This window comes from Saimiri boliviensis, chromosome 14, assembly GCF_048565385.1.
Source record: "Saimiri boliviensis isolate mSaiBol1 chromosome 14, mSaiBol1.pri, whole genome shotgun sequence".
Taxonomy (NCBI): Eukaryota; Metazoa; Chordata; class Mammalia; order Primates; family Cebidae; genus Saimiri; species Saimiri boliviensis.
In genome coordinates this window covers 28,834,008-28,961,369 of record NC_133462.1, presented here as the reverse complement: position 1 = coordinate 28,961,369, position 127,362 = coordinate 28,834,008, and the positions used below count along the sequence as shown (strand labels likewise).

Here is a 127,362-nt window from a genome sequence, read left to right as displayed (position 1 = left end):
GCCCTGATTTGGTGCCAGGAGCAACGTGCCCAGCCTCCGGGGTTAAGATTCAGCTGAGCCGTTCTTGGCAATGCCTTTTGCCGGGGTTGTTTGCAATCTGGGCATGTTTCCCAGCTCTGGCCAGCAAGCTTGAAGGGGTCGGGTGTTTCTGGACAAGGGAGAGGCTTTGTTGCCCCCTTCCCTCCCTCACTGCTTATGAGGACACAATCCCAGGGGCTTCTGCAGCCATCTTGTGGCCAGGAGGAGCAAGTTAAGCGAGCACACTCACAGGCTGGGTGCGGTGGCTCATGCATGTAATCCCAGAACTTTGGGAGGCTAAGGCAGGATGATCACTTGAGTCCAGGAGTTCAAGACCAGCCCTAGTGATACAGTGAGACCATCTCTTTAAAAAAAAAAAAAAAAAATGTTGACCCTGGTAGCACACATGCCTGTAGTCCCAGCTACGGGGGGAGGCTGAGGTGGGAGGATCATCTGAGCCCAGGAGTTCTGGGGTGCAAGGAGCTGTGACTGCACCACTGCACTCTTTTTTTTTTTTTTTTTTTTTTTTTTTTTTTTTTAAGTGCACCACTGTTTTTCTGAGCCTGGTTCTCTAGCCTTCTCATCACTTCTGTGAGCTACCAAACAATTTTTGGGTTTTTTTTTTTTTTTTTTTTTTTTTTTTTTTTTTTTGAGATGGAGTCTCACTCTGTCACCCAGGCTGGAGTGCCATGGCACCATGTCAGTTCACTACAGCCTCCGCCTCCCAGGATCAAATGATTCTCCTGCCTCAGCCTCCCGAGTAGCTGGGATTACAGGTACACGCCACCATGCCTGACTAATTTTTGTGTTTTTGGTACAGATGAGGTTTTGCCATGTCGGCCAGCCTGGTCTCTAACTCCTGACTTCAAGTCATCTGCCTGTCTTGGCTTCCCAAAGTGCTGGGATTACAGGCATGAGCCACCATGCCCAGCCTTTTTAATTTTTTAAAATAGAGACAGAGTCTCACTACTTTGTCCAGGCTGGTTTTGAACTCCTGAGCTCAAACAAGGCCTGCCTTGGCCTCCCAAAGTGCTAGGATTATAGGTGTGAGCCACCGTGCCTGGTCAACCAACCAGTTTTGCAGTATACACGTGGGGTATTTAAATTGCAGTATACACGTGCGGTATTTAAATACACAGCAGCTCATGCCTGTAACCCCAGCACTTTGGGAGGCTGTGGCTGGCAAATCACTTGAGGTCAGGAGTTCGAGACCAGCCTGGCCAACAGGGTGAAACCCCATCTTTACTAAAAATACAAAAATTAGCTGGGCGTGGTGGTGGGTGACTTTAATCCCAGCTACTCAGGAGGCTGAGGCAGGAGACTCGCTTGAACCTGGGAGGTGGAGGTTGCAGTGAGCTGAGATTGCACCACTGCCCTCCAGCCTGGGCAACAGAGCAAGACTCCATCTCAAAAATAAATAGATAGCCGGGCGCGGTGGCTCAAGCCTGTAATCCCAGCACTTTGGGAGGCCGAGGCGGGTGGATCACGAGGTCGAGAGATCGAGACCATCCTGGTCAACATGGTGAAACCCCGTCTCTACTAAAAATACAAAAAATTAGCTGGGCATGGTGGCACGTGCCTGTAATCCCAGCTACTCAGGAGGCTGAGGCAGGAGAATTGCCTGAACCCAGGAGGCGGAGGTTGCGGTGAGCCGAGATCGCGCCATTGCACTCCAGCCTGGGTAACAAGAGCGAAACTCCATCTCAAATAAATAAATAAATAGATAGATAGATAGATAGATAGATAGATAGATAGATAGATAGATAGGTAGATAAATAGATAGATAGTCTAGAGTCAGTTTCTGTTGCTTGCAAGTAAAAAGCCTGACTTACATAAGATGGGAAAACCCCAGCAACTGCCACATTGACATTATAACTTCAGAACTGCTTGGTGACAAGCATAGCTGGCCTTTAGTGTCTTTGGCAGTGCAGACATTATTTCTCATAACAAGAAGGCTGGAGGTCAGAGGTGCTGGGATGTCATGACTGGTGGCCCGTGATTTCTGGAGTGGGGGAGCACAACTATGCCTCTTTCTCTCTCTCTCTCTTTTTTTTGTTTAGAGACTATTCCCAGCACTCTGGGAGGCTGAGGCAGGTGGATCTCTTGAGCCCATGAGTTGGAGACCAGTAACACACCAAAACCCCGTCTCTACAAAAAAATTGAAAAATTAGCCTGGCATGGTGGTGTGCACCTGTAGTCCCAGCTGCACGGGAGGGTGAGGTGAGGATGGCTTGAGCCCCGTAGGTCAAGGCTGCAGTGAGCTATGACTGTGCCACTGCACTGCAGCCTGGGTAACAGTGAGACCGTGTCTGAATAAAAAAAAAAAAAGAAAAGAAAACAGTGGAATCGAAGGGGTGAGGCAGCTAGGCCTTCAGCTGAAATTATGCCAGAGGACGAAGCTGCCACCACTGCAGAATCCAGACGCCTTCGTTGGCACTGCCATCTGCCCTGGGCACTCAGCCACAGCTGCCCCTGGAAAACAGATGGCCCTGCCCCGATGCTATTTCTCTGTAGTAGGCTTGTGCCTGCATGGAAACATCCCAGTGGTCCAGCCATACCCCAGCTGTCTGGGGAGTGGAGAAAGTGAGTACATTAGTGTGTATTAGTCAGCCACTGCTGTGCAACAAACACCCCCAAGTCTCAATGGCATACAACAGTGAGCATTTGTTTTTCACATGTCTTGTGAGTCAGCAGAGGGGGTGCCTGCTCTAGGCTGGCCTCGGCTAGGCTGCTTTACTTCCAGGGACAAGGATGCAGAGTGGCCCAGGGGCCCTGCTCTGTGGGTTCTTGCATCCTGCTGGGACAGCAGCTAGCCGGGGCATGCTTTCCGCCTGCAGGTGTCTGAGGACAGTCACGTGAGGCCTCCTAGGGTCTCAATTTGGGTCTCATACACTATCACATCTGCCCGTAAGTCTTTTTTCTTTTGAGATAGAGTCTCGCTCTGTCACCCAGGATGGAGTGCAGTGGCACAGTGGTGGCTCACTGCAGCCTCGACACCCTGGGCTCAAGTGATATTCCCACCTCAGCCTCCCAAGTAGCTAGGACTATAGGCACATGGCACCAAGGGCAGCTTGCTTGCTTGTTTATTTATTTATTTGCGATGGAGTCTCACTCTGTCACCCAGGCTGGAGTGCAGTGGTATAATCTCGGCTCACTGCCACCTCCACCTCCCAGGTTCAAGCAATTCTCCTGCCTCTGCCTCCTAACTGAGATTACAGGTGTGTGCCACCACACCAGGTTAATTTTTGTATTTTTAATAGAGACGGGGTTTCTTTTTTTTTTTTTTTAAAGACGGGGTTTCACCATGTTGGTCAGGCTGGTCTTGAACTCCTGACCTCAGGTGATCTGCCCGCCTTGGCCTCCAAAGTGCTTGGATTACAGGCATGAGCCACTATGCCTGGCCTAGAGACGGGGTTTCATGTTGGCCAACCTGGTCTCGAACTTCTGGCCTCTCTCAAGTGATCCACCCACCTTGGCCTCCCAAAGTGTTCAGATTACAGACATGAGATGAGATGAGCCACTACGCCTCACCTGTCCATAAGTCTCTGGCCAAGCAAATGACATGGCTGAGCCCCATATCAGGAGTGGGGAAGTGTCTTCCACCTGGAAGGAAGAACTGCAGAGGGCAGGGATGTGGGAACAGGTGGGAACTGAGGCCAGTAATTCGGTGGGTCGCTCTTGGTTTGGAGGCTTCTCTCATTAAGAGAGTGACCAATTTCCCCCTGTGGGGGGACTCCCCAAACTCGGATGGGGACCCAGATTTTGGCAACCAAAAAGCAAAGCCCGCTCAGCATCTTCTTAGCAGCCACTGCCCCCTGGAGGTCGAGGGATCCCACTCTTTTTTGTTTGTTTGTTTCAGGTGAGTCAGGGCTGTGAGTGTCCCAGGCTCTTGGACAGCAGGGCCAGGCTCTGGATATGGGGATGTCAGTGGGGCCTTGGCCAAGTTTCAGGGCATGGGGACTGCAGGTGTCACTGGGAGCCTGCCCCAGTCTCATTATGTTGCCCAGGCTGGTCTCGAACTCCTGAGCTCAAGCAATCCTCCTGCATCTGCCTCCCAAAGTGCTGAGAATACAGGCATGAGCCACTGCACCAGCCAGCCAACCAGTTTTGCAACACACCAGCTATCTACGCCTCAGTGCAGGTGGCTGGGCCCCTGGACTTGAGCCCCGGGTCCCCTCTCTGTCCAGTTCCAGCCTCTCCCTACCCTCCTTGGCAGCCCACCTTGTTCCACCCTCCACCCACCACTCAAGCCTGGGTGGGAGGACGAGGTGCCTGGGTCCTCCAGTAACCTTATTGTAAGGAGGAGCCTTGCTGCTTTCTCTTGGGTCCTTTCCCTCTCCCTTCATGATCAGACCTGGCTTTTGCTTTGCCCTTTAAAAACTCTGTACGATGAGAGCCTCTTTTGGAAGTCAAAGACAGACCAGGGATTGTTTTCCTCTTTGCCTCCCAGCTCCAATGGCCCTAATTCACCTCTGCACAACGTGGGTACCCCAAATCGACTAAGATCCCATATAAGGAAGAGCTGAGAAGCAAAGCATGAAAACTAACATTGCAGAGTAGCGTTTTGCTTTCTTAACAGTTGCGGAGCGCTCGGATGAAGCAGGCAGTGAGCTAAGTGCTTTCCATGTGTTATCTGTTTAATCTTTCCAAGAGCCTGCTTCGAGGAGCACCACTGTCCACATTTCGCTGAGAAGGGCAGCGAGGCTCAGAGAGGGGAAGATACTTTTCCATTGTCACACAGCTTGAGCACTGAGAAGTGGTGGACCACACAGAAACGCTGAGGTTTTTTTTTGTTTTTTTTTTGTTTTTTGTTTTTTGTTTTGAGATGGAGTTTTGCTCTTGTTACCCAGGCTGAAGTGCAATGGCATGATCTCTGCTCACTGCAACCTCTGCCTCCCAGGTTCATGCAATTCTCCTGCCTCAGCCTCCCAAGTAGCTGGGATTACAGGTGCCAGCCACTGTGCCCAGCTAATATTATATTTTTAGTAGAGATGGAGTTTTACTACGTTGGCCAGGCTGGTCTTGAACTTCGAACCTCAGATGATCCACCTGCCTGGCTTCCCAAAGTGCTGGGATTACAGGTGTGAGCCACCATGCCCGGCCAAGAGTTTCTTGACCTCCCAGGTCAAGCGATTCTCCTGTCTTAGCCTCCCGGGTAGCTGGGATTACAGGCGTGGGCCACCATGCCAGTTAATTTTTTTTTTTTTTTTTTGTATTTTTAGTAGAGACGGGGTTTCACCATGTTGGCCAGCCTGGTCTCAAAACTCCTGACCTCAGGTGATCCGCCTGCCTCAGTCCCCCAAAGTACTGGGATTACAGGTCTGGAGGTGGAGGTTGCAGTGAGCCGAGTTTACGCCACTGCACTCCAGCCTGGGTGATAGAGCAAGGCTCTGTCTTAAAAGCAAACATACAAACAAAAACTCATAGGAAATCATGTATGTCTGTGTCCTTTCCACATTACACAGGCACACAGGGAGATCTGGCCAGGCTGTAGCTTCTTTGGGAAAGGTGAATATAATCTCAGGTCGGTCCACAAGGGATCAGATGAGACCCTAGAAGCAGTTGCCTTCGGAGCGGGGAGGTTTCAGGTCATGGGAAGAGAGGCTCTAGGGCTACTTCAGCTACACCCTTCAGGAGGGTCTCTTGGAGCAGAGGCCTGCAAGCTGAGAAGCATCTTGGAGGAGAGTGATCCAGGCAGAGAGAACAGCAAAGATGTCGATGTGGCTGGAGTGATCGCCGAGCAGGGCATGGGCATGGGGAGCTGCCGGGAGGAGGGTAGATTTTTTTTTTTTTTTGAGATGGAGTCTCACTCTGTTGCCCAGGCTGAAGTGCAGTGGCGCAATCTCGGCTCACTGCAATCTCCGTATCCCAGGTTCAAGAGATTCTGCCATCTCAGCCTCCTGAGTAGCTGGGATTATGAGCACCTGCCACGGTGCACTGCTAATTTTTGTATTTTTTGGTAGAGACGGGGTTTCGCTATGTTGGCCAGGCTGGTCTCAAACTCCTGACCTCAGGTGATCCATCCGCCTCGGCTTCCCAAAGTGCTGGGATTACAGGCGTGAGCCACTTCGCCCAGCCTTTAGATTTTTAAGTGCCATGGGAGTGTGGGATCTGCCCTGCTTTGCAAAGCCTGCGGGGCTGCCGTGAGGAGCAGCATTGGACCGCACTGGGTGGCAGCAACTTCCTTTGATGAAGGAAGAAAGTGAAACCCTCAGGGCTGGATTCTGCCCCAATCACTGGACACTGAAGCCTCACCCTTCTCAGGGCTGGGGGTCAGTGGAGCAAGGAGGAGGGCTGGGGCTGCTGTCTGGCCATTGCACAATGAGCGGGCTGGCTGCTTCCTCTGACTCATCACCAAGGTTTAGGATGGATCAAGTTTCATGGAGGGAGGCCTCGGGGTGAATGGGGGTGAATAGGAAAAGCACCAGACTCTCTTCCGCACATGGCCAGATGGCTCCTTGCTGTGACCACAGAACCCCCCTCCTAGCCCCCCAAATCTTTTCTTTTCCATCTTCCTATGCCTGGAAACTGGCTTAGTGCAGAAATATGTAAGCGATCAGGGTAAATGGTATTTATGGGGCACCTCTTAGGAGTGAGGCAGTTGACACATATTAACGTAATTTAAAGCCTGCAGGGCCAGACATGGTGGCTCATGCCTGTAATCCCAGCACTTTGGGAAGCCAAGGCAGGAGGATCACTTGAGTTCAGGAGATCGAGAGCAACCTGGCCAACATGGTGAAACCCTGTCTTTAATAAAAATACAGGGCCGGGCGCAGTGGCTCAAGCCTGTAATCCCAGCACTTTGGGAGGCCGAGGAGGGTGGATCACGAGGTCGAGAGATCGAGACCATCCTGGTCAACAAGGTGAAACCCTGTCTCTACTAAAAATACAAAAAATTAGCTGGGCATGGTGGTGTGTGCCTGTAATCCCAGCTACTCAGGAGGCTGAGGCAGGAGAATTGCCTGAACCCAGGAGGCGGAGGTTGCGGTGAGCCGAGATTGCGCCATTGCACTCCAGCCTGGGTAACAAGAGCGAAACTCCGTCTCCAAAAAAAAAAAAAAAAAAAGAAAAATAAATAAATAAAAATACAAAAATTAGCCAGGCATGGTGGCCTATACCTGTAGTCACAGCTGCTTGGGAGGCTGAGGCAGGAGAATTGCTTGAATCCGGAAGGTAGAGGCCGAGATCTTGAAACTGCACTCCAGCCTGGGCGACAGAGCGATACTCCATCTCAAAAAAAAAAAAAAAAAAATCAGCTGGGCATCCTCATGCCCACCTGTAATCTTAGCTACTCGGGAAGCTGAGGTAGAAGGAGAATTGCTTGAACCTGGGATGCAGAGGTTGCAGTGAGCCAAGATCACACCACTGCACTCCAGCTTGGGTGATGGAGCGAAACTGTGTCTCGAAAAAGAAAAAAAGATATATGTAAGTGATCAGGGTAAGTGGCATCATTTATGGAGCATGTCTTAGGAGCAAGGCAATTGACACTGATTAACTTCACTGAAAGTCTACAAAACTCAGTGTGTAGAAGTGGCTGAGGTCAGCTGTGAAGCCTGAGTTCTGGTGCATAAATTGCTAGGGACAGTGGCTGTCCCTGCTCTCTATCTTTTTTTTTTTTTTTTTTTTTTTTTTTGAGACGGAGTTTCGCTCTTGTTACCCAGGCTGGAGTGCAATGGCGCGATCTCGGCTCACCGCAACCTCCGCCTCCTGGGCTCAGGCAATTCTCCTGCCTCAGCCTCCTAAGTAGCTGGGATTACAGGCACACGCCACCATGCCCAGCTAATTTTTTGCACCTTTAGTAGAGACGGGGTTTCACCATGTTGACCAGGATGGTCTCGATCTCTCGACCTCGTGATCCACCCGCCTCGGCCTCCCAAAGTGCTGGGATTACAGGCTTGAGCCACCGCGCCCGGCCCCTGCTCTCTATCTTTATTTCTTCTCTGACTTCATAGGATGCTGTCAAGAACTAGAAGCGGGCGGGGCGTGGTGGCTCACACCTGTAATCCCAGCACTTTGGGAGGCCAAGGTGGGTGGATCACGCAGTCAAGAGATCAAGACCATCCTGGCCAACATGGTGAAACCCCGTCTCTACTAAAAATACAAAAATTAGCTGGGCATGGTGGCGCATGCCTGTAGTCCCAGCTGCTTGGGAGGCTGAGGCAGGAGAATTGCTTGAACCGGGGAGGTGGAGGTTGCAGTGAGCTGAGATCACGCCACTACACTCCAGCCTGGCGCCTGGTGATGGAGCGAGTGTCTAAAAAAAAAAAAAAAAAAGAACTAGAAGCCACATATGTAGCAGGTCCAGTCTCAATTTGACTCACAGAAGCTGCAGTCTCAGTCAGTACCAGGAACAGAAAATGGACTTGAAATAGACTTAAGCAGGCCCGGCATAGTGGTGCACACCTGTAATCTCAGCACTTTGGAAGGCTAACGGGGGGCGGATCACTTGAGCCCAGGAGTTTGAGACCAGGCTGGGCAGCATGGTGAAACCCTGTCTCTACAAAAAACACAAACATTAGCCAGGCGTGATGGTGCCTATCTGTAGTCCCAGCTCTCTGGAAGGTTGAGGTGGGAGGATCTCCTGAACCTAAGGGTTGGGGCTGCAGTGAGCATGATCACATCACTGCATTCCAGCCTGTGGGACAAAGTGAGACCCTGTCTGAAAAAGCAGACAAACAAACAAGAAAACAAATAGACAAGCAAAAAATGGAACACATGTTTGGCTCACATAACTGAAAGGACAGGCGAATCTAACTTCAGGCATGGCTGGATCTGGAAGCCCAGGCTGGAGTGCTGTGGTGTGATCTTGGCTTACTGCAACCTCTGTGTCTCGGGTTCAAGCCATTCTCCTGCCTCAGCCTCCCAAGTAGCTAAGATTGCAGGCATATGCCTCCGTGCCCGACTAATTTGGTATTTTAAGTAGAGATAGGTTTTCACTGTGTTGGCCAGGCTGGTCTCAAGATCCTGACCTCAAGTGATCCATTCATCTTGGCCTCCCAAAGCTGGGATTACAGCTGTGAGCCACCGCGCCTGGCCTGGCTCTGTTTTCCTCTGTGTGGGTCAAGTCTTTCGGCCTAGCTGAACTAATTTTTTTTTTTTTTTTGAAATGAAGTCTCACTCTGTCACCCAAACTGGAGTGCAATGGCGTGATCTTGGCTCACTGCAACCTCCACCTCCAGGGTTCATGTGATTGTCCTGCCTTAGCCTCCGAGTAGCTGGGATTACAGGTGTGTGCCACCATGCCTGGCAACCTTTTTTGTATTTTTAGTAGAGACGGGATTTCACCATGTTGGCCAGAATGGTCTCAAACTCCTGACCTCAGGTGATCTGCCTGCCTCTGTCTCCTGAAGTGCAGCTACTTGGGAGGCTGAGGTGGGAGAATCACTTGAACCTGGGAGGCAGGGGTTGCAGTGAGCTGAGTTCCAGCCTGGGCAATAGAGACTCCATCTCAAAAAAAAAGAAAAGAAAAAAAAATCCACAAAAATTATCTGGACATCATGGTGCATGCCTGTAATCCCAGCTACTTGGGAAGCTGAGGTAGGTGAATTGCTTGAAATCAAGAGGTGGAAGTTGCAGTGAGCCGAGACTGCGCCACTGTACTCCAGCCTGGGTGACAGTGTGACACTCTGTCTTAAAAGAAAAATGAGGGCAGTAGCAATGTCCAAGGCACTCAAAATGAAAATCGATGTGTGTGTGTTTGTGTATATATATATATACTTATTTAACATGGATGTTTTATTACTCGTAAAGCATGAATCAAAGCATGTTTGGAAAATGTCAGCCTACTCTCCGGCCATCCCTCAGTCCAGTAAAAAATGTGCCCAATGAGCAATTACAGCCACTGTGAATTTCCCCAGCTGACCTTCCCAGCTTCCACCCAGCCGACCTTCCCAGCTTCCACCCAGCCGGTGCTCTGAAATTCCTGCAGCTCCCTGAATATAAACTTTCAATACTGGTGGTTGAGGGTCCCTCTCTTGAGGAAGGGAGGGTCAGAGTCCCTCCTGCTTCCCTGGCTCACCACCCTGCCATCGGAAAGTCTCTGTTCCTTCCTTCCCTGCAAAATAGAGACCCTTGAACAAGACTGGACTGGAGAAGTATGCAGAGGGATGGCTGAAGCTCTGTAACTCCACTTCTTCGGGCTCAGGTATCCAGAGAACAGCAACATACCCATTGCAAGGGAATGCGAGAAGAAAGTCGTTGGCTGGGCGCAGTGGCTCACGCCTGTAGTCCCAACACGTAGGGAGATGAGGAGCGTGGATCACCTGAGGTTAGGAGTTCGAGACCAGTCTGGCCAACATGGTGAAACCCAGTCTATACTAAAAATACAAAGATTAGCCAGGCGTGGTAGTGCATGCCTGTAATCCCAGCTACTCAGGAGGCTGAGGCAGGGGAATTTCTTGAACCAGGAGGAGGAGGTTGCAGTGAGCGGAGATTGTGTCACTGCACTGCAGTCTGGGTAACAAGGGTGAAACAAGTCACTAAGGGCAACCGGGCAACCGCCAGGTTTATGGACTGAGGGGCCGATTGCAGGGTTCAGGTCTTACTAAGATAACTTCCCGGTTCCCTGTCTGTGGTGGCTTCAGGAGCCTCCCTCCTTAACGTCCTTCTCTGGCTGGCCACTGGTCTTATTTACCACATCACATTGATCTCCATCTGAAAAGTTCTTGGTTATTTGTGTGTTATCTCTGCCCGTCTCTGACTGCACACTCCATAAGGGCAGGGATCACGTCTGCTTGTTCACGCCTGTACCCCAGTTTGTCTGGCACATACTAGGTGCTCAGTAAATATTCCTTGAATGAATGAATGCACGAATGACCAACGCCCTAGTCTGTTTTCAGAGCTTTTAGTTCAAACCCAAGTTCAACCTCGGGGTGCTACCAATCTTCAGGGGGGGGTGCCTGGCCCCACCCTTGTGAATTGGGAGGGTCTGGGTCAGGCCGTCTCCCTCTTGGGGGCTCCAGTGCCCCCCGCCGCTTCGCGGTCCTTGTCCAACAGCCAGGCCGGCCGCTGTCCAGCGGGCCAGGAGGCGGATCACTGCGCCGGCGCTGAAATTTCCACTCGCGCCCCACTGCCCTCCCCGCTGGCCCGGAGCGCGCCGCCCGGGCGCGCGCATGCGCCTTCGCCCCCGCGCCGCGCGCCGCTCCCGTGCGCCTGCGCCGCGTTCACAGCCACCAGCGCGCCTGCGCGCTGCTCGCCGCCCGTGGGCCCAGCCGGCGCTTGCGCGGTGGCGCGGGCGAGTGGGGGGGCGAGGAGGTGGAGGAGGAGGAGGAGGAGGAGGAGGCGGCGGCGAGAAGATGGCGACTTCGAACAATCCGCGGAAATTCAGCGAGAAGATCGCGCTGCACAATCAGAAGCAGGCGGAGGAGACGGCGGCCTTCGAGGAGGTCATGAAGGACCTGAGCCTGACGCGGGCCGCGCGGGTAAGGGGGCTGCCCGCGCCGACCCTTCAGGGCCGGCGGAGGGAGGGAGGGGGCGCGTGTCCGGCGTGTGCACGGGGCGTGGGGGGGGCGCGCGGCGGGGGCGGGGCGCGCGCGGCGGGGGCGGGGCTTGGCGCGGCCCGAGGGGGACAGGTGTCCCCACGCCCCGGGCGTCGTGGGCGGGACAGGTGACCCCACATCATCCGTACCTGATGGGGTGCAGGTGCCCCACATCACTGCTCCCCGGAGGAGATAGGGGCCTGTACATCATTACTACTAGGAGGGAGCAGGTGCCAGGACCTCGTTGCTACCTGCAGGGGACAGGTGTCCCTACATCACTGCTACCCAAGGAGGACAGATGCCCCACATCATTACTACCTGGAAGGGGCAGGTGCCCCCTCATTATTGCTACATGGGGGCCAGGGTGACACAGGTGTATGAGCTGAATGCTTCTTGCAAGCACCATTGGTACCTGGGGGTGAGGGTGCAAGCGCCCCCGCATCCTTGCTACATGGGAGGGACAGATGCCCTCCCATCCTTGCTACCCGAGGGAGACCGGTGTCTCTACATCATTGTTACCTGTGCCTTTACTCCCTGGCTGTTGAAGGAGGAACACATGTCCCCACTTGCAGACCTGAGGTGGGACAGGGATCTCTCCCTCTTGGACAGCTGAGGAAATGGTCAGATCCTGTCCCCCGGGGGGTCTAGAGGGGGGCCAAGAAGGCAGATTGTGCTCAGTTCTGGAACTTGGAGTGGAGACAGCTGCCCCTTCTCCATGTAGCCCATATGGTGGGGACCAGGTGATGTTCCTCCCAGTGGAACAGGGGACGCTGACCACAGATGGCCCCTGCCCTCTCAGGAACAGGGAGGAGGGCCAGGTCTGCCTCAAGTGGCTGGGTGCATTTGTTGTGTGTAGGGGCAGGCCAGCTTCTGCCAGGCTCTTGGTTGGCAGAGCAGATACCGTGCAAATCTCACCTGGGAAGTTGCTGTGGGTCAGGAGCAGTGGCTTGATGGGGGCTGGTGTGTGAGCACGGCAAGGCACCTGAGCTCCTCGGGCCTCAGTTTCTTCCCTTGTCAAGCATTCTAGCAGGACCTTCCTCCTGGGTCATGGCAGTGAGTGCACTTTGCAAAGGTGCTGCTGAATCTCCACATTGTTCTTGCAGTATGGTGAGACCTCTCTCCTGCACCCTGGGGCCTTGGGGAGGATTTGGGTGGGCTTTGCAGGCACCCATAATCCTGGTTTCTGGATTTGACCCCTGATGTGACTGGCTCAGATAGACTTAACGTCTCTGATTCCTCAGGTAGCACTTTCAGGTTGCCTTATTTCCTATTTTTTTTTTTTTTTTTTTTTTTTTGAGACGGAGTTTCGCTCTTGTTACCCAGGCTGGAGTGCAATGATGCGATCTCGGCTCACCGCAACCTCCGCCTCCTGGGTTCAGGCAATTCTCCTGCCTCAGCCTCCTGAGTAGCTGGGATTACAGGCACGTGCCACCATGCCCAGCTAAGTTTTTTAGTAGAGACGGGGTTTCACCACGTTGACCAGGATGGTATCGATCTCTTGACCTCGTGATCCACCTGCCTCGGCCTCCCAAAGTGCTGGGGTTACAGGCTTGAGCCACTGTGCCCGGCCTTTTTTTTTTTTTTTTTTTTAAATAAAGACAGGGTTTCACCATGTTGGTCAGGCTGGTCTTGAACTCCCGACCTCAGGTGATCCACCCGCCTTGGCCTCCAAAGTGCTTGGATTACAGGCGTGAACCACCGCGCCCGGCCAGGTTGCCTGATTTCCTAACTAGTTGTCTGTTTCTCTGAGACATTGTAACCTTGTAGACTAGGATTTGTGCCTTCATTTCTGTTAGTAATGATTGGGTGCTTGCTGTCAGCCAGATACTGCTTTAGGCATGCTTGGTGAGCGTGCACATCTGTCCCCACAGCTCCAAGCAGCTACGTTCTTGCTAAGGATGTAGAGAAAGAGATGGCTGGTGGTTGAATGAATGAATGAATGAATGAAAAGCAATAAGATGGCAGGACGCCGTGGCTCACGCCTATAATCCCAGCACTTTGGAAGGCCGAGGCAGGCAGATCACCTGAGGTCAGGAGTTTGAAACCAGCCTGGCCAACATGGTGAAACCCCATCTCTACTAAAAAGATGAAAATTAGCTGGGCGTGGTGGTAGGCGCCTATAATCCCAGCTACTCGGGAGGCTGAGGCAGGAGAATCACTTGAACCTGGGAGGTGGAGATTGCAGTGAGCCGAGATCACCCCGCTGCCCTCCAGCCTGGTCAACAAGAGTGAAACTCCGCCTCAAAAAAAAAAAAAAAAAAAAAAAAGAAAAGAAGAAGAAAACATGCATCTTGAGCATCCTTCCACATAAATATCCCCCACGTATCAGGGCTCCTGAGTCAGGAGTGGCCACTTCTGGTCTCCAGTACATGGTGTGTGCTAGCATGCAGTTGGTGTCAAATGTTTGCAGCATGCCCGGAAGAAATGGGTCACAGTAGTTTCACAGGTGTCATCATGATTGGAAGTTCAGTTTCTACCTGGGATTGGACATAGATTATTGTTTGTTGAAAAGATCTCTTTAAAATAACAGCTTTATTGAGATATGATTCACACATCATTCAATTTACTTGTTTAAAGTTATAGTTTGGTGGTTTTTAGTAAATTCACAGAGTTGTGCAACCACTACTGTTTTGTAATTCCAGAACATTTTTTATCCACCCAAAAAGAAACCCCATCCCCATTAACAGTCACTCCGCATGCCCCCTCCCCCAGTCCCTGGCAACTACTGAGTCGTCTTCTGTTGCTGTGGGTTTGCCTATTCTGGGCATTTTGTATAAATGAAATCATTAACACATGGCGTTTGTGACCGGCATCTTTCACTCAGCATCATGTTTCAAGGCTCATCTCTGTGATATCACGGATCAGTGCTTTGTTCCTTTTTATGGTCAAGTAATATTCCATTGTATGTATATGTTGTATTTGTTTATCCACGAAACGATCAATGAATTTAGAAAAAATTCTGAGGCTGCACACTGTGGCTCACACCTATAATCCCAGCACTTTGGAAGGCCCAGGTGGGTGGATCACCTGAGGTCAGGAGTTCGAGACCAGCCTGACCAACATGGTGAAACCCTGTCTCTACTAAAAATACAAAAATTAGTTGGGCGTGGTGGCACAGGCCTGTAATCCCAGCTACTTGGGGGGCTGAGGCAGGAGAATCACTTGAACCCAGGAGGCGGGGTTTGGGGTGAGCTGAGATCATGCCACTGTACTCCAGCTTGGGCAAAAGGGTGAGACTCCATCTCAAAAGAAGGCCGGGCGCGGTGGCTCATGCCCGCGATCCCAGCACTTTGGGAGGCCGAGGTGGGCGGATCACGAGGTCAGGAGATCGAGACCGGCCTGGCCAACCTGGTGAAACCCTGTCTCTACTAAAAATACAAAAATTAGCCAGGCGTAGTGGCACGCGCCTGTAGTCTCGGTGACTTGGGAGGCTGAGGCAGGAGAGTCGCTTGAACCTGGGAGGCAGAGGTTGTAGTGAGCCGAGATTGTGCTATTGCACTCCAGCCTGGGGGACAAGAGTGAGATGACTCTGCCTCAAAAAAAAAAAAAAGAAAATATTCTGAAGATATGCAGATGGCAGTTCTTTCAGCCTTAAAGAAGATGGTTTCTATTTCCCGTCTTCCTCGTCTCCTGGGGTCAGAGGAGCAGGGGCTCTGGGCAGAGGTGAGCCTGCACTCGGTTTTTAGACAAAAAGCGGCATTCTCTATCTGGGGAGGGGGAATTCTGTCTCCAGGGGACACTTGGTGATGTCTAGAGACATCTTGGGTCATCGTGATTAGGGGGTGCTCCTAGTCTTGTGGGTGGAGGATGGGAATGCCGCCCAACACCCTGCAGTGCACAGTATGGCTCCACCATGCAGAGCAGTCTGGCCCCAGATGTTGGCAGTGCCAAGGCTGAGAAACTCTTTTTTTATTTTCATTTTTTTTTTTTTTTTCCTTTAGAGACAGACTCTCGATCTGTCACCCATGCTAGAGTGCAGTGGCACCATCTTGGTTCACTGCAACCTCTGCCTCCTGGGTTCAAGCCATTCTTCTGCCTCAGCCTCCCGAATAGCTGGGATTACAGGTACTTGCCACCACACCTGGCTAATTTTTGTATCTTTCGTAGAGACGGGGTTTCACTGTGTTGGCCAGGTTGGTCTCAAAACTCCTGACCTCAAGTGATCCAGCCGCCTCGGCCTCCCAGATTGCTGGGATTACAGGTGTGAGCCACTCTGCCCTGCCAAGGCTGAGAAACTTTTGATTAGAGGTGTCACAGTGAGGTGGGCCAGGGTGTGAGCTTTGCACCTGAGTTCCATCCTTTGTACCCACCTGAATGGCTGTGCCATCTCTGGGCAGGCTGCGACCAGGGTGGGCAAGCTTATGCCCAGCTTCACTGGCCACTCACAGGCCAAGTGGCATGTCCACAGTGCCCGGAGCAGAATGAACCTACATGATGCAGGCTTCCCTGCTGCCCTCCCTCTGTGGCTGCAGCCATGGCACACTGCCTCCTCAGACTATAGACCAGGTGTCCCCAAACTACGGCCCGCGGGCCGCATGCGGCCCCCTGAGGCCATTTATCCGGCCCCCCGCCATACTTCAGGAAGGGGCACCTCTTTCATTGGTGGTCAGTGAGAGGAGCACAGTATGTGGCGGCCCTCCAACGGTCTGAGGGACAGTGAACTGGCCCCCTGTGTAAAAAGTGTGGGGACGCCTGCTCTAGACACCAGGGGTTGGCCCGCACCTGCAGCCAGGTGAGGCATGGCCCAGTCGGCACCTGCTTCTCTCCTGTGAATTCCAAGGGACGGTATGTCACTCAGGTGTCCGTTCACAGTCACCCGTGGTGAGGGTACCTGATGTGTCTTGCGGCCGTGGAAGGCCAGTCAGCAGACGTTTGGCTAGACGAGGACAAGGACCTCACCAGGGCACAAGCACCCAAGGGGCGTGTTGGGTGAGGGGACAGCACGTAAAGTCAGGAGACTGTTTGCAGGTCTTGGGGCCCAGGGGTGGGTGTGCGGCTGTTCCCTCCCATTCTTAGGCTTGGGTCAGCATGACAGGCAGGGAAAGCTGTGGCACTCTGCTGTGTGAGTTTGGGTGGGTTTCTTAGCCCCCCTGCGCCATCGAATCCCGACTTGTAAAGTTGGGGCAGTGTGTTCATGCCATCAAACGACAATTTTCATTGCCTGGCATGTCTCAGAGACGGTGGGGTGCTGGGGCTCCTGCATGGTACGGGGCACGCTGGGGCTGTGTTGTTGGGGAGTCAGTATGGTTTGCGGGGGGGACGGGAGAGCATCGCTGCACCCGAATGAAGCACACATCCTCAGAAGGTGGCATACGGGGAGGGAAGTGGCACAGCCATGTTCTAGGAACAGCTGGGACAGGGGCGATGTGGCATCCCCGGAGAGCAGGGAAGAGCACTCCAGGTTGGGGACAGGCTCGGTCCCAGCCCTGTGGCGGGAAGGACTTAGTGAGGTTGAGAATGGGTGGAAAGCAGGGAGGAGGGCAGGCGAGGCTGCAGGGCCTGGCTCTCCCCCGAGGGAGGGGCCCAGGAAACCTCCACGCTTGTTGCTTTTTTCTGTGTTTTTGTGGTGGGGGCAGAGTTTTGCTTTGTTGCCCAGGCCGGAGTGCAATAGCGTGATCTCGGCCCACTGCAGCCTCCGCCTCCCGGGTTCAGGTGATTCTCCTGCCTCAGCCTCCCGAGTAGCTGGGACTACAGGCTCCTGCTGCCATGCCTGGCTAATTTTTGTATTTTTAGTAGAGACAGGGTTTCTCTATGTTGGTCAGGCTGGTCTTGGACTCCCGACCGTAGGTGATCTGCCCGCCTCAGCCTCCCAAAGTGCTGGGATTACAGGTGTGAGCCACCCCGCCTGGCCCAGCTTGTTTTTGTAACAGCTGTACTGAGATGGAATTCCCATGGCATTCCAGCACTCAGTGGCTGTTAAGTATATCCCCATTCGCACAGCCAACACCAGTCAATTTGAGAACATTTTGTCCCTGCAGAAGGAGACCCCATCCCCATCAGCAGTTACTCCCTACTCCCCCTTGCCCAGCCCTGGCAGGCACTAATCTGCTTTGCTTTTTTTTGGAGACAGAGTCTGAACTCTGTCACCCAAGCTGGAATGCAGTAGCACGATCTTGGCTCACTGCGACCTCTGCCTCCTGGGTTCAGGTGATTCTCCTGCCTCAACCTCCTGAGTCGCTGAGATTACAGGCAGTTGCCACCATGTCAGCTAATTTTTGTATTTTTTAGTAGAGACAGGGTTTTGCCATGTTGGGCAGGCTGATCTCGAACTCCTGACCTTAAGTGATCTGCCCACCTTGGCCTCCCAAAGTACTGGGATTACAGGAGTGAGCCACCGTACCTGGTCTACTAATCTGCATTCTGTCTTATGGATTTGCCTGCTCTGGGCATTTCATGTCAACAGAATTCTGTACCGTGAGGCACATCCTGCACCGTGAGGCGTTTTGTGTCTGGCTTCTTTTACTTAGCATGGTGTTTTCAAGGCTCTACCTTGGATCAGTGCTTCATTTCTTTCTTTTCTTTTTCTTTGTTTCGTTTTGTTTTTTTTTTTTTTGAGACAGAGTCTTGCTCTGTCTGGAGTGCAGTGGCACCCTCTTGGCTCACTGCAATCTCTGCCTCCCAGGTTCAAGTGATTCTCCTGCCGCAGCCTCCCAAGTAGCTGGGATTATAGGCATGTGCCACCACACCCTGCTAATTTTTTTTTTTTTTTTTGAGACGGAGTCTTGCTCTGTTACCCAGGCTGGAGTGCAACGGCGTGTTCTTGGCTCACCACAGCCTCCGCCTCCCGGGTTCAAGCAATTCTCCTGCCTCAGCCTCCCAAGTAGCTGGGATTACAGGTGTGTGCCACAATGCCCAGCTAATTTTTGTATTTTTAAGTAGAGACGGGGTTTTACCATGTTGGTCAGGCAGGTCTTGAACCCCGGACCTTGTGATCTGCCCACCTCATCCTCCCAAAGTGCTAGGATTACAGGCATGAGCCACCACGCCTGGCTTAATTTTTGTGTTTTTGGTAGAGACGGGGTTTCTACAAGTTGGCCAGGCTGGTCTCTTAAGTCCTGACCTTAGGTGATCCACCAGCCTCGGTCTCCCAAAGTGCTGAGATTACAGGCATGAGCCACTGTGCCTGGCCTTCATTTCTTTCTTTTTTTTTCTTCTTTTTTATGGCTAGATGCAGTAGCTCACGCCTATAATCCCGACTCTTTGGGAAGCCAAGGAGGTGGGTGGATCACCTGAGGTCTGGAGTTCGAGACCAGCCTGACCAACATGGTGAAACCCTATCTCTACTAAAAATACCAAAATTAGCTGGGTGTGGTGGTGGGCGCCTATAATACTAACTACTTGAGAGGCTGAGGCAGGAGAATTGCTTGATTCCGGGAGGCGGAGGTTGCTGTGAGCCGAGATTGTGCCACTGCACTCCAGCCTGGGTGACAGAGTGACACTCTGTCTCAAAAAAAAAAGAAAATTGATGGCCATATGTATACATAACATTTACCATTTCAACCTTTTTGAAGTATAAAATTCAGTGGCATTAGCCCCATTCCCAGTGTGGTGCACCATCACCGGCGTGGCCCAGTAAGATTCCATGTCATATTCCATGGTGTGGGTCTACCCCATTTTGTCCATTCATCTGTCCATGAACACGGATTGTTTCCACCTTTGGCTGTCGTGAGTCACGCTGCCGTGGGCATCTGTGTCCACGTTTTTGGGTGGATGTGTGTCTTCATTTCACAGAGCATGTGCTGGGGATTGGAGTCGCTGGGTCCTTTGGTAACTCTCCATTATCCATTCGAGGACGCCGTGTGGCTTAGGAAGATGGCTGTGGCTGTGGGTGGGATGGGTGTGGTACGCGTGGCCGTCACAGGCATCCAGGTCAGGGGGAGCGATGGCTGCAGCAAGGGAGTGACAGGGAGTGGGTGGATTTGGTGGTGTTTCTGTAGCAGGGCCGCCCAGATGTGTTGGAGGATCAGATATTTTGGGTGGAGGGGAAGGGAGGGGGCGTGTCATCTGCCTGCCTGGGGCTCAGGACACTGGGGACTCCTCCTACAGGACTGACATCGAGGACCTCAGGCAGCAGCATTTACATCTGCACAGCCAACACCAGTCAACTTGAGAACATTTTGTCCCCCTAAAAGGAGACCCCGTCCCCATTGGTAGTTACTCCCTGCTCCGCCTCCTCCAGCCATGGCAGCCACGAATCTGCTTTTCTTTCTCTTTCTTTCTCTCTCTCTTTCTCCCTTTCTTTCTTTCTTCTTTCTTTTTCTTCCTTCCTTCCTTCCTTGCTTTCCTTCCCTTCCTTCCCTTCCTTTTCTTTCTCTTATCTGAACTCTGTCACCCAGGCTGGAATGCAGTAGCACGATCTTGGCTCACTGCAACCTCTGCCTCCTGGGTTCAAGTGATATTCTCCTGCCTCAGCCTCCCGAGTAGCTGAGGTTACAGGCAGGTGCCACCACGTCCAGCTAATTGTTATATTTTAGTAGAGACAGGGTTTTGCCATGTTGGGCAGGCTGATCCCGAATTCGTGACCTTAAATGATCTGCCCACCTCAAGCTAGAAAAAGTCTCCAGGCAAAGCAGTCACGGTGGCACGGCCAGGGCTGAAGGAGGGCACTGTCCTGCTCTTACCTACCCTGTGAAGCTGGTGGCTTTGCAGAGGCTGGAGTAAAACGGGCTTTTGGGCTGCAGGCACAGCACAGCGGTGACTAGGTTAGCTGAGTGCCGAGCCCGCCCCCAGTCCTGGCTTTGGTGCCACTTGCTTCTGTGCCAGCCGCTTCAGCTGTCTGGTGCCATCCGCAGCCTCCGTACATACGCCGGCCTCCCTGAGCTGCTGTGACCAGAAGGTGGGATGAGCCGCCCTCGCCCTCGTCACTCCTCCGGCCCCTCCAAAAAGCGCAGCTGTCTCAGTACTCCCCAGGTTGTGAGCTGCACGCCCCACAGCAGGCTCAATGGTGGCCCCTAAAAGACATCTGCTGCCCTCCTAGCCCCGGAATCTGTGAATGGGACCTTAATGGGAAAAAAGGTCTCTGTAGTTGTCATTAAGGTAAGGTTCTGGAGATGAGGTCACCCTGGGGGGTGGCTGTAGATCCAGTGACTGGTGTCCTTACGGAGGGAACAGTGGGCCGGGTGGTGCTGCGGGCCTTAATCCCAGTGTTTGGGAGGCCGAGGCAGAAGGGTTGTTTGAGCCCAGGAGTTTGAGGTTACAATGAGCTATGATCACTGCACCACCACTGCACTCCAGCCTCGGTGACAGGGTGACATCCTGTCTCAAAAAAAAAAAAAAAAAAAAAAGAAAAAGAGAGGGACCAGACATAGCGGCTCATGCCTGTAATCCCAACATTTTAAGAGGCCGAGATGGGAGGATAACTTGAAGCCGGCAGTTTGAGACCAGCCTGGGCGACAAAGTGAGAACCTGTCTCTATGGAAAAAATCTTTTTTTTCAAATTAGCCGTGGTGTGCGCCTGTAGTCCGAGCCACTGGGGAGGGTGAAGTGGGGGGTCGCAAGGGTTCAGGACTGTGGTGAGCCGTGATCGCACCACTGCACTCCAGCTGGGGCAAAAGAGTGAGACCCTTTTCTCCAAAACAAATAAGAGAGAGACAGGAAAGGGCACAGAGGCAGAGACTGGAGCGACGTGGTCATAAGTCAGGGAGTGCCGGGAGGCCCCATAAGCTGGAAGGGATAGGAAGGGTCTTCCTTTGGAGCCTCTGGAGGGACTGTGGCCCTGCCAGTGCCTTTTTTTTTTTTTTTTTTTTTTTTTGAGACGGAGTCTCGCTCTGTCACCCAGGTTGGAGTGCAGTGGTGCGATCTCGGCTCACTGCAACCTCCTTCTCCCGGGTTCGAGCGATCCTCTTGCCTCAGCCTCCTGAGTAACCGGGATTACAGGCGCCTGCCACCATGCCTGGCTGATTTTTATATTTTTAGTGGAGATGGGTTTCACCATGTTGGCCAGGCAGATCTTGAGCTCCTGGCCTCAAATGATCCACCTGCCTCAGTCTCCCAAAGTGCTGGGATGACAGGCGTGAGCCACTGCGCCGGGCCCGGTGCCTTGACTTTGGACTTCCGGCCTGCTGAATGGTAAGATAATTAATTTCTGTCTTTTATGCTCCTTACTTTGTAGTCATTTGTGACTTTAGCCAGTGGCAAGGACCCCCAGGCCTGCAGAGGCTGCAGCACCAGGTAACCTTGTGGACTCTGCATCGGGACAGGGCTGCAGCCGTCTGCACGTGCGCAAGTCCGTCCTGCTCTGGCCGGCCCCGAAGGCTCTGTGTGGGGTTACCACTGCAGCCCAAAGTGGACCCTTCATTCAGCCCTTTTCAGGAGCAAGGGCCCTTGCTCTGCACTGGATGAGAGAGAGGCAGGCAGTAGGAGCAGGGCTCGGGGCAGAGGATCGGGACCACATCCACCTCATGGTCAGGAGCCGAGCAAAGGGTCGGGGCTGGCGTGCAAGGAGCTCGGTCTGTGGCATTTAGATTGTGTCCTAAGAGTGGGGCTGGGGAAGGAATGATCAGAGGCTTTTTGGAGAGGAATTAAAAGTGAGGATTCCTGCTCCCCATGTGGCTGTCCTCAGACCCCAGATTCCTGGTGCTTACTTCAGTCAGGAGGTGACCTCTTTCCCGTCTTGCAGATGGGGAGACTGAGACCCATGGTAGTGTCCTAGATGGGAAGAGTCACAGTTGGTTTTCAGCCCAGGAGTGCCCATGTGAACATTGCTGTGTCTGAAACCAGGAGTTAAAAAAAAGTGCTGAGTGTGGTGGCTCACGTCTATAATCCCAGCACTTTGGGAGGCCGAGGTGGGCAGATCACCTGAGGTCAGGAGATTGAGATTGTCCTGGCCAACTGGGTGAAATCCCGTCTCTACTAAAAATACAATAATTAGCTGGATGTGGTGGCTCGCGCCTGTAATTCCAGCTACTCGGGAGGCTGAGGCAGGAGAATTGCTTGAACCCAGGAGGCAGAGATTGTAGTGAACCGAGATCCTGCCACTGCACTCCAGCCTGGTGACAGAGTGAGACCCCCATTTCTTTTTTTTTTTTTTTTTTGAGACGGAGTTTCGCTCTTGTTACCCAGGCTGGAGTGCAATGGCGCGATCTCGGCTCACTGCAACCTCCGCCTCCTGGGTTCAGGCAATTCTCCTGCCTCAGCCTCCTGAGTAGCTGGGATTACAGGCATGTGCCACCATGCCCAGCTAATTTTTTGTATTTTTAGTAGAGACGGGGTTTCACCATGTTGACCAGGATGGTCTCGATCTCTCGACCTCGTGATCCACCCGCCTCGGCCTCCCAAAGTGCTGGGATTACAGGCTTGAGCCACCGCGCCCGGCCAAGACCCCCATTTCAAAAAAAATTTTTTTTAATTTGAGACAATGTCTTGCTCTGTCACCCAGGCTGGAGCACAGTGGTGCAATCACAGCTCACTGCAGTCTCAAATTCCTAGGCTTAAGCAATCCTCCTGCCTCAGCCTCTTTTTTTTTTTAGAGACGGAGTTTTGCTCTTATTACCCAGGCTGGAGTGCAATGGTGCGATCTCGGCTCACCACAACCTCTGTCTCCTGGGTTCAAGCAATTCTCCTGCCTCAGCCTCTCGAGTAGCTGGGACTACAGGCGTGCACCACCATGCCCAGCTAATTTTTGTATTTTTAGTAGAGACGGGGTTTCACCATGTTGACCAGGATAGTCTCGATCTCTCGACCTCGTGATCCACCCGCCTCGGCCTCCCAAAGTGCTGGGATTACAGGCTTGAGCCACTGCGCTCGGCCAAGTTTCTTTTTTTCTCTTTTTTTTTTGAGAAGGAGTCTCGCTCTGTCACCCAGGCTGCAGTGCAATGGCATGATCTCCGCTCACTGCAACCTCTGCCTCCCAGGTTCAAGTGATTCTCCTGCCTTAGCCTCCTGAGTAGCTGGGACTACAGGCATCTGCCACCATGCCCAGCTAATTTTTTGTGTTTTTAGCTGAGATGGGGTTCACTGTGTTAACCAGGATGGTCTCAGTCTCCTGTCCTCGTGATCTACCCGCCTCGGCCTCCCAAAGTGCTGGGATTACAGGCGTGAGCCTGGCTTTTTTTTTTGACGCGGAGTTTTACTTTTGTTGCCCAGGCTGGAATACAGTGGTGCGATCTCAGCTCACTGCAGCCTCTACTTCCTGGGTTCAAGCAATTCTTCTGCTTCAGCCTCCGAAGTAGCCGAGATTATAGGCAGGCGACACCATGCCCGGCTAATTTTGTGTTTTTAGTAGAGATGGGATTTCACCATGTTGGCCAGGCAGGTCTCGAACTCCTGATGTCAAGTGATCAGCCCACCTTGGCCTCCCAAAGTGCTGGGATTACAGACATGAACCACCATGCCCGGCTAATTTTTGTAGTTTTGATAGAAATGGGGTTTTGCCATGTTTGCCAGGCTGGTCTCTAACTCCTGGTCTCAAGAGATCCGTCTGCCTTGGCCTCCCAAAGTGCTGGGATTGCCGATGTGAGCCACTGCACCTGGCCTGGGGATTTCTTTTTTTTTTTTTTTATTTTGAGATGGAGTTTCACTCTTGTTACCCAGGCTGGAGTGCAGTGGCGTGATCTCGGCTCACCGCAACCTCCGCCTCCTGGGTTCAGGCAATTCTCCTGCCTTAGCCTCCTGAGTAGCTGGGATTACAGGCACACACCACCATGCCCAGCTAATTTTTTGTATTTTTAGTAGAGACGGGGTTTCACCATATTGACCAGGATGGTCTCGATCTCCTGACCTCGTGATCCACCCGCCTCAGCCTCCCAAAGTGCTGGGATTACAGGCTTGAGCCACCGCACCCGGCCCGGGATTTCTTTTTAAATGGACTCTGTGGACAGCCCAAGTGGGCTCTGCCCTGGGGAGAGACTGGCCTGAGCCCAGCCAGGATCAGGGAAACATCAAAATCTACAGCTAATTCCTTGCAGAATGGGGGGCTCACCTGGGGCCGATTCTGTATCTGTGGGCATTTGGCAACTTTTGAGGACATTTGTGGTTGTCATCACAGGGAATGGGGTGCTACTGGCATTGAGTGAGCAGAGACTAAGGATACTGCTCAACACTAAAGCACACAGGATGGCCCCCATGACAGGGAATTATCCAGCCCTGAGTGTCAGCGGTGTCACGGTCCAGAAGCTCTGGGGTCAGGCCCTGCGTGTGCCGGGAGCGTGCAGGTGCAGAGGGGTGGGTGGAGGCTCCTCGTTACATGAGATGGAAACCTGGATCCTGTAGTATGTGACTGCCCCAAGCAGCTGGTGGCATCCTCCTGGGTTCACAGAAGGGGAGACCAGCCTGGAGAGCGAATGTCACAGCGCTGGAGCGGAGCAGCTGGCATGTGACCCAGGTTGGACTAACCCCGCAGCTTGTGCGTTTCTGCTGTGTCACGCAGTTCTGGAGTTAGCCAGCTGGTCAGGGTGGGCCGGGGTGGTCCAGGCTGCTGGAAGCCTGAGTGCGGAGGAAGGGCCCCTCAGAGCAGGTGCGGCAGCGGGTGGAGGGCCGGGAGCCAGGCTCTGCCATGTGGAGCTGTGGAAGGTTCCAGTGGGATGGCAACATGAGTGACAGTGGGGGTCCAGGAAGTGGCAGGAGCTGACCTTGCTGGGATCCATGCATTTATGCACAGTGAATTGTCACGGTAACTCTTGAGAAAAAGCCTGTTGCCTGCCCCTGTGGCACAGATGAGAAATTGAGGCACAGGAGGTCACGTGGCTGACGGTGGGAGGAGGAGCTGGGACTTAAACCTATGTCTGACTCCAAGGCCATGGGGAGGCCCTTGTCGTATTCCGAGCCCTGGTTCATATTCATCTGTTGAGAAGCATAGAGGTTGTCCCTGGTTTTTCTCAACCTAAACGTTCTTTGCATTTGTCCCAGTGCAAGCACTGGGGGAGTGGGGGCCTCTCCAGGGTGCCTGCCTGGGAATGGCCCCACCTGCGTGTCCCTGAGCCCCCTGCAGAGGGAGGAGGAGAGGCAGCTGGAGGTGTGCCACTCACAGAGGATGACTCGGGGCATTTGGGAGGTGATGTGACAGGGATTATTGGGAGGGTGGGTAGGGGACTCCCAGGCTGCAACGTGGGAACCAGAATCCCAGGGGTGAGATCGGGGCTAGGAGAGTCCTGTCCTGCCTTCGCCTTGGAGCTCATGGGATAGAACAGCCCCCCACCTTGTTTCTGGTTGGGTTATGTCTCTGACCCCCACCAGGTCCAGCATGTCCCCAGGGTGGAGGTGAGCGCCCTGTTCATCTGGGTGTGGCTGTGGTGCCCTTGGCCGGATGGGGGTCCAGGTGTGCAAACAAGGAAGCGCCGCATGCCTCAAGGGCCAGGGGTGCCCGAGAGCCAATGTTTATGATTTGCCAACTGGAAATGAAGCACGGCTGGGGCCTCTTCCTTGGCGTTCTCACAGGGAGGGATTTGGAAACACCTGGCACCAGGGGGAGGCAGTTCCATTGGTGCCCGGCCAGGGCCACAGTCAGCCTCAGCCCCCTCCTCACTTCCTTCTGGGTGGGTTTAGACCTGGGAGGCCTTTTTTTTTTGGAGTGCAGTGGTGTGATCTGAGCTCACTGCAACCTCTGCCTCCCGAGTTCCAGTGATCCTCCTGCCTCAGCCTCCTGAATAGCTGGGATTTTTACAAATGTGCGTCACCACGCCTGGCTAAGTTTTGCGCTTTTGGTAGAGATGGGATTTCACCATGTTGGCCAGGCTGGTCTTCAGCTCCTGACCTCAAGTGATTCTCCCTCCTTGGCCTCCCAAAGTGCTGGGATTACGGGTGTGAGCCAATGCGCTTGGCCCAACCTGGGAGGCGCTGCTGTCTTTGGTGAAGTAGGAGTCACAGAGGTCTCTGCCTCACTGGATCATGCTGAGAAGTGAATGTGAAGCCATGTGGTGTATCTGGAATGGGGCCTGGCATGGATACTCACTGTGTGCCCACTGCTGCCGAGATGCTGGAGGTGTGGCCACCGTGGACACATGGTATACTCAGTCGGCAGTGGGTAGACATCTGGCGGGCATCCAGCAGGTGCTTGGTGGGTACACAGCAGGCCTGCAAGAGGCACTCGGTGCCCACACGAGGAAACATTTAGCAGATGTTCAGTAGGTGCTCAGCAGGTACACGGTGTGTACTCGGTGGGCGCTCGGCAGGCACAGTGTGTACTCGGCAGGTGCTCGGCAGGCGCACAGTGTGTATTCAGTAGGCACCCAATGTGTACCCAGCAGGCACAATGTATACTCAGCAGGTGCTCAGCAGATGCACAGTGTATACTCATCAGGCGCTCCGCAGGTGCATTGTGCACTCATCAGGTGCTCAGCAGATGCACAGTATGTACTCATCAGGCGCTCAGCAGGTGCAGTGTGTACTTAGCAGGCACTTAGCAGGTGCCGTGTGTACTCAGCAGGTGCTCAGAGGTGCACAGTGTGTATTCAGTGGGCATACAGTGTGTATTCAGCAGGCACCTTATTCATGTGCTCAGCAGGTGCACAGTGTGTACTCAGCAGGTGCTCAGCAGGTGCACAGTGTGTATTTAGCAGGCAGTCAGCAGGTGCAGTCTGAACTCAGCAGGTGCTCAGCTGGCATCAGCAGGCTCTGGAATCTGACCTCCCTGTGGGCATCCTGTCTCCAGTTCAGTCTGGAATCTCCTAGAAGCAGGTGCTCTCTGAGAGGGCCAGTACCATGCCACATGGTCCAGCATCTCCACTTCAGTCTTAGGAGTGTTGTGTGGGGTTTTCTTCTCAATCCTTCCTCCCAGGGACATGTGCCCGCTCTTGGGGGGCCCTGAAGTGGGAGAGTAGTTTGTGGTCTTCCCAGAGCTCTGCTTTTGCTGAGCACATCCTGAGCCTGTATACCGGTGTGGAACACAGTGTGTTCCAGGGCCAGATCCTCAGGCGGCGGACGGCCCTGGGGCTGCATTGTGGTGCCCACCCAGCCCTCAGAGTGCCTGAGCCAGAAGCCCCAGAGTGGCCCAGTGAGTTCTCCCCGCAGCAGTGAGCATTTGGACAGGAAAAATCCATTCCTCCAGTCAGTTGGTATTTCCTGAGCATTTCCTGTGAGCTGGCCCTGGGGACGCCTTGCAGAACAGGTCAGCTGGAGACCCTGCCCTGCAGAATGACAGGAAGCCACACCTGTGCCAGCTGGCCTTGCCCCTGAGGTTGCGGCTTGGAGCTGAAGGGAAAAGCCTGGCCTGACCTGGCTCTGTGGGTGATGCCTCGTGGGCCGGGGTGATGGGTTGAGGTCTGGTCCTGGGGTGGGGAGGGTTTTGAGCAGGGCAGTGATGTGGGATTTATGCTTTGCAAGGATCCCATTGGCTGCCATGTGGGGACTGGCCTGGGAGGAACAATCAGGTAGCAGCAGGAGGCCTAGGAGGGACCAGGGCAGGTGTACCCCGGAGATAATGGGCGCTGGGGCTCTTGATGACCTGGGGCTTGGCAGAGGCGGGCTTATGTCAGACTAAGCCCACCTCGGCAGCTCTTGCACCCACGGATCCCGAGCCCGATTCCCCAGGAGGGTTGGCGACAGGAGGGTTATGTTAAGTGGCCTTATGTTAAGTCTTCCATTTCAGAGAGCCCCACACCTGGGAAAGTCACCTCTACAGTGGCTGAGAGGCTTTGGGGCCTCATTTACTACATAAAATTCCCCCCTCTCTGTATTTGGGTCCTGATACCTCTGCTGGTCCCAGGAGTTTCACCCTGTCGGTGGGGTTGAAGGGTGGGGTAAGGCCCAGAGGGGCTGAGTCTGCTTGGAAGGGCGGGCCTTCTCCCACTGAGTGTGCTGACACCCTGTGCCTGTGTCCTAGCCACCCGGCCCTCATCACACATCTCATTCTCATGTTTGAACAGCCTAGAGACCACCACAGTGCTCGCGGGCTCCCGGCGAGGGGGCGAAACCCCCCTGAGAACTTCTGCAGGCCCCCCTTCCCTTCCCTTTCCTGCCGGGGTTCTTGCTGCAGAGAAGCTCTCTGCCGCACCTTTTTTTAAAAAATGAAAATAAAGAAATCATTTATGTTTCAAAACTTTGATTAAAATTGAAAACAGAAACACCAAAGCACTTCCCGTTTCCTCTGCATCTGGCAGCACTCACCTGGGTGCAGAGGGTGGGTGGGTGCATGCCAGCTGGTCATTCGCCCGGAAATCTCTGGGAGGAAGTATGAGCACAGCCAGGCAGGGCGCCCGGGACTGGTGCTGTGGGGCTGGCTGTCCCTCTGGCTGGGGACGTGGGGAGGCTGAGTGCGTCCACAGACACGCGAGCTGTCTGCCTTCCCGGGCTGCAGGGGCCTACGGAGCCTCGGAGGGGCTCTGTGTCTGCCTCAGCGTCTTTCTCAAGTGACTGAAGGCAGAGGCTCCCTGCCGTGTGATACCGTTGAGTCCTTTTGCATCTGTGTGCATCCTGCTTCCATCACAGCGGGGATCCCTTCTGTCCTCCCAGGCAGGCGGGATTGGTGGCTGTAATTAGGACAGGAGCGGCTCATTAAATCATCACAGAATAAATGCACAGACCCCAGGGATGATTTATGGTCCCAACAGCCTATCTTTGCGCCCAGGCGGCCTCGGCCTCCATTCGACAAGGAGCCTACTAATCCCTTCACTGCCAGCTCAGCCAGAGCAGAGGGAAGAGCCCGAAGGTCCCCCATAGGGGTGGAGGCTGCCTGCTGGCTCCCCACCCCTCCCCTGGCACCAAGCCCCAGAGCTCATCACGCCGCTCTGTGCACCTCTGTCGGTTCCTGCCAAACGGTCCCTTCCTTCTGTGCCTGAGTTTCCTGGATGGACAAAGGGGGTGCTCACAGCCCCCTTGAGGAGTCGTCACATGGATTAGGTGGTGCTCGAAAAGCACCTGGCCCTGTGCCCGGCCCGCGGTGGGTGCACACCTCGGAAGATGCCCGCTTGGCTGAGGCCAGCCGTTGAGCTGCTGCTCGGGGCAACAGTGAGGGGAGAATCGAACCTCATTCACCTCTGTGCCTTGGCCCAGCGTGTGACAGCTGCCGCTCTGTGGTTTATGGGTTATCTGTTCAGTGTCCTCTCTGGGAGTATTTACTGCTGTTAACTTTTACTTATAAGATAGGTTTGTTTCTTCAGACAAAGTCTCACTCTGTCACCCAGAAGTGCAATGGCGTGATCTCGGCTCACTGTAACCTCCGCTTCCCGGGTTCAAGCGATTTTCCTGCCTCGGCTTCCTGAGGAACTGGGATTACAGGCGCACGTCACCATGCCCAGCCAATTATATATATATATATTTTTTTTTTTTTTTTTGAGACGGAGTTTTCGCTCTTGTTACCCAGGCTGGAGTGCAATGGCGCGATCTCGGCTCACTGCAACCTCCGCCTGCTGGGTTCAAGCAATTCTCCTGCCTCAGCCTCCTGAGTAGCTGGGATTACAGGCACGCGCCACCATGCCCAGCTAATTTTTTGTATTTCTAGTAGAGATGGGGTTTCACCGTGTTGACCAGGATGGTCTTGATCTCTCGACCTCGTGATCCACCCGCCTTGGCCTCCCAAAGTGCTGGGATTACAAGCTTGAGCCACCGCGCCCGGCCTATTTTTATATTTTTTTAGTTTTAGTAGAGACGGGGTTTCACCATGTTGGTCAGGCTGGTCTCCAACTCCTGACCTCAAATGATCTGCCCGCTTCAGCCTCCCAAAATGCTGGGATTATAGTCGTGAGCCACCACACCTGGTGGTTTTCTTTTTCTTTCTTTCTTTCTTTTTTTTTTTTTTTTTGAGACGGAGTTTCACTCTTGTTACCCAGGCTGGAGTGCAATGGCGCGATCTCGGCTCACCGCAACCTCCGCCTCCTGGGTTCAGGCAATTCTCCTGCCTCAGCCTCCTGAGTAGCTGGGATTACAGGCACGTGCCACCATGCCCAGCTAATTTTTTGTATTTTTAGTAGAGACGGGGTTTCACCATGTTGACCAGGATGGTCTCGATCTCTCGACCTCATGATCCACCCGCCTCGGCCTCCCAAAGTGCTGGGATTACAAGCTTGAGCCACCGCGCCCGGCCTCTTTTTTTTTTTTTAAAAGACAAGGTCTGGCTCTGTCGCCCAGGCTGGACTGCAGTGGTGTGATCTCGGCTCACTGTAGCTTCAATTTCCTGGGCTCAGGCAATCCTCCTGCCTCAGCCTCCTGAGTGGCTGAAACCACAGGCGCGTACCTCCATGCCCGGCTCATTTTTGATATATATATATATATATATATATATATTGTAGAGATAGGAGTCTCCCTGTGTTGCCCACACTGGTCTCAAACTCCTGGGCTCAAGTGATCCTCCTCCTGCCTGGGCCTTCCAAAGTGCTGGCTTGAGCCACCACCCCCAGCTTCTTAGGAAATAGTCTTAGACTTTGGGAAAAGTTTTCGAGATAGTGCGGGGAATCCCTGTAACCCTTCACCCGCCTCCTGCATGGCGAACATCACACGTGACCTGTGTGTGGCGGCCAGGCTGGGACCTCGAGTTCTCACAGTTCTATTAACTAGACTCCAGATTATGTTTTCATTTCCCTGGATTACTCCATGAAGCACCTTCTCTGGGCTAGGGTCGCTTGTTGTCTTCATTCATTCATTTCTGATTGTAGAGTCTCACTCTGTCGCCCAGGCTGGAGTGCGGTGGTGCGATCTCAGCTCAGTGCAGCCTCCGTCTCCCAGGTTCAAGGGATTCTGGTGTCCTAGCCTCCCAAATAGCTGGGATTACAGGCATGAGCTGCCACACCCAGATAATTTTTGCATTTTCAGTAGACACTGGGTTTTGCCATGTTGACTAGGCAGGTCTCAAACTCCTGACCTCAGGTGATCTGCCTGCCTCAGCCTCCCAAAGTGCTGGGATTACAGACGTGAGACACCACGCCCGACTAATTTTTGAATTTTTGGTAGAGATGGGGGTTTCACTATGTGGGCCGAGCTGGTCTTGAACCCTTGACCTCAGGTGATCTGCCTGCCTTGGCCTCCCAAAGTGCTGGGATTGCAGGCGTGGGCCACCGCGCCTGGCCACATGTTGCATTTAGTCAAAACATCTCCTTGGTCTCCTCCAATCCATGAGGGTTCCTCAATGTCTTCTCATAATCCATGACCTTCAGCGTCTTGAGGAGAGCTTGGCAGGCGTTTTGCGGAATGTCTTTATTGTGGTCTCGTGAAGGTTTTCTGGCAGTTGGACTGAGGTTGTGGGATTTTGATGGGGATCCCACAGAAGCAAAGTGCTCGTTTTCTTTTTAGATTTTTTCTTTTTTTATATTTAAGATGGGGTCTCCCTCTGTTGTCCAGGTCGGAGTGCCGTGCTCACTGTAGCCAGGAATTCCTGGCCTCAGGCAATCCTTCCATATCAGCTTCGCAAGTAGTTGGGACTACAGGCACACACCATCATGCCTGGCTAAGTTTTAAAGTTATTTTATAGAGACGGAGGTCTTGCAACGTTGCCCAGGCCCAAGTGATCCACCCTCTTTGGTCTCCCAAAGTGCTAGGATTACAAGTGTGAGCCACTGCGCCTGGCCTTTTTCCTGGCCTTTTTGTTTTTTAAAATTTAGTGATATACATGTAACATGTGGCCAGATGTGATAGTTCATACATATAAGCCCAGCACTTTAGGAGGTTGAGGCAGATAGATCACCTGAGGTCAGGAGTTTGAGACCAGCCTGGTCAACATGGCAAAACCCTGTCTCTATTGAAAATGCAAAAATTAGCTGGATGTGGTGGTAGGTGCCTGTAGTCCCTGCTACTCGGGAGGCTGAGGCAGGAGAATCACTTGAACCCTGGAGGCAGGGGTTGCAGTGAGCCGAGATTGCGCTACTGCACTCCAGCCTGGGCGACAGAGCAAGACCCTGTCTCAAAAACAAACAAACCGAAAACCAAACAAATACATATAACGTGTAAGTTTCTGTCTTAACCTTGTTAAGTGTGCAGTTCAGTGGCGTTTGTAAGTGCCCTAACGTTTCACACTTAGCACCACCATCTGTCTTCAGAGCTTTTACATCTTCCCAAACTGAAACTCTGTCCCCATTAGACACTCACCCACCCCACCCCACCCCACAGCCCCCACCCTCCTTCCCTCCGCCGCATCCCAGCCCCTGGCAACCACCGTACTACCTTCCACCTTTACGAGTTTGAAGACTCTAAGGACCTCATATAAGTGGAATCATCCAGGATCTGTCCTTTTGTGCCTGGCTTGTTTCACTGAGCTTAATGTCCTCAAGGTTCGTCCACAGCGTAACATGTGTCAGAACGGCCTTCCTTTGTAAGGCTGTTATTCCACTGGATGGATGGGACACATTTTGTTTATCTGTTCATCCGTTGACGGACACTTGGCTGGTTTCCACCATTTGGCTATTGTACACAGTGCTGCTGTGAACATCAGTGTACATCTCTTTGAGTCCCTACTCAAAATTTTTTTGGGTATTTTCCCAGACATGGGATTGCTGGATCATGTGTAATTGTGTGTTTAATTTTTTTTTTTTCCTTTTTTTTTTTTTGAGACAGAGTCTTGCTGTGTCGCCCAGGCTGGAGTGCAGTGACACGATCTTGGCTCACTGACTTCTGCTTCCTGGGTTCAAGCAATTCTCCTGCCTTAGCCTCTCGAGTAGCTGGGATTACAGGTGTGTGACACCATGCCTGGCTCATATTTATGTTTTTAGCGGAGACGGGGTTTCACCATGTTGGCCAGGCTAGTCTCGAATTCCTGACCTCAGGTGATCTGCCTGTCTTGGCCTTCCAAAGTGCTAGGATTACAGATGTGAGCCACCACACCCGGCCAGTACGTTTAATTTTTTGAGGAACTGCCATACTGTTCTCTGTAGTGGCTATACCATTTTAGGTTCCTACCAATGGTGCACAAGGATTTCAATTTCTCCATATCCTCAAAAACATTTGTTATTTTCTGACTTTTGTTTTTTTGAGACACAGTTTCGCTCTTGTTGCTCAGGCTGGAGTGCAGTGGCGTGATCTCAGCTCACTGTAACCTCTGCCTCCAGGGTTGAAGCAATTCTCCTGCCTCAGCCTCCCGAGTAGCTGGGACTACAGGCACGCACCACCATGCCCAGCTAATTTGGTATTTTTAGTAGAGACGGGGTTTCTTCATGTTGGTCAGGGTGGTCTCGAACTCTTGACCTCAGGTGATCTGCCCACCTTGGCCTCCTTAAGTGCTGGGATTACAGGCGTGAGTTGCCTCACCCAGCCATTTTCTGACTTTTTGATAAGTAGCCATACTAGTGGCAACCAGTATCTCCTACTCTTAATATATTTTTTCTGCAAAAAAATGATATTTTGATAGGGATGGTGGTTTTGGTTTGCATATCCCTAATGGTGAGTGATATTGAGCATCTTTTTATGTGCTTGTTGGCCATTTGTCTGTCTTTGGAGAAATGTTTATTGAAGTCCTTTGCCCTTTTTTTTTCTTTTTTTTTAGTATATTCATACTTTACCTATTTTTAAATTGGGTTGTTTTTCATTTTGCATGTGGAGATCCTGTTTTTCCAAAGTTGCTTATTGAAAAGACCATCCTGTCCAGGCTCAGTCACTCATGCCTGTAATCCCAGCACTTGGGGAGACCGAGGCAGGTGGGAGACTTAGGTCAGGAGTTTGAGACCAGCCTGGCCAACATGGTGAAACTCCGTCTCTACTAAAAATACAAAAAAAAAAAAAAAAAAAAAAAAAATTAACCAGCCGTGGTCGAGGGCACCTGTGGTCCCAGCTACTCGGGAGGCTGAGGCAGGAGAATCACTTGAACCCAGGAGGTGGAGGTTGCAGCGAGCCAAGATCACAACACTGCACTCCAGCCTGGGCAACAAAGTGAGAATCCATCTGAAAAAAAAAAAAAGAAAAGACCATCCTTTTCCTATCGTGGTTTGGCACCCTTGTTGAAAATCACTTCACCATATATGTGAGGGTTTATTTCTGGGCTTTCTATTCTATTCCATTGGTCTTTTTTTGTTTTGTTTTGTTTTTCGATGGGGTCTTGCTCTTGAAGGCTGCAATGCAGTGGCACAGTCTCGGCTCACTGCAAGCTTCTCTTCCCAGTTCAAGCGATTCTCCTGCCTCAGCCTCCCAAGTAGCTGGGATTACAGGTGCCTATCACCGTGCCCAGCTGATTTTTCATTTTTAGTACTTAGGGGATTTCACCATGTTGGCTAGGCTGGTCTCGAACTCCTGACCTCAGATGGTTCCCCCACCTTGGCCTCCCAAAGTGCTTGGATTATAGGTGTCCGCTGCCGCATCTGGCCCCATTGGTGTTTATGTTTGTCTTTATGCCAGTACCACAGTCTTTTGATTACTGTAGCTTCGTAGTTAAGTTTTGAAATCAACAAGTGTGAGTCTTCCCATTTTATTCTTATTTTTCAAGATTGTCTTGGCTATTTGAGGTTTTTTGAGATTCCGTGTGGATTTTAGGGTAGATTTTTTTCTATTTCTACAAAAAAAATGATATTTTGATAGGGTTGGTGGTTTTGGTTTGCATTTCCTTAATGATTAGTGATGTTGAGCGTCTTCGCATGTGCTTGTTGGGCATTTGTCTGTCTTTGGAAAAATGTTTATTCAAGTTCTTTGCCCATTTTTTAAACGCTTTTTAGTATATTCACAGTTGGACTATTTTTAAATTGGGTTGTTTTTCTCTTTGTTGATGGGTTGTAAGAATTCTTTATATAGTCTAGATATTGATCCCTTATCAGCTATATGACTCACAAATATTTTCTCTCATTCCATGGGCATGGGGCGTTTCCACTCTGTTGATTACGTCCTTTGATGCACAAGTGTTTTGAATTTTGGCAGCGTGCAATTTATGTATTTTTTCTTTTGTTGCCTGTGCTTTTGGTGTCCGATCCAAGAAATTATTGCCAAATCCACTGTTGTGAAGCTTTTCCTCTGTTTTCGTCCAAGAGTTTTATAGTCTTAGCATATATAGTTTTAGCTTTTATGGTTTTAGTTATAGAGTTACAGTTTTAGTTTTTTACTTTTATAGTTTCAGCTTTAGCTCTTCGATCCGTCTTGAGTTAATTTTTGTGTATGGTGTTAGGTTAGGGCACAGCTTCATTCTCTCAGATGTGGGATCCTGTTTTCCCAGAGCTGTTTTGTTGAAAAGACCATCCCTTCCCCATTGAATGGTTTGGCATCCTTGTTGAAAATCACTTGATCAGGCCGGGCGCGGTGGCTCAAGCCTGTAATCCCAGCACTTTGGGAGGCTGAGGCGGGTGGATCACGAGGTCGAGAGATCGAGACCATCCTGGTCAACACGGTGAAACCCCTTCTCTACTAAAAATACAAAAAAAAACTAGCTGGGTGTGGTGGCACGTGCCTGTAATCCCAGCTACTCAGGAGGCTGAGGCAGGAGAATTGCCTGAACTCAGGAGGCGGAGGTTGCGGTGAGCTGAGATCGCGCCATTGCACTCCAGCCTGGGTAACAAGAGCGAAACACCGTCTCAGAAAAAAAAAAAAAAAAGGGAAATCACTTGATCATATATGTGAGGGTTTATTTCTGGGCTTTCTCTTCTATTCTAGCGCCTGAGACCGCTTGGCCATGCTGTTGTTCTGTTCTGTTCCATCGGTCTTGACATCTGGCTTTATGTTAGTACCACACTGTTTTGATTACTGTAGTTTTGTAGTTAAGTTTTGAAATCACCAAGTGTGAGTCCTCCAATGTAGTTCTTTTTCAAGATTGTCTTGGCTGTTTCCGGTTCCTTGAGATTCCATATGGATTTAGGGGAGATTTCTTTTCTATTTCTGTAAGACATGGTATTTTGATAGGGATTGCATTCAATCTAGACTGCTTTGGGTAGTATTGCCACCTCTAAAATATTAAGTTGTGGCTGGGTGCCGTGGCTTACGCTTGTAATCCCAGCACTTTGGGAGGCCAAGGAAGGAGGATCGCTTGAGCCCACGAGTTTGACAGCAGCCAAAGCAACGTAGTTAGATCCTGTCTCTGTTGAAAACAACAACAAAAGGAAGTCACGCTCTCCTCCTCCCGGCTGTGCAACCCTGGGCAAGCACATGATTGGCCCTGCCTCGGTTTTCCCATCTGTAAGATGTGCCGTGAAGCGGGTTAACTTATCAATGCATGAACAATAGCTCGCACAGGTGGTGCTCCATGAAGGGAGCCATGTTTGCTGGGAGGGCTGCCTGGAGGAGGAGAGCTCTCAGTGGGACAGCAGGGATGGGGTCCGAGTTGTGGGTGCAAGAGGTGGGTAGGGAACGGAAGGGTCTTTGGGTGGAGGAGGGACGGCATGTATGAAGACCAAGAGGCCTAGAGGAGGCAGGGAGGGAGGAAGGAGAAAGGGAACTCCGATCTGGAAGGCCCGAGAGCCAAGCCGGGGAGCCTGGCCGTGATCCCACAGCCAGCTACAGGGTGGGGAGGCGAGACACAGGATCAGCTTTGAGCTTTAGGAAGGCCTTGAAAAAGATGGTGGGGTTGGTGAAGAGAACAGGGGAGGGAGACGTGGGTCCTGAGAGGCTCAGGAACTGCAGAGGAGAGGTGACCCCGGGCTGCCCTCATCGGGGTGCCTGAGGGAGGGACGGGGCCACCCCGGGTTTCTGGCTTCTATGTCAGCATGAGGAAGATCGCAGCGCTGTCTGCCAGGGCCAGTGGAGTGGGCACGTGGGGTGGGTGGGGGAATCGGGGCCATGACCAGCCTGGTGAGGGGCTGCTGGGCTGAGGAGTCTCCTGGGGTATCACAGGGAATGTTCTGGAAGCAGGGCTGGGGCGGCAGGTGGGAGTTAGCTGACAGTAAGGAGTGACGTGAGAAGCACAGAGGCCAAATCCTTGGAGAGCCAAGTTTGAGGGGCAGATGGAGCGTGGGGACCGAGGTCAGGGCTCCTGACCCTCCCACCGCCGCTCAGGACCCTGCAGTATCTGCCGTGGGTGTTTGCCCCCAGCTGTCCCCAGCTGAGTGGTGCCCAGAAGCAGGCAGACCCTGGTTTCCTGCCCCTGCTTGGCCACCCTGCCCTTGTACCACCGTCTCACGCTGTGGCAAGCCCAGACCTGTGCTCGGTGCAGGCAGCCGTGCGGCCACCCTGGTGGCCCCTCCCTGCTGCTCCCTGCTGCCCTGTCTTCCGTGGGGTGCTGTTTCCAGGCCTGGGAAGGCCGAGGGGAGGAAGGCCTCATGGCTGCAGTGGATATACGTCCGCCCCGTGCCTCCGCTGAACCCCCGTGGCACTGGGAGGTGCAGGGTCCCAGGGCTGTTCCTGGAGCAGCGGGTGCCAGGCATGGTGTGGGAGGAGCCCGTGGAGCCCAGTGGCGCAGGTGCACCTGGCAGTGGGCACAGCAGCCGCAGAGGCTTGGTGTTGGCAGGGTGTGCGTGAGGAGGTGGTGGCCAAGGGGATCGGGCCTCCCAGCCTGGTGCCCGCGGCCTCCCTCACACAGGGACCACCCTTCCCTTACCTGACCCTCATTCTCTGTCCTGATGGCCCCTCATGGTGCCCTTCCCAGCCTGCCTTGCCCCCACACTGATCCCTTCGGCAGTGGGAGAAGGGCTGCAGCAGGGGGGGCATGGCTCCTGGCGCAGGGGACAGGCCAGGTGGCAGGAGCCAGGGAAGCCTCCAGGCCCAAGTTGGGGCCTGGACAGGAAGGAGGGAGACACCAGGAGGGAAGAAGGGCAGGATCTGCGTGGGGCTCAGAGGGAACAGAGAGGGCATCTGAGGGTGGCTGGAGGCTGTGTCTGAGCGAGGCCATGGATGGGAGTTGGGACAAGCTCCTGTCCCAACCTGCGCACACCCCTCCTGGGGTCCTCTGGGAAGGTGGCAGTGCACCCAGGACTCCACCTGGGGAGATGGGTCCCGTCTGCCCTGGGCAGGCTTCCTCATGTGGGACGCCAGCCTGGAACGGAGCCAGGATCCGGAGCCCTAAAGTTAGGTCCTGAGGGCTCTGAGGGCCGAGGCCAGGGACAGTGCCCCGGTGTCCCCCCATTGTGAACGGGCTGCTGCTCCCATGTTGCCTGCCCTTCCCTGGCCCCTTGGTCCTGCCTCCTCCCAGCAGTGGCGACTCCGCTGCAGCCGGGACAGCTCAGGTCACTCCTGGTTAAATCCTTCCGGCCGCCTCTCGTCCCACCTGGGATGGGGTCCCACAAGGCTCAGCTCTCTTGAGGCCCCCAACTTCTTTGCTTACCCTGAGTTCCTTGGTGGCCTCCTGTCATGGTCACTCTGTGACCCCAGGGCATTTGCACTCATGGGGCCTCCTGCCTGGAGTGCTCTTCCCAGCTCCAGTGTCCCCATCTTGGCCACCTCCCCCCAACCCCGTATCTGGCTTGTTTTCTGCACAGCCCCACTCCCTCAGAAGTCCCCCACCTCTTTGCACCTGTGCAGCTGCCCAGCCCATGCCCATCTGAGCCCTCACAGCTTGTCCTAGGCCAGCAATGACTCAAGCTTCCCCTGCTGCGGGCTCCCCGTGCTCCGATGTCTCTCCCTGGCCTCCTGTCCTACTGGCTGGGGACAGCGCTTGGCCGGCAGATCATTCCTGAAAGAGACCGTCCCTCCGGCTGAGCTGGACATGCGGGTTTTCTGGGGCTGCCGGAGGGTGTGGGAGCCAGGAGCCAGTGTGAGTGGACGGCCGGCTGGGCTCCTGGCCGTGTTGAACTATTCCCTCCCATGGGGGCTTTGGGTCAGAGGGTGGCGAGGGTCACACCCCTGAGCACCCGTGACAGTTTATTTATTTTTTTAATTATTTTTATTTTTTATTTATTTATTTATTTTTTTTGAGACGGCGTTTCGCTCTTGTTACCCAGGCTGGAGTGCAATGGCGCGATCTCGGCTCACCGCAACCTCCGCCTCCTGGGTTCAGGCAATTCTCCTGCCTCAGCCTCCTGAATAGCTGGGATTACAGGCACGCGCCACCATGCCCAGCTAATTTTTGTATTTTTAGTAGAGTCGGGGTTTCACTATGTTGACCAGCATGGTCTCGATCTCTTGACCTCGTGATCCACCCGCCTCGGCCTTCCAAAGTGCTGGGATTACAGGCTTGAGCCACCGCGCCCGGCCCTTATTATTTTTATTTTTTGAGACAGAGTTTCGCTCTTGTTACCCAGGCTGCAGTGCAATGGCGTGATCTCGGCTCACCGCAACCTCTGCCTCCTGGATTCAGGCAATTCTCCTGCCTCAGCCTCCTGAGTAGCTGGGATTACAGGCACGCGCCACCACACCCAGCTAATTTTTTGTACTTTTAGTAGAGACGGGGTTTCACCATGTTGGCCAGGATGGTCTCGATCTCTTGACCTCGTGATCCACCCGCCTCGGCCTCCCAAAGTGCTGGGATTACAGGCGTGAGCCACCGCGCCCGGCCGACAGTTTATTTTTTATTTAAAAAATTTTTTTGAGACAGAGTCTTTCTCTGTCGCCCAGGCTGGAGTACAGTGGTGTAATCTTGGCTCACTGCAACCTCGGTCTCCTGGGTTCAAGTGATTGATTCTCCTGCCTCAGCCTCCCCATTAGCTGGGATTACAGGCACCTGACATGGCACCTGGCTAATTTTTGTATTTGAGTAGAGACAGGGTTTTACTATGTTGCCCAGGCTGGTCTTGAACTCCTGACCTCAAGAGATCCACCTGCCTTGGCCTCCCAAAGTGCTGGGGTTGCAGGTGTGAGCCACCACGCCCGGGCTCACCCTTGACTGTTTAGAAAGCTCATGCCCAGGCACGGCTGGTGACTCCTCTTGTCTCCGCCCTGTCCCACTCCATAGCGTCTCCTCCCAGCGCTTTGTAGACCTCTAGCCGATGGGACATCCACTGTGGCCAGGGCCTTTAACAGTTAACTGCTGGACAAGCTGCCATGTGAATTTCCGAGGGGTTTTGGCTCAAGGTGAGACCCGAATTCCCGGCTTTGCTTGGCCACATGCAGCATCCTAGCGCTGAACCTTCCTGTCCCAGGTGGCCTCTTCTTGGTGAGGGGCCCAGGAGGACTTCTTGTTTGGGGGTGAGGGGAAGCGTCCTTCCCTCTAGGCCTCGGATCGGCCCACACAGCTGCCAAGCCAGAGCGAGGGGCAGTGGGACGTGTTGGCCTTGACAGCCCCAGGTCTGAGCTGTGGCCCAGGGCCGCCTTAGAGGGGAGCATGAGGGCACCCACGCTGCGCCTCTGTGCCTGGATCCAGGCGGGAGCTGGGGAGATGCATTGCCTGCCAGGAATCCGGCCCCGGGCTGTCGGCACTTCCAGTGTTTCAGGAGAAGCCAAGCAATTCTGATGTTTAAGTTAACTTCAAAAAAAAAAAAAAAAAGTTGGCCACCAGTTTGCATTTAAAAAAAAATGCTTCTCAGACCTCAGGAAGGCCACAGCTGTGGCCGGCCATGCTCGCGCTCCTGCCTGCCAGGTTACAGGCTCTGACGTGGGCCTGAGGGCCTCTGGGCTGCAGTGGGTGGGGCGCCTGTCCTGGGGTGGGTGCCGGGCAGTTCCACCCATTCCCGGCTGCCTTGGGAGGGGGTGTGTGACGGCCGAGAAGCTTGTGGCCAAGGGTCTTGGATCAGCAGCTCATGTCCTCTTCCTTATACACTGTGGGGACATGGTGGCTTCCTGGTTAGGTGGCACTGGGGTGGTCTACTTTGGGCCCCTCCCCTTACCCCCACACTGCCAGAACCTTGGGAATACTTTTTATTTCTCCTTTTTTTTCTCCATTTTTTTTTTTGTTTTGTTTTCTTGAGACGGAGTCTTGTTCCATTGCCCAGGCTGGAGTGCAGTGGTGCAATCTTGGCTCACTGTAATCTTCACTTCCCGGGTTCAAGTGATTCTCTTGCCTCCGCCACTGAGTAGTTGGGCTTGCAGGAGCATACCACCACGCCTGGCTAAATTTTGTTTTGTATTTTAAGTAGAGACAGGGTCTCACTGTGTTAGCCAGGATGGTCTCGATCTCCTGACCTTGTGATCCGCCCATCTCGGCTTCCCAAAGTGCTGGGATTACAGGTGTGAGCCACCTCACCCAGCCTTTTTATTTATCCTTTATATATTTTTTTCACTGCGATAAAATACATAGAACATAAAAATTAGCCTTTATTTAATTTTTTTGAGACAGGCTCTTGCTCTGTTGCCCAGGCTGGAGTGCGGTAGTTCAGTCCCGGCAGCCTTACCTTTAAGGCTCAAGTGATCCTCCCACCTCAGCCTCCCGAGTAGTTGGGACTACAGGCATGTGCCACCATGTCCAACTAATTTCTGAAATTTTTTGTAGAGACGGGTCTCACTATATTGTCCAGGCTGGTCCGAAACTCCTTCCGGGGCCCAAGTGATCCTCCTGCCTCAGTCTCCCGAAGTGCTGGAATTACAAGCATGAGCCACTGTGCCTGGCCCAATTAGACATTTTTTTCATTTGATTGTTTGTTGGTTTTTGAGACAGGATCTCACTCTGTTGCCTAGGCTGGGGTTCAGTGGCATGATGTTGGTTCACTGTAGCCTCTGCCTCCCAGGTTCAAGTGATTCTCCCATCTCAGCCTTCCTGGTACCTGGGATTACAGACACCTGCCACCATGCCCAGCTAATTTATTTTGAGACGGAGTTTCACTCTTGTTACCCAGGCTGCAGTGCAATGGCGTGATCTCGGCTCACCGCAACCTCAACCTCCTGGGTTCAGGCAATTCTCCTGCCTCAACCTCCTGAGTAGCTGGGATTACAGACATGCGCCACCATGCCCAGCTAATTTTTTGCATTTTTAGTAGAGACGGGGTTTCACCATATTGACCAGGATGGTCTCGATCTCTTGACCTCGTGATCTACCCGCCTCGGCCTCCCAAAGTGCTGGGATTACAGGCTTGAGCCACCACGCCCGGCGCCCAGCTAATTTTTTTTTATTTTTTTGAGACGGAGTTTCGCTCTTGTAACCCAGGCTGGAGTGCAATGGCGTGATCTCGGCTCACCACAACCTCTGCCTCCCAGGTTCAGGCAGTTCTCCTGCCTCAGCCTCCTGAGTAGCTGGGATTACAGGCACGCGCCACCATGCCCAGCTAATTTTTTGTATTTTTAGTAGAGATGGGGTTTCACCATGTTGACCAGGATGGTCTCGATCTCTTGACCTCGTGATCCACCTGCTTCGGCCTCCCAAAGTGCTGGGATTACAGGCTTGAGCCACCGCGCCCGGCCTGTTTTTTTTGTGTTTTTAGTAGAGATAGGGTTTCACCATGTTGGCCAGGCTGATCTCGAACTCCTGACCTCAGGTGATCCACCTGCCTCGGCCTCCTAAAGTACTGGGATTATAGGTATGAGCCACCGCGCCCAGCCCTATTAGCCATTTTAAAGTGTGTGCAATTTAGTGGCATTTAATACCTTTTCAGTACGGTGCAGTGATCACCTCTACCTGGCTCCAGAATGTTTCATCCCCACAGAAAGAGACCACCTTCGGCCAGGCGCAGTTGCTCATGCCTGTAATCCCGGTACTTTGGGAGGCCAAGGCGGGCAGGCCAAGGCATCGCTTGAGGTCAGGAGTTTGAGATTAGCCTGGCCAACATGGCAAAACCCTGTCTCTACTAAAAATACAAAAACTAGCTGGGCATGGTGGCACATGCTTTTACTCCCAGCTATTAGGAGGCTGAGGCAGGAGAATCGCTTGAACCGGGGAGGTGGAGGCTGCAGTGAGCTGAGATTGTGCCACTTCACTCCAGCCTGGGTGACAGAGGAAGACGCTGAAAAAAAAAAAAAAAGAGAGAGACCCCGCCCCCCCCCCCCCATCCCCATCAGCAGTTGCTGCTGGTTCCCCTCCCCAGCCCCTGGCAGCCACCAATCTGCTTCCTGTCCATGGATTTGCCTGTTCTGGTTCTCATAACAATGGAATCTCACACTGTGTGGCTTTCTGTATCTGGTCTTTCTCACTCAGCATCATGTTCTCTGGCTTCTTCCATGTCATAACGTGGATCAGTGCTTTCTTCCTTTCTATGACTGAAGAGCATTCTACTGTATGGATGGAGCACATTTTTTTTTTCTTTTTGAGACCGAGTCTCACTCTGTCGCCCAGGTTAGAGGGCAATGGTGCGATCTCAGCTCACTGCAACCTCCGCCTCCCTGGATCGAGTGCTTCTCCTGCCTCAGCCTCCCGAGTCACTGGGACCACAGGTGTGCACCACCATGCCCAGCTAATTTGTGTATTTTTAGTAGACACGGGGTTTCACTGTGTCGGCCAGGCTGGTCTCGATCTCTTCACCTCGTGATCCACCCGCCTCAGCCCCTCAGAGTGCTGGGATTACAGGCGTGAGCCACCGCGCCCGGCTGGATGGAGTACATGCTGTTCAGCCACTGGTCCGCTGATGGGCATTTGGCCTGTTTCCACCTTCAGGCTGTTGTGAACAGAGCTGCGTGGGCATGTGTGTTCCGGGGTTTGTGTGGACACTGTCTTCCGTTTTTTTGGGTCTATCCTGAGGACTGGAATTGTGGACTCTGCAGTGACTCTGGGTTTCACTGTTTGAATGGTGGTCGGGTGTCTTCCTGCAGGAGAGCGGTTTTGGGAACCCCTCCTCCATGTTCTCTGCTGTTCCCTTCTGCGGGAGCTGAGGCTCGGCACCCTTAGGTGTCCTCCCCAGGCCTCTCTGCTCTCCGAGCTTACGGGGCCTGTTGTCGGGGTTTGCGGTGTTTCTCTGTGGCTCTGCAGAGGCCGGGTTCCCTGCCAGCCGGCCTCAGCTCAGGGTCCAGGCTCGTGTTGGCTGGGATTCCTGCCCGGGTCCATTTGGAATATTCCACTTGTGCGTGCAGCAGAGGCCCAGCGATGTTAGGTGGTGTGTCCAGGCACAGAGCCCCTTTCTGCACACCCAGCTGCACAGGCGGCGGGAGGAGCTGACATGCTGAAAGGCCATGCAGAGTTGGGAGCTCGGGGAAGCAGTCCAGCGGTGTCTGCTGGGGTGAGGCCGGCATCACCGGCAGCCCGCTCCCCAGCTTGGCGGGTAGGGCTGCGTCAGGGCCTGCAAGTGTGGAAACTTACGCTTGAAATAGCAGCCACATGCCTCCTGTGGGCGGCCCATGCTCACCTCTCCTGGCACCCGAGTGTGCCCGGAGGCAGCAGGGTGGGAGGGTATGCCAGGCCCCACGCAAGCCCATATTGTCCTCCCACGTATGCATGAGGCTGGGTGAGCTGTGCACACCCAAGCCACCCTCCACAGCCCTGTATCCCAAGCGAGGGTTCAGGGTGCCCCAGAAATCAGCAGGAATCAGAATAGCTCTGTTTGCAGGAAGGCGTCAGAGCACACATGCAGCCGTGACATGGTGTCCCAGGGGTCTGGACAGGTGCACTCTGTCCACCTGCTATTCGTTTTGCTTCAAAACTCGTGCTCAGTTTTCTTTTTTTTGAGACTGAGTCTTGCTCTGTCACCCAGGCTGGAGTGCAGTGATGTGATCTCGGCTCACTGTAACCTCTGCCTCCCGGGTTCAAGTGATTCTCCTGCCTCAGCCTTCTGAGTAGCTGGGATTGCAGGTGTGCACCACCACGCCTGGCTAATTTTTGTATTTTTAGTAGAGACGGGTTTCACCATGTTGGCCAGACTGGGCTTGAACTCTTGACCTTGTGATCTGTCCACCTCAGCTTTCCAAAGTGCTGTGATTACAGGTGTGAGCCGCTATGCTCAGCTTAAAACTAATGCTCATTAAACAGACAAGGGCAGCTTCCCATCCACGGGTCAGATGTGGCTACCAGCCAGCTTGTGCCGTAGTCCCCAGAAAGGTCTCTCCAGAGCGTTCTCATTTCAGATGGCAGGTTAGGGATTGAGGTATCGTTCTCACTCCCAAAGGGCCAGTGATGGATGTCCCCTGGGAACCTTCAACCCCACCTGGCCATCCTGAGTATCAGGGCCTGTGTGCCTCTCCTGCCCCACTGGGCTCTGGGACCTGCAGCCCCCAGCCTGGGTCTTGGGACCCCAGTAGGAGGCTTCTGTATTTGTCCAGGCAAGGGAGGATGTGGCTTGGGCCAGAGTTAGGACAGCAGAGGCGAGAGGGTAGAAGAGGTGCTGGGGCAGGGGGAGCAAGGTGAGGCGTGGGGGCTTCCTAAGGAAGGGCCAAATGTGGGCAGGTGTGAATGTGCTCGTGTGCATACATGCGAATGGGAGTGGGTGCACACATCGTGTGTCAGCATGCACGGACGTGTGTGTGATTTGGCATGCATGCACACATATAAACAGGTGTGCAGGCAGGGCAAGAGTGTGAGCATGTGTGCATGCATGTGCAGGAATGTGTAGACACTGTGAGTGTGTGCATGGCCATGAGTGTGCACACGTGTGGCTGAGTGCACGTGTGTGAACACCTGTGATGTCTGTACAGTGGCCCCAGGAGGGTGATAGGTGCTGGGCTGGAGACATGAGTTCAGGGAGCCTTGACAGACAGGGGTGGTGGCATTCCGAGGTGGGGCTGAGAGGGGGCTGCTGGGCTGGGGAGTGGAGGGCCCAGGGGAAGGCTTTCCTCCAGCATCCTCTCCCAGGGTCTTCAGTGTGGGGGGGACCAGGACTGGGTCTGTCTCCTTGTGGCCTCTGTCACTGGTGCAGTAATGGCTGCTGAGTGGTGGCCCTTGGGGTCAAGAGCAGCCCTGGAGCCCTTGCCATAGGTGCTGAGCTGAGCAGGGCTGCTACCCTACTCTGTGTAGGGCCCAGCCCCTCCCCTCCGAAGCCGAGTAACACAACCCTGTCCCCCCAGAAGGGTCGTGGTGCTCACTCACAGGAGCCTGTGTTTCTGCCTGTGCAGGGGACACGGAGGCCCAGAGAGGCGGACACAGATGCCTGTGGCCACCAGCTTGGATGCAGGACCCCGGGTTCAAACATGTCCCTCCAGCCCCAGCCTACAGTGAGTGGGTGCGGGGCTGGAGGATGCAGCTCAGAGAGGAGGGTGCAGGGTTCCTGGGGGTGCTGAATGCCAGGTGGGAGCCAGGCGGGCTGCAGGGCCACAGGGCCACAGGAGGGCCGCTGGCAGGACGGTTTCGCATGCCAGCCCTGGTCAAGGCGGCAGTTGCTCCCAGACCTGAGGCTGCGTGTGTCACGCAGGAATAGCACAGACAGAGTTCCCCCGGGGAGAGGGCCTGGGACAGCAGGAAGAGGACCTGGCAGTGGGGACAAGAGTAAGGGAGAAGAAAAAGACAGCAAGGCCTGGGCAGCCCTGACATGGGGCTAGTTTTGAATCTCACTTACTTATTTCTCATTGAGGGGAACGTCACATAATGTAAGATTCACCGTCTGAAAGTGAACAGTTTGTAGCATTCAGCGCATTCACAGTATTGTGCAGGCATCAGAGTTGTCTAGTTCCAGAACATTCTCATCATCAAAAGGAGACCTTGTCCCCATTAGCAGTCACTCCCCTCCTCCTCCCCAGTCCCTGGCAGTTACTCGTCTGCTTCCTGTCTCGATGGATTTGCCTGTTCTGAGCGTTTCAGATCAATGGGAGCTCACACTGTGTGGCCTTTTGCATCTGGCTCCTCTCACTCGGTATCATGTGTTCGGGTTCATCCACGTTGTAGCATGGGCCAGTGCTTCCTTCCTTTTTTTTTTTTTCCCCTTTTGAGACAGGGTCTCACTCTGTCGCCCAGGCTGGAGTGCAGTGGCGCAGTGACAGCTCACCGCAGCCTCCACCTCCTGGGCTCTAGCCATCCTTCCCACCTCAGCCTTCCCAATAGCTGAGATGATAGATGTGCACCACCATGCATGCTCGGCAAATTTTTGTATTTTTATTAGAGACAGGGTTTCACCATGTTGGCCAGGTTGCTCTTGAACTCTTGGCCTCAAGAGATCTTCCCGCCTCCACCTCCCAAAGTGCTGGGATTACAGGTGTGAGCTGCCGTGCCTGGCCTTCATTCCTTTTGATGGCTGAAACCTATTCCACTCTATGGACGCACCACGGTCTTACTCATCACCCCTCGGCACACACCTTTTGGCTGTTGTCAGTCGTGCTGGTTCACACACACTCACGAACAGGTGTTTGGATGGGCGATTGTCTTCATTTCATCGTGGCATCCACCCAGGAGCAGGATTGCTTGGTCATACGGCAGCTCAGCATGTCACTTGTTGAGGCACCGTCACACAGATTGGGGGTTTATTTTAAATAGGATGGAAACCTACTGGTGTGTTTAAAACAGGAGCATGACACGATTTGAACTGAATTAATAAAGAGGAGAAAATGAAGGAGTCTCGGCGGTGACTTCAGAGGGAGCAGGAGGCCTGGGAGGAGGTCATGTCAGAGTCTGGTGAGGAGGGCTGGGACCAGCGGGGGAGCTGACGACGGGCTCCTGGAGGGTGAGCTGCTGGGGAGCGATTGTGGGAGTGATGAGGGGGTCAGAGGAAAGGGGTGCCTTCGGCCTCTGTCCCTGCTGCTTCTACCCTGGTGGGCGCAGCTGGCGACCCCTCCTCTGGGCCTGGCCCTTCCCTGCATCATGTGCGTCCGCTGGGCAGCCCAAGTGTGGTGCTCTGCCCCGCCGGCCCAGAGTGTGGCCTGAAGATGGTGAGACAGGCAGGGGCCACCCCCACCAGGTCCCCAGGACCTGGAACAGGTGCCACCCGGAGCCCGGCCAAGAGTTTGGAGGCCTGGGTGAAGCCTTTGGGATGGGGCTGTGAGGGCGCTGCAGGGGTACCAGGTGGGCCATGGCAGGCCCAGGATCTGGCCTCCCAAATCACAAAATGACTTTTGGTGTTATGTAACTCCATAGTCAAGCTATGTCTAAAAAATGGAGCATAAAAGCTATTTTGGGCCCATGGTAATGAGGGCATCTCGCCTTTGTCTTAGCCGTCCTGGGGGGAGGCAGCGTCGAAAGAGCTGCTCGGAGAGGCGGGTTCAGCCCAGACCCCAAGCAAGCCTGTGTCAGCAGGCAGATGCCGTTTTCAAAAATCATTTGTTCCGCCTTGACCGGAGGTGGCTCCTGGCAGATCGCCCCGCAGCGCTCAGAATCCCAGAGGCCTGCAGGCGGCTGACCCCAGGCGAGCAGGGCCGGGCCTCTTCCGCTGCGTCTGGGATCTGACTTCCTTGAGGTTAGGTCTGGCACCTGTCAGAAACCAGGCCTGACATTTTCAAGATGGGCACAGACTGGCTCTGAGGAGGCCCCAGGCGCGGCCACGTGGGTGGTGTCAGTGTGAGGCTCCTTGCCCAGGACTGGGGGGCTGCTCTCGGGGAGGCAGACCCTGTTTCAAGTGGCTGGCGTCCCCCGCCAGTGGTTTGCATTATTCAATGGGTGATAAGATTTAAAATTAAACTGCAAAGGATCTGTTCCCCAGCTACAAATAGAGACATGTGTTTGCACATTCCAGAAGCTGAGTGCGCACTGAGAGGTGTGTTTTGAGTCAAGGTGGAGAAAAAGTGTTTTTTTGGTTTTTTGTTTTTTTTGAGATGGAGTCTCACTCTGCCTCCCAGGCTGAAGTGTAGTGGTGCGACCTCGGCTGTCTGCAGCCTCCACTTCCTGGGTTCAAGCGATTCTCCTGCCTCAGCCTCCCGAGTAGCTGGGATTACAAGTGTGCACCAGCATGCCTGGCAAATTTTTATATTTTTTAGTAGAGATGGGGTTTTGCCATGTTGGCCAGGCTGGTCTCGAACTCCTGACCTCAAGAGATCCATCCACCTCAGCCTCCCAAAGTGCTGGGATGGCAGGCGTGAGCCATTGTGCCCCGCTGAATTTTGGAATTCTCTCTCTATGCCCACATGCGTGGGGCCTCAGTGGTACCCTCGTGCATGGGGCCTCCGTGGTGCCCACACGCATGGGGCCTCCGTGGTGCCTTCATTTCCTGTTTCTGCTGTGACAAGTGACCACAAACTGAGTGTCTTAAAACAATAGGAATGTATTCAGTGCAGGTGTTGGTAGGGTTGGTGCCTGTAGAAGGCGCTAGGGGAAGACCTTCCTGCCTCCTCCAGCTGCGGGTGGCTCCAGGCACTCTGCATGGCCCCAGTCTTTGCCTTCACTGTCCTGTGGTCATCTCTTTTTGAAATCTTCTGAGAATACCAGTCATTAGATTTAGGGCATATCCTACTCCAGTTCAACCTTTCCTTTTTTTAAAAAAAATTTTTTTTTAAAGATGGGGTTTCACAGTGATAGCCAAGATGGTCTCGATCTCCTGATCTTGTGATCCGCCCGCCTCAGCCTTCCAAAGTGCTGGGATTACAGACGTGAGCTACCACGCCCGGCTCCTTTTTTTTTTTTTTTTTTTTTTTGAGACAAAGTATCTCTCTGTTACCCAGGCTGGAGTGCCAAGGCACGATCATAGCTCACTGCAACCTCTGCCTCCTGGGCTCAAGCGATCCTCCCACCTCAGCCTCCCAAGTAGCTGGGACTACAGGCGTGATCCACCACACCCAGCTAATTTTTTTATTTTTAGTAGAGAGGGGATCTTACTGTGTTGCCCAGGCTGGTTTCAATCTCCTGAGCTCAGGCAATCCACCTGCCTCGGCCTCCCAAAGTGCTGGGATTACAAGAATGAGCCACCACGCCTGGCCTTGACCTCATCTTAACTGATGACATCTGCAAAGACTCTCTCTCCAAATATGGTCGCATTCACAGATAGCAGGGTTAGGACATGGCTATGTGTTTCTGGGAGACACAGGCAACCCACAGAGACCTTCTGCTGAGTCTATCATCACTGGCCCTTACCAAAGTAAGGATGATGATGAGTCCATCATCATTGGCCCATACCAAAGTCCCCCAGTCTCCTCTGCGTCTGCCCAGGAGGTGTCATGATGTACTCCGCCCCATGATCCAGCACATGGGGGTACCCAGGTCATGGTGCGACCAGGGTCTCAGCAGAGGCCAGGGTCTCCCCTGATTCACCAGGGGCTATGGGTTTTGGGGACATGCCCCAGAGACCCCCACACCCATGCATCCGCTTACTGAATCCCATTCGAGGTTAATCCCTACCCTCCCTGCCATCCTGCCAGGAAGGCCTTGCAGCCCTGGGTCGGAGATGAGAAAGCACACCAAAGAGTTAGCAGCTTGTCCAGGGCCCCTTTCCCAGGGAGAGGAGGCCTGGGGTGTGGGCGCGGGCCATGGGCATACAAGGTGCTTCCCAGCCGGCTTCACAGAGACGCTGGTGGAGTGGATTGGAGCATGTCCCCCAGACATACGCGCCCATGGCCTAAGTCCTGGAACCTGTGACTGTGGCCTTATGTGGAAAAAAAGGCCTTTGAGGGCGTGACGTAGTTAAAGACCTTGAGATGAGATCATCTTGCCTTGAGGATCTGCCCCGAATCCCGTGACTGGTGTCCTTACCTAAAGAGAAGGCGCAGGCATACAGCCAGAAGGTCACGTGGTGAAGAAGGCAGAGGTCAGAGTGGTGCGGCCACAGGCCAAGAAGGCCAAGGACTGCCGACGCCACCAGCTTTTTAAAGGACGTGACGTTCACATAACATAAAATTAAGCGTTAATTTTAAAGTGTGCCGTTCCACGGCACGTGGCACACTCACCACGCTGCGCAGCCTTCTTCTCTGTCTGTGTCCAGAACATTCCCATCTCCGCACAGGGAGGCCTTGTCCCGGGAGGCGGTCACTCGCCTTTTCCACCCCTAGCCCCTGGCAACCACTAATCCATCCCTGTGGCTTTGCCTGTCCTGGACATTTCATGTCAGTGGAAATCTCACACCATGTGGCCCTTTGTGCCTGGCTCCTGTCACTCGGCATCGTGTTTTCAAGGTTCATCCATACTGTAGCATGGATCAATCCTACACTCTTTTTTTTTTCTTTTTCAGACAGGGTCTTGCTTTGTCGCCTAGGCTGGATTGGAATGGTGCGATCTCGGCTCACTGCAACCTCCGCCTCCTGGATTCAAGCACTTCTCCTGCCTCAGCCTCCCAAGTAGCTGGGATTATAGGCATGGAGCACCATGCCCAGCTAATTCTTATATTTTTGGTAGAGACAGGGTTTCACCATGTTGGCCAGGCTGGTCTCGAACTCCTGACCTCAAGTGATCTGCCCGCCTCTGCCTCCCAAAGTGCTGGGATTACAGGCCTGAGCCACTGTAATTGCCCGGCCTACCGTCATATTTTCTTGTACGGATGGACCACATTTTGTTTATCCATGTATTTGTTGGGTTGTGTCTTGTGGGTGTTGTTAGCTGGCCACCTGTAGTTTGTAAGTCTGTGGACATCTCATCTCCAGTCTCCCCGTGGGGAGAGATGGAGACCTGTCTGTTCCCGTCTGCCTCAGCATCCTTGTTTCTGAAGACAGCTCTCAGGAAGTAGCAGGGAGTGAGGAAGGGATGAAGGGTGGGCGTCTGTCACCATAGCCCAGAGCTGCAGAGCCACGTGGCATCTGCATGCTGTGGCTTAAAGTGTTGGAAGTTGGGCTGGGCGTGGTGGCTCATGCCTGTAATCTCAGCACTTTGGGAGACCGAGGCGGTCAGATCACGAGGTGAAGAGATTGAGACCATCCTGGCCAACATGGTGAAACCCTGTCTCTACTAAAAATACAAAAATTAGGTGAGCATGGTGGCGTGCACCTGTAGTCCCAGCTACTCAGGAGGCTGAGGCAGGAGAATGGCTTAAACCCGGGAGGTGGAGGCTGCAGTGAGCCGAGATCACACCACTGCACTCCAGCCTGGCAACAGAGCAAGACTCCATCTTAAAAAAAAAAAAAAAAAAGTCTTGGAAATTTGTGGCCAAGACAGGTTCACAGGGGACTCCACGTCCAGGATGGGTTTCCTAACAGTGGGTTTGCATCGCATTGGAGAAAGAACCTCAGAGAGAACTCTGGAGGATGAGGGGCCATCTGGTTGGTATTTCTGCCTAGTGGCCATTTGTTTGGGGGCTGGAGAGGAAGCCTTAGGGAGCCATGTGTTTTCATGTGGTCAGAGGGCCTGTGGGCAACAGGGTGGTGGCCCCGTGGGGACACTGGTCCCATATGAAGTGAGACCGCCCCTATGTCGACCCACCTGGCCACCTGTGCCAGGTCTACGGCAGCCTCATCAGTGTGGGGCACATGGCACATGCCACCATCCTCCCAGCTGTCCCAGTGCACTTGGAGCCCCCGGGAGGGCGGGTACATATTGGCATGTTGATGGCAGTGCCATTCCACCGTCACCCCAGGCAGAAGCAGACACTGTGTACTGCGCTTATGAGATTCGTGAAAACTCCCCCCCCACAAAACAGAGCATCCCACATACGTGGTCATGCAAATTGAGAGAGCGACACCCTGAGCTGAGGGCTTGTCTCCTGGGCTCCAGGCAGGGACTGGCAGGGGGACGGGCTCCTCAGCAGCATCTACAGGGCTCCCTTGTCTCTTCTGCAGATGGCGAGGCCCCAGGAGGGAGCAGTGACAGCTGATCAGTCTGTGGGGCGGTGTGTGTGGGTGCGTGGGGTGTTCTCTGCACTCGATGGGATTCAATTTCATTTTCATCTTAAAAGAAAGAGAGAGGTAATGGGTTGTCGCTGTGTGCGTGGGGGGATTCTGTGATGAGCCAGCTCTAGGATTGAGGGACCTGGGGTGTTCAGGGTCTCAGCCCTGCCCTGGAAGAGGAGATGGCAGCACCTGTTGGGACTTGGGGGTTGTGTGAGTTTCTGGCAGCTGCTGTAATAGAATAAAGTCCTACAACAGGGCCACTTAGAACAAGAATGTCTTCTCTCACCGTTCTAGGGGCTGGAAGTCTGAAATCCAGGTGTTGGCAGGGCCGAGCTCCCTCTGGAGGCAGGGGGGAATCTCTCCTGCCTCTTCCGGCTTCCAGTGTGGCTCCAGCCATTCCTTGCTTGTGGCCGATATCACTCCAACCCCGGCCGTCCTGCTCTGCAGGACGTCTGTGCCTCCTCTTCTGTCTCTTAAAAGGCCAGCTATCACAGTCACCTGATGCAGGGTCCTCGTGGCTAATCCAGGATGATTTCTTCATCCCAAGCTCCTTCTCTTAATTATGTCTGCAAAGACTCTTTTTCCAAATAAAGTCGGACTCTCAGGTTCCAGGGATGAGGAAGTGGACATACCTGAGCTGACACACCTCGAGCGCTCGGGACCTGCCTGTCACCCTCTTGGTTGCTTTGGGGGTTCCCTAAGGCCTCTGACCCTGTCACCTCCTGCCCACCTCCCTCGGCACAGTGGCCCCACTCGGGAGCATTCCTGCCGGTCTGTCCCTCAGACCTGCCTGGAGCTGTGGAGGCCCCCCTTTGTCCTCAGTATGCCCGGGAGACCCCGTGTGCCTCCCCTCAGGGGGCTCAGTGTCTTTTCTTTTTCACGCCCTAGGCCAGCGTCCCTGTGTGACTCCTTCGCTCCCCAGTGCCCCATGGCCGTGCTGAGGGGAGCCTCCTGTGACCTCTGACCTCTGCAGGCCTCTGCACCTCCAGCCGCTCCCCTCCCCCGGTCCGGGCCTGAGAGCTTGATCTCTCGGTTGTCCCTCCCTGCAGTCCCTGCCCCGCTCCCAGAATCCTTTTGCTCCGTCATCGCGTGGTTTCCGGGTTCCCGCCTGTGTCTGTTCTGCAGAGGAGGAGTGGGAGTCTTTGGTCCCCACCCAAAGTCTAGGAGGCCTTGGCCAACCTCCTGGAGTTCAGAGGTCAGGCAGCCCAGCTGGCCATCCCCCCCCCAGCACAAGAAGGTGTGAATGCCAGGCCTGTGGCTGTGCGTGGCATGGCTGGACCCGGCTTGGCCACCTGCGTCCCTGGAGAGGCCCGCCCTGGCCTGGCCGTCCTCAGTACCAGCCGCTCCACCCTCTTCCTGAGCCTCCCACCTCCCTGGCCTGGGTCAGGGGCTTCTCCCTCCTCCCCGGAGTCGAATTCTGTCTTTCTCACGTGGCTCGGGTGTTCCGCCACCTTCCCCCGACACGGCCTGCCCGTTTCCCTCTCCTGGCTTATGGGGTCTGCCTCAGCCCTCCCACGTTCTGGAGAATTCCTCTCTCCCCGTGCGTGGTGCTTCTGGGGCTGCCGGTCACTGTGGCCCCTCCTGCTGCCCAGAGCCTGCTGGGGACATCCCAGGGGCGGGGGCCACCCAGCTTCAGCGCAGGTCCACCTGTGCCCCTGCAGATCTGCGGTAGAGATGTTCTAGAAACTGCTTCCTCCCGCCGACTCATGGGCTGCGCCCTCGGTCTTCTCCGGAGTCGAGGCCAAGCCCTGAACAGGTTCCAGCCCCTTGCTCTCCCAGCTGGTGACGCAGAAACATCTTCGCGCATAAATCTGCGTTCTGGACGATTTCCCTCAGGAGAGCTTCCCAGAAGTGGGATTACCGGGTCAGAGGGCAGGAACGTTGCTCAGGCGCTTGGCGGACGCTGCCAGCCACCTGCCTCTCGGAGCCCCACACATTTCCAGCACCGCCGACGTAGCCTCGCTTTACCCTTTGGTCCCCAGGTGACAGTGGAGGAGGCCCAGGCCCGGGCGGAGAGCTGGGTGCCCGAGGGGAACCCTCAGGCGGTCGGCTGCAAGGGTGAGGTGAGAGCCATGAACATCTGCTTCCCTGGGATGGTTCTTAGTGTGGGGCTGGAGGGGACGTGGGGTTTGGTGACTGTAGAGGGTTGAACGGTGTCCCCTCAAAAGTTCACATTCATCCAGAACCTGTGAGTGAGCTCATTTGGAAACAGATCTTAACAGAGGGAATGAAGTCATGATGAGGTCATTATGGAATAGGGTGGGCCCTAAGTCCAGCAACTGGTGTCCTAAAGAAGGCAAAACAGGCCAGGCACGGTGGCTCATGCCTGTAATCCCACCACTTTGGGAGCCCAACGTGGGAGGATCACTTGAGGCCAGGAGTCCAGGTCTAGCCTGGGCAACATAGCCAGATCCAGTCTCTGCCAAAAATTTAAAAATAATCAGCCAGGCGTGGTGGCGTGTGCCTGTAGTCCCAACTACTCAGGAGGCGGGGGCAGGAGGATCGCTTGAACCCAGGAGTTTGAGGCCACCATGAGCTATGATTGTGCCACTGCACTCCAGCCTGGGTGACACAGTGAGACCCTGTCTCAAACAAACAAGGCAAAACAGAGGCACAAGGACAGAAGGAGAAAGGACACAAGCAGGCAGAAGCAGAGTTAGACGATCCGTGTACCAAGTCAAGAGGCGCCAGGGCCGCCTGCAGCCGCCGCAGCTGGGAGACAGGCCACCTCGCTTTTTATTTCATCTTTATTTTTTGACACAGAGCCTCGCTCTGTTGCCCAGGCTGAAGTGCAGTGGTGCGATCTTGGCTCACTACTGCCTCTGCCTCCCGGGTTCAGGCAGTTCTCCTGCCTCAGCCTCTTGAGTAGCTGGGATGACAGGCATGCACCACCACGCCCAGCTCATTTTCTTTTGTGTTTTTAGTAGAGACGGGGTTTCACCGTGTTGGTCAGGCTGGTCTCGAATTCCTGTCCTCAGGTGATCCGCCCTCCTTGGCCTCCCACAGTGCTGGGGTTACAGGTGTGAGCCGCTGCACCTGCCCACCTTATCTTCTTTAGAAGCTGGTTCAGGCTGGGTGCGGTGGCTCACGCCTGTAATCCAGCATTGTGGGAGGCCGATGCAGGAGAACTGTTGGAGACCAGCCTGGGCAGCATAGGGAGATCTCATCTCTACTAAAAATCAGCCAGCTGAGCGTGCTGGCCTGCCCCTGGAGTCCCAGCTACTCAGGTTGAGGTGAAAGGATCTCTTGAGCCTGGAAGGTTGAGGCTGCAGTGAGCCATGATTGCGCCAGCCTGGGTGACAGAGCAAGACCCCATCTCTAAAATAAAAATACTAAGAAGAAGTTGGTTCATGGGCCGGGGGCAGTGGCTCAAGCCTGTAATGCCAGCACTTTGGGAGGCTGAGACGGAAGAATTGCTTCAGTCCAGCAGTTTGAGACCAAGACCCCAAAATTTTGGGTCTTGCTGTGTTACCCAGGCTGGTCTCAAACTCTACCAAAAAAAAAAATTTTTTTTAAAGGTAGGGTTTCGGCCAGGCGCAGTGGCTCAAGCCTGTAATCCCAGCACTTTGGGAGGCCGAGGCGGGTGGATCACGAGGCCGAGAGATCGAGACCATCCTGGTCAACATGGTGAAACCCCGTCTCTACTAAAAATACAAAAAAAATTAGCTGGGCATGGTGGCGCGTGCCTGTAATCCCAGCTACTCAGGAGGCTGAGGCAGGAGAATTGCTTGAACCCGGGAGGCGGAGGTTGCGGTGAGCCGAGATCGCGCCATTGCACTCCAGCCTGGGTAACAAGAGCGAAACTCCGTCTCAAAAAAAAAAAAAAAAAAAAAAAAAAAAGAAGTTGGTTCATTTTCATTTGCCCGGAAGCCCCTTTAGCTCCCAGCCCTGCAGCTCTCTGGCCTTTCCCAGACGTGGTGTCCACACTCCTGATCTTCCTGCTTGGCCCCGCTGGAGCCTGTGGTAGATTCCTGGGGTTGCAGGTGAAGCCAGGAGCTGTGACTCTTACCTGGCCCTTGGTGATTATGGTGGGGTCATGTACTGGGTGCCAGGGTCTGCCACATCCCGCCCAAGGGCCACTGCCCAGCAGCATGCATGCTCAGCCCTGCAGCTCCTCACATAGATCGGGGTGGATGGTGCTGGGTGCCAGCCATCCTGTGCCTATCTCCTGTCCAAGGCCAGCCATGGCCTCCACTCCACTCCACTCCTGGGATGGTGGCCTGCGCCTCCAGCTGGCCCTGCTGGTGGCGCTGGTGGGGATGGCTCCCCCGAGGGCTTTAGCAGCCCTTACGAGGTTAAGGGCTTTGTGCTGTGTGTGGACCCCATGAAGCACATCTCCGGCTTCTCACTTGGGGCCCCTCCTGCCTCCCCGGATCTGCTGGGCCATGTCCCAGACAGGGGGCACCTAGTGAACACTGAACCCCCAGCTTCATGCACTATCTGGTGCAGCCCCTTGCCTTTGGGGTGGAGTTGGGGAGACGCCCACAGGGCCCTCTGGGGAAGCGTGTCTTTGGGATGGGCCCTTCTCCCAAGGTACTGTGGCCCTCCTACTCCCCACAGGCTTGCTGTGGGGTCACTGGCTAGATGTTCACCACACCCTGTTCTGCCTTCAGCTGTACCCTCCCCGTCCCTCTGCAGTGACCACCATGAGAGCTGGCCTGGGCTGGTCCTGGCTCCCTGCATCCGGTCTCCCCTCCTGCCCTTGCTGTTCCTGCCCGACCTGCTGCCTATCTCATCCTTCACCCCGGAGGGTTCCTGTCGCCACCCTCCCGACTCCCTAGTCTCAGGATCCCTGCCCCCACCGGCCCTTATTGACCCTTCTCTACAGCCGATGGCGTGTCCCCTGGTCCCCCTACTCCTGGGGACCATCCCAGAGGCTGCCAGTGGCCCCTGTGGCCATCTCTTCCTGGTGCGGCCCGAGCCATGGCCTTAGCTGAGTCCTGTGTCCAGAGGAAGTTTGGAGAGGGAAGGGCTTGTCCCAGGTCCTCCACAATTCCAGGCCTAGGTGGTTTTTTTGTTTGTTTGTTTGTTTTTTTAGACGGAGTTTCGCTCTTGTTACCCAGGCTGGAGTGCAATGGCGCGATCTCGGCTCACCGCAACCTCCGCCTCCTGGGTTCAGGCAATTCTCCTGCCTCAGCCTCCTGAGTAGCTGGGATTACAGGCACGGGCCACCATGCCCAGCTAATGTTTTGTATTTTTAGTAGAGACGGGGTTTCACCATGTTGACCAGGATGGTCTCGATCTCTCGACCTCGTGATCCACCCGCCTCGGCCTCCCAAAGTGCTGGGATTATAGGCCAGAGCCACCGCGCCCGGCACTAGGTTGTTTTTTTGAGACAGTGTCGCGCTCTGTCACCCAGGTTGGAGTGCAGTGAGTGGTGCAGTCTTGGCTCACGGCAGCCTCGACCTCCTGGGCTCAAGCGGTCCGCCTGCTTCTGCCTCCCATGTTGTTGGGACTGCAGGTGTGCGCCCCCGTGCTCAGCCTGGGGGGCATTTTCTTAGCAAATGTGATGCCGTAGCAAAGCATCACAAATGAGGTGGCCTAAAACAACAGAAATGTATTATCTCAGCTCCGGAGGCCTGAAGTCTGAGATCAGGGAGTCAGCAGGGCTGGTTCCTCCTGAGGCCGCGAGGGAGGGCCGGTCTCAGACCCCTGGCCGGCTCTTGGCGGCCCCAGTGATCCTCCGCAGGCCCCTGGCCTGTAGGCGCGGCACCTCGATTTTTGCCTCTGTTGCCGTTCAGCCCACCTTCCTCAGTGTCTCTGTGTCCTCCTCTCTCATGGGGGCGCCAGTCATCAGATGCAGGGACCTCCATAATTCCAGGATGATCTCGTTTCAAGATCCTGCACTAATTACATCTGCTGAAACTCTATTTTCAAATAAGGTCACATTCTGAGGTTCTGGTGAACATGTCTTGTGGGGGCCGTGAGTCCATCTAGGATAGGACACTGGGCTGAATCATCCTGGGCCACCTGGCCTTGAAACTCTGGACCGCTCCTGCTACCTGGCACCCAGGACCACACCCTGCTACCAGCCCCCACGTGTGCCCAGCCTGTGAACCCCACTGAGCAGGCACATTGCTTACCTTCGGGAGACTCATTCCAGAAACGCCACCCACAGCTTCCTGCTCGTCATGTCTTGGCTGCCCGGCTGCGCCGCTGCCCCGGGGAGGGGCAGGCACCCCCGGTCACCCCTGTATCACAGACACTTGGCCCTTTAGGACTGGGGCACACCAAAGCCTGGCCCGGGGTCCACCTCTCCATGCCCACCCTGCACCCCAGAGGCTCCTGCAGGGAGAGACCCGGGCTCCGTAGGCTTTGCTCAGGTCTGGCTGCCTGTGTTTGCTCCCTGGTGACTTGGGATATGGGGCCATTCTGGGCTGCCCGGTTTCAGATGCACCTGTCTGTGGACAGACACGTGCCGGTGGCTTATCTGTAAGCAGGTGCCGCAGACTGAATTGTCTCCCCCAGACTCATGCGTTGAAGCCTTCACCCCCGGCAAGACTGTATTTGGAGGTGGGCTCTTAGGAGGTGATTAAGGTTAAGTCAGGCCATAAGGGGGGTCCCAATCTCTAGGATGGGAAGCCTGGTAAGAAGAGGAAGTGAGCTCTCTGAGCACACACAGCTGGGAGAAGCCATTCGAGGATTCAGAGGGTGGCCCCCCGTGGGCCAGGAAGGGCCCTGTACCTGGAGCCTGGTCTGGGTCCAGCTGAGCCCTGATCGTGGACTTCCAGCCTCCAGAAACCAGAGGAAGACACGTCTGTCATTTAAGCTGCTTGGTGTCCAGTGTTCTATTATGGCAGCCTGGGCTGCTAAGACAGAGGTTATTTTGGATGCAGGGATTGGGGGTCCAGCAGGGCTTCCTGGGGAGGTACTGCTTGAACTGAGACTCAGATGGATGAATGAGGGCCGCCATGGAAGGTTCCAGACAAGGGCTCGGTGGGTGCAGGGCCCAGTGGCAAAAGGCAGGGGAGGGCCTTCAGCACCGCCTGTGGGGAGCTGCAGTTTGCCTCTGGGGGAAGGAAAAGGGCTCTAAACCTGGGGATACCCCAGAAGCCTTTCAGAATAACGACAGGAGGCCAGGTGTGGCGGCTCGCACCTGTAATTCCAGTGCTTTGAGAGGCCAGGCAGGAGGATCACTTGAGGCCAGGAGTTTGAAACCAGCCTGGGCAACATAGCAAGACTCCATCTCTGAAAACAAAAAACGTAGCTGAGCGTGGTGGCACACACCTATAGTCCCACCGACTCAGGAGGCTGAGGCAGGAGGATCGTTTGAACCCAGGAGGTTGAGGCTGCAGTGAGCCATGTTCACTGCACTGCACTCCAGACTGGCCAATAGGGCAAGACCTGCATCTTTAAAAAAACAAAACAAAACAAAACAAAACAAAAACGCATGATGACAAGAGACAGCCCTGCCGGCTGGGGAAAGAACCTAAGAACCTGGATTGTAACTGAGGCCCCTCCTGTCTTCCCTTAGTGCCTCAGTTTACCAGCTAGCAAAATAAAGAGTGCAGCTGTGTGTCCCCCCTCTTAGGACTGCTGCAAGGCCCCACCCAGAGTGGGCTTTTGGCCAGCTGGCAGGGCTGGAGTCTCCTTTGCAGGGAGGGAGGCCCCTGTGAGCCAGCTGTGTGCGCTCAGCCCCGAGGGACACTTCACACGTCCCAGCCGCCACCTACAAGAGAAACAAAACGTGCTCACGGCAGACCCTCTGTTCAGCTGGGTCTGGAAATTTGGCAGCAGCCACCATGCCTGATGAAAGGCATTCCAAGGCAGCCCTGGTGTTTGTGTATGTGGTTCTGTATTTACACGGTTGGAGGGAGCGAGGTGGCAGTAGGGGAGTGTCTCCAGGGCACAGGAGACTCGGCCTGGAATCCATGTGCCTGTGATGCCCTCATCATCCTTCATGATCGCTTCCCGAGCTCAGCAGATATTTATTCAGAAACTCCGGTGGACTAGGCACGCAGTGAGGGGTCAGCTCGGCTCTTGTCACCGGGCCCTCAGTGAACATGCGGACCCATGGCGTGGAGGGACTGGGACAGAAACAAAGTTCACACCCAGAATGAACTTTGTTCAATTCTGAACAAAAACCTAAGTTCAAGAGCTAGATGTGTATGTGTACAACTCCTGTAGGGAAACAGAGGGGCTGGCTGGGCTCAGTGGTTTCTGTATATAATCCTAGCACTTTGGGAGGCCAAGGCAGGTGGATCACCTGAGGTCAAGAGTTTGAGACCAGGCCGGGCGCGGTGGCTCAAGTCTGTAATCCCAGCACTTTGGGAAGCCGAGGCGGGTGGATCACGAGGTCAAGAGATTGAGACCATCCTGGTCAACATGGTGAAACCCCGTCTCTACTAAAAATACAAAAAAGTAGATGGACATGGTGGCACGTGCCTGTAATCCCAGCTACTCAGGAGGCTGAGGCAGGAGAATTGCCTGAACCCAGAAGGCAGAGATTGCGGTGAGCCGAGATCGCGCCATTGCACTCCAGCCTGGGCAACAAGAGCGAAACTCCGTCTCAAAAAAAAAAAAAAAAAAAGTTTGAGACCAGCCAGGCCAACATGTGAAACCTCATTTCTACTAAAAATATAAAAATTAGCTGGGCGTGGTGGTGCACACTTGTAATCCCAGCTACTAGGGAGCCTGAGGCAGGAGAATTGCTTGAACCTGGTAGGCAGAGGCTGCAGTGAGCCGAGATCGCATCACCGCACTCCAGCCTGGGCAACAGAGCGAGACTCAAACATAACAAATCAAATCAAAACAAAACATAGGGCAAATCTTTCTGGCCTCAGGTTAGGCGATGGATACTTAGTATGTTAAAGAAGGCATAGCCAACAAAAGAGAAATAGGTAAGTTGGACTCCATCAAAGTTTAAAATTGTTGTGCTGCAGGAGACACTCTCGAAGTAAAAAAGACAACCTGGCCGGGTGCGGTGGCTCAAGCCTGTAATCCCAGCACTTTGGGAGGCCGAGGCGGGTGGATCACGAGGTCAAGAGATCAAGACCATCCCGGTCAACATAGTGAAACCCCGTCTCTACTAAAAATACAAAAACATTAGCTGGGCATGGTGGCACGTGCCTGTAATCCCAGCTACTCAGGAGGCTGAGGCAGGAGAATTGCCTGAACCCAGGAGGCGGAGGTTGCGGTGAGCCGAGATCGTGCCATTGCACTCCAGCCTGGGTAACAAGAGCGAAACTCTGTCTCAAAAAAAAAAAAAAAAAAAAAAGACAACCCATAAAACAGAAAAAAATATTGTAACTTGGCCAGATGTGATTGCTCATGCCTGGGATCCTAGCATTTTGGGAGATTGAAACAGGAGGATCGCTTGAGCCCAGGAGTTCAAAACCAACCTGGGCAACATGGCAAGACCCTGTCTCTGCAAAATAAAAACAGAAATAAAATTAAATGGGTATGGTGGCATGTGTCTGTAGTCCCAGCTAGTGAGGAGGCAGAGGTGGGAGAGTCACTTGAACCCAGCAGTTGGAGGCAGTGGCAGGGAGCCATGATTACACCACTGCACTCCAGCCTGGGCCACAGAGTGAGACCCTGTATCTTTAGAAAACAAACAAACAAAAACGCTGTAAATCATACATTTGCCAAGGGATTCATATTCAGAATATATAAAAAATTTATTACAACTGAGCAAGAAGACAACCTAATTTAAAAATAGGCAAAGGGGCCAGGCCTGGTGGCTCACACCTGTAAGCTCAGCACTTTGGGAGGCCAAGGTGGGTGGATCACCTGAGATCAGGCGTTCACGACCATCCTGGACAACATGGTGAAACCCTTCTCTACTAAAAATACAAAAATTAGCCGAGCATGGTGGCGTGTGCCTGTAATCCCAGCTACTAGGGAGGCTAAAGCAAGGGAATTGCTTGAACCCGGGAGGCGACGTTGCAATGAGCCAAGATTGTGCCATTGCACTCTAGCCTGGGCAACAAGAGTGAATCTCTCTCTCAAACAAAACAAAACAAAACAAAACAACCCAGGCATGGTAGCATGTGCCCATAGTTCCAGCTACTCGGGAGGCAGAGGCTGTAGTGAGCTGAGATCGAACCACTGGTCTCAAAAAAAAAAAAAAAAAAAAAAATGGACAAAGGACTTGACATGTTTCCAAAGAGGATATGCAAATTGCCAACAAGCACATACAAAGATTCTTGATATGGCCAGGCATGGTGGCTCATGCCTGTAAACCCAGTACCTTGGAGGCCAAGGCGGGTGGATCACCTGAGGTCGGGAGTTCGAGACCAGCCTGCCCAACACGTGAAACTCCGTTTCTACTAAAAATACAAAATTAGCCAGGCGTGGTGGCACATTCCTGTAATCCCAGCTACTCAGGAGGCTGAGGCAGAAGGATCGCTTGAACTCGGGAGGTGGAGGTTGCAGCGAGCCAAGATCGCACCATTGCATTTAAGCCTGGGCAACAAGAGCAAGACTCCATCTCAAAAAAAAAAAAACAATGCCTAGAAACTGGCAAATATTGGTGAGGATGTGGAGCACCTGGAACCAGCATACATTGCCAGTGGGAGCGTAAGATGATGCAGCCGCTGTGGAAAGCAGTCTCGTGGTTCCTCAGTGTATAAAACACAGAATTACTATTTGACGCTGCAGTTCCAGCCCCAGGTTATACCTGAGAGATTTGAGAGCAGTGACTCAGATACTAGTGTGCTCATGTTACAGCAAAATAGCCACAATAGCTAAAAGGCAGAAAAACAAATTTAGCGTTCATCAACTCGAATGAATAAGCCAAAATACAGTCGGTTGGTTCATACTATGGAGTCTGATTAGGCTATAAAAATGGAGGAAGCACTGACACATGCCACTTACCTGGGTGAGCCTCAAAAATATTATGTTAAGCCGGGCACAGTGGCTCACGCCTGTAATCCCAACACTTTAAGAGGCCAAGGTGAGTGGATCACTTCAGGTCAGTTCGAGAGCAACCTGACCAACATGGTGAAACCCATCTCTACTAAAAATACAAAAATTAGGTGGGTTCCTATAATCCCAGCTACTCGGGAGACTGAGGCATGAGAATCACTTGAAACCGGGAGGCAGAGGTTGTAGTGAGTTGAGATCACACCGCTGCATTCCAGCCTGGGCAACAAAAGCGAGAGTCTGTTTCAAAAAAAATGACCAGAACAGATAAATCCACGGAGACAGGAAGCGGATTAGTGATTGCCAGGGGCTGGGGGATGGGGAAAGGGGAGTGACTGCTCACGGGGATAGGGTCTGTATCTGGAGTGATTGAAATGTCCCAGAACCAGACAGAAGTGACGGTCGTGCCGTGTACCAAACACCTCTGAATCATTCGCTTTAAAACAACATAATGGTAAACTTTTTATGTATATTTTATTGCAGCTTTTTTGAAAGCATATTTTTTACGTAAAAGATTTTAAAAATAAAAAGAAACAGACACAGAGAAAACGAGATCATTTTCCCAGCATGCAGCACTGGTTGAAAACCAGCGGGGGGCCAGGTGCAGCGGTTCCTACCTGTCTTCCCAGCACTTTGGGGGCCAAGGTGGGAGGATTGCTTGAGCCCAGCTTGGACAACATAGGGAACCCTGTCTCTACAGAAAAAAATACATACATAGATAGCCATGGTGGTACACACCACTACTCTCAGCTACTTAGGAGGCCGAGGTGGGAGGATTGTTTGAGTCCGGGAGGTTGAGGCTGCAGTAAGCCCTGATTGTGCCTCTGTACTCCAGCCTGGGCCATGGAGGAAGACCCTGTCGCAACAAAAAGGAGAGAGACAGAAAACAGACTGGGGCGTCACTCACAGGCCGTAGCCTCGAAGCTCCAAGCTGTGTTCCCACACATACAGTCTTCAGAGGTGGGCAGTGGTGGCTCCCTGGGGAGGGTCCATCAAGGCTGGCAGCTCCTGCTACACAGCAGGGGATCCCCTGGGTCACCAGCCTGTCCTGTTAGCCTGGGACTCAGTGCCTAGCGATGGGAGGAGGTGGGCAGCAGCTGCCACGTTTCCTGTGTACCCTGCAGCCATTACCCAGCCCTGGCCTCCAGGAGAATGAATCGGTCAGGGGATGCCACACTTGCATCCCTTACCCCTCTGGCGAGGCATCTGGGCATAAAATCCTCTCCCACAACACACACAGGTGATGGGTGTTGTGCATCCGAGCAAAATTCGTGAGATCTGGGGCTCTTTGCTGGGCCCTTGGAGGAGCGCAGGAGAGGCTTGCGGGTCAGACATGGGAAGTTCTGTGTCCGCAAGTCAGGGAGCAGACGCCTTTGCCGCAGCCTCCGACATCACTCCAGGAGCTTTAAGGGTGCCTGGTAGAAACTTGGACGCCCCAGGGCTGGGCGGGGGCCTAAGGGCTCTCGTCCCTGTCTCCCCTTTCCCGCTGGCATCAGCCCCTCCTGGTGCTGGGGATGCCGTCCCTGCTGGCGCATCTGGTAAAAAGCCAGCCTGGAGGGTGTTCACTGCCTTTGTTCTGCTTGATCCAGGGCGGTGACAAGGGGCGGTCCCCGGGGAGCGGGGATCCTGAGCGTGGCACTGGATTGAGGCGCACGCCAGCTCCTGTGGGCCTTGTTTTGAAGCTGAGGTATCGACTGCAGGGAGCAGATGGCGTGTTGCCCGGGAGTGCTGGGGCGGGGGCGGTGACAGGGCTGTGGGGCCGGCTTCGCCGTGGGCCTGGGTGGCATGGGCAGGTGAGGCCTCATGGTGGAGGCCCGGAGCCCTTGCGGGGAGAGTCCTGCTCTGGCTGTTGATGCTAAGTGGCTCTAGAAGCTTTCGTTCCCTCGGTGGCTATATTTCACCCCGATGGCCCGTCTCAGACCCTGTGCGCTCCCAGTCCCAGGCTCTGCACCTGCTGTTCCCTCCTCCCCTGCAAGGCTCCCCTGTGCTGTGTCTCTGCCAGTCCACGGCCAGCACAGTGGCCCAGGCCGAAGCTCCCGCAGTTACCACTTGCCCCCAGGATCTAATGCCGCCCGCTCTGGGCTGTGGGCTCGTTTGAGCAGCGCCCATCTGGCCGGCTGGCCACCACATCCACCGAACCCAGAACTGCCCAGTGCTGGGCAGACCCTCACCTTGAGTCTGGGAGGGGAGGTGGGGACGCTGCTGTGGCAGCCATCGGGGCTGACAGCCGGCTTGGCTGAGCAGGTGGGTGCCTGAGCCTTGCGTGGTTCTCAGCTGTTGGTCCAGCCGGGCTTCCAGCCAGCAACAGGGGTTCCAGCCAGCGTGGACTCGGGAGGATGAAGGCTCCTGCCCTGTGGGGATGTCCTTCAAGTCACCACACATCCCTGCCTGTGGTTGCTGGGACACTTGGAGAGCCCTGCAAGGGCCCAGGCCTCCTTCCCCGTTCCAGGGTCCCTCTGCCCTCATCAGCTTTCCCAGAACTCCATCTTTTTTTGTTTTTGGTTTTTTTTTTTTGAGATGAAGTTTCACTCTTGTTGCCCAGGCTGGAGTGCAATGGCACGATGTTGGCTCACCTCCCGGGTTCAAGCAATTCTCTTGCCTCAGCTCCCAAGTAGCTGGGATTGCAGGCATGCGCCACCACGCCTGGATAATTTTTTTTTTTTTTTTTTTTTTTTTAGTAGAGACAAGGTTTCTCTGTGTTGGTCAGGCTGGTCTCCAACTCCCAACCTCAGGTGATCCACCTGCCTTGGCCTCCCAAAGTGCTGGGATTACAGGTGTGGGCTACCATGCCCGGCCAGAACTCCATCTTGGGGAGCCCTGAGTTATGGGGCTGCAGGGTCAAGGGGTGCGAATCCCCGGGGTCCTGGTCAGCTCCCAGGATCCAGGTGCATGGTGCGCGTGCACGGGGCCGGAGAAAGCGTTCACTCCTCACTTTCCTCTTGTAGGGCCATGCCCCAGGCTGAGGAGCGTGCCGCCTCTGCACTCCGGTAGTCTCTGTTCTTTCTTGAGCCCCAGTTTCCCCATCTGGACTGTCTCGAGACCCTGCCTGGGAGTCCAGGAGCCTATTGGTGGGTAGCTCCCGCCAAGGGCTCATCCTTGCCTAGGTGCCCAGTTCGCCTTGGGAGCTGAGCTGCACTGTCTTGTCAGGTCCGGTGGGGGCAGGGGGCAGCAGCCTGCTGGGAGGAGACAGACAGACCTCAGCGGTGCAGAGGGAGGCCCCTTGGAGGAGGCTTAGTGCTTGGCAGCGGGGGGCGCAGGGGATGCAGGGGGAAGAGCCTTCCGGTGCAAGCAGTGCCCGTGCAAAGGCCCCAAGGTAGTGACTGGTGGCTCCGGGAGGAAGGCTGTGAGCTGGAGCCTAGTGGTGAGGGAGAGTGTGGGACCGACTTTGAAGCCTAGAGGTGGGGGGAAGGAACTCAGGCCTGCTTGGTGCAGACAGTACCTCCCTCCCTGGCCCCCCAACACCTGCCACAGCTTTGCAGGACCGAGCTTAGCCATCAGCCCTCCTGCTCCCCTCAATCTCATTAGAAGGTTGGCCGGTTGCCATGCCAATTGCTTCCGGGCCTGACCAAGGCTGGCCCCATCTGCAGAGCGAGCCCAGGAAGGGCCAGCAGGTGGGGGTGTCCCTGTGCCCTGCACAGGGTTCCCAGGAGACAGGGTGCTGCCTGAACATTTCTTCACATCCTGGAGAAGTAGCCGCAGCCACATCACACCAGGGCCACCCCAGGGGCACCCGGCCCCCATTTCCCCACCTCGGGGCCCCTGCTCCATCCAGCCCTGTGGATGCTGCCTGGATGGGGCAGGGGGCATAGACTCAGCAGGAGGTGGGCACAGGCAGAGGTGGGCATTCTCCAGGGCGAGGGTCCTGTCAGCAAGGGGCGGGGATCAACGGAGGCCTGAGAAGCCAGCTCTGCGCGGGGCTCTGTAGAGGGGTCAGGTGGAGAGGCAGGACTTTGTGTGATGAGGTCTTGGTGCAGGCTGTATCAGGGATGGGGCGGGGGTGTGTCCCTGCGGTCAGCGTGGTAATGTCAGAGCTTCCGGGTCCATATCTGCCTCTCATGTGTCCCTGGAGATGCTGGTGAGCTCTCATCTGAGATGGGGTGACTTCAGTAACCCTTCCCAGGAGGGGCCGTGTGACTTCAGTCATGCCAGTCATGCAGGGGTTGAGTTCCAGGCGTGTGGGACCTCAGTTTTCCCATCTGGAGAGTGACATATATTGGTACCCCCTCAAAAGCCCTGTAGAGGAGTGAAACATGTCCCACAGAAAGCTATGTCCGCAAACTTGCTTCTGGAGCCTGGGAAGGTGACCTTACAGTTGACCTTGAATAAAGCGGTTTTGAGTTGCACACATCTGCTCCTACGTGGACTCTCTCCCGCCTCTGCCGTGCCTGAGACAGCAAGGCCAAGCTGCCGCCGCCCTCCTCCTCCTCCTCCTCCTCCTCCTCCTCCTCCTCCTCCTTCCCTCCCCCTCCTCCCCCTCCTCCCCCTCCTCCTCCTCCCCCTCCTCCTCCTCCTCCCCCTCCCCCCCCCTCCTCCTCCCCCTCCCCCTCCTCCCCCTCCCCCTCCTCCTCCTCCTCCTCCTCCTCCCCCTCCTCCTCCTCCTCCCCCTCCTCCTCCTCCTCCCCCTCCTCCTCCTCCTCCCCCTCCCCCTCCTCCCCCTCCCCCTCCTCCTCCTCCTCCCCCTCCTCCTCCTCCTCCCCCTCCTCCTCCTCCTCCCCCTCCTCCTCCTCCCCCTCCTCCTCCTCCCCTCCTCCTCCTCCCCCTCCTCCTCCTCCTCCCCCTCCCCCGCCTCCGCCTCCGCCTCCGCCTCCGCCTCCGCCTCCGCCTCCGCCTCCGCCTCCTCCGTCAGCTGTACATGAAGGACCATGAGGACGAAGACATTTGGGATGATTCTCTTCCATTTCACAAATAGAAAATATTTTCTCTTCCTTTTGAGTTTCTTAGTATTTTTTTTTCCTTTGGCTTACTTTATTGTAAGAGTTCAGGATGTAATACATAGAACATACCAAATCTGCGTTAAGTGACTCTTCATGTTATCGGTGAGGCTTCCAATGACCAGTAAGCTGTGAGTTAAGTGTTGGAAGAATCAGTAGTTACACTGGGGCGGCGGGGGGCGAGGGGACGCAGTGGCTCAGGCCTCTAATCCCAGGACTTGGGGAGGCTGGGGTGGGAAATTGCTTGAAGCCAGGAATTGGAGGCCAGCTGGTCAACATAGTGAGACTGCATCTCTACAAAAAATCAAAAATTAGCCAGGCGTGGTGGTTCATGCCTGTGGTCCCAGATACTCAGGAGGCCAAGGTAGGAGGATCACCTGAGCCTGGGAGGCCACGGCTGTAGTGAGCTGTGACTGTGCCACTGTTCTGCAGCCTGGGTGACGGAGTGAGAGCCTGTCTCAAAATAAATAAGTGAATTAAAAAACTAAAGATAAAAAGAAAAAAGAAAAAAATATTATACTTGGATTTTTGACTGCCTGGGGGTCAGCTCCCCAGTCCCCGTGTTGTCTCAGGGTCAACTGTAGTTGGAAATAGCGTCTCCAGATGAGACTGTCCTTGATTAGGGTGAGCCTTTCTCTTTAATCGTAAGAGAAAGGAGAGCTAAACCCGGCCCAGTGGCTCAGGCCTGTAATCCCAGCACTTTGGGAGGCTGAGGTGGGTGGATCCCCTGAGGTCAGGAGTTCAAGACCAGCCTGGCCAACATAGTAAAACCCCATCTCTACTAAGAATACAAAAATTAGCCGGGTGTGGTGGTGGGCACCTGTAATCCCAGATACTCAGGAGGCTGAGGCAGGAGAATTGCTTGAACCTGGGAAGCGGAGGTTGCGGTGACCTGAGATCACACCATAGCACTCCAGCCTGGGGAATGAGAGTGAGACTCTGTCTCAAAAAAAAAAAAAAAAAAAAACCCTGGAGGCTGGTGTGATCGTGACCCAGGGGGCTGCTTCTTGAGCAGAGGTATTGGGGAGACCCCTCTAAGTGAAGGAGAGGCTGTCACAGGCTCTTTGTGGGGATGAGTAGGGGAAGGACAAGCTGGGGGCACTTTGGGATTTGGGGCGGCTGGAGGGAATGAGGCTGGGGAGGCCAGAGGCAAAGTGTGGTTAGCGGGGTACCCACCCACCCTCAGCAGGGCCCTCTGAATCGCCAGTGGGGTCTGCTCTCCCAGCTGGGAAGCCAGGACCAGATGCCCATCTATCCAGCCCAGAGGTCATGAGTGCGGGTTCCCTGGGAACCTGTGGAATACCTTCTCCAGGCCTCAGCTGCTTCACCTGTGGCCCCGCTTGTTGACAGCCATAGGGTTGATGTGGAGATGGGACATCTGAGTCCTAGGTTAGCCCTGAGCCTCCGTATAGGGCAGGCTGGGGCTGCTGCGACATCCCGGCAACTCCCTCCGGGGCCAGCCGATAGCTCTGGCTGACCCTCTGAGGGTTACTCTTTGAGGTGGCTTGTGTTGCCCGGGCCAGCTGAGGATCGGGGTGGCCAAGCTGCCACCTGAGGCCTCCGGGATTCTAATCTTAAGTGCTTGTACAGCTTCCAGACAGGCCTGTCACCTGGCTTGTGAAGTCAGCTGTGGGGGGTGGGGGGGAGCGCAGCAGTGTTCATTTATTCATTCACTCACTCACCCCCTCCCGTCTTTGTGGACCTGGAGATTCCGACATCCGGCACTGCTGAGCAGCGGGCCCTGGGCCGGCTGCGGGTTCATGGAGCTCGTCCGCAAAGTCTCAGTGGTTTTGGGAGCACAGCATGGTGGGAGGCGGGGTGATGACACTCGGGTGAGGGGCGCACAGGGGACTGTGACGTGGCGATGGGAAAAGGGGTGATGGTGTTGCCTGCACTGCACTGGCATCTGGCAGTTCTTCCAGCTGAGGCTGGAGGTCCATGGGGCAGAGCCCATGCTGGCGTCCCACCACCCTGGGACCCCAGAGAAAGGAGGACCCTGCTCCCAGGGGTTCTAGCCAGGCCAAGGAGGACAGTTATCTCCCGCAGACTCAGGAGTTCCTGTGCCTACTCTCTGGCTAGAATATTCACTGGAAGATCTCCCTAGAGGCCATTGTGTTTATGCTTATAGTTTATTGCAGCGAAAGGACACATTAAAATCACCCAAGGGAGGCTGGGTGTGGTGGCTCATGCCTGTATTCCGAGCACTTTGGGAGGCTGAGGCGGGCAGATCTCTTGAGGTCAGGGGTTCAAGACCAGCCTGGCCAACATGGTGAAACCCTGTCTCTACTAAAAATACAAAAATTAACTGGGTGTGGTGTTGTACACCTCTGATCCCAGCTACTCAGAAGACTGAGACTGGAGAATAGGTGGAGGTTGCAGTGAGCTGAGATCACGCTAATGCACTCCAGCCTGGGCGACAGAGTGAGACTCCATCTCCGGAAAAAAAAAAAAAAGTCATCCAAGGGAAATGGTAGATGGCCGGGGTTCAGGAGAGACCAGGCTGGAGCGTCCAGTTGGCCCCTCGTGTGAGTAGTGCCTAACTCTCCCAGCATGGAGCACTGTCAGCCGCAGAAGCTCCCCTAGCCTGCGTGTCCAGGGTCTGTACTGGGGGCTGGCCCTGTAGATGTGGCTGACCACCCTCACGGCCAGCCTCGGTCTCTAGTCCCTCCAGATGTTGAGCTGATGTGCCCAAGCCCCCACCCTAAAACCATAGTGTAAGCGGACTCTGTCATGGCCCCAGGCCCCAGCCACACGATGACATTCTTATCAGGCAGGATATTCTCCTGCAGGTCACCACCCAGGAGCTGGGGACAAAGGCCAGACCTCTCTTTGGGCCAGGTTAACCCTTTACTGCACAACTCCTCATGCAAAACCAAGGATGAGCACGGGGTTCCCCAGAAGAAGAGCCCGGACGTGGTGGCTCACACCTGTAATCCCAGCACTTTGGGAGGCCGAGGCTGGTAGATCACTTAAGGTCAGGAGTTAGAGATCAGCCTGAGCAACATGGAGAAAAACCCCATCTTTACTAGAAATCCAAAAAATAAATAAATAAATAAAAAGGCCAGGCCTGGTGGCTCGTGGCTGTAATCCTAGGAGGCTAAGGAAGGCAGGAGAATCACTTGAGCCCAAAAGGTGGAGGTTACAGTGAGCCGAGATGGCGCCAATGTACTCCAGTATTCCAGCTTGGGCAGTAGAGCGACACTCCATCTCAAAAGAAAAGAGTCCCCGCTCAACATTTACTCCTGGCCCGGAGGCTGTGTCCAAAGCCTGAGTGCCTCCAGCAAAGTGGACGGGAGCTGGATATTGCGGGAAAGGCTTGGGCAGAGATGGAACTTGGGAACCATGGGAGTTCTGTGCGTCCCCAGTCCTGTCGATCGTCCCCGAATGCCAGGCTCCCTGTGGGCTGGGGACTTGGTGCAAACAAAGCCAGTTCAAGGAGTTCTTGCTCCTGAGGTCCGGCCTCCTGGGAGCTGGTGGCTCAGCCTGTGTAGAAAGCGCATGTGGCATGAGTACCTGCTGTGTGTCACACGCCGTGTGTCCCTCTCACACCTGCCTGTAGCACTCCCCCTAGGTGGGAGACACAGGTCCATGAGGGGTCACAGCCTCTGGGCCCGCATGGTCTGTGAGAGGTGGATGTAGCGCAGGTTTCTGCCATGCTACTTGGACACAGAAGGGGGCGGAGAAGGTCACGGGAGGCCACAGGTGACCTGTACCCAGGTAGGCGTGGGTTGGGAGCTGTGGGGTCCCCACCCTGCACCTCCTCCCCTTGCCACAGCCTGGAGCTGGGCTGTTTCATCTGGTGTGACTGCTGGGCGGGACACTGTGGGTGTTCATGGTGGGTGTGTCCGGCCAGTGGCCATCAAGGGCTTCCAGCACAGGGCCTGGGTCAGAACCCCAGGCCCTTGAGAGCCACCCGAGAACGATCACGGTTAATCTTACCATCGGCTCCACTGCAGCTCACAGGAAACAGCTGTTTACCTGGGCGAGGTGCTCCACCGGGCAGGCGGCCAGTTCCCGGGCTTCACTTCCGCCTCCGATATCCACCGCCCCCCAGGAAGCTGGGGCGGCGGGGCGGCCAGCTCTCCGTGCACTGCCAGGAGCTGTTTGTAAGGAACGAGCTGGCCTTGTTGTGTACACAGTATCCACCCTAGCAACAGTCCCTGCTGGGCCAGAGTGGACAACCGCCCCTCCCTCCTGCCTGCCCCGCCCCCACCTCTCCTCACGGTGGCTGCCTCCCCCGGTCTCATGGCAGGCGGCACGGACCAGCATCCCTAAAGACCTCGGGTCGTGCCACCTGGGTCAGAGGCCTCTGTTCCCAGCAAATCAGCATTAGCCACGTGAGGGAGAGGAGGCCAGGTCCCAGCCTTGCTCAGAGTCAGCTGGCGGGTCAGGGAGCTCCTGGCCCCTGGTTCTGAGCCCCGATGCCATCAGGGAGTGGGAAGCAGGGATGAAGGTGCCCAGCTGGGCCCAGCCCCCGAGAGGCCGGGGAAGACCACGTGGAAGGAACATGGGGCTAAGGACCCCCTAGAACTCAAGCTGGGTGTGGGGGACTGGCGTGGCTGCCCTGGCCCTGTGTGGGCTCGTCGGGATCACCAGTCCTTCCCTTGGAAGGCCATTGCCGTGCTTCTGAGACAGCCCCCTCCGATTCAGGCCAGTGGAAAGCCGCCTGGCCCGTCAAGTCACAGCTTCTGGCCGTGATAAGAAATGACATCCTCTGGTCCTCAAAACTTCTGTCCTGATGCTGTCGATCCCACCGCATGGGTCTTTTTTTTGTCTTTGGGGCTGGCACTCTGGGATGAACCTGGGAGTGACCCCTCCCGCAGCTGCAGGCTTCTCTCTCGCAGCTCCAGCTCCAGAAATCCCAGTACCTGCAACTGGGCCCGAGCCGCGGCCAGTACTACGGCGGGTCCTTGCCCAATGTGAACCAGATTGGGAGTGGCACCATGGACCTGCCCTTCCAGGTGAGTGCCCCACCCCCAGCCCTGCCCCCCTCGGGAGGAGCTTCTCCCCAGCCTCCCACCGGGGGCCAGACATTGCAGACAGCTGGGGTCACCAGACAGTTGCCAGAGCCCACCCCACCCCTACCTTCTCCTTTTCTGTCCTGGGAACCGGAAGAAGCAGAGCGGCCCCATCAGGGTGCACCAGAATCCCCCCAAGCCCGTTCCCCATCAGCGGACCCCGACGCTAGCCCTCCATCTGGCCTCCAGCATTTCGGCAGCCACTACACCTGTTGGCCGGCTGTGCGGCAGCGGGAACCGCTTGGGGCCGCTGGGACTTGGCTCTGTCCTGCCTCACTAATCCGCAAGCCCAGCAATTCTCAGAAGGAGGCCCAGCAGCCTGACCCCACTTGTCTGCAAACGTTTCTTGGCAGAGGCCCACACAGCGCGGCTCCCGCAGGCTGCTCGGCCCCCGCAGGCTGCTCGGCCGCCGTGCACAGCCTTATCATAAACGGGAGATAGGCCCACAGCAGTCCTCTCCCCTGTCCCTGGTCTACGGGTGGACAGTGGGGACGGGGTAGGGTCAAGGGAGCTGGCCTGTGAGTCAGGGCCACCCTCAAGACGGTGTCTGGGCTCCACATGGACAGGTCCCCCTGGGGGTCACACGTACTCTGTGGCTGAGAAAAGCACCTTGGACACAGCCATGGCCACTGCCAGGCTGGATGGAGCCGGGGCCCCCTCCCGCGTCTCCCACCAGCTCCACCCCCACCTGCATCGCCGCTGGACAGGGCAGGGGTCCCTGGGCTGGCCCCAAGGGGCCGCTCGCCGGCATACACTGAGAGCAGGCCCTCATTGATGCTGGGCGTGCTTCCAGGCTGGGCTTTCTCCCCTCCTGCCCTTCTCTCCCCCTTCCTGTTGCTCCTGTCCCCTCTTCCCTGGAGGAGAGCCTCTCTCTGGGCATCTCCCAAGCTCAGTCTGAGTGGGGGCCGAGGGGCACAGCACCCTGTTGGGCGCCTGTCGCCCGAGGCCCACAGCCCCGGGGGGTCCCACACATCCCATCTTCGGGGCCAGGCGAGGCAGCAGCGTCTCAAAGTCTCGGTTCTTTGCATTTTCAGCCCAGCGGATTTCTGGGGGAGGCCCTGGCAGCGGCTCCTGTCTCTCTGGTAAATGAGCCCCCAGGCTGAGGCCGAGGCGTCCCCGGCGCCAGCCTGCAAGACCCCGACCCGCGTGCGGGCGCTGGGGATCTCTGAGCTCCCCGAGCGGCCGCCCCTGCGGCTCCCAGGGAGGTGGAGGTGTCCCGTCCGCCAAATGGAAACGGATCCACTCCGCACCCCCATCTCGGGAAGTGCGTATGGTCGCGTCGAGAGGCCCCGGGGACTCTTGGGGTCCATCTGGGGCAGATGCCACAGCCGCGCAGCCCCATCTGGGGTCCAGCAGAGCAGAGTCCAAGCATGTGCCCCACAGCTGCATGGTCCGTCCCTGCGCACACACAAGCACACACGTGCGCACGCGTCTCCCAAGCCAGGCCAGCAGGCAGGACCTGGCGAGCCAGGGCGTGGCCAGCCCCTGCTTCATTCTGCCTCTGACGCCGCTTCGGCTGCCTCAGTTTCCCCTCTGGGCTTCAAGGCATCTCTGGAAGGAGATGAGCGGCCCCCGCCCTCGGGAGCGCATGCGTTGGATGGTGCAGTTCCGACCCTCATTACCACAGGCCCCTGTCTCCCATGCGCACAGCCTTTTGGGAGCAAGAGCCACAGAAAGACCCAGACCAGCAACTTCATGCTGGATCGAAGACAGACTTGGGGGTCCCAGGGTTGGGGATAGCAGTCAGCCCTGAACTCTGGCCGAGGTTGGGACAGAGCAGCAATCCCAGCCATGGACAGGCTTCTGGAGGGGAGACTCACTTTAGTATCAGAGTCGCATTTTGCTCGGCTGCCTGGAGAAGGCACAAGGGCTCAGGGGCCAGATGGCCAGGCTGGGGATTGGCTGCATCCAGAGCTGGCACAGGCTGCCCATCTCGCCCCAGTCAGATGGCGAGTGGGTAACACAGGGCGGGCTCCTGGCAGCCCCGGGGGCATGAGGCCGGGCATGGAGCAGGGCCTGGGCAGGGGCGGCCCAGTGCCAGCCCCAGGTGCCGGGAGGAGCCCCGTCCAGCCATGCAGTAGGCCGTGGTTCCAGAAAGTGCCTGTACTTGGCTCTGGTGATGCCTGGAGGTGGCCATAGGGGAGAGCGCGTGGGGGCTGTGTCTCAGTCCAGAGCAGCCCTGGGCTCCACAAGGAAGCCTCCTGGGAACTTGAGCTTGGCCAGGTGGGCCCCGAAACAGTCCTGGGCTGGAAGCCCCTGGGCTGTCTCTTGGCAGCCCCTCCAGGGATGACATAGGTGGGGGTAGGAGGCTGGCCAGGCCCAGAGAGAGAGGGCGGAGGCCTGTCTACACCTGGTAAGGCTGGGGAGGGCTGCCCAGGCCGGCTGCACCCCTGGCACCTGGCGGGCGCTGGCCGTGAGCTTGTGCCGCTCTGCCTGGCCTGTGCATGCCAGCCACACTGCACGCCCCTACTGCCCTGGCTCCTGGGACCCCGGCTCACACCCCCTCCCTGCCCCCCAGTGCTTGGAGAGCTGGGGAGCTGGGGCTGAAGAAAGAAGCCCGTCCCAGGCTGCGGAGCAATGGCTGAGGGTGTTCCAGAGTGGGGGACCCTGTGATCAGACTCGGGGGGCAGCACTAGGGCCACAGCTGGTAACCATTGTTTGGGTTTTTCTCTCTCTCTGTTTCCGTCTCCTCCTCCCCCAGACCCCCTTCCAATCCTCGGGCCTGGACACCAGCCGGACCACCCGGCACCATGGGCTGGTGGACAGGGTGTACCGGGAGCGCGGCCGGCTCGGCTCCCCGCACCGCCGGCCCCTGTCCGTGGACAAACATGGACGGCAGATATCCTTTTCCTCAGAAGATGAGGGTGGGAGGCCAGGCCCTGCTGGTGCCGGCAGGACCCCGGGTTTACCCAGTACGTTCTGACAGGGCTCCCTGCTTCCAGCTCTGGGGACAGAATCAGGGCAGCACCGACTGGGAGGCTTGGTCTCACGGCAGCCCGGGAGGACTTCCTGGAAGGGGACCTGCCACAAGCCCTAGAGCCTTTGGCCAGACTTAGGGGCTCAGGGGGCACAGGGAACAGCTCCCAAGGCAGGAGTTAAGGAAGGTGACACCTGACCACAGAGGGCTTACTCACCTGGTAGGGCAGTGGGGCCAGGAAGGCCGTGAGCAGGGAGCCCACCGTCAGGGCTGTGAGCTGAGGGCCCTCTCCTGTGTGCCGCATGGAGGGCAGCCCAGCCGAGGCAGTGGGGCCGGGGCGTCTGTGTGAGACCCAGACACGTCCGAGGGAGGCTCCGTCTCTATGACAGGAGTAACATGCGCCTCTGTGACTCGGTCAGGCAGAGATTGGCCAGAGTCCCCCCTCCACCCCCAACTCAGCCGCCCCTTGGTGCTCAGCCAGCCCGGTCCCTCAACACCAGAGTCTGAGCGGCCTCGGGTTGCTCCTGGGATCCCTGGGCTCTCCAGAACAGAGAAGCTTGTTCTCCGGTTCTCATTTCTGTGGGCTGGGGGAGCTCGACCAGCTGGGCCCCAGACTGAGCCCTTGGGCCCTGGGAGCCGCCCCGTCAGCCCAGGATGGAGAGTCCAGACCAGGTTCAGCTGAACCCAGACTCCCCAGCGTCCCCACAGGCCCTACTGTCACAGCTCAGAACCCCCTCCCTTGGAAGGGGTACAGCCTGCACGTGCACTCACGGAGCAGAGTGCTGAGTGCTAGGTGGACAGGGCCATACCCCTGGGGAGCCCCTGAAAGCGGGGCTGCTTGCAGTCAGGCAGGAAAGGCCGGCAGGAAACGCCCGCCCCCTGCCGTACTGATCCCAGCTGTTTGCAGGCTCTGGGCCGAACCAGCCAGGGGGCTTGCTGCCCTGGGCTGAGAGTGTTGGTGGAGGCGGGGTCTCAGCCAGTGGCACTGCCCCCTTAACTCACGTTCACGCCGACAGCTGCCCCTACGGCACCGTGTACCTCTCGCCACCCGCAGACACCAGCTGGAGAAGGTCAGTGGCTGAATCCCACCCGCCCCCTTCTTGTTGGAAACAAAGCCGAACTCTCGTCACGGTTACACGTGGAAAAGCAGGACACAAGTTTCTTTAAAAATGACCAAACTGAGGTGCATCCAGAAATTTCTAGAAATTAGACCTCAACCTGAAACACAGGGGTTCCAGCTTTGGTGGTGGTGGTGGGGGTCTTCTAATATTTCCCCTTCCCCCCATTTATGACTTTAAAAAAAACAAAAGTAGGACCGGGCATGGTGGCTCACGTCTATAATCCCAGCACTTTGGGAGGCTGAGGCAGGTGGATCACGAGGTCCAGGTGGATCACGAGTTCAAGACCAGCCTGGCCAACATGGTGCAACGCCATCTCGACCAAAAATACAAAAACTCACCAGGTGTGGTGGTGTGTACCTGTAATCCCAGCTACTCCGGAGGTTGAGGCGGGAGGATGGCGTGGACCCGGGAGGCAGAGGTTGCAGTGAGCCGAGATCAAGGCACTGCACTCCAGCTTGGGTAACAGAGCAAGACTCAATCTCAAAAAAAAAAAAAAAAAAGGAGGATGATACCGAGTATTCAGCACTGTAGCTTGCTCTTTCCCATTTAATGCTGTGTTCAGAGCAGTTAACCGCGTGACTCAACAGCCACTGAAAATGTGATGATCAAATTATCATATTAATACACGTAGGATGGAAGATCAGGAAAGACAGGCCAGGCACCGTGGCTCACAGCTGTAATCCCAACACTTCAGGAGACCAGCGCAGGCAATCACTTGAGCCCAGGAGTTCAAGACCAGCCTGAGCAATCTAGAAAGAGCCCATCTCCACAAACAATGAGAGAAGTAGCCAGGTGTGGTCGTGCATGCCTGTAGTCCTGGCTACTCGGGAGGCTGAGGTGGGAGGATCGCTTGAGCCCAGGAGGTCCGGGCTGCAGTGAGCTATGATCATGCCACTGCAGTCCGGCCTGGGCCACAGAGTGAGACCCTGTCTCAAAGGCCTAAAATTACAATAGTACAGTTAATATAACAACAAATAATATCGATTATGGTTGTACAACAATGTGAATGTATGCAATGTCTCAGAACTATACACTCAGGAGCAGTTAAAACTGTACATATGTACACATATATACACACGTCTGTACTTAACATATGTATACATATCTATGTGTATGTGCATATATATATATATGTAATTTTTTTTTTTGAGACATGGTCACACTCTGTTACTGAGGCTGGAGTGCAGTGGCACGATTACTGCAGCTCACTGCAGCCTTGACCTCCCAGACTCAATCGTCCCACCTCTGCTTCCAGCTAATTTTTTTTTTTTTTTGTAGAGACAAGATCTTGCCATGTTACCCAGGCTGGGCTCGAACTCCTGGGCCTAAGTGATCCATCCATCTTGGCCTCCCAAAGTGCTGGGATTACAGGACAAGAGCCACTGTGCCTGACTGTTATATATATTTTACTACAATAGAAAAAATGTATAGCCAGGCACAGTGACTCATGCCTGTAATCCCAGCACTTTGGGAGGCCAAGGCGGGCAGTTCACCAGAGGTCAGGAGTTTGAGACCAACCTGACCAACATGGAGAAACCCCCTTCTCTGCTAAAAACACAAAATTAGCCAGGCATGGTGGTGCATGCCTGTAATCCTAGCTGCTCGGGAGGCTGAGGCAGGAGAATCGCTTGACCCCAGGAGGCAGAGGTTTCGGTGAGCTAAGATCACGCCATTGCACTCCAGCCTGGGTGACAGAGTCGCAAAACTCCGTCTCAAAAAAAAAAAAAGACCGGGCGCGGTGGCTCAAGCCTGTAATCCCAGCACTTTGGGAGGCCAAGGCGGGTGGATCACGAGGTCAAGAGATCAAGACCATCCTGGTCAACATGGTGAAACCCCGTCTCTACTAAAGGTGCAAAAAATTAGCTGGGCATGGTGGCACGTGCCTGTAATCCCAGCTACTCAGGAGGCTGAGGCAGGAGAATTGCCTGAACCCAGGGGGCAGAGGTTGTGGTGAGCCGAGATCGCGCCATTGCACTCCAGCCTGGGTAACAAGAGCGAAACTCCGTCTCAAAAAAAAAAAGAGAGAAGGAAAAAACAGAGCTGGGCACGGTGACTCACATCATGCCTGTCATCCCAGCCCTTTGGGAGGCCGAAGCAGGTACATGGCTAGAGCTCGGGAGGTTGAGGCTGCAGTGAGCCATGATTGTGCCACTGCACTCCAACCTGGGGGCAGAGTGAGACCCCGTCTCAAAAAAAGAAAAAATACGCACACGGGTTAGTAAACAAAGAAGACAAGTAAGCAGGCTGTTCTCTCTCTATATACAATATTAAATTCTCACCAAGCCTTGTCATAGACCAGGCTGTGTTCCACTGTCACATGTATTAACTGATATGAAATGCATGGAGCTTTACGTAATGGGCACTGTCATCTCCCTTTTAGTCCGTTTTAGACATGAGGAAATTGAGCACAGAGAGGTCAGAACACTTGCTCAGGGGCACACAGCTGGTGGTGGCTGCACCCGTATTTTGCTGGGTAGCCAAGGAGGCTTTCTGGGGGGGGGGGGGACCTTGAGGCAGCTGCAGCCAGGAGCAGATTGGGTCACCTTGTCCCTTCTCCCCTTCAGCTCTCAGAGGGAAGTGGGGGCCCTGGAGGCAGAGGGCAGAGCCTCTCCTGGGCTGGTTGAACCAAAACCTCCTGCCTCATGCTGGCTTCCCAACCATGGGAGCCTCTAAGTGGCTTCATTCCTTCCAGGGCTTTCTCCAAACCTCTTCCACCTGTCACACTGGGTCTTTGTGACACTGAGCATCCCAGAGGGCACTGCCACCCGATTGCATTTGCCACCAGGAGGGAACCCGGTGACAGGCTGGAGGCTTGTACCCCAAGGCTCGGCACCTGTGGGGCACCTTCTGTGGGTGGGGGGATTGCAGCAGGAGGGCACCATCCTTTCCCCAAAGCTGGGAAGCCTCTCTGTTGCCCAAGCTGGTCTTGAACTCCTGGGCTCAAGAGATCCTCTCATCTCAGCCTCCTGAGTTGGTGGGACCAGAGCGTGCGCCACCTTGCCCCATTGCTATTTGTGTTTCACGGGCCTTGCAGATGAACGCCACAGTCACTCTGATGGCTCTTTTTAGAATGATGTCCTGAGAGCTTTGCTCAGGTGCAGCAGCTCACAAAAATGACGCACAGCTGCCACCCTGTCCATCAAGCACGTCTGGGCTGGGATCAGGACTGTCACATCGCCTGCCTTGGTCCCAAGCTCACTGTCTCTTCCTCCCTCCTGGCCAGGACCAATTCTGACTCCGCCCTGCACCAGAGCACAATGACACCCACGCAGCCCGAATCCTTTACCAGTGGGTCCCAGGACATGCACCAGAAAAGAGGTATGGGCAGGGGACACGGGTGTCTTTGCTGGGGTCAGGCAAGTCCAGCAGGTGGCCCCGGTTCCCCAGGAGGTCACAAGCTTGTGGGCAGACGGCCCTTCAAAGGAATACTCAGACTATGCTGGGGGTCAGGGAAGGGGCTTGGAAGCTTTCAGAGGTGGTGCTACTAGAGTTGGGTTTTGAAGAATGCGTAGGAGTTTCCTAGACAGAGAAAACAACCCTGCAGGCGCATGCTGGCTTCCATTCCTGGATTGAGGGCGTGGCCATGAAGTCTGGGTGCTGCACAGATGCTTGTTTCACATGTAGCCTCAGCAAGCCCACGCCAAAGGAGCATTTGTCAGCTCATGACAGAGCAGGCCAGGGTTAGACCTTCAGCTGCAGGTCCAGCTCCTTCCAGGGCGCCCCGCTGGACTGTTTCCCGGCTCTGCTGCAGAGAACTAACTCCCCTGCCCCCAAACCCTGGGCACATCCGAGCTATCGAGAGTGAGAAAGAGGCCATCTCTTCCGGACTCTTGGCCAGAGTGCCGCCTCCGGCCAAGCCACGCACACCCCTGTGGTGGCGGCAGATCTGTACCCAGGTCCTGGGCTCCAGTTCGAAGCCGGGCGTGGAGGCAGCACCCTGGGCACCTTCAAGGAGGGCATATGCTGTCTTAAAAACTGGGCCGGTGCCATCAGAGAAGGGAGCTTGGAGGCTGCGAGGCCAGCCCCAGGAAACCTGGCACTGCCTAAGGCGCTGAAGCCCAGGAGCTGCACGCGCTTTGGGCCCACACACGGTCGCTTGTGTCGCCGCGATTCACCAAGTGGGTGGGTAAACACGCAAGGGAGATTCTGCTGATAGGAGGGGAAAGGGAGGGCTGTTGGCCAGAACCTCACTCTGGGTTCCGGCTGAGCATGCAGCAGAGGCGAGAGGGAGAAGAGAATGCCTCCATGATGAAAACGAGGCTTCTGGAACACCTCGTGCTGCTGAGGACGGCACGGTGCCTGGGTCTTCCCTGCCATTCCTAATGAGCGGGCTGTCTGAGCCTTCTGCCTTTCCTACCAGGTCCCCACAAACAGAGGACATCTGGGGGGTGGGCACCGGGATGTTGCCATCCCCTGGGACGCTGTAACCGGGGAAGGGAGCTGTTACCTGGGACCCCCTGGTGGCCTTGGAGTGGGGGCTTAGCAGAGACAGTCATCTATCCCTACCCTCCTAGCAGGGCCCGAGGTGGTGACAGGGCTGGATTTGGCCTGGCCGCCTCCCTGAAGCCTGGCTTTCAGCAAGGAGGGTTGGTCTATCTGGCTATGCTCATGGCTCTCCCTGTTACAAGTTAAAAAAAAAAAAAAAGGCCGGGCGCAGTGGCTCAAGCCTGTAATCCCAGCACTTTGGGAGGCCGAGGCAGGTGGATCACAAGGTCAAGAGATCGAGACCATCCTGGTCAACATGGTGAAACCCCGTCTCTACCAAAAATACAAAAAATTAGCTGGGCATGGTGGCGCGTGCCTGTAATCCCAGCTACTCAGGAGGCTGAGGCAGGAGAATTGCCTGAACCCGGGAGCCGGAGGTTGCGGTGAGCCGAGATCGCGCCATTGCACTCCAGCCTGGGTAACAAGAGCGAAACTCCGTCTCAAAAAAAAAAAAAAAAAACCACGAAACATGCAACAGGCGTAAAGAAAATGAGGAAGTGGCAGCGTGTGGTGGCTCACGCCTGTCGTCCCAGCACTGTGGGAGGCTGAGAAAGGCAGATTGCTTGAGCTTAGGAGTTTGAGACCAGCCTGGGCAACACGGTGAGACTCCGTCTCTACCAAAAATACAAAAAATTCACTGATTACATGTGCCCGTGTTCCAGCTACTCAGGAGGCTGAGGCAGGAGCAGGGATTGTTTGAGCCTGGGAGGTGGAGGTTGCAGTGAGCTAAGATCATGCCACTGCACTCCAGCCTGGGCAGCAGAGTGAAACCCTGTCTCAAAAGAAAAAAGAAAATGGGGACATTTTTATTCTCGCCTCAACTGAAAGGTTCAAGGAGAGGCACCTTCAGGCCCGGCTGCTTCTAGAGCCTTGACTGCTGCCCCTCCATCCCGTCCCTCAGACCCTCCCTGTCCTCCTTACGCTCTGGGGGCTGGCTGACATTGTGGCTGACTCACGGGACTGCCGCTGCCACTAGGGTACTGGTCCCACCCCCGTCAGCACTGAGTGACAGGGTCTGAACCCCTGTGCTTGGCGCCGGGGGCTCAATAAGGGTTCGGCCACTGGGTGCCAGCAGCCCAGAGCAGTAAGTGGGTTCAGTGAGTGGTGGATGTGGAACAACATGCAAGCTAGGGCCAGGCGCAGTGGCCCACACCTGTAATCCCAGCGCTTTGGAAGGTGGATCACCTGAGGTCAGGAGTTCGAGACCAGCCTGGCAACATGGTGAGACCTCATCTCTACTAAAAAATACAAAAATTAGCTGGGTATGGTGATACATGCCCGTAATCCCAGCTACTAGGGGGGCTGAGGCAGGAGGATCGCTTGAACCTGGGAGGTGGAGGGTGCAGTGAGCCGAGATCATGCCACTGCACTCCAGCCTGGGCAACAGAGCAAGACTCTGTCTCAAAACAAAACAAACCAAAACAATGAGCTGGGCATGGTGGCGCATACCTGTAATCCCAGCTTCTTGGGAGGCTGAAGCAGGAGAATCTCTTGAACTCTCTTGAACCCAGGAGGCATGGGTTGCAGGTGAGCCAAGATCGTGCCACTGCACTCCAGCCTGGGTGCGAGAGTGAGACTCTGTCTCAAAAAAAAAAAAAAGAAAAAGAAAAAGAAAATACACACGAGCTAGGCAGCTGCTCTTGGGAGAGGTTCTTAGCTGTTCTCTGTAGCCTGAAGCCTCCGAGGCCCACGTTGGTTCAGCCTCCTCTGTGGGAGGCTGAATCAACACATCCTCAGGCTCTGGAGCTGCTGTTTTTATATTTATTATTTTACTTTAGAGACAGGGTGTCGCTCTGTCACATAGGCTGGAGTGCCATGGCATGATCACAACTCACTGCAGCCTCCATCTCTCAGGCTCAAGCAGTCCTTCCACCTCAGCCTCCTGAGTAGCTGGGACTGCAGGCGCACACCACCACACTCGGCCAATTTTCTGATTTTTTTTTTGTAGACACGAGGTCTTGCCATGTTGCGCAGGCCAGTCTCAAACTCCTGAGCTCAAGTGATTTGCCTGCCTCAGCCTCCCAAAGTGTCGGGATTATAGGCATGAGCCATCATGCCTGGCCTTGTTTTTCTTTTTCTTTATTGAAACAGTTTCACTCTGTCGCCCAGGCTGGAGTGCAGTGGCGCGATCTGAGCTCATTGCAACCTCTGCCTCCCCAGTTCAAGCGATTCTCCTGCCTCAGCCTCCGGAGTAGCTGGGACTATAGGTTCCCACCACCACACCTGGCTAATTTTTGTATGTTTAGTAGAGACGGGACTTCCCCGTGTTGCCCAGGCTGGTCTGGAACTCCTGACCTCGGGCGATCTGCCCACCTCGGCCTCCCAAATGCTGGGATTACAGGCATGAGCCACCGCGCCTGCCTATCTTTTTCTTAAGTCACAGATTCTCTGACTTATTTAAAGTTGTTGTTGTTTGTCATGAACTGCTTTTTCCTGGTTTTAGTAGAGTCCACAGAAGTTTTGTTCAGACAGTTGCAGTCCTACCACGGCCGTGACTCGGTGTCAGGAACGTGTCCTCCTGGTGCCACCATGCGGCTGCACAGAAATTTCTTCTCTGATTCTCTTTCTCCCCTCCCACCTCCCAGTCTTACTGTTAACAGTCCCGGGAATGGAAGAGACCACATCAGAGGCAGACAAAAACCTTTCCAAGCAAGCGTGGGACACCAAGAAGGTAAGAGCCCATGAGCTTTCAAAACGTGTTTTTCTTCTTGCTCTTCTCTAGCATCACCCGGGCAAAGGTGACAAAATGGCACGTTGGGGTGGCTTCACCTTCCCGAGACAGGGAACCTCACTATGATTTTTCCATCTTAGAAACTGAACGGTCTTTTGATCACTAACAGCAGGCCTTATCCAACGGGCCAAAACTGCACAAAGAATTAAAACCCAGGCTGGGTGCAGTGGCTCACGCTTGTAATCCCAGCACTTTGGGAGACCAAGGCAGGGGGATCACCTGAGGTCAGGAGTTTGAGACCAGCCTGACCAATATGGTGAAATCCCGTCTCTACTCAAAATACAAAATATTAGCTGGGTGTAGTGGTGGCAGACATCTGTAATCCCAGACCGAGGCGGGAGAATCGCTTGAACCTGGGAAGCAGAGGTTGCAGTGAGCTGAGGTCATGTCATTGTACTCTAGTCTGGGCGACAGAGTGAGACTCCGTCTCAATACATAAATAAATAAGCACTCCAGCCTGGGCAACAAGAGTAAGACTCTGTCTAAATAAATAAATTTAATTAAATAAATAAAACCCATTGCTGGCCTGGCGTGGTGGCTCACGCCTGTAATCCCAGCACTTTGGGAGGCCGAGACCGGTGGATCACCTGAGGTCAGGAGTTCAAGACCAGCCTGGCCAACATGGTGAAACCCCATCTCTACTAAAAATACAAAAAAGTTAGCTGGCTGTGGTGGCAGGGACCTATATCCCAACTACTTTGATAGGCTGAGGCAGTAGAATTGCTTGAACCCAGGAGCAGAGGTTGCAATGAGCCGAGATCGTACCCTTGCACTCCAGCCTGGGGCAACAAGAACAAAACTCTGTCTCAAAATATAAAAGTAAAATAAAAATAAAACCAGTCACGAGTCAAGTTGTGGTGGAAGGGAGAGCAATGCAAATTACTCCTCCTCTCGGACAGGGACGCACCATTCTGCGCCAAAATCCTCTCAAAAGGGTTTGCCCCTGGCCGGCCGTGGCTCCTGTCTGTAATCCCAGCACCTTGGGAGGCCGAGGTGGGAGGATCACTTGAGCTCAGGAGTTCGGGAGCAGCCTGGTCAACAAAATGAGACCCTGTCTCTGCAAGAAATGAGTCAGGCGTGGCGGTGTGCACCTGTCCTCTGAGCTCCTCGGGAGGCTAAGGCGGGAGGATCACTTGAGCCCAGGAGATCAAGGCTGCAGTGAGCTATGACTGTACCGTAGCATCCCACCCTGGGCAACAGAGCAAGACCCCTTCTGGTGGGGGGGAAAAAAGTGTTGCTCCATGGGTTTATTCTGCGGGAATTCAGTCAGTGGGAGTTGAGGCATGAGCAAGGAGCGATGTGTTTGAAGATATTTCCCAGAGCTTTTGTAATAAACTAGAAACAACCCGTACGTTCAAGAGCAGGGGATTTGCTGAGGAAACTGTCCTCAGTCCCCAAGGAGATAGGATTTTGAAGACATTGTCAACGCATGAAAGACACTCCTGATGCTATTGTCATGTGAACAGAATGGGCTAAGTGTATTTGAAAAGGCATGAAACGAGATGCAGCTGTGCAGATACCGGGAGCAAAGCTGACAGGGCCGTCGTGCGAGGGTTGGTGCATCCTCTGTCCTGGTGCAAGTGGGTGGCGCTGTCGGTCCTTGGTGCCCATCTGTGTATTTCTGTTTCTTTTTTTTAGTTTATTTTTAAATTTCGTTATATTTATTTTAATTATGTGTTTATTTAATTTGAGACAGTCTTGCTCTGTCCGCCAGGCTGCAGTGCAGTGATCTCTTCTTACTGCAACCTCCACCTCCCGGGTTCAAGCAATTCTCCTGCCTCACCCTCCCCGGTAGCTGGGATTACAGGCATGTGCCACGCCTGGCTAATTTTTGTATTTTTGGTAGAGATGGAGGTTTCACCATGTTGGCCAGGCTGGCTTCGAACTCCTGACCTCAAGTGGTCTGCCCACCTCAGCCTCTCAGAGTGCTGGGGTGACAGGCTCTTTTTCCTACTTTAGAGATAGGATCTCGCTTATGCCTAGGCTGCAGTGCGGTGATGCCACCCTAGCCCACTGCAGCCTTGGTCTCCTGGGCTCAAACAGTCCTGTGCGTCAGCTTCCAGAGGAGCTGAGACTATAGGCGCACGCCACCATACCTGACAGATTTTTGTTTTGTTTTGTTCTGAGATGGAGCTTGGGTCTTTTGCTCAGGCTGGAGTGCAGTGGCACAGTCCGGACTCACTGCAACCTGTGGCTTCGCTGGTTCAAGCCATTCTTCTCCCCTCAGCCTCCTGAATAGCTGGGATTACAGGAGCCCACCCACCATGCCTGGCTAATTTTCATATTTTTAGTAGAGACGGAATTTCACCGTGTTGGCCAGGCTGGTCTTGAACACCCGACCTCAGGTGATCCACCCACCTCATCCTTCCAAAGTGCTGGGATTACAGGTGTGAGCCACTGTTCCCAGTCAATTCTTAAATCTTTTATAGAGACAGGGTCTCACTTCATTGCCCAGGCTGCTCTCAAACTCCTAGGCTCAAGCACTCCTCTGCCTCAGCCTCCCAGAATGCTGAGATTACAGGCATGAGCCACCTCCCCTGGCCTATTTTTAAATTTTTGGTAGAGACGGGGTCTCACTGTGTTGCCCAGGCAAGTCTCAAAGTCCTGGATTCTTTCTGTGTGTTTCAGTTTGGCACAAGGAGTCCCTGGGATTTCCATACTTGGGGGAAAAAAATCTTTAAAAAAGAACTCTAGGCTAGGCTCGGTGGCTCACGCCTGTAATCCCAGCACTTTGGGAGGCCAAGGCTGTTAGATCACCCAAGGTCAGTAGTTCAAGACCAGCCTGGCCAACATGGTGAAACCCTGTCTCTACTAAGTACAAAAAATTAGCCGAGCGTGGTGGCACATGCCTGAAATCCCAGCTACCTGGGAGGTTGAGGCAGAAGAATCACTTAAACCCGGGAGGCGGAGGTTGCAGTGGGCCGAGACCGTACCACTGTACTCCAGCCTGGGCACTGAGAGTGAAAACTCAATTTCAAAAAGAAAGAAAGAACTCTAAGCTGGGCACAGTGGCTCATGCCTGTAATCCCCACACACTTCGGGAGGCTGAGGTAGGCGGATTGCTTCAGCCTAGGAGTTTGAGAACAGTTTGGGCAACGTACAGAGACCTGGTTTCTACAGAACATTTTGAAACAGCCAGTGTGATATGTGTGTGTGCCTGCTACTTGGGAGGCAAGAGGGTCGCTGGAGCCCAGGAGTTCAAGTCCAGCCTGGGCAACAGAGCGAGACCCTGTTTCTTTAAAAAAAAAAAAAAAAAAAAATTCTAAGGACAAACAAAACTAGAAAAGCGGCAGCAGAGAGGAAGGTAAGTAGGCAACGGTCGGTTTGCACAGCTGGATGTTGGGCCGTCACTCGAGAAAGTGTCCTTACAGAGGGAGACACACCGCTGATGGAGGAGGGGGCGGTGGGTGAATTTTTAATACTGTTCAGAAATCCATTAATGTCCCCGTGATGTTCGTGGAATGCTTTTCAAAGTATTCTTGCGAACGTGATCACCGGTGTGCTTTGCAGAAATCGGTAATGAAGCGAATGTTTACTCTCAGAATGAAGGTGGCTCTGGCCAAGTAGAAACCCGTTCAGCCGGCGTTCCCCGCAGAGGCTTAACGCCCGCCGGTCGCACGCCACCCCTCGGGCGCCCCAGTGGCTGCGGGTTGGGCATTGCCCCCTCACGGTACATGCACTTCGAGGCCAGCCCCACCCTCTGCCAGTGCCTTTGCCTTTTTCATCTGACAATCCTGAAAGAACTCAGCCGGGAGTGTCCGCCCCAGGGCCCCAGGGGCGGAAACGTGCCACACTGGTGCCCTCATCCATGGCCGGGCCTCTGTCTGGTCATGCCTGCCAAGAGCAGAAGACGGGTCCTCTTTTGTCTTTGAACAGGAGTCTGGGGGCCCCCTACCTGGAGCCTGTCATTCCCCAGGCCTGCAGTGATCCCATGTCGCAGCTTGTGTTACGTCCCCGACTCACAGGGGAGGAAACACTGGTCCCCCAGGAAGGTTTTCCTGGGCACCCCCTCCCCAAGGCCAACTCGCTGGGCTCTGTCCGACTTGGAGGCTGCCCTGCCATCCCTTGATGCTCACAGCCAGAGCCAGACCCCACCCTGCTTTCAGAAGCCCTTGGAGGTACCTGGCCGGTCGTTTTACTGGGATTCTGATTCCCTTTCCCATTGCTGTGAAAAGTCCAAACTTCAGGCCAGGGGCTGTGGCTCACGCCTATAAGCCTAGCACTTTGGGAGGCCGAGGTGGGAGGATCGCTTGAGCGCAGGAGTTTGAGACCAGCCTGGGCAACATGGTGAGGCCTCATCTCTACTAAAAAATTAAAAAATTAAAATTAGACATTTTTTAGCTGGGCGAGGTGGCTCACACCTGTAATCCCAGCACTTTGAGAGGCCGAGGTGGGTGGATCGCCTGAGGTCGGGAGTTCGAGACCAGCCTGACCAACATGGAGAAACCCGTCTCTACTAAAAATAGAAAAAAGTGATCCGGGCGTGGTGACGCATGCCTGTACTCCCAGCTATTCGGGAGGCTGAGGCAGGAGAATCACTTGAAGCTGGGAAGCGGAGGTTGCGGGGAGCCGAGATCGCCCCTTTGCACTCCAGCCTGGGCAACAAGAGCAAAACTCCATTTCAGAAACAAAACAGAACAAAACACCGTTTTTTAGAAGGATGGAGGAGCCCTTCCTGGGACTCTGAACTTCAAGGCCTCCGTGGGCCACACTATAAGAAGAGCGCATTGTGGGGTCCTTGCTGTCCACCATGTCCCAAGTGTCCTAAAAGTGCTCTACAGCCAAGCACAAAAACCAGTGTCACGCTGAGGGCTGCCCAATCCCTGGTCAGTGGGGAATGAGTGTGGCTGTCCGCAGAGCATAGGGACGTCTCGGGACTCTCAGGAAGTAGCAGAGTCGGAGGGTCCCCGGGGAAGGCACATGCCTAGGTCTGCCACAAGGCTGGTCAGCCCCAAGACAGGGGCAGCAACCTCTGGACTGAGTGTAGGGCATCAGGTCCAAGCGTCCCGGGGCTCCCCGACTCAGTTCTTCCCTCCTTTGGGCTTTGGGCCTGATTCACTCTCTGGAGACCGGTGGCTGCTCATGAACTTGCCAGGTGGGCACTGGACAGACGCCACTCTTGCCCCTAGAACCCCCGCCACCATGATCTGGGAGCGGCATGGAGGGTCGGGGACAGCTCTAGGGACACTTAGCTTTGGGTGCCCGGGGCCTCTGCTGAGTTGGCTGCTCACTGCTGTGGTGCAGGCCTGGGAGCGTCAAGAGGCGCTTTATCAAAATTTAAAAAGGAGCCGAGTGCAGTGCAGCTTACGGTCCCAGCCACTTGGGAGGCTGAGGCAGGAAGAAGGTCGCTTGAGCTCAGGAGGTGTCTGGGGCCTGCCCCTCCACCGTGCGGGGTGTGAGGGCCGCCTGTCCTCCATCTGCGGGGCTCCGTGGCCCCCACAAGCTTGGTTCTCATGGTGCATTTCCGGCCTTTGTGGGAAGATGAGCTGTTTCAAGGAGGCCCGAGGTCCAGGAGGAAGGCCCCACAGGGCGCTCCCAGGGCTCAGGCTCTGCTGTCTTCTCTTTCAGACGGGGTCCAGGCCCAAGTCCTGTGAGGTCCCCGGAATCAAGTAAGTGTCCCCAGGGCCCGCCCCACACGCTGCAGCCCCTGTGCCGCTTCTCCACCCCGGGGCTTTCTGTCCACTCTCTTGAGGTGGCAAGTCCCCTCAAGAGGGACACCATGCAACCGGCAGCAGTGACAGAGCTGCCACACGCCCACCCCTCAGGCACCTCCTTCCCAGGGCTGATGCCCTCTCCTGGGTGCAGGGAGGTCACTGCCCCTGGTCCCTACTGCCCCCACTGGGCAGTAGGCTGCTTTCTAGGGTCCCAACCAGTGGTTTCCTGAGCACCCAGCACCTGATGGGGGGTGTCGTTTTGTACTCACTGATTTTCTCCCGCCACCCTCCTGTCCCTGCTGCCAGCCCCGCCCCGTGAGCTCACCTCCTGCCTCCTTCTGGCCTTTCCCCAGCATCTTCCCATCCGCCGACCAGGAAAACACTACAGCCCTGATCCCCGCCACCCACAACACGGGGGGCTCCCTGCCCGACCTGACCAACATCCACTTCCCCTCCCCACTCCCGACCCCGCTGGACCCCGAGGAGCCCACCTTCCCCTCGCTGAGCAGCTCCAGCAGCACCGGCAACCTTGCGGCCAACCTGACGCACCTGGGCATCGGCGGCGCCGGCCAGGGTAAGGCAGGGAACGTTCCGCCCTTGGACGGAGCACCGGCTTCTGGAGACGACACGGGCATCTGCAGGGGAACGTGGCAGAGCTCTGTCCCAAATACCAGGGCCTGGGGGACAGGGCTGGGGGGCGGCAGACAGGCTGACCTGGTGGGCACAGGCATCCCAGGCAGGGGTGTGACTGGGATGCAGGCCTGGTAGAAAGGAGCGCATGGCGCCCCAGAAACCAGATGGTGGCTTTGAGGGTGTGTGAGGGTGCTTGGGGAGTCCAGGAGGGCAGCCCTGGGGTTTTTTTTTTTTTTTTTTTTTTGAGACAGAGTTTCGCTCTTGTTACCCAGGCTGGAGTGCAATGGCACGATCTCGGCTCACCGCAACCTCCGCCTCCTGGGTTCAGGCAATTCTCCTGCCTCAGCCTCCTGAGTAGCTGGGATTACAGGCACGAGCCACCATGCCCAGCTAATTTTTTGTATTTTTAGTAGAGACGGGGTTTCACCATGTTGACCAGGATGGTCTCGATCTCTCGACCTCGTGATCCACCCGCCTCAGCCTCCCAAAGTGCTGGGATTACAGGCTTGAGCCACCGCGCCCGGCCAACCCTGGGGGTTTTAACACAGCTGGGGTGGACCAGGCCTTCCCTCCTCCCTCCTCACCCCCAGCCCTTCATGGGGGCAGGACCAGGCCTGACCTCCTTCCTCCACCCAATGTCTGACACCTGCTTGTCACACTCTAGCCCCACACTGCCTTGTCCCCCCCACCTGCCGCCCTGTCTCCAGCTCCACACTCCTTCCTTCCTCGGCCACTTCCACACAGAGACGTCACACGGGCCCCTTGCCCATCCCAACAGCTCCTGGCACCGCTGTCACCCTGCTTCCCCCAGGAACCCCCTCCTGTGGCTGCACTGATTGCAGAGGCGTCCCAACTCCTCTGTCCTTTCCCGGCCCTGGCCCATTGTCAGCCTGTTGGTTCCACCCTCAGGACCTGGCCTGACCTGGGCCCTCCCTCCAGGCTCCCAGCCCCGTCCCCACTCAGAACAGCCAGCAGCCATGGCTTTCTCCGCTTCGGACCTTGCACAGCCCGCAGCTCCCTCTCAGTGAAAGCCTGAGGCCTCCAGAGCCTGGAATGCCCACCCTGGCTCACCCTGCACCCTCTGGCCACAGTCCGCCCCAGCCCCACCGAAAGGCCTCTGCACACGGAGTTCTCCCCCTCCAGGCGGCCGCAGGGCACCCTCCCTCCCCTGCCCTGCCCTGCTTACCCCTAGTGTCCTTGTTGAGGCTCTCCCAGCCCAGGTCTTTCCTGCTTTCCTGCACCCCTGCCCTGGCCCACGTCACTGCTCTGTCCTCAGTTGTCGCCTGCGTCCCCGTTAGCTGTGTGGTGTGTGGCCTGCATCCTGGGGGTGGCAGGTGCCCGGCTTCCAAGGAGGAGAAATGACATGACCCCAACTAGCCCCAGGGGGTGGGACAGGCTGGAGGGACCGTTGGGGAATGCATTGGGGGTGAGGGTGACACACCCACCTCGCCATGCTCCGTCCTGCCCCAGAGCCGCAGAAGGAACCATCTCATCCGGCTTCTGCCCCAGGCTGGGAAGGCAACACCAGGCAGGGCTTTCCGTGAGACAGTCACGTGCTTACATTTATAACTGGCAAAGTCCCTCTGGCTGCACTGGAAGAAGGAGCTGTTGGGAGGGGCGGCCGCTGGAGCAGGACAGCACCCCAATCTGGGGCTCTGCAGGGAGACTCTGGGGTGAAATTGGTCAGCCCCGGAGCTGGGTTGATGCAGAGAGCGAAGGAGAGGGAGGAGCCTGGAGGTGCTCTTGGTTTTGGTATCAATGTGGCCAGGGATAGGCAAGGGGTGTGGAGGGTGTCGCAAATGTGCCTGGGTTTTTTGGAGGAGGGCGTGGGGACCAGAACAGTGAAGAGGGAAGAGGGCCCCAGCTTGAGCGCATTGAGGCTGTTCTGACTCCCACACCCAGGCCCTGTACCCGAGGGGCTCTGCCCCTGGACAGAGGGTACCAGAGAAGGCCCGCAAAACACAGCTGATTCGGAGGAGCCCTGTTCGTTGTCTGCAGATAGACAGGGCCAGGGAGGCCGCATCCACACGCACCTGTGTAGAACCAGGAGCCCAAAGGCCAGTGCTGGGGCTGCTGGTGCCCCTGTCCCATGTAAAAGTCCCATCTCCCAGCCCCTGCCTTTCCCCTCACGTCTCCCCACTGCCTCCAGAGCACACAGCCCCCTTCCTGCAGCTCCCCAGCGCCCGCCCACGAGCTGCACACCTCCAGCCGGCGCCCAGTCTAAACAAGCGCAGGGAAACACAACACGTGGGAGCCGGAGCCGGCGCTGGCCGCAGCGGCCCGGTGATGCCTGACATGTTGGGCTGTGTGTGAACCTGCCGTCTCAGCAGCCTGCCCAGTGGGGGCTTTGCCTTCTGGGCGCCTTCTAAATCAAGCTGAGCTGCCGGCCCCTGGCATACACGAAGGCAGCCCCCTCCTTCCTCCCAAGCCCACCGCCAGTCAGAATGTGAGCCACCTGGGGAGGAAGACGGGGGCCTTCGAGGCCCGGGAGACCGCACCCTGCTTGGCTTCATCTCTGTTTGCCGTATCCCTGGCTGCTTCCCAGAGTGCGGGAGGAGGGCAAGCCCTGGCTCCTCCTTCCTGGCCTGGCTCTGAGGCCAGGCGGGCTCTGCCACCTGGCCCGCCCTCCCCTGGCAGCTCTCCCTGCCCGCCCCAGACTTCCCCTCCAGCTGGCTCTGTGCCTGTTCCTGAAGGTGAGCCAGGTTACCAAAAGGAATTCAACAGCAAGGCGCCCGTCCGCCCTCCTGGGCCAACTGGCCTGTCTAGGGGTGGCCAAGAGCTCGCTTTGCAGCCAGTGGACGATTAAAAACTCCCTTGTATTCAGGACAGACGTTAGAGACTGGCAGCCCAAGGGCCAAATCCAGCCCACGGTGTGTTTCGTGTGGCCCGCACTCGGGCATCTGTGATGCAGCCACACGTCACATCATCTTCACATTTCAGCCAACAGCAAACCACGTATTCAGCAGCGGCCCCATCAGAATATGACGCCATGTCTTACTGCACCTTTTTTTTTTTTTTTTGAGACGGAGTTTCGCTCTTGTTACCCAGGCTGGAGTGCAATGGCGCGATCTCGGCTCACCGCAACCTCTGCCTCCTGGGTTCAGGCAGTTCTCCTGCCTCAGCCTCCTGAGTAGCTGGGATTACAGGCACGTGCCACCATACCCAGCTAATGTTTTGCACCTTTAGTAGAGACGGGGTTTCACCATGTTGACCAGGATGGTCTCGATCTCTTGACCGCGTGATCCACCCGCCTCGGCCTCCCAAAGTGCTGGGATTACAGGCTTGAGCCACCGTGCCCGGCCCTTACTGCACCTTTTCGAGGCCTAGACACAGAAGTCCAGTTGCCTACTGTTTTGTTTTTCGTTTTTTTTTTGAGACTGAGTCTCGCTCTGTCGCCTAGGCTGGAGTACAGTGGTGCGATCTCGGCTCACTGCAACCTCTGCCTCCTGGGTTCAAGCGATTCTCCTGTCTCAGCCTCCAGAGTAACTGGAATTACGGGTGTGCACCGCTGCATCCAGCTGGTTTTTCTGTTTGGATGGGGTTTCACGTTGGTCAGGCTGGCCTAGAACTCTTGATTTCAGGTGATTGACCTGCCTCAGCCTCCCAAAGTGTTGAGATTACAGGCGTGAGCCATCATGCCTGGCCTGTTTTTTGTTTGGTTGGTTGGTTTGGTTTTTTGAGATGGAGTCTTGCTGTGTTGCCCAGGCTGCAGTGCAGTGGCGTGATCTTGGCTGACTGCAACCTTCGCCCCCGGCCCCAGGTTCAAGCCATTCTCCTGCCTCAGCCTTCAGAGTAGCTGGAGTTACAGGCATGCACCACCAAGCTGGCTGATAGTTGCATTTTTAGTAGGAACAGGGTTTCACCATGTTGGCCAGGCTGGTCTTGAACTCCCAGCCTCAGGTGATCTGCCCACCTTGGCCTCCCAAAGTGCCGGGATTACGGGTGTGAGCCACTGCGCCTGGCCGACAGTATTCAGCACAGTCACGCTGTACAGGTTTGTCGCCTGGCAACAAGGGCCCTACCGTCTGGCCGAGGTGTGTAGAGGCTCTGCCGTCCAGGTTTGTGTAAGTTGCTCTGTGATCCTCGTGCACAGCCATGAAATCACCAGCCGATGAGTTTCTCAGAAATCACCTCTGTTGTTAAATGATGCATGACTGTACTTAGAATCAACATTGAAAAACCCAGGGGAGTGCCAGTAGAACACCGGATTTCTGGCTGCTTTTGGAACATCAGACAGCCCAGTGGCCATGGGCCGATGTCCTGCACCTCAAGACAGGCCACAGTGCTCCGTATGGCCTCAGGCCCCACCCGCCTTGTCGGCCCACATCCGTGCCCTCACACACTCCTGGCATTTGTCCCTACTGGGTACCGAGCCCAGCCTCTGCTTCTGACCTGGGTATTGAGCATCTCTCGGCCCGCTGGACGCACGAAGTGGCGGACTCCCAGGAGAAGACAAGGGCGTGGCCCAGGGTCGTGACTCTGAGTGTGCTCTGAGCAGGCTTCCCCCACATTCTCCTGCCCAGGCCTCTGTTGAGGCCTCCCTGGATGCCAGGGTCTGCACAGGGCGCTGCCTGGAGAGCAGCACCAGGCTTCCAACCGCGGCACGCAGCCAAGCAGAACCGCCAGGGCATCCGAGGGGAAGTGCAGGCGTGACCGAGCTCGCCCCAATGAGCAGCTGCCCTGGGCACGGACGAGGCTGTTGACTGTCATCTCCCCTTGGCGTTCGACGGGTGTGTTCCCACGGGCCCACGCCCCCGCCGTCTCATCTGCCGGAACAAGGTTAATCTGGTGCCCGGATCTCCTGGGGTGAGTCAGGCAGCTTCACCCTGCCTTGACTGCAGGCCAGATGCTCTTCAGAGCCTGCTCCTGACCTCCCCAGGGCCTCATGTTGAACCAGAGAGGGTGGCTGTTATCATCGCCATCTTGCCAACCAGGAAACTGACTCTCTGGTGGGGGGATAGGGGTCAGGCCAGGCCCCCAGGGCTCCTCTTGCCATCGAGGGGCCTGTTACATGCCTGGCATGGTGCCCACAATAACCCAGCCAGCCCCAGCTGCTGCCACGTTCAACTTGACCTTACCCAGCTCCATCACCGCAGCAGAATCCAAGGATTGGGTTGTTCAGGGAAAGGGCCTTGGGGGTCCAGGGTGAGGAAAGGGGTGATGAGGCGGCCCCTGACAGGACCTCTAGCAGGAACGAGGGTGTCAGACCCCAGGGCAGAGACAGGGGAAGGATGTTGAGGAGTGACATTCTTTATTTCAGGCAGCCTGTCAGGGCAGGGGGTTGGGGGATGGCACTGTAGCTTGGGGAATGCTCCAGGTCAGGGAGGAGGAAGTGGATGAAGGGGATGAGGGACATCGAGGACAGCAGATCCTCAGGTCTGGGGACCATGAGAAGCAGCTACAGGAGTGGCCACATTCACCAAAGGAGGGCAAGATCCATGAGGCGACAGATGAAACCACAGTATTTGGCAGGGCCTGCTGGCTTGAAGCTAACCACAACCCAAGCCATTTTCACGCCCCCCCCCAAAAAAAAAAAAAAAAAGGACATTTATTGTCTCCTGAAAGTGGGCAGCACCACCTGGATGGGGCTCAGGTGCTGCCTCTCCCGCTCAGCCCTTCAGCCGGCTCCTCCCCTCATCACAAGATGCCCCGCTCTCCGCTTCAGACAGCCCTTCCTGGAATTCCAGCTGAAGTCCCTGGGAAGGCTCTCATTGGACCAGCCTGGTCACATGTCTATCTGGGGGTCAATCATATGCCCCAGAGATTGGGATGTGCTGGTTGGCTGTCTATGGGACACCCCCTTCCCAGAAGGAAGAACAGAATGTGCTGGACCCTGGGACCCCCGGGGCAGGGATCAGGGTCTTGGTGGGGGTGCCCAGGTTTGGCAGTTGGGACATACCCATGGGCTTCTGTCTGAGCAGTTGGGCTGCTCTCATGCAGTGTGACTGTGGGTGGGTAAGCGGCCCTTTCTCAGCGATCAGTCTCATACCCACTCTCCCTCCCGCTTCCTTTGCAGGGATGAGCACACCTGGGTCCTCTCCGCAGCACCGCCCAGCCGGCGTCAGCCCCCTGTCCCTGAGCACAGAGGCAAGGCGTCAGCAGGCATCGCCCACCCTGTCCCCACTGTCACCTATCACTCAGGTGCGAGGGCGAAGTGGGGGGCAGGTGGGAGGGGGAAAGGGAAAGGTGGAGGCCCAGCTGTGCCTCTTGGAAGGCCTTCTGCTCCTTCCAGGAGGCCACGAAATCTTGAGAATGCTCACAACACTTTTTTTTTTTTTTTCTTTTTTTTGAGACGGAGTTTCACTCTTGTTACCCAGGCTGGAGTGCAATGGCGCGATCTCGGCTCACCGCAACCTCCGCCTCCTGGGTTCAGGCAATTCTCCTGCCTCAGCCTCCTGAGTAGCTGGGATTACAGGCACGCACCACCATGTCCAGCTAATTTTTTGTATTTTTGGTAGAGACGGGGTTTCACCATGTTGACCAGGATGGTTTCGATATCTTGACCTCGTGATCCACCCGCCTCCGCCTCCCTAAAGTGCTGGAATTACAGGCGTGAGCCACCGCGCCCGGCTTTCACAACACTTTTAATTTTTATTATTAAATTTTCAGGCCAGGCGCAGTGGCTCAGGCCTGTAATCTTAGCGTTTTGGGAGGCTGAGGCAGGCGGATCCCTTGAGGTCAGGAGTTCAAGACCAGCCTGGCCAACACAGTGAAACCCCATCTCTACAAAAAAATGTGAAAGTTAGCCAGGCGTGGTAGTGTGCGCCTGTGGTCCCAGCTACTAGGGAAGCTAAGATGGGAGGATCAACTTGAGCCCAGGAGGTGGAGGCTGCAGTGAGCACGTTCACACCACTGCACTCCAGCCTTGGAGACAGAGTGAGACCCTGTCTCAAAAAAAAAAAAAAAAAAAAAAAGGGAGTTTAGCTTTTAATTTGTCAATGTGCTATATTTGCTTATCTACTTTTTTGGGTAGTTTGTGTCTGTGTGTCTCTAGGAACTTGTCCATTTTGTCTTCGCTATCCAACTTACTGGCAGAAAATTGCTTATGATACTCTTTTGTAATCTCTTTTTTTTTTTTGAGACAGAGTCTCGCTCTGTCACCCAGGCTGGAGTGCAGTGGCATGATCTTGGCTCATTGCAATCTCCACCTCCCAGGTTCAAGCAATTCTTGTGCCTCAGCCTCCTGAGTAGTTGGGATTATAGGCTCCTGCCACCATGCCCAGCTAATTTTAAAAGAAATTTTTGATGATAGAGATGGGATTTTGCCATGTTGACCAGGCTGGTCTCAAGCTCCTGGCGTCATGCAACCTGCCCACCTTGGCCTCCCAAGGTGCTACAGATGTGAGCCACCAGACCCGGCCTTGTAATCCTTTATTTACCTAAAGTCGGTGGCAAAGTTCCCATTTTCACTTTCTGATCTTAGCAATTGAGGCGCCCCTCTTTGTTACCTCATCAGTGCAGCTTCATAGAGTGAGTGTGCAATGTTCATTTCCCCTTCATTTTTCTTTTTTTTTCTTTTTTTTTTTTTTTTTGAGACGGAGTTTCGCTCTTGTTACCCAGGCTGGAGTGCAATGGCGCGATCTCGGCTCACCGCAACCTCCGCCTCCTGGGTTCAGGCAATTCTCCTGCTTCAGCCTCCTGAGTAGCTGGGATTACAGGCACGTGCCACCATGCCCAGCTAATTTTTTGTATTTTTAGTAGAGACGGGGTTTCACCATGTTGACCAGGATGGTCTCAATCTCTCAACCTCGTGATCCACCCGCCTCGGCCTCCCAAAGTGCTGGGATTACAGGCTTGAGCCACCGCGCCCGGCCTCCCCTTCATTTTTCAGAAGCATTTTTAATTCCTCTTTAAATGTTTGGTAAAATTAAGTGGGTATAATGATAAATTCCCATAGTCCCAGGTACTTGGGAGGCCAAAGTGGGAAGATTGCTTGAGCCCAGGAGTTTGAATCCAGCCTGGGCAACGCAGTGAGACCCCATGTCTTAAAAAAAGAAAAAAAAAAAAAAAGTTTGGTAAAATTCACCAGTGCGGCCACCTGCATCTTAGCCCAAATCTGTTGAGAAATTTGCAATTTCTTCTTACTTCTTATAAGGCTATTCAGGTTTTCCGTTCTTCCTTGAGTCAGTTTTGGTCATTTATGCATTTCTAGAAATTTATCCATTTTGTCTTTTTAAAAACAAAACAAAAAACCCTAACAGAGAGCATTGTCTCTTAATATTTTTTCATTTTATTTTATTTTTGAGATGGAGTCTCACTCTGTCACCCAGGCTGGAGTGCAGTGGCACAATCTCGGCGATTCTCCTGCCTCAGCCTCCCAAGTAGCTGGGACTGCAGGTGTGTGCCACCATGTTTGGCTAATACTTTGTATATTTAGTAGAGATGGGTTTCACCATGTGAGCCAGGATGGTCTTGATCTCCTGACCTCGTGATCTGCCCACCTTGACCTCCCAGAGTGCTGGGATTACAGGCATGAGCCACTGCACCCAACCATTTTTAATTTTTATTTTATTATTATTATTATTATTATTGTTTTGAGACAGAGTCTCACTCTTGCCCAGGCTGGAGTGCGGTGGTGTGTTCTTGACTCTACTGCAGCCTCCACCTCCTGAGTTCAATCGATTCTTGTGCCAGCCTCCTAAGTAGCTGGTATTACAGGCGTGTGCCTACCTCACCCAGCTAAGTTTTGTATTTGTAGTAGAGATGGAGTTTTGCCATGTTGGCCAGGCTGGTCTCGAACTCCTGACCTCAGGTGATCCCCCCGCCTCAGCTTCCCAAAGTGCTGGGATTGCAGATGTGAGCCACTGCGCCCACCACTTGTCTGTTTTTGACATAACCACAGTGGCACTGTCCGCCTACAACGAAGTTAATGGTAGTTCCCTGGTACCTGGCCATGCCTGGCCTGGACTCCATTTCTCCCTGCCCCTCGGCCCCCATGTCTCCTGTCTGCTTACAAAGTTGTCTTATTCAGAGCAAGATCCAGACAGGTCTGTGGGTGCTGGCTCCTGGCCTCTGTGTCTGCAGCCTCTTCGTGAGCTAGGCTGTCTCAATCTGACACCTGCCCCTTCCCTGTCTGGAACCTCCTTTCTCTTCATGAATGACTCACCGCTTCTCAGAGGCTGGGCATCCTGCTGAGTGGTTTCTGTCCCATAGTTCCTGGGCACACTCAGCCTTTCTTAGAGGGCAGGAACCCCCGCCTTCCCCAAGGACTGTCAGCTTGGTAGCCCCTGGCTGAGTTTCCACACAGACTCAGCGAATGTCACACACTTCCCTCCTACTGATTTTTCTTTTCTTTTTTTTTTTTTTTTTTTTTTTTTTTTTTGAGACGGAGTTTCGCTCTTGTTACCCAGGCTGGAGTGCAATGGTGCGATCTCGGCTCAGCGCAACCTCCGCCTCCTGGGTTCAGGCAATTCTCCTGCCTCAGCCTCCCGAGTAGGTGGGACTATAGGCACGTGCCACCACGCCCAGCTAATTTTTGTATTTTTAGTAGAGACGGGGTTTCACTATGTTGACCAGGATGGTCTCGATCTTTTGACCTCGTGATCCACCCGCCTCGGCCTCCCAAAGTGCTGGGATTACAGGCTTGAGCCATCGCGCCCAGCCCTACTTATTTTTCTCTTTCCATCTCTGAGAAGGCCTGAGCCAGCCCTTGGTGAGGGCCATGCTGGTGTCTCCAGTATCCTCAGAGCCGGCAAGGCTTCGGGTGGGGAGGGAGGGTTTGGAAATCGAGGCTGGTGGATCGCTTGAGGTCCTCCGACAGCACCCACAGAGGCTGGGAACTGGCTGCTCACTGAGCCACCAGGCATGGCCATCCCGTGTCGGGCCTGCAGCGGGTGGACTGGCCTGAGCTTCGTGGCGTGTAGTCCGGATGTAGGCGCAAGGAACTGCAGGAGGTCAGGCCCCGCCCGGCTCCAGCCGACCCCCTGCGGCCCTGGGTGAGGCCCACCCTCTCTAGCCTGGCCTCCCTCATCGTGAGGAGCACCCAGCCCAGGAGCTGCCCGTGATCACGGGGCCCCTCCACCCCGCCTGCTGAGCGTGCCAGGCTGTGGGGGCCTGCGGGGAACAGGCATTGGCAGCCAGGGCCCACCCCACCTGACGCCCTCCTCTCCCACAGGCTGTGGCCATGGATGCCCTGTCTCTGGAGCAGCAGCTGCCCTACGCCTTCTTCACCCAGGCGGGCTCCCAGCAGCCGCCGCCGCAGCCCCAGCCCCCGCCGCCCCCTCCGCCAGCGTCCCAGCAGCCGCCGCCCCCACCACCCCCGCAGGCATCTGTCCGCCTGCCCCCCGGCGGCCCCCTGTTGCCCAGCGCCAGCCTGACTCGTGGGCCACAGCCACCCCCGCTCGCGGTCACGGTACCGTCCTCTCTCCCCCAGTCCCCCCCAGAGAACCCTGGCCAGCCATCGATGGGGATCGACATCGCCTCGGTAAGCCCAGGGTGGGGTCCTTTGGGGCCTGGCTGGGGGTCTGTGGAGGACAGCCAGGGGCTGCAGAACAGTCGGGTTATCTGCTGCATGGGCCAGGGGTCAGGACCCCAGCGAATGCTGCCCAGCCTGGCACTCCACGGGGCTACCCGTTGGAATCAAGCTGAGACTGTCACTACCCATAGAGACGGGGAAACTGGGCTGGGCGTGGTGGCTCACACCTGTAATACCGGCACTTTGGGAGGCTGAGGCTGGCGGGATCACCTGAGGTCAGGAGTTCAAGACTGGCCTGCCCAACATGGCAAAACCCTATCTCTACTAAAAAAAATATATATATATACAAAAATTAGCCAGGCGTAGTGGCAGGCGCCTGTAATCCCAGCTACTCAGGAGGCTGAGGCAGAAGGATCGCTTGAACCTGGGAGGCAGAGGTTGCAGTGAGCCAAGATCGCGCCACTACACTCCAGCCTGGGCGACAGAGCAAGACTCTGTCTCAAAAAAAAAAAAAAAAAAAAAAAAGATGGAGAAACCGGGGCACAAGCAGGTGGCTAGCCCCAGACTCCACCCAAGATGGGCCACCCCATATTTAACTGTGAGGTACCCCCTCTTGGTCTCTCTGGGCCCTCCCACCCAAAGCCAGGCTTCCTTAGAGGTGAGAAAAGCACAGTGTTCTGGGGCTTGGGTGCAGGCTCCTAGGGGCCAGGGGGTGACGTGAGCTCACCAGGGAAAGACAGCCAAAGCCAGCTCGAGAGGCAGTGGCTCATGAGACACAGTGCCTGCGACCCAGGACTGGGGGCCACAGCTCAGACCATGGGACCTTCTGCCCAGGGCAGAGCTCAGGCAGGCCAGGACTGGGTAATGGGTACCCCTGTACCCACAGACCTTCCTGACTGTGCAGACTTCTACCTGCTTGCTCCAGTGGTGGGGGCGGGGTGGGAAACAGCTGCTTTGGGCCACATCTAGGGAAGTAGGGACCTGTGTTTGGGGGACAGCAAGCCTTCCCACTTGACCCCAGCTGCCAACCCCAGGCTAAATGTCCTTCAAACATGGTGTGCTCCATGAAGAACAGCCGCCAGAGCTTGGCAGAGTAGGCGAGTGAGCCTACAGGTAGAGACCTATGTTCCCAAGCTGCTCTGTCCCCTTGGAGGGCGCCACCCAGGGCCCCCCGTGGGAAAGTGCCCAAGTCTTTGCTTTGGTGGAAATGCAGCAGGTCCTAGCGGAGGCTCCCAAGATGGGGCCTCGCCCTGGAGCTGGGCGGTTGTTGGAGCCCCAGGGTGTCTGGGCCAGGTACAGGGACGGCCCCTCTGGGGCGCTCAGGTCAGGGTGTTCATGCCCAGCACCCCCAGCAAGAAAGATGGCTTCCTGCCCCCCTTCGAGGACTTCCAGCCTCCTGGAGGTACAGGGAGACTGAGTTTCTGCACAGACTCACCCAAACGAGAATTTTCCTCTGATCACTTTGTCTTTTCCAACTCTCGGAAGGTCCAAGTCAGTCATCCCCAAGTGACTGTGCTGGCACCTCCATCACCCACACCCTACTGGGCGAGCTCATGGCCACCGCCTGCCCCGCCCCGCCCCGCCCCGCCCCAGCTGGACTCAGGCCCTACCTAAACTGCCCATAAAGGGCCACTGAGGACAGGGGGAGACAGAGCAGTTACAGGCCCTGGACTGGTCAGGCTGGGCTCGTTCAGTGATGGGCTCAGGCAGGTCAGGTAAGTTGTCTGCAGGCACACCGCATGGCCGGGCCGGGCCAGGGCCAGAGTGTGGTCTGAATCCAGGGCCTGGCCCGGCCCGGCCTGCCTCTGAAAGATCTGGGTCATAGCAGGGAGACGCCCAGGCCTTTCGTCCCTCGAGCAGGTGGAGGAAGTGGCTGCCCCTTGGAGGTCTCAGACAGCATAATTCAGGCAGGTTTGTCCTGCAGCAGAGCAGGGATAGTGACTGCCCGTGCTGGGCTACTGGCAGGCCTTCACTCAGTCCCCACCCGCAGTGTCGGGCCGGATCTGTTGGGCTACAGACTTGGACGCTAAGAGAGCCAGGGGACCCACCCAGGGCACACAGCGAGGGAGAGCCAGGAGCAGGAGGCAGTGCCCGCCCACCCAGCCTTGGGTATTCCCTGCCCATAGGGGTGTGTATGTGTGGGTTTGTGGACATGTATGTGGGTGTGCACAAGTGGGTACGTGTGGGTGTATGTGGTGTGCACCTGCATGGGTGTGCATGCATGTGTGGATGTCTGCAGGTGTGCATGTGTGGGTGTGTACATTTGTGTGAATGTGTGTACATATGTGTGGGTGTGTACATTTGTGGATGTGTGTACATTTGTGGATGTGTACATTGGGTGTGTGCATGTGGGTGTGTATATTTGTGGATGTACATTGGGTGTGTGCATGTGGGTATACATTTGTGGATGTGTGCAATTTGTGTGGGTGTGTGCATGCATGGGTGTGTACATTTGTGGATGTGTGTACATTTGGGTGTGTGTGCATGTGGGTGTGTACATTTGTGGATGTGTGTGCATGGGTGGGTGTGTACATTTTGGTGTGCGGGTATATGTGCAGTGTGTGTGCATGTGTAGGTGTGTACATTTGTGGATGTGTATACCTTGGGTGTGTGCATGTGTGAGTGTGTACATTTGTGGATGTATGTACATTTGTGTGGGTATGTGTGCATGTAGGTGTGTACATTTTGGCATGTGGCTGTGTGCAATGTGTGCATGTGGTGTGTACAGGAGTGAGTGGGTGTGCTTGTGAGGGTGTGTACATTTGTATGTGGATATGTGTATGTGTGGGGGTGTGCATGTGAAGGTGTGTATATGGGTGTGGGTGTGCATGCATGGGTGTGTACATTTGTGTATGGTTATGTGTGTGGGTATGTACATTTGTGGACATGTGTGCATATGGTTATTGGTGTGGATGTATGCTCATGTGCGTTTGTGTGGATGTGTGCACGTGTGGGGCTGTGCATGTGAAGGTGCGTATATTTGGGTGTGGGTGTGCCAGCGTGGGTGTATATATTTGTGTGAGTGTGTCTATGTTTGGATGTGTGCACTTGTGTGTGCCTTCGTGGGTGCTTGGGTGTGCGTATGAGTGTGTGCACCTGTGTGAGTGTGTACATTCATGTGTGGATGTGTGCATGTGTGTGGGGGTGTGCATGTGAAGGTGTGTATATTTGGGTGTGCCTGCGTGGCTGTGTACATCTGAGTGTGGCTGTGTGTGCACGTGGGTGTGTCTTTGTGCATGCATGAGAGTGCACATGTTGCACTCTGGCTCTGAGCCTGCTGAGTCAGGGCCAACCCTCTGATCGCCCTCCTGTAGCTCGAGGAAGGAGGACAGTTCTGCACCCTCCACACCGATCCTTCCTGGGAAGCTGGGTTTGGGGGCAGCTGCCCCGAGGTCTCAGGCAGATAGGGCTCAGGGACCCACCTTTCCTGCATGTGCCCAGGCTCCTCTGCCTACCACTGGGGTGGCACCCATCACCAAGGTGTGAGGGGTGGGGGGACCTGCCTGGGGGCCTGCTCCCGGGAAACAGGGACTGGAGCCCCGGGCTTGGGGCAGCTGGGCGGCGGCGTGCTGACCTGTCTGTCATCGCAGGCGCCGGCTCTGCAGCAGTACCGCACTAGCGCCGGCTCCCCGGCCAACCAGTCTCCCACCTCGCCAGTCTCCAATCAAGGCTTCTCCCCGGGGAGCTCCCCGCAAGTAAGGGGCGCCGCCTCCCCCTTGGCCTGTGGGCGCCACGCTCGTCTCGTTCGTGCCCCGTGTGTTCCCTGCCCACTGTCTGTCCTCATGCATCGCTCCATCCCATCCTGTCCGCTCCGTCGGACCTGAGCTGTGCACCCACCAGGCTGTGCCAGGTCAGGGACCCCACACACCCCTTCCCAGGAGCTGCCATGGCCTGTCTCTGCTGTACATGAGGTGGGGTGGTGAGGGCTCCTGACCTGCGTTAGTGACGTTAGCGATGGCTGTGGCCCTGCGATGGCACCGCCTGAACGTCCCCATTGAGTGGCCCCGGGATGATGCCCTCCACACCCAGTATGCTGCCCAGAGCGTGAGCTGGAGCTTTGGGGGCTCCCCCGGCTTGGGGGTGCAGCAGAGGTGGCTGGCCAGCCTGCAGCGGAGGCGCTGACTCTTCAGGGCCCCTGTCCCCATTCCACAGACAGGAGACTGAGGCTGGCCTCAGACCTCACTCCTCAGCCCTGGGTTTTCCTGCTGCACCCAGCACTGTAAGACCCCAGCTCGCTGATGCCGCAGCCCTCCCAGGTTCAGGTGCCTCGAAATGCCCCTCTAGCCTGGTCCATGGCCGGTGGAAGCGCCCAGCCTGGCTCCCCACTCTCCTCCTCGTGTTCTATTGGGACATCAGCTATGGCCAGTAGACCCCACATTCCATCCAGAATGTCTGTCGGGAGAGAAGGGGTGCCCACAGGCCAACATCCAGCCCCCAACTTTTTTATCCTGGCGGCAGTGCCTCCCCAGAACGCCACTATCCTGGGACCGTCTCATCCACAAAACCACCAAGCTGAGAAGCCCCTAGAGCCACTGCTGTGCCCGGGGCCCTGAGGCCATCCCTGTGCCTGGTAGAGGGGATGCTCTCATCCCTGCTTCCCAGCTAGAGAGAAGAGTCGCCCTCCAGGGCTGAGGTCAGTCTCCCTGGTCCCAGGGCACAAACCGTGAGCACCACAGACGAGGACAGTGAAGCCCTCTGCCCGGTCTTCAGCTCACACGAGTATAGGGACATCTGCCCCATCAGCCAAGGCCCGCCTGGGGCCACCACCTGTAGCCCCCTGCTCTGGAGGCAAGCTGGGGCGGCAGCAGTGGTCTCAAGGCAGCATGGGGGTCAGCCTGGTGTCTGCACACGTTCGGTCTGGCCACACCGGCGCTCTGGGCTCTTGGGCTCAGGCAATGTGTCTGGTCTCGTTGTGTTGGGGATGGGGCTGGAGGGACTGCAGGAGCGGCAGGTGGGGCCCGGCTGAGGTGGGCAGCCCAGGCGGGGCTGGTTCCTGAGTGAGGTCTGTCTTGTGTGTGAGACAGGACAGGAATCAGGGGGTCGAACCAGTTTCTCTCAGGAGAGAGTCACTGGAATGGTTGATGAATTCTCGGGCCCCAAGCCAAACCGGGTTCGTCTTCCGGGCAGCGAGCAAGTGACGGTCTCGGCAAGCCCACGTCTGTGTCCTGTCTGTCGTGCGCTGGTGCGGGAGTCCGGTGGCTCTCAGAAGTGTGGGGACGTCAGGATGGGGCTCTCGGGGACAGATGGTTCTAGGCGGAGGCAGACCTGCCTTCCCTCTGCGCTGGGTCTCCGAGGACTCGCCTATCAGCCCCACAGGCCCAGATCACCCCACACCTGCTGTGCCCATGGCCCTGAAGCCATCCCTGTCCCTGGTAGAGGGAAGCTCTCGTCCCTGCATCCCGTCTCATCCCATGGCAGCCCCACAGGGAAACCTCAACCTCCCCCGTCGTGTGCCAGGCCATTCTGAGCCCAAGGCCACGGGGACAGGGTCAGGTGTCATCCTGGAAGCTTGGTCCCACCCCGCACTCCGAGCCGCGGGACAGACCCACGGCAGCCGTGATGTTACCTACCTAGTGCCTGCCTCCCTCGACTCTGGCAAACCCAGCCATAAGCTTACGGTCCTTGTTTCCAAAACCTGGAGCTATTGATTTTTAGGGCCAAGATAATGTTTTTGCCACACGGACTGGCCTTCCCTCCCTCGGCTCCGCTCTTTACCTCTTCCCTGGCGTTTGAATGGGACGTCCAACCTCCCAAGGCTGCTCGCCCCCCGGTGAGTGTGTCTGTCTCTGCTGTCCGCCTGCGGACCACTAGGAGCAGCCGATGGGGTTGTGGCCGGCCCCTCTCTGGGACTGAGGCCAGAGACCCAGGCGTTGGGATCATTTTAGAACAAAGCTCAGATCGGGAGGAGAGCCAGGGCGTTGGGTCTGTGGAGACGCTCACCAGGACGGCTTGCAGGGCACATGCCTTACGCTGTAGCTCTGAGAGTGGCTGTGGGGCAGTGGCTTCCTGGGGCCCCCATGTCCCATGGAGGGGACACCAGCTGGAGCTCCCAACCCCCGGGATGTTGCCAGGCCTCTGGCAGCCGCAAGGTCACACTGCAGCTGTGGGTCCCAAGGCCTCGCTAGCGGCCACCCCTCTCCTCGCCTCCACAGCCCAGCCGGGCCTCATTCCACCATCTCTCGGGCAGGGGCTCCGAGTGTCCCCTTTCTAGCATCTCCACCACACCTAAGGTCCCCTTGCCCCTGCTCCTGCCACAGGGACAGCCCCTGTTCCCCTGCCTCTGAGAGCCCCGCTGGCCTCGGAGGGCAGGAGTAGGGCCCCAGGCCCCGCAGGTCTGCAGCCCCGGGCGGGGGCTCTCCCTGTGCCTGTCCTGTCGTGTATGTGGCCTGCGTCCTGTCCTTTGTCTCCCTGGGGACCCGTCAGGAGTCACCAAGTGCATCTTCCTTCCTGAATGGGATAACCCGGGCAACTCCTGCCTTAGCCACGGTTCTCCTCTGGGCCCTTTTGGGTGGGGGTTCCTCATCCCTGTGGCCCCCAACTTCCCTATGATGGAAATGGAGTCGCCCTTTTCCAGGCTTGAGGAGAGATGGGGGTGGGGCCTTGGGGAGAGAGGTTCGGGGTGCAGAAGCCTCCCAGGAGCATCCAGAATGGGGAGCGCCCCCAGAACCCCAAAATAAGCATAATCATCAGCCTCCTGCCATCCCAGGCGCCATCTGGGAGGTTCCAGGGGCCTCTTGTCTTCCAGCCGGGCTTGGGAGGTGCCAGCTTCCCGCCTGGCCGCAGGCCGTGACCACAGCAGGCCTCTCTTCTGTCTGCAGCACACTTCCACCCTGGGCAGCGTGTTTGGGGACGCGTACTATGAGCAGCAGATGGCGGCCAGGCAGGCCAATGCTCTGTCCCACCAGGTGAGCGGGCGCCCAGGCTGCCAGCCTGCCGGTGCCCAGGACAGACGCTCGCTAGGACCTGGGCCTTGCGAGTCAGGGCTGCACGTGCCCTTGGGGGGCCCTGCCTGCCCCTTGGCTTTGCCTCTCGGCCCCCGCCCTGTCCCATCTGTGGGCTACAGAGGCTGAGGGCCCGGCAGGGGTGGCCTAGTGCTGCCTCCTGGTGTCTGTGCCCACCCACAGAGCGGAGGGCGAGGGGCAGGCAGCAAACGCCGGGCCAGGCAGGGATGGGACCGTGGCTGGACACGGCGCCTCGGCATGGACCATGCACGTGGGTTTGCCGGGAGGTCTTGATGGCTTTTCGTGGAGGCCAGGATCGTGGGCATCCAAGGCCTGCTCACTCACTCGCTCATTCATTCATTCATTCATCCAGCCAGCCTTTGGGGTGGCGAGGAGGCCCCAGGCGACGGGGGGAGCGGGGCTTGTGCTCGGCAGCCTGGGTGCTGGGCATCCTGCAGGGGCGGCATCCCCAGCTGCGGGCAGGCCAGCCAGGCAGGCGCACTGTGGCCCTCACGGCTCGGTATGCCTCCCTTCCCAGCTGGAGCAGTTCAACATGATGGAAAACGCCATCAGCTCCAGCAGCCTGTACAGCCCCGGCTCCACGCTCAACTACTCCCAGGCGGCCATGATGGGCCTCACGGGCAGCCACGGGAGCCTGCCGGACTCACAGCAGCTGGGCTACGCCAGCCACAGCGGCATCCCCAACATCATCCTCACAGGTGAGGCCAGGCCGGGGCGCGTGCGCGGTGCCCCACGGGGCCTCAGCCCATGCGGAGACAGCCAGAGACCCCTGCCCCGCAGCAGGAGGGTTGACATTGCTGGGGCTGTGACCCAAGCGCGACGGGGGCCTGAGGAGGCCATGCTCCCTCTTTCCCCAACGTGACTCGCACCTGGACCAGACGCCCCGGGCGTGGGATAGAGCTGATCACTCCTCCCCTCTCGGCGGCCTCCTGTCTGGCCACCAGCCCGGGGAAAGGTCAGACAGCTGGGTGTGCACAGTGTCTCCTGCCAAGGCCACTGACCTGTCAGCTGAGTGTGTGCCAGAGCTGTGGACGGCAGTGGGGTCGGCCCTGCCTGGTGAGCCCAGCCCGGGCAGCCAGCTGACGGTTAAGGGCCGTGAGGCACGGTGACAACCACATCCAAGCAGTCTGAGCACAGTGCCTGGGGTCCTGAGGACAAGCCAGCCCTGTCCTGCGTGGCACATGTCAGGAAGACCCAGCTCTGTCTCGCACAGAACACAGACGCTCCCACGGCCCCCGCAACTTGTTCTCCCCCATGAAGAAGGTGATTCCCTTACGAGCCAGCACTGCTGAAATGAGGGTGACACCCCCTGGCAATCCTCACTGGCCTCTTCTAGGCTGGAAGGGTCCGTACTTCGTTTCCCCGACTGTGGCCTGGGCTCTGAGTGCAGAATCCAGCACCTCCTTCCCACCTGTAGGCGTAGGCAGCAGTTAGCGAGAAATTCAAGGGTGGACGAGCCAGCTGCAGACTCAGGAGAAGAAGAATCTAGGAATCCGACCACTGGGGTGGCCTCAAGAGCCCAGAAAGACAGGGCCTTTCAGACCCATTTGGAAACTTGAGTACAGGCTAAAGCCCAGGTTTGATCCCTGGTCTTTGTGGGGGAACCGAGGATTCCCTTCAGCCCCAGCAGCAGCTGGGTCCCCACGGACACCCCAGACTGCTGCTCAGTGACTCATGCCGAGCAGACCTCATGGCAAAGCCAGCGAGGTCCCTGCTCCTGCCAGGTCACACTGACTAGCATCTGTAACACAGCCTGAGGCTTCTCCTGGTGCTGCTGACGTTTGGGGCCAGACTGGTCTCTGAGGTCCAGGCACTATAGGTGCCGAGCAGCATCTCGTGTGCTGGTAGCATCCCCTCCCCCAGTCGTGACAGCCAGGATGTCCCCAGGCAGTGCCAGCATCCCCAGGGGACGGAGTCGCCCACCGGGCATGCCTGGGCTGGCCCATGGATGCGGGCGATGGAGCCAGGGCTAAGCAGTGCCTTTTGTCCCCACCCCATCCCCAGTGACAGGAGAGTCACCCCCCAGCCTCTCTAAAGAACTGACCAGCTCTCTGGCCGGGGTCGGCGACGTCAGCTTCGACTCCGACAGCCAGTTTCCCCTGGATGAACTCAAGATCGACCCCCTGACCCTCGACGGCCTGCACATGCTCAACGACCCCGACATGGTTCTGGCCGACCCAGCCACCGAGGACACCTTCCGGATGGACCGCCTGTGAGCGGGCACGCCCGGCACCTGCCGCTCAGCTGTCCCGACGGCGCCTCCCCAGCCTGGGGACGGCCGCGCTCCGTCCCTCGCCAACGGCCGAGCTTGTGATTCTGAGCTTGCAATGCCGCCAAGCGCCCCCGCCAGCCCGCCCCCGGTTGTCCACCTCCCGCGAAGCCCAATTGCGAGGCCGCGAGCTGGGCCGTCCACCCACCCGCCCGCCCGGGGCAGGGCTGGGATGGGAGGCCGCGAGCCCCCCGCCCCCACAGACCCTCCCTGCATCGGCTCCCTCGCCCCCAGCCCTGGGGCCTGAGCTGTCGTCCCCTGTATGATGCGGGAAGTGTGGGCTCCTGGCGTGGCGGGCAGGCTCAGGGGAGGGGCGCGCATGGTCCGCCGGCGCTGTGGGCCGCGGTGCATTTTCCGACTGTTTGTCCAGCTCTCACTGCCTTCCTCGGTTCCTGGTCCCCCAACCCATCCGCCACCCCCAGCCCGTGGTCAGATAGAGAGTGAGCCCCACACACGCCGCCCCAGGGAGGAGGCGCCAGAGCACGGGGCAGACGCAAAGTGAAATAAACACTATTTTGACGGCTGTCTTTTATATTTCTGAGCACACACACAGCCCTGGCGTCCACCGCGGCACGCGCAAAGTGGACAGAGCACGCGGGCGGCGGACCCCACGGCCCTCCTCGCCCTGTCTCCATTCCCTTCAACCCCGCCTCACCCAGGCAGGCCCTTCGATGGCTGCCTTTGCCAGGAAATGACCAGGAGGCCCGTGAGGACTCACAGGCCGAGGCAGGGTTACCTCCTGGGGCTTTCAACCCTCCTGTGCTGGTCACCGGTCCTGTCACAGATGCTGTCCGTTTAAGGTTCAGGGAGAGGTGGCCGGGTGAGTTTCATTGTGGTCCTGTTCCTTTTGATTTCTATTTACATTTTGGTTGTAGACGAGTCGCTTAACCTTTTAAGACAACTCCTTCCTGAGAGCATGTTTTTATTCCAGAAATCCAACCTTACCTATTTTTTAAGCTAACTAGAATTTGGAGGCCACATACCCCAGAGCAGCCCGCTACCCACCCGAGTCGAAGCAGTGTGTCTGGCTTTTGGGTTTCACCCCAAGTTATAACAAAATGAAAGGGCTAGTCGGGCAGGGCCGGGCAGGGACTAGCTGGAGGCACCTCTGCCAGGGCCACATTCCGACTTCCGTAAAGGAGCCTTGACTTTTATTGAGGGTCTCTTGAAGACCCAGCCCCGCCGGCCTCTTCCAGAGGTGCCTGCCAGTCCTTATATGTGTGTGGGAAGACCCCGTGACCAGTGGTGACCGAGACCTCTCTGCTCCACGAGAGCTGGCAGGGAGCGAGGGTCCCCGAGAGGAGTCCCATTGTCCTCCCTGAGAACCCAAGTAGGGCTGGCATTTGTCCCCTCCCTGCCAACCCTCTGGCTTCCAGCCACGCCCACTCTTTTGGGTAGCGTGGTCTACCGACCACCCCTTGGCAGCTCAGAGTCGTGGCAGGCGGACGTGGAGACACACAGCAGTGTGCGTTTTCGTGGCAGGTTTTAGGAGTACCTCCAAAGCACCTGGGAGCCTCCTAGCCCCTCCATACCACGGGCCCGTCGAGGGAGGCGTCGGGGCTGGCTTTGTTTTCTGCTGTTCTTGGGATAGGAACCGCTGTTCCGATCCACCCCAAAACTGCATCGTGGCTCTCGCTCGCCCCTGCCTGCCCGGCCAGCGCCTTCTGCTGGGTGCGTTTCTTTGTGGTGTCATGGCCACCGCTTTCACTGGGGTCCTGGGCACACTGGCCTCTGTCCTCGGGGGCTGGGTTTGATCCTAGCGGCCATTGTTGCTCTCTTTCCAGGCATCGCTGTTAGCATACGTGCAAGCGGCCGCTCAGGAGAAGGCTCCTGGTCAGTTGCTCTCATTGCCGTCTTATGCCGAGGTGCAGGGTGGGGGGACACGGTGTCTGTCTGTCTGTGTCAAGACCCCTTTCTTTTACCACCATGGAGGCTGGAGGCAGACAGCGGGGACTTTTTTTTTTTTTTTAACTACATGTACATAGGAGAGCTTGATTACCATTAGACTTGTATGTGGGACTTTTTAAAAATGGCCTTAAAATTAACAAGCAACCGCCTGGATGCGGTTTTCAAAACAAGGCATTGAGGACCTCACTAGGAAACCTCATCAGCCCTCTTTCCCCATCTCTCCAGCCTCCACCCGGTGCCACTGCTTATCCCCGGGTCTTTGGTATAGACAGGAGAGGAGGGGCCCCACCTCAGAGTGTCCCGGGCCTGAAGCCCGTTTCCAGCATCCTAAGGCCAGGTGCACGGTGCCATTGTGCTAACATGAAGACCTCAGTCCGTTACAGAGTTTTCTTCCAATGAGAACCTGGTGGACTGAGGTCCGAGCTTCCAGGGAGGGTGGGGCCCAGCCAGAAGCCAGCAGCCGGGCGTCCCTGCGTTCCAGAAGGGTTCACGCCCCTCTTGGACCTGGGGAGGCCCCCCGGGGGCTGCATCACAGCCTTTTGTGTGTGCGTACCGGTGGGTTTTTAAAAATATCACTACATATTCTTGAATTGCCAAGACTTTCTGAAACAAGACAGCTTAAGGGAATCAGCCTTTTGCTTTGTGATGTGAACATGCTGTGATTTGGTGAGCCGCTTCCTAAGGGACAGGCCCATGTAGGGGGCTGTGGTGTGTACATAGACCCGCTGCCTGCGTCCTTGGTCAGGCCCGGATACTTGGTCCTCGATGGGCCAGAGGATGCTCCCCCACCCACCCACCCACGTGCTCCTGGCTTCTGCAGCCCCTGCGCCGTGCACACTGGTCCCCTAAGGTGACGTTCGGGCAGGGCTCTCCTGAGAGCATGATGTCCTCACCTGCCTGTTTCCCCCCGTCACTCCCCAGGGTGGCGAGTCTTGTAGGTGGAGGGTGGAGCCCAGGTCAGCCTCTCTCTAAGTCCTCCAGGGAAGAGGGTTCTCTGCCCGCACCAGGACCCTGCTTGTGGGTTTTCAGCTCTGGGGAGGAAGGTATTGGCATTGGTGTGTTTGGTCTGATTTCTTCAGGGGGCCAATCTCCTGGGAGGACCCCTAGCCAGGAGGGTCCCCCATGTCCATCCATCCCTCCTGCTGGGACCTGGATGTTGGGCTTGGGGGCTGTGCGCTTGGACCTCGCCCTAGCCCGGTCACTTGGGACAGGAGCCTGCCAGAGGCCCATGGGTTGCTTCTGTTTTATTTTTTTAGAGATGGGATCTTGCTGTATTGCCCAGGCTGGTCTCAAACTCCTGGGCTCAAGCAATCCTCCCTCCTTGGCCTCCCAAAGTTCTGGGGCTACAGGTGTGAGCCGCTTCTGCCCAGCGTCCCAGGCCTGACCATCCTCAGCAGGACCCTTCCCTAGAGGGGGCTCTGGCGCCCCCCTCAGGCGGGCCTTGAGCTGGTTTTTAACCAAACATCCTAACTCCGGCTGCGACCTGCTTCCTGAGGTTTCTGTATTTCCAAGGAGTCCCTGGACCAGGGATAGGCTGGCAGAATGAAGTCCAGCAGTATTAGGGGGTCCTCCGTCGCCTGGCCCTGAAAACAGCAGCTCCCATCACCTTCACTGGGTCCTGATGGAGCCATCTCAGAGGCCGAGGGGCCCACCATGTGGAGTGGGACACAGGGGCTCTCAGCGCAAGGGCCACAAGCCGATGGCACATAGGTGCCCCCGGGCCTGGCCTGTCACCTGCAGGTGGTGCTCCGGGACAGGGCATGCAGCCCGAGAGCAGGGGCGAGACTCGGCCCCTCCCTCACCCTGGGAGGCCTGCCTGGGCTACGTGGACACCTGGGTCTCTTTCTACCCCCATTCACCATGGACCAGGGGCCTCCGTTTCCTGGGGGGAATCTTGCGGCATGCGATTTGGGGGTCTCTGGGATGTTCCCCAGCCAGCTCCACCTGAGCCAAGCGTCCTGTTCTCCGTGGCTCTTGGCCTTCCGGGGTCCTGACCAGGCAGGGGTCAGGCACCCCATACCCCTCCATGTGGCACAGGTGTCCACCCACCCGCACTGGCCACAGACACCTCTCTCCCCTTGGGAGCAGGAGGTGGAGTAAGCTGTCCCACCAGGCCTGGGGGCTGGGGAGGTCCTGAGGGCAGGGGTGGGGCAGGAGCCAGTGCCTCGTGACCCAAGCCTCAGTTTCTCTCCTGTCACTTTCTCAGACTTGCAGGTCTCAGGCCCCAGGCTCCTCCTGGGCAGGATAGTGGGCAGGGGCTGGGCCTTGGGGTGGTGCTGGCTCCGACGATTCCAGAGGCTCTATCCACCTTCTGGGCTCCTGGTCAGCACCCCATCCCCAGGAGCCAGAGACAGGTGGCACGTGTTGGGGTTCGGGGGTGGCCCCCATCTTGAAGTGTTCTGGAATTTGGGGCCAATCCATGCCCAGCGTAGCCCAGCCATCAAGCACTTCTAACCTCCTGCCCACCAGGGACAAGGGGACTTAGCCATGGCCTTGGCCACCAGGCCTGGGGAGGGAGGGCTTTGGCAGCCAAGGTCCGCTGGCCGTGCTGTGCCCAAGTAGGAAACTGTCCCCAAGGGGCTGGGTGGCCCCACTGATATATGCAAACCCGCTGGTCCGAGCCCTTTTCCTGCCTGTGCCCCTCTGTGCCCAGGCTGGCTCTCCCCCAACCCCAGCATGTATACTTTGCCACGGAGGTCCCGTGGGCCGTGATCGTGGGCGGCCACAGCGGGCGGGGGCAGGCGGCTCAGGGCATACTCGGCCGTCCCTGCCCCATCCTCTGGCGCGGCCGCTTTTGTCTTTGTACCTTTGCATCCTTTGTAATGAAACGTAATAAAAAAACCAACGTTTTCGTCACTGGCTCCTTCTCTTTTTCCCAAGCCCCTCCCTCCTCCCTCAGGGATGACACGTGGGTGGGGCAGGTGCACCTGGCAGGTGCCTTGGCCCTTCCAAACATACACACATACACACCAGACCGGGCAAGGGGAGGGGGTCTCCATATCTGGGGGCGACTGCGAACCCACCCTCCAGAGTCCTGGGGTGGACACTGTATCAGGGGTCTCAGCTCGTCCACGGCTGGCATCCAGGCCCATGATCACAATGGCGGTGGGTCGAGGAGGCAGACTTGGGGCTTCCCCAAATACCAAATTACAGTTGGACCATCCCCGTCAGGCCACTGGCACTCACCAGCAGCTGCAGCACTGAGGCCTTGGTTTGGGGTCCCCCGGTCCGACCCTCCCTCAGAGGCCCGTCCCTACTGTCTCCCTGCAGCAAAAAAACACAGCGCCGCTCCCCGCACACACACTTTATTTTGTCCTCTCTGAGCCCTTCTCGCTTCCCCCTCAGGACGGCCACCCCTTGGGGCTGGGTGCAGAGCCCCACCCAGCCTCGGCGAGGGTGGCCGTCATCCCTCGGCGGGTCCCCTCCCTGGTCCCTAGGCTCGCCGTAGCTGATGGGTCTCATAGTCCTCCGGGATGGTGTCTGCAGGGAGAGGGTGGGCGGGTGAGGGCTGAGAAGGCCAGCAGGGCCCATGTGCAGACTCCCCGCCCGCGCCCCTCTGGCCCCCCGGCTCACCATTGCAGCGGTAACGCAGGTTGGCCCAAATGATGTTCTCCTGCGAGAAGCAGAAGACCCCCAGGCGGCCGCCCCGCATGGTCGTGTCCAAGACCACGTTGCTGTCGGCCACCAGCTCAGGCCCCTCATAGAATCGCACCCTGAGAGTCAGAGACAGTGAGGGCTGGGGGCTGGGGCCTGGGCCGGGCCCTTCCCTCTCAGAGCCTCAGTGGCCAACCCTGGAAGATGGGTACCCCCGACTGGGCTGCACTCATATCAGGGGCCTCAGTTTCCCTGTGTGGTGGACATCAAGGGCCCTGTACACAGTTGGTGCTAAACAGAGCGTCTGGGCTTGCTAGTAGCATGGATTGGAGACTGAGGAACAAGCTGGGTGAGGTCCCATTTCCAGCTGGATATGCACTGTGTGCTGTGGCCTGCCCAGGGTCTTGCTCTGTCACCCAGGCTGGAGTGCAGTGGTGCAATTACTGCAGCCTTGACTCCCAGAGCCAAGTGACCTCAGCCTCCCTAGTAGCTGGGACTGCAGGCACGTGCCACCATGCCTGGCTAATTTTTCTTTTCTTTTTTTTTCTTTTGAAACGGAGTCTTACTGTCACCCAGGCTGGAGTGCAATGGCATGATCTCACCTCATTGCAACCTTCACTTCCCAGGTTCAGGCAATTCTCCTGTCTCAGCGTCCTGAGTAGCTGGGACTCCAGGCTAATTTTTTTGTATTTTTAGTAGAAACCAGGTTTCCCCATGTTAGCCAGGCTGTTCTCGAACTCCTGACCTCAGGTAATCCACCTGCCTCTGTCTCCCAAAGTGCTGGAATTATAGGCATGAGCCACTGTGCCTGACAGGGTCTTACTCACTTACTCAGTTACCCAGGCTGGCCTTGAACTCCTGGACTCAAGTGATTCTCCCGACTTGGCCTTCCAAAGTGATGGGGTTACAGGTGTGAGCCATCACACCTGGACCAGCATAAGTTCATTCTAACTGCCCTGTATCCTTCCTATTGTACAGATTAGGGGACCAGGGTCACACAGCCCCTGCCTGGCCAGAGGACTTCCACCTGCGTCTACCTGTCCCCGGCCCAGCCCATTGCAGAGGGTGGAGTTCCCACCTGATGTAGCCCACTTGGGGCCGATGCTGCAGGAACCAGCGATAGGACATCTTGTCCTTCCAGCCCACGTTTCGTGGGTCCTTCCACAGCAGCCGCACCTGGGACTCTGTGTCTCCTGTATGCCACAGTGCGTTCCGCAGCTGTTCCCCGGGGCCCGTGGAAGACTTCACAGCCTGCCAGTGCCCAGGAAAGGGAATCAGAGACCTTGTGGGCCACTGGAGCCCCCCTAGAAAACTTTCTGGAGAGACAATGGGGAGCAGCAGGTGGTAGGCAACCAGGGGAGCTCTGGATGAGAGACCCACAAGGAAGCCTTCTTTGGGGGCCAAATGGGAGCCTGTGGTTAGGTCACAGAGGGCAGCACATCATGAGAGGATTTGGGAGTCTGTATGTGCAGGTTGAGGGTCTGGGAGGACTGGGGACTCTGCAGAAGGACTTAAGACTAAGGAAAAGTTCAGGACAAGGCTGGGCGCGGTGGCTCATGCCTGTTAACCCCAGCACTTTGGGAGGCCGAGGCAGGAGGATCATGAGGTCAGGAGTTCAAGACCAGACTAGCCAACATGGTGAAGCCCCGTCTCTATTAAAAATACAAAAATTAGCCGGGCATGGTGGTGCATGCCTGTAATCCCAGCTACTCAGGAGGCTGAGGCAGGAGAATTGCTTGAACCCAGGAGATGGAGGTTGCAATAAGCTGAGACCGTATCACTGCATTCCAGCCTGGGCAACAGAGTGAGACTCCATCTCAAAAAAAAAAAAAAAAAAAAATCGTTCAGGGCTCTGCGAGAGGGTGTAAGGTCCATAGGAAGACTGAGGGACCCTAGGAGTGTTCAAGGGCTTGTGCAAGGAACTGGGAGAATTTGGGGACTGTGGGAGCCCAGAGGAGAGCTGGGAGCGCTCTAAGGTCCATAGTATGAGGCTGGGGGGTTGGGGGACTATAAGGGTTGTAAAGGGTTGTGGGGAGGATCAGGGGAGGGCATGAGGACCATGGAGGTCAGGCAGGACCCTGGCACCTTGAGCTGGATGCCCGGCTCAGCCACGGCGCGGAAGGGGTTCGCCTGCCAGTACGTCTGCTCCATCTGCTTCCACATGACCACGTAGAAGCTGGAGCTGTCTTGGTAACCAAAGATGAAGCCTGCGTAATCGTCATCCGTGACAGTGTTCACGTGGAATGTGCCCTCAAAGTCCACGCCATTGAAGGCAGTATAACCTAGGAATGGGAGAGAGCAGTGACCTTTCCGATCGCCCGCCCCAGCCCCCGGAATCTGGCACCTAGAGTCCGAACCTGCCTCCTGAGTCCAGATCTCCCTGCAGACTCGCCCCATCCCCACTGGCGGGGCCCAGAGCCGGCCACGCCCCCATCTACCCTTGACCACGCCCCTCCAGAGTCCAGACCCACTCGGCCACGCCCATCCTCAACCCGGGGGGAGGGGAGGCCCTCTGGCCCCGCCCTTCCTGAACCAGGGCCCGCCCCCTTTTCCCCGCCTATCCTCAGACCCCGCCCGCTCCCTCCGGCCTCGCTCTTTCTTGACCCGGGCCCTCTCCTCCTCTGGCCCCACCCATCCTCAGTCCAGGCCCGCCCCTCCTCTGAGCCTGCTCCCTGAAGGGTTGCGCTGCTCCCCGCTTCTCACCCACAGCCAGGCCTGGGTCGCTGTTCATTGTCTGCACGATCTCCCTTCCCTGATGGGGTCAGAGGAAGGAGGGCCTCAGGCTATCCGTGGCAGCCCTAGGCACCCCGTCCTCAGCATAGGCCTCGATGTGTGGGTTCTGGGCCCCCTCACCCCCTACTTGGACTCCGCTCCCACCTGGTTGAGTACCACCCAGTTGGGGTCAATCTGCGCGTCACCCTCCGGGTCCAGCACCACTGTCTGGTAGGCCCGGAAGTCGGTGAGGGTGACCTCAGCGTTCTCCGGACACACGTCGATCTTGTCTACCACCTTATCTGCATCAAAGTCGCCCTGGCACGCGTCGCCCACGCCGTCCCCTGGGAGGTGGGAGACCCCCTGGTGGGCTCGGGTCAGGCCCCGCCCTCCCTAGACCCCGCCCCCGGCGCCCCACGGGCCCCGCCCCCGCCGCAGGCCCCGCCCCCGCCCCGCCGCAGGCGCCCCCACGGGGTCCGCCCCCACAGGCCCTGCCCCCGCCGCAGGCGCCCCCGCAGGCCCCGCCCCCGCCCTACTGTCCGAGTCCTCCTGGCCGGGATTGGGCACCAAGCGGCAGTTGTCTCGACTGTCAGGGACTCTGTCGTTGTCGTCGTCGTCGTCGCAGGCATCACCCTGGCCGTCGTGGTCCGAGTCTTGCTGGGCGCTGTTAGGCACTGTGGGACAGTTGTCCCTCGAGTCCTGATGTCCGTCTCCGTCCCTAGAGTGGATAAGTGGGATCCAGAGACAGTGAGCTCTCCAGAGCGTGTTGTCAAGGGCTACCCGGACGCCCACCCTAGGCGGCCTCCTTACTGGTCTTGATCGCTGTCACAAGCATCTCCCACAAAATCGTGGTCCACATCCCCCTGCGCGGGGGAGGGCAGCATGCGAGGATCCAGTCAGAGGAAATCAGAAAGCCTCCCACCCACCCCAGCCGCACACCGAAGGTCCTCCTGGCCCCAAGGAAACCCCCACCCCAGGCTGCTCAGACTGGGAGGTCATTTCTCTGGCAGTGTGAAATGCTCTGAGCTGGGCTGTGGGCTGGGTAATCCAACCTGAAGCTCACCCGGGGGGCTCACCCAGCTGGAGTTTGGTCTGCCCTCACCTGGTCCGGGTTGCTCTTCTGGGGGCAGTTGTCACAGGCATCCCCTACACCATCTCCATCACTGTCCTTCTGGTCTGAGTTGGGTACTCTGGGGCAGTTGTCCGCCTGGTTACGGATCCCTGTGGGAACCCATAGGACAAGAACCCCAAGATTGGGACCAGGCCAGGATGAGTTCATTAGGGTGATGAGTTCATTAGCTCTGAGACTGGCCTGGGACAGAGCCCCAGCTTCATGGGAACTTTTTTTTTTTTTTTTTTGAGACAGTTTTGCTCTTGTCACCCAGGCTGGAGTGCAATGGCCTGATCTTGACTCACTGCAACCTCCACCTCCTGGGTTCAAGTAATTCTCCTGTCTCAGCCTCCTGAGTAGCTGGGATTCCAGGCACGCGCCACCACGCCTGGCTAATTTTTGTATTTTCAGTAGAGAACGGGTTTCACTATGTTGGCCAGGCTAGTCTCGAACTCCTGACTTCATAATCTGCCCACCTCGGCCTCCCAAAGTGCTGGGATTACAGGCATGAACCACTGCGTCAGGCCCACGGGAACTTTAAGAATGGATGGACCCATCTGAGGGAAGGCCAGTGAAGTGGACCGGCCCTCACTCCCGGGATGGCTCAGCTGGGTGCCCATGTGTGCCACCCTGAGCCCCTATGTACCTATCTGTTTAATTGTCAACTCCCAGGTCCTAAACTTCAAGCTCGCATCTCTAGCCTCTTACTTCTTGCCTGCGGCATTTGACCACCTTCCCTTCCAAACGTTCCTCCTGCCTTTTTCCCAGCCTCTCAGCCCGGCTTGCATTTTTCTGCCGCCCCAGCACAGTCTGCGGTCCAGGGCGCCCTAGTCCAGCTCACCCTATCCGGCTTCCAAAACCAGCCAAGCCCGATCCCGGAGCCGAATCCCGCCCTTCGGTGCCCGCCGCCTCTCCTCGCCCCCCAGCCCCCATCGAGCTCACGGTCGCCGTCGATGTCGTCGTCACACGCATCGCCCCGGCCGTCCCGGTCTGTGTCCTTCTGGTCGTCGTTCTTCTGGGACCGGCAGTTGTCACACGCATCGCCCCACTTGTCCTCGTCCGCGTTGCGCTGATCTGGGTTCCGCACCAGCGGGCAGTTGTCCTGGGTGACAGGGTGGGTTAAGGGTGGCATTAGGTCGGGAAGGGCAAAGGTCACACTCCTCAGATTCCCGTATCTCCGTGGTCGGGTCTCTGCAAGGAACGCCTCGCCCCTCCCAGACCACTGAAGCCACACCCCTCACCCAAGCCACGCCCACCCCCTTCCCTAGGCCCCGCCCACAGCTCTACTTTTTCATTGGGGACCCCGTCTCCGTCGGCGTCCGGGTCGCAGGCGTCTCCGATGCCATCGCGGTCCGCATCCTCCTGCCCTGAGTTGGGCACCGTCACGCAGTTGTCCTGGGGGCGGGCACAGCAGGTGCGAGGGGCGTGGTCACGAAGCCCCGCCCTCACGCCAGCCCGGCCCCGCCCCGCCCCGCCCCGCCCTGACCCACCTTACGGCACTGCCGCTCTGAGCAGCGCAGCCTCTCGTCCGGGAAGCCGTCCAAGTCCGTGTCGCGGCCACAGAGGACCCCGTTGCCTGCCCAGCCGACGGCACACTGCGAGAGACAGTAAGTGGGTGCCCCGGCGTGGCCGCCCCCCAAGCCCGCGTCGCGCCCGGCCCGCCCGCACTCACCACGCACGACCGCGAGCCATCGCGCTCCAGGACGCAGTCCGCATGCTCGTGGCACTCGCTGGGAGAGCCGTCGGGGCAGAAGCGCTGCGCGCGCCGCTGGCAGCCGGACGCCTGGTCGCCCACGAAGCCGGGCTGGCACGGGCCGCACTGGAAGGAGCCCTGCGCCCGAGCCGCTGGAGGTCAGCGCAGGCCGCCGGCCCCTCGCCCCACCTCCCGCGATCCGTCCTTCCTCCCCGGCGGGCCTTACCCGGGTGTTGATGCACACGGAGTTGGGGACGCAGTTGTGTTGCCCGGTCTCACACTCGTTGATGTCCGTGCAGACCTAGGGGAGGGGGATCTCAGAGGCCACCACCCCACGCAGACACCCCGGACCTCCCACCTGGTCCACGCTTCCTCCACCTCCTGCCTTCTCCCCTCCATCCTGCCCCAACCGATCAGCCCTGGCGCAGCGGACCCTCCTCTCCCCGTCCCGCCCGCTGGTAGGAGGCTGGAAAAAGTGCGTGAGGCTGGAGGAGGCGTTTACTAGTAAACGAAATGGACTCCCCCTTCCCTTCTGCTGCAAAAATGGGGCCCCCACACCCCTCACCTGCTTGTTGGCCTTGGCGAAGGCCAGCCCCACGCCCTCGTGGGCGGGGCCGCTGTACCCCGGCGGGCAAGCCTCGCAGCGGAATCCCGGGCTGGTGTTGATACAGCGGACGCGGGGGAAGCAGGGGTGGGCGTTGCACTGGGGGAGGAGGGGCCACGGAGGGTCAGAGGGCTTCGAGCTGGGCCCTGGGGGCCACACCTAGGAGTGTCTCGGATTTGGAAAGTTCAAGGGCCATCAGGCAGCGCTTGGTGCTGTGCGCCACGCGAGATGGAAGCCATTGTTGCAGGGGTCAGATGCTACTTTGTCTTGATGACTGCAAGGGCGCAACCGGGAGAGGAGAGGAGGGCGCCTCCAGGGGCTGTTCCCTCATGGGCGAGGGGAGGAAGGATGAGGACGCGCATCCCCAGCACAGGGGGGCAGGGGTCGTCTGGGCGTGCGTGCCCGGCGGTGGCGGGGTGGTCCGGGCGTGCGTTCCCGGGCTATGGGAGGGTCGCTGGAACTGGCGACCCCCTGCGGCGAGAAGGGTAGCTGGGCCGGACCACCCCCGGCGGTGTGGGAGTCGTCGGGGCGGGCGTCACTAGCTATGGAGGGGGTCGTGGGGGTGGGCGTCCCGGGTGGTGACGTGGATGGTCCTCGGGGTGGGCGTCTCCCCGCGGTAGGGAGACCGTCCGTTCGTGCGCCCCCGGAGGTGAGAGGGTCGTCGGGGCGAGCACCCCGAGTGGAGCAAGCGGTCTCCGGGGCGGCGAGAGATTGGGTGGCGGTAGAGGGGTTCGTCAGGGCGGTGGGGTGTCGGGGCCGGCGCACCTCGTTGACGTCGGTGCAGTGCGAGCCGTTGCCAGTGAAGCCCGCAGGGCAGGGGCCGCAGCGCGCGCCGCTCTCGGTCTGGATGCAGGCCACACCGGGGAAGCAGAAGCCAGGAGCGCAGCTGAGCAGGGGCCGCACGCTCGGGGGGCCGGTGAGCACGGACTGCTGCATCCCTGCGGGGGGGACGTGGCGGGGCTGGTCGTGGCCACGCCCCAGGGCTGGACGGTCTCCCCCTACTCCCAGCCCCCGCCCCGAGGGCTGGCCGAAATCCGGCGCTCTCCACGTTCCCTCCTGGCGGGGCTGCGCGCTCTGCTCGCACTCTCTCCCCGGTCTCTCTCTGAGTCTCTGTTGCTCTTTCCTGCCCCGTGGCGTCTCTCACTTCCCCAAAACTCTCGCACCGCCTCTGTCTCTTTTTGTCTCTGTTCCTCCCGCCTCATTCCCGTTCGTCTCCCTCCACCTCTCCGTCAGCCTCCGTCTCCTTCCGTCTCTTTTCCTCCCCAGCTTTCCCTCGCTCTCTGTCCGTCTCTGTGTCTCTGTCTCTGTCTCCCCGTCTCTTCTCTCTCCCGCCCGCCCCGGCCGCGCTCACCGCACGCGTCACACTCCATCACCGTGTTTTTCAGGAACGTGATCTCCCTGACCTGCAGAGGTGGGGTGGAATTAGTGGGGTCCCAACCTCTCCCGGTCCCTCGGGTCTCCCCTCTCTCTGCCCCGGATTCTCTTTCCACTGCCTCTTTTCGCCCGGGGACTCCCTACCCGCGGACCCCGCTTCGCTCCCCAGCTCCCCTCTGCTCTCCGGGGACTTCCTCTCCCCTGGGTGGGCGCCGAGACCCCCTTCCGCTCCCCGGCACTCCCTGCCGCACCCGGCCCCGCACCTGCTGCCGCAGCAGCTCTCGCACGTCCTGCAGCGCCGCGTTTGTTTCCCGCAATTCCCGCAGCATCTGTGGGCCCAAGTCTGAGCCTGCGGCGACAGGGGACCTGTGAGGCGTCATGGGGCAGAGGACCCCCCCCCCCACCAACTCCCGCCGCCGCGGCGGACCCGGACACTGGACCCGACGCCCTACGCCCTACTCGCTCGTCCAGCCTCGGTCCCGCCACCTGCTTTCTGTGCCCCGCACGTCCCCTGCGAACAGGCTGTGAGCCCCCAGACAGCCTGGACCCCGGGCCTCTCACGGGTCCTGCATTCTGTTTGGGGCGGTGGGCACGGCGCGGGTGCTAACGCGGCTTACCCGAAGGGATCTGACCCTGGCCAGACACGCCGAGGGCAGCCATGGTGAACAGAAGAACGCAGGCTGTGGCGGGGGCCATGACGGTGGCGGGGCGCTGTCTACCGCCCACGAGGCCCACGGGGCCTATTTATCCCCAAGGCGCGGCTGGCCCCAGGGACGGCCCACCGCAGCCCTGCCCAGCGTCCAGCCTCAAGGTAAACAGATGGCGCTGGCCCTGCGTTCAAGGCCCCGCCCCGAATGCCCTGTGCAGTCACCCGCGGCCGAATCTGACATGGTGGGGAAACTGAGTCCCTGGATCTGTGAACTGGTGGGGCAGGGAGTCGGGGTACCTCCCCCGCTTTCATTCACTTTTTTTTTTTTTTTTTTTTTGAGACGGGGTGTGGCTATATCGCATCCTTTTGCCTCAGTCTCTCAAGTAGCTGGGACTACAGGCTGTACCACCATGCCCAGCCAATTTTTTTAAATTTTTATTTTTAGAGTTAGAGACTGGGTCTGGCTATGTCGTGCTGGCTGGTCTGGAACTCCTGGCCTCAAGCGATCCTCCACGAACTGGGATTACAGGCTCCAGCTATAGCATTCAGCTCATTCATTTATTGATTGATCTAGTGCTTTCTGTATGCCAAGCCTGGGTTCCAGCTCCAAACAAGTCTGAAAGAATAGGCCCACCCACTTTGGATCAGACTGGCCCTCCACTCCCACCTGACATGCTTCAAAACTGGGTAAATTGCTGAGCTCCGTGGCTTACGCCTGTTAATCCCAGCACTTTGGGAGGCCGAGGCGGGTGTATCATCTGAGGTCAGGAGTTCGAGACCAGCCTGCCTGGCCAACATGGTGAAACCCCGTCTCTACTAAAAACACATAAATTAGCCGGGTGTAGTGGCCCAGTTATAATCCCAGCTACTTGGGAGGCTGAGGCAGAGAATCACTTGAACCTGGGAGGTGGAGGTTGCATTGGAGCTGAGATCACTGCACTCCAGCCTGTGCGACAGAGCCGGACTCTGTCCCACGCCAAGAAAAGCAACTGGATAAATTATGTCTGTGCCTCAGTTTCCTCCCCTGCACAGTGGAGGTAATAAGTTAAAAATTATTAATTAATGATTAATAATGATGATGATGATAATAAATGGGAAATGGAGGGGGGCAGGTGAGACCAGGGACTCTCAATTTTCCTGCCTCGGTCCAAGGAGGCTTGCTTCTGGCCCCCACACTGGAGGGCTGCAATGACTCCGCCCGACCCAGCTCACTGCTGGTGTTCCCCGCTCCGCGCCCTGTGGTCCCTCAGCTGGTGGGGGAGGGGCAGTGCTCAGGATCTTGCCCTGCCCCCTGTCCAAGGGGACTGCCCACTTAGTTTTCCAATCTGTGCAATAGCGTGTGAGTCCCTCATCTGGAGGGGAGCAAGTTAAAGGCCTCTAGCAAGGGGAGGTCCGAGAGTGGGGGCCGGGGCTTCTGTTTGTCCAGGCTGTGCGGTACCTTCCAAACTGCGGTACCTTCCAAACTGCGCTCCAGCTGCTGGAACAGCCTGTAATAAAAATAAAAGTGACCACTCACTGGCCAGCCACGCTCTGGAGCTACAAAACACCTTGGCCTCCTGGAGTCAGTTAACCCTCCCCACTCCCACCTTCCAGTACTTACAGCCTCTATTCTATAGACAGGGAAACTGAGGCCCAGAGAGGAGAAGTGACTAACCTAAGACCGCTGCCTGAGGGCGGGGTGAAGCTAGACTCAGAGCCAGATCTGTTCTCTCAGGAGCCTACAGAGAAATCACTGAGGGCTTCCTGGAGAAGGTGGCAAGGAGACAGGCATAAAGGAAAAGGAGGACCTGGAACAGCGGAAGGAAGAGGTGAGGGCAGTTTTGGTGAAGGGAAGCGTGTGACGCTCAGAGGTGGGGAAATTTCCAGGCACATTAATTATTGCACAAACATCAAGCACCTATTGTATGTCATGTCCTGTGCTGGGCGCTGGGCACACAGAGTAAAGAAGCCACCCAGTCTCTCCTTCATGGGGTTGCGATGGGGACACACAGTCCATGGTAGGAACCCCCAGGAGACTGACCTATTTGGAAAGGGGATGGGTCAGGGCGGGCTTCTGGAGGTGCAGGGACCACCACGATAGTGCCTGGAAGATGAGGGCACAGCCAGGCAGAGGTCGTGGAAAGGCATTGCAGGTAGAGGAAACAGCACAGGCAAAGGCCCTGAGGCAGGAACGAACCTGGCCTGTTGGACGGACTGACCTCAGGGTGACAAGCTCTTGGGGCTCAGGGAAAAGCGGGAGAGGAGGCTGCGAAAGGGCAGTGCTGGTGGTGTGGGGCTCTGGCTGTCTCCCGGGGGTAATGGGGAGCCGCAGAGGGTAAGGAGAGGCAGGCCTAGAAGGGGAGGCCAAGTCGGGTGCATCACCTGAGGTCAGGAGTTCGAGACCAGCCTGACTAACATGGTGAAACCCCATCTCTACTAAAAATACAAAACTTAGCCGGGCACGGTCGTGGGCGCCCGCGATCCCAGCTACTTGGGAGGCTGAGGCAGAGAATCGCTTGAACCCAGGCGGTGGAGGCTGCAGTGAGCCAAGATTGCGTCATTGCAGTCCAGCCTGTGCGACACAGCCAGACTCTGTCTCAAAAAGAAAAAAAAAAAAAAAAAAAAAAGTCTGGAGTTACACTCCTGCCTCCTGGATCCCACCAGGCCTGAAATCCTCCTCCAGGCAGCAGTCCCTCCTCCCATGCACACACTCGCCTCACATTACAGAAGGGGATGGTGGATGGGAGCAGCCGGTCCCAGCCCGAGCCTTTCCGTCCCTCAGCATCGCCTGCCCTGCCTGCAGCCTGTGTTGGGGCTATGAGCTCACCTCCTGTTTTCCTTGGCCTCCGGCACACCTGGGGGCCGCTCCCCGCAGCGCTGGAATTCTCGAGAAAACCAACGGGGCCTGTGGGCTGGCATACGCTGCACAGAGCTAGGACAGGAACACATGGAAGCCAGGCCCCTGCCGCAGGCTGGGCACAGGGCTGGGGCTTGGACACACGTGGCCGTATCTGTGGCTGGGCCACGGGGAGTTGCAAGGAAGGGCGTTCTAGGTGGAGGGAACTGCAAAGGTGGAGTTCCTGAGGGTGTCCCAGGATCAGACAACAGAGGCCAGGAGAGGGGCTGTCTGGGATCACACTCCTGCCTCCTGGAT

At 56.4% G+C, this 127,362-nt stretch overlaps 3 protein-coding genes across 6 annotated transcripts; 1 reads left to right on the top strand and 2 right to left on the bottom strand.

Moving 5' to 3' along the window:
* The first annotated feature begins 11,212 nt into the window (after nucleotides 1-11,212).
* On the top strand, nucleotides 11,213-110,616 carry CRTC1 (CREB regulated transcription coactivator 1). Of its 4 annotated transcripts, XM_039466291.2 has the most exons (15): nucleotides 11,215-11,438; nucleotides 73,225-73,341; nucleotides 74,433-74,480; nucleotides 76,100-76,237; nucleotides 77,324-77,385; nucleotides 80,660-80,754; nucleotides 84,507-84,592; nucleotides 90,221-90,261; nucleotides 90,660-90,880; nucleotides 96,956-97,080; nucleotides 101,054-101,362; nucleotides 104,944-105,048; nucleotides 108,172-108,258; nucleotides 108,833-109,013; nucleotides 110,320-110,616. In XM_039466291.2, the coding sequence occupies exons 1-15, from the start codon at nucleotides 11,313-11,315 to the stop codon at nucleotides 110,529-110,531; spliced, it is 1,953 nt and encodes a 650-aa protein (XP_039322225.1). In that variant the 5' UTR covers nucleotides 11,215-11,312; the 3' UTR covers nucleotides 110,532-110,616. The 4 variants fall into 4 exon arrangements, with proteins under 4 accessions (XP_074240470.1, XP_074240471.1, XP_039322225.1 ...); XM_074384369.1 differs by lacking the exon at nucleotides 108,172-108,258 and having other exon boundaries at nucleotides 11,213-11,438; XM_039466292.2 differs by lacking the exon at nucleotides 74,433-74,480.
* On the bottom strand, nucleotides 59,811-70,098 carry LOC141581112 (protein PPP5D1-like). The gene is made up of 3 exons (XM_074385523.1): nucleotides 70,063-70,098; nucleotides 62,004-62,126; nucleotides 59,811-59,882 (listed from the first exon to the last, which is right to left on the bottom strand). Exons 1-3 carry the CDS (start codon nucleotides 70,096-70,098, stop codon nucleotides 59,811-59,813), a joined length of 231 nt encoding a protein of 76 aa, XP_074241624.1.
* A 5,165-nt stretch (nucleotides 110,617-115,781) lies between the features above and the next one.
* On the bottom strand, nucleotides 115,782-124,331 carry COMP (cartilage oligomeric matrix protein). The gene is made up of 19 exons (XM_039466963.2): nucleotides 124,198-124,331; nucleotides 123,844-123,929; nucleotides 123,558-123,609; nucleotides 122,972-123,144; nucleotides 122,168-122,305; nucleotides 121,829-121,903; nucleotides 121,582-121,740; nucleotides 121,400-121,504; nucleotides 121,197-121,304; nucleotides 120,852-121,011; nucleotides 119,901-120,019; nucleotides 119,609-119,661; nucleotides 119,335-119,516; nucleotides 118,964-119,142; nucleotides 118,790-118,838; nucleotides 118,172-118,368; nucleotides 117,165-117,337; nucleotides 116,066-116,205; nucleotides 115,782-115,972 (listed from the first exon to the last, which is right to left on the bottom strand). The coding sequence occupies exons 1-19, from the start codon at nucleotides 124,274-124,276 to the stop codon at nucleotides 115,926-115,928; spliced, it is 2,274 nt and encodes a 757-aa protein (XP_039322897.1). The 5' UTR covers nucleotides 124,277-124,331; the 3' UTR covers nucleotides 115,782-115,925.
* Nucleotides 124,332-127,362: the final 3,031 nt, after the last annotated feature.

What these genes read in the sequence shown, in the direction of transcription:
- COMP (XM_039466963.2), bottom strand. Translation starts at nt 124,276, where the DNA reads ATGGCCCCCGCCACAGCCTGCGTTCTTCTGTTCACCATGGCTGCCCTC. An exon ending in GATGGAGTGTGACGCGTGCG is followed by an intron (nt 123,145 to 123,557) that starts GTGAGCGCGGCC and finishes TCCCCCCCGCAG; the next exon opens with GGATGCAGCAGTCCGTGCTC. An exon ending in AGAAGAGCAACCCGGACCAG is followed by an intron (nt 119,662 to 119,900) that starts GTGAGGGCAGAC and finishes TCCCCCGCGCAG; the next exon opens with GGGGATGTGGACCACGATTT.
- CRTC1 (XM_039466291.2), top strand. Translation starts at nt 11,313, where the DNA reads ATGGCGACTTCGAACAATCCGCGGAAATTCAGCGAGAAGATCGCGCTG. An exon ending in CAGCGGCTCCTGTCTCTCTG is followed by an intron (nt 74,481 to 76,099) that starts GTAAATGAGCCC and finishes CTCCTCCCCCAG; the next exon opens with ACCCCCTTCCAATCCTCGGG. An exon ending in AAGCGTGGGACACCAAGAAG is followed by an intron (nt 84,593 to 90,220) that starts GTAAGAGCCCAT and finishes CTTCTCTTTCAG; the next exon opens with ACGGGGTCCAGGCCCAAGTC.
- LOC141581112 (XM_074385523.1), bottom strand. Translation starts at nt 70,098, where the DNA reads ATGTCGGAATCTCCAGGTCCACAAAGACGGGAGGGG. An exon ending in GTCCACAAAGACGGGAGGGG is followed by an intron (nt 62,127 to 70,062) that starts GTGAGTGAGTGA and finishes TGTTTTCTAAAG; the next exon opens with ATACAGGGTCTCACTCTGTG. An exon ending in CCTCCTCACTAGCTGGGACT is followed by an intron (nt 59,883 to 62,003) that starts ACAGACACATGC and finishes CAGTGAACATGG; the next exon opens with CTCACTGCAGCCTCAACCTC.